This window comes from Gossypium hirsutum, chromosome D06, assembly GCF_007990345.1.
Source record: "Gossypium hirsutum isolate 1008001.06 chromosome D06, Gossypium_hirsutum_v2.1, whole genome shotgun sequence".
NCBI lineage: Eukaryota > Viridiplantae > Streptophyta > Magnoliopsida > Malvales > Malvaceae > Gossypium > Gossypium hirsutum.
Window position 1 is genome coordinate 59,005,651 of NC_053442.1, and position 144,179 is coordinate 59,149,829.

The 144,179-nt window shown below is 33.3% G+C and overlaps 13 protein-coding genes and 1 pseudogene across 21 annotated transcripts; 7 read left to right on the top strand and 7 right to left on the bottom strand.

The window, feature by feature from the left end:
• The first annotated feature begins 19,496 nt into the window (after window positions 1–19,496).
• Window positions 19,497–22,893, top strand: LOC107900571 (G-type lectin S-receptor-like serine/threonine-protein kinase CES101). The gene is made up of 7 exons (XM_016826217.2): window positions 19,497–20,973; window positions 21,090–21,200; window positions 21,295–21,470; window positions 21,557–21,767; window positions 21,852–22,098; window positions 22,183–22,333; window positions 22,436–22,893. The coding sequence occupies exons 1-7, from the start codon at window positions 19,809–19,811 to the stop codon at window positions 22,742–22,744; spliced, it is 2,370 nt and encodes a 789-aa protein (XP_016681706.2). The 5' UTR covers window positions 19,497–19,808; the 3' UTR covers window positions 22,745–22,893.
• A 715-nt stretch (window positions 22,894–23,608) lies between these two features.
• LOC107900572 (pentatricopeptide repeat-containing protein At4g20740) lies at window positions 23,609–27,097 on the top strand. The gene is made up of 2 exons (XM_016826218.2): window positions 23,609–24,044; window positions 24,358–27,097. Exon 2 carries the CDS (start codon window positions 24,528–24,530, stop codon window positions 26,682–26,684), a length of 2,157 nt encoding a protein of 718 aa, XP_016681707.2. The 5' UTR covers window positions 23,609–24,044; window positions 24,358–24,527; the 3' UTR covers window positions 26,685–27,097.
• Window positions 27,098–27,632: 535 nt separating this feature from the next.
• On the top strand, window positions 27,633–31,671 carry LOC107900574 (ubiquitin carboxyl-terminal hydrolase 24). 2 transcript variants are annotated; one of them, XM_016826220.2, is made up of 7 exons: window positions 27,633–28,064; window positions 28,398–29,078; window positions 29,205–29,395; window positions 29,853–30,100; window positions 30,507–30,652; window positions 30,820–31,002; window positions 31,243–31,671. In XM_016826220.2, the coding sequence occupies exons 1-7, from the start codon at window positions 28,050–28,052 to the stop codon at window positions 31,429–31,431; spliced, it is 1,653 nt and encodes a 550-aa protein (XP_016681709.2). In that variant the 5' UTR covers window positions 27,633–28,049; the 3' UTR covers window positions 31,432–31,671. The 2 variants fall into 2 exon arrangements, with proteins under 2 accessions (XP_016681709.2, XP_016681710.2); XM_016826221.2 differs by having other exon boundaries at window positions 27,646–28,064; window positions 30,826–31,002.
• Window positions 31,672–31,894: 223 nt separating this feature from the next.
• On the bottom strand, window positions 31,895–34,007 carry LOC107900577 (protein trichome birefringence-like 38). Its single transcript, XM_016826231.2, has 5 exons — window positions 33,620–34,007; window positions 32,918–33,095; window positions 32,640–32,815; window positions 32,402–32,560; window positions 31,895–32,312 (listed from the first exon to the last, which is right to left on the bottom strand). Exons 1-5 carry the CDS (start codon window positions 33,907–33,909, stop codon window positions 32,018–32,020), a joined length of 1,098 nt encoding a protein of 365 aa, XP_016681720.2. The 5' UTR covers window positions 33,910–34,007; the 3' UTR covers window positions 31,895–32,017.
• A 9,112-nt stretch (window positions 34,008–43,119) lies between these two features.
• LOC107900578 (U3 small nucleolar ribonucleoprotein protein IMP4) lies at window positions 43,120–46,045 on the bottom strand. The gene is made up of 9 exons (XM_041095982.1): window positions 45,824–46,045; window positions 45,654–45,737; window positions 45,407–45,516; window positions 45,252–45,302; window positions 44,478–44,621; window positions 44,300–44,389; window positions 43,833–43,939; window positions 43,460–43,544; window positions 43,120–43,374 (listed from the first exon to the last, which is right to left on the bottom strand). Exons 4-9 carry the CDS (start codon window positions 45,267–45,269, stop codon window positions 43,237–43,239), a joined length of 582 nt encoding a protein of 193 aa, XP_040951916.1. The 5' UTR covers window positions 45,270–45,302; window positions 45,407–45,516; window positions 45,654–45,737; window positions 45,824–46,045; the 3' UTR covers window positions 43,120–43,236.
• LOC121203310 (U3 small nucleolar ribonucleoprotein protein IMP4-like) lies at window positions 45,273–45,935 on the bottom strand. The gene is made up of 4 exons (XM_041095612.1): window positions 45,824–45,935; window positions 45,654–45,737; window positions 45,407–45,516; window positions 45,273–45,302 (listed from the first exon to the last, which is right to left on the bottom strand). The coding sequence occupies exons 1-4, from the start codon at window positions 45,933–45,935 to the stop codon at window positions 45,273–45,275; spliced, it is 336 nt and encodes a 111-aa protein (XP_040951546.1).
• A 3,863-nt stretch (window positions 46,046–49,908) lies between the features above and the next one.
• On the bottom strand, window positions 49,909–52,291 carry LOC107900576 (amino acid transporter AVT6C). 2 transcript variants are annotated; one of them, XM_041095980.1, is made up of 5 exons: window positions 51,758–52,291; window positions 51,519–51,671; window positions 50,800–51,003; window positions 50,262–50,727; window positions 49,909–50,186 (listed from the first exon to the last, which is right to left on the bottom strand). In XM_041095980.1, exons 1-5 carry the CDS (start codon window positions 52,122–52,124, stop codon window positions 50,057–50,059), a joined length of 1,320 nt encoding a protein of 439 aa, XP_040951914.1. In that variant the 5' UTR covers window positions 52,125–52,291; the 3' UTR covers window positions 49,909–50,056. The 2 variants fall into 2 exon arrangements, with proteins under 2 accessions (XP_040951914.1, XP_040951915.1); XM_041095981.1 differs by having other exon boundaries at window positions 50,262–50,679; window positions 51,758–52,269.
• Window positions 52,292–54,435: 2,144 nt separating this feature from the next.
• LOC107900575 (amino acid transporter AVT6C) lies at window positions 54,436–56,668 on the bottom strand. Its single transcript, XM_016826222.2, has 6 exons — window positions 56,557–56,668; window positions 55,973–56,399; window positions 55,692–55,844; window positions 55,414–55,617; window positions 54,866–55,331; window positions 54,436–54,785 (listed from the first exon to the last, which is right to left on the bottom strand). Exons 1-6 carry the CDS (start codon window positions 56,587–56,589, stop codon window positions 54,671–54,673), a joined length of 1,398 nt encoding a protein of 465 aa, XP_016681711.1. The 5' UTR covers window positions 56,590–56,668; the 3' UTR covers window positions 54,436–54,670.
• An 8,274-nt stretch (window positions 56,669–64,942) lies between these two features.
• Window positions 64,943–69,976, top strand: LOC107899849 (cysteine-rich receptor-like protein kinase 10; annotated as a pseudogene).
• A 282-nt stretch (window positions 69,977–70,258) lies between these two features.
• Window positions 70,259–73,178, top strand: LOC107900579 (uncharacterized). 4 transcript variants are annotated; one of them, XM_016826232.2, is made up of 2 exons: window positions 70,259–70,570; window positions 71,226–73,178. In XM_016826232.2, exon 2 carries the CDS (start codon window positions 71,227–71,229, stop codon window positions 72,955–72,957), a length of 1,731 nt encoding a protein of 576 aa, XP_016681721.2. In that variant the 5' UTR covers window positions 70,259–70,570; window position 71,226; the 3' UTR covers window positions 72,958–73,178. The 4 variants fall into 4 exon arrangements, with proteins under 4 accessions (XP_016681721.2, XP_016681722.2, XP_040951917.1 ...); XM_016826233.2 differs by having other exon boundaries at window positions 70,289–70,570; window positions 71,140–73,178; XM_041095983.1 differs by having other exon boundaries at window positions 70,289–70,562; window positions 71,140–73,178.
• A 26,066-nt stretch (window positions 73,179–99,244) lies between these two features.
• On the top strand, window positions 99,245–100,514 carry LOC107900581 (wound-induced protein 1). The gene has a single exon (XM_016826235.2). It carries the CDS (start codon window positions 99,582–99,584, stop codon window positions 99,963–99,965), a length of 384 nt encoding a protein of 127 aa, XP_016681724.1. The 5' UTR covers window positions 99,245–99,581; the 3' UTR covers window positions 99,966–100,514.
• Window positions 100,515–125,288: 24,774 nt separating this feature from the next.
• On the bottom strand, window positions 125,289–126,622 carry LOC121218566 (protein LURP-one-related 14). 4 transcript variants are annotated; one of them, XM_041095986.1, is made up of 4 exons: window positions 126,278–126,616; window positions 125,894–126,195; window positions 125,616–125,831; window positions 125,289–125,533 (listed from the first exon to the last, which is right to left on the bottom strand). In XM_041095986.1, the coding sequence occupies exons 1-4, from the start codon at window positions 126,297–126,299 to the stop codon at window positions 125,405–125,407; spliced, it is 669 nt and encodes a 222-aa protein (XP_040951920.1). In that variant the 5' UTR covers window positions 126,300–126,616; the 3' UTR covers window positions 125,289–125,404. The 4 variants fall into 4 exon arrangements, with proteins under 4 accessions (XP_040951920.1, XP_040951921.1, XP_040951919.1 ...); XM_041095987.1 differs by having other exon boundaries at window positions 126,415–126,611; XM_041095985.1 differs by having other exon boundaries at window positions 125,616–125,810; window positions 125,894–126,622.
• Window positions 126,623–137,988: 11,366 nt separating this feature from the next.
• LOC121218567 (uncharacterized) lies at window positions 137,989–139,969 on the top strand. The gene is made up of 4 exons (XM_041095988.1): window positions 137,989–138,593; window positions 139,240–139,309; window positions 139,388–139,479; window positions 139,647–139,969. Exons 1-3 carry the CDS (start codon window positions 138,243–138,245, stop codon window positions 139,438–139,440), a joined length of 474 nt encoding a protein of 157 aa, XP_040951922.1. The 5' UTR covers window positions 137,989–138,242; the 3' UTR covers window positions 139,441–139,479; window positions 139,647–139,969.
• LOC107900538 (staphylococcal-like nuclease CAN2) lies at window positions 139,923–142,175 on the bottom strand. Its single transcript, XM_016826162.2, has 9 exons — window positions 141,893–142,175; window positions 141,666–141,721; window positions 141,479–141,593; window positions 141,286–141,381; window positions 141,013–141,200; window positions 140,862–140,918; window positions 140,638–140,797; window positions 140,482–140,550; window positions 139,923–140,195 (listed from the first exon to the last, which is right to left on the bottom strand). The coding sequence occupies exons 1-9, from the start codon at window positions 142,016–142,018 to the stop codon at window positions 140,097–140,099; spliced, it is 966 nt and encodes a 321-aa protein (XP_016681651.1). The 5' UTR covers window positions 142,019–142,175; the 3' UTR covers window positions 139,923–140,096.
• Between the last annotated feature and the right edge of the window lie 2,004 nt (window positions 142,176–144,179).

A 144,179-nucleotide genomic window follows, 5' to 3' on the forward strand; every position in this document is an offset into this window, starting at 1 on the left:
TTGATTTTTTTCAATTGTAATTCAATTCCAAATAAAAGATTTCATTTACAAAACCATAAAACTTTAAAAAATATTAACTCTATTAAATAATGAATGATATTTTTTAAATAATAAATATTAACTCTATTCTAATTTGTCCTTATTTTATTCTTTTTAATGGTATAAATTACATTGATCTATTTAATGGTAGTTGGACTAATTCAATCAAGACTATATAATAGAAAGGTCTTTCAAATACGTTCACCTTATTATATATGCATATATTATAAAAAAATGTTACTTAAAACATAAATGAATGTCAAATATAAATATATGTATTAAAATATTATTTTCAAATTCAAATATATATAAAATTATATATTTCTAAGAAAAATGAAGAGTATATTAATTTGAAGAAGTGGAAGTGAATACATTTGACACACAAACCAGAATTATTGTGGAAAGTGGGGGGATTATGTATTGTTGGGATGAGAGAATTTAGAAGAAAACAGAGCAGCCTTGAGTTGTGGAGGGAATGACAGCTGTGAAAGGGCCCAAATGTTGAAAGAATGAAAGAATCCACCCATCACTTGTAATGGTCTGTAGCATCATACTCATAACCTTCTTTTATCAAAAGAATAAGAATAATTCTTTCCTTTTCAGCCTCTCTCCTCTTCCACTATAAACCATTATTTTATTTCTTCTGTTAAGACTTCAGATATATAACGGACTATTTTAAGCTGAACTTGTATATAGTTCAACTTAAAGCATGATCCAGATTTTTGTCAATTATAATCATACACCCAATTATATATATGTCTGCAATCAGAGGATGGGGTTAGTACATAAAGTACTAATTATGGTAAATTTATAGTGAGTGGAAAATGCAGATCTAACAAATGTTAACAACATGGCTTTCACATGCTCTTTTGTATTACCTAAATTATTGTTATCACTATTCACTAAATCAATACCCACTAGTTTTTGCTACTCACTCTTCATTTCTTTGAGATACTCCTATTTGATATTAATAATTAATACATATTTAGATATAGGTATTTTTGAGAGACATCGACTCTGTTATTAGGCGAAGTATTTAAAGTGTCGTTTTTTGAGCAGTCGATTCGGACTTTAAATAGTGGAGGTATTTTACTTGAGGTGTTTATGCTAGATTTTAACCTTGAGATTTTGTTTCCTAATTTCGAGAAGAGCTCAAAGAGGCTCATGAAGTTTATCATCAACGTTTGGATCCACTAAAGAAATGTTTTATAATTTTGGTTTGGTGAGATTCGAACCCAAGCCCTTAAAGGGTGAGAACACTAGCAGATAAACTAAGATAAAGTATATAAGGCATTGATTGATGGTTCGATCTCTCATAAGCACAAATATATAATTAATATTCTAACAATACTGATATATCTCCTGTGAGTTTGTAGGACAATACGAAAGATACATAGGCTCTCGAAATACATGAGAAAATGGATTCAAGCCAAAGTGCGAAGGTAAGGAGCAGTCATTATTGACTCACAAAATTCATGATAGGGCTTGGACATCAAGCCCCGTCATGAAAACTTTTGAGAGCCATCTATTTTGTAAGTTAGAAGCTTGCCCACTTTGACCGTGCTTGGACCAGGACGACATAGTTTCCACACTTGCTTAAAAAGATTGAAAGTAGGAACCCAAGCATTAGCACATGTTCTTTCAGGCTTTATTCTTGATCCATGATGGTTGATCCAGAACAGGCATTTTACTAAGCAACACCATCTAATTGCCTGCATGGAGTAACTCATATCTCTTTCTTTTTTGCAACAGGATAATGAAGTTGGAAACTGCCACCTTATAACTTTTTAGCTTTTGTGCATCAAAAGCATTGATTGAATTGAACAGGTTGGTGTGGTTCTATGATTACAAGAACCAACACAAAAGAAACATTTCAACTTAATCCAATAACTATAGCATCACTGTCGTACTTTTTCTTTCAAACTCTCTCACACACCATCAAGGAAAAACTTTACATTAGCAATCTAGTGTAGAATACAAAGAATATAACCCAACAAAAATGTTCCTCCATAGAACTGATTTAGCTCACAGAACAGTACAATAAACATAGTGGTTTGCCTCCTTCAAATAGCCAAAAAACAAAAAAAACCTTCAATCTTCAAATTTTATCCTCTCATGTTGTTTGTGTGGAGTGTGTCTTGTATTTTAGGATGAAATAGAGTCAACATCGCTACGAGGAAGAATTGTCGTCCTGACGAGGCGACATACGACGTCATGGCGTGGCAACGTGTTCCCGTATAAATCAAGTTTTCTTCTCCTGATTAAATTCTAATTATTTCTCCCATTCAAACTCTAATTACTCAAGGGATATTTTAGTGTGATTAACTTAGCCTATTTAAAGGGGTATTGTATCCCTATTTCAATAAGGTAGTTAAAGATGTAGTACTACAAGGTTTTTCTTTTGGGGGTGACAAGATGTAGTCGTAGATGAATTTTGGTGAGAGTTTTCGTGGTAGCTATTGAGAGAATTTTGTACCTCTTTTGAGAGAACTCTATGAGAATTAGAGTTTTGTTTTCGGGGGTTGGGTTTGTACGTTTAATACATTTAGGTTTATTTTCTCCATATTGGAATCTCGTTTATTTATTTATTTAATAAAAAGTTGAAGCCTCTTTTGCCCTTAGTTTTTATCCTCTTCAGAGGAGTTTTTCATATAAAATTTGTGTGTTTGATATTCTCTATTTTTCTATTTCATTGTTTATTTCGATCGATCCCTAACATTTATAATTTAAATTTAAATACTCAATTTAACATTTGACCCATTAACAAAGGATATTTATCGCCTCTCCAAAGTCATGGGGTCATTCACAAGCTATACCTATTTATATGGTAATTTAAATAAATGTGTGTGAATGTGTGAATTTGAGATTATTTAGTATAAAAAAATTCACTAAATTCAAATTCTTCTCCTGAACTAGTTAAGTTTTAACTTTTATTGAATACAAATTAATTAAGAAAAAGTCTATACAAATTTAATAATATATAAAATATAAAAAGCTATATAAATTAAGGGTAACTTTCCATAAATTAAAAATTAAAATATTTATCATTCATCTTATATATAATATTTAAAATCAAAGTCTCTACCAATAAAAGGAAATTATTATACGTGGAGGCCTAAATTTTGATACATGGCAACTTCAAATTCTGACATGTGCAATATAAATCAATTATATAAAAATAATGAATGCATTTGTAATAAATATAGAGAATAATATCAATTTTAATGACTATTTTACTAATAAAGCCCATTTCTAATTTTATTTACAGAAATGGATCACTTTTTTTTCATTATTTACCGGAACGGGCCGAAAACTCCAAAGCGCGTCCATGTAGGAGCGTTTTAGGGGGAAATTCCAGCAAAACGCGACCCTGAGGTAGCTATTTTGCCATGTCAGCACAAAACGCGCTAACGTGGACATGCTTTGCTGACGTGGCAAAATCGCTCCCTCAGGGATGCGTTTTAGCCCGTGTTTTTTACCAATAGTCATTTAAAATTTTGACCGTTGGGGGACCCAATGGTAAAAAAAACTACAAAAACCCCTCCTATCTTTTTCCACATAACAGTTCTTCCAAATTTCTCAAAAAAGCTCTCAAATTTTTCCCTAAATTTCTCAATGCTCTCTTTAATTAATTATTTCCTTTATTTTTTTAAATTAGTATTTCTTTTTATAATTTCAAAAATATTTGATCGTGTTACCAATGGCCGGGGAATTAATTTGTCTCGATCATAAACATATCTTCGTCGGACAAATAAAAATGGTAAGGATTAATTTCAATTTTTGAATATTATTTAATATTTTTTTCATTTATGTAATTTTAATTTATAATTTTTTATAACAACCTGTAGATCGGGTGTTACAATGTTATATTTGTAATATGTTTGGTCCTCCATCACCGTTGATAGAAAATTACTTGAGGGATGCGGGTTTTTAGCACGTGTCCAATATAGGCCGAGGGTGAAAGTTGGTCCCAAAACTCATCAGCGCGTTCATAGAGATATGGAGACCCGAGACGCACACATAACATCTTCCATGCGGAGAGTGTACCATCACTTTGGAGGACGTGCAGCTACAATTGAGATTGCCAGTGGATGCGTCTGCACTCACCGGGTCTGTTCAGTTTGCTGATTGGGGAGCCATATGCTACGATCTTTTGAGTACGATTCCGGAAAATATTTACGGAGGTCAGATCGAGATGGGCTGGTTACGAAACACATTCCCGAAGCCGGGGAATGATTCGACTGAAGTAAAAAGAATACGATATGCTCGGGCGTACATCATTGAGATGATTGGAGGTTATCTGATGCCGGACTTGTCACGAAACCTCATACATCTAAGGTGGCTACTGAAACTTGTTGATTTTAGAGCAGTTGACAAACTTAGTTGGGGGTTTGCCGTATTGGCAACATTGTACCAGGAGATGTGTAGGGCGACGCCACCAAATAAAGCCAAAATCGGAAGTTGCCTATCACTACTATAATCATGGGCTCGATTTCGCTTTCCATTTTTACGTCCTCGAGTGAACCATCCATATACATTCTTACGCATAACGAGGTAAAATTTAGATTAGATTTTACAATTATTACATAGATTTAAAATATAATTTTATGCTAAAACTTTATTTCATTAGGTGAAACCATTCAGCGAGTTATGTTGGAATACCTACCTCTCTTGAAGATATACGACTTCTATTAGACCAACGGTCGGAAGCGCATATAAGTATTAAATAAAATATATATACATAACATAGTCGTTTCATATTTAGTATTTAGTATTATGTATATAACTAATATTTTTATCACGTTCATATAGTTTCAATGGGCACATATAAGGATCCGGCAATTCGGGCAGTAATTCCGGATGAATTCTTTTAAAATCTGAACATTTGGCATGTTAAGGTCCCATTGGTCAACTATTCTACTGTCAAGATGTACTAGATGGATAGAGTGTTGCGGCAATTTAGATTCCGACAATCGATTCCCGTGACACTTGAGGTGCTCGATGATGAGCACAAAATCGACTTACGGTAATCAAATATGAATTGGCCGATATTCTTCTCGGAATATATCGAAATTTGGAAAAATTTGTATGATCATATACTTACTCATGAACCAATCATCGTTCCAGAGTTAGCGTGTGCGCCGGATTACATGCCATGATTTAGGATCCATAACAAGCCATATTTGCTCTCAGAAGAGTAGAGACACCAGCAAATTTATGTCGAGAGGGAACGACAGGGCCCTTTAAATCCAATGAGAATGGATGACGGTACAGGCCCGTCAATAGCGCCCACACAATCACAGGGCCCAATCCCTCAAGCGATGACACCCACACCACAGCCCCTTCAGATTATGCCAGGTGCATATCCTAGCCCTTATATGTATTCTAACCCTTATATGTTTCCTTTTCCCAATCCTATGTCAGGTTGAAATACACGGCCCGGTGCATCTCCTTTCCCAATGACTGTGACTCAACCGATGATATATAGGCCATCGTCGTAGGAGGGATCGCACGAGGCACCGTCGGGGAGCTCATCTTATTACCAATCCCCATCGCCTTATGGGATTCAAACACCTCCACCGTGTGTGATACAAACACCTTCGTATTCTTTATTCTATCAAGGTTGGTCATCCTCCCAACACCCACAACCAGAACAACTACAACCCCCGTCGAAAGTTGAACCAAGAAGGAATCCAGCACGTAACCGTCGACCACCCCCATGTGGCACTGATTTCAACCGGCACATACATTGATTTTTTAAAATATATTTGTACAAACTATTTTTATATTATTTCATTTAATAAAATAAAAGTTGTTTTGGACCATTTTACCAATAAAGGCCCATTTTTAACTTTATTTATGAAAATGGGCCAATTTTTTCATCATTTACCGGAAAGGGCCAAAAATTACAAAACACGTTACGTAGGAGCATTTTTGGGGGAAATTTCAGTAAATCGCATCCCTAAGGGAGCGATTTTGCCATGTCAGCACAAAATGCGCTAACGTGGATGCACTTTGCTAACGTGGCAAAATCGCTCCCTCAATGATGCTATTTCACTCGTGTTTTTTTAGGGTTAAAGCTATTTACATGTTTAGTCCCTAGGGTTTGTGGGTTTAGGGTTTTAAGGTTGTAGCGTTAGGGTTTTATTAAAATAATTTAGAGTTTTATTTATTTAGGGTTTAAAAAATAAATTAAGGTTTAGAGTTTTTTTAAAAATTAATTAAATTAGGTTTTAGGGATTTTAAACAAATTAATTAAATTAGGGTTTAGAGTTTTTAAAAAAATTAATTAAATTAGGGTTTAGTTTTTTTTAAATAATTTTGTGTTTAGGTTAAGGGTTTAGAAAAAATATATTGACAATAAGGATTTTGTTTTTTCTCTACAGTAGTTTCAGAAAAATTAATTTTAAGAAGACGGTTCTAATAAGATAATGTCAAAAATGCTTCAAGCAGGATGCACTGTCAGCAAAATTACTGAAAAAAACTCCAACGTGGACACTTTTTTTCTACAGTAGTTCCTGAGAAAATAATTTTTAGAAGACGGTTCTGAAAAAATAGTTTTAAAAATGCTTTAAGCAAGATGCACTGTTAGCAAATTTACTGAAAAAAGCTCCCACGTGGACGCTCTTTTTCTACAGTAGTTCCTGAAAAAATAGTGTAAAAAACACTTCAAGCACGATGCACTGTCAACAAAATTACTGAAAAAAGCTCTCACATGGACACTCTTTTTCTACAGTAGTTATTGTTTGGCCTTAAGCTATAAATGAGTCAAATTTCATTCTCAGGTTGCATAAGTTACAGCAAGAAAAATTAGATAGGCTAAGCAGAATAGAAATTGAATATGAGTGAACATATTAGTGTTGTTATTTACTATGATGATGAGGTCCGTGACACCGAGAACGACGTTGTTTTTTTATCGGAGAATACAACGCGACTGGTTTTTAACTAGAACATAGATTTGACAGAACTTCATAAAAAAATTAGGCGCAAAATCTTTGAAACGACGCCAATGAGAGTTTCGTCTATTAAGTATCGATTTTGTGCTTCGATTGATCCTGTGACATATGACTCATTTGATATCAAAGGTGGTAGTAGCTTGGAGGTGATGGTACAGACTTATCTCACTAGTGGATCACTATATCTTGAGTTATATGTACCATTTTCATCGCCAAATGAAACATTTGCGACTTCAACATCTAATGCTGCTCGAGAGAAATACACGAACCCTACCCAATACTCCGTTAGTAGGAGGCAAAACACGAAAGTGCCCATGTTTGGTGGCAGTATGGAATACACAATTCTTGCATGACACTCGGTCAGTAGATGGGACATGCACATCGGTGGGTCAATGTTCGATGCTGGAAATACGTACTGGGAATGACATCAACTTCTAGTGATTGGCAATTCATATTTGATTAGAGTCATTACAAAATGTCCATAAGAAAGGATGATATACTCCCTATGACGTCCACCGGCGAGGGGACCTCGTGCGTTGCAGATGATGGTGGGTTGGATGATGAGTCTAATGTGGATCCACCCTGAGAGCTTGGCCTCGATGGTGCAGAAGTTGCATTACTTTCTGAACCGGAGCCTGTTCCAACCGAACCTGAAGACATTGAAGGGTGTTTAGATGAAGAAGAAGAAGGTCCATGATTCAGGGCGTAGTCGCCTCCAGCCCACATGCATAATGTCGATCTATTGGCAGATGATGCGTTAGAGTTTCCAGATCCACCATAAGATGGCACAGGATGACAGTGGGAGAATCCTTCCAATTGCGTTTGCAATAACACCGAGGGAGTTAGGTGATGACTAGGAGAATCATATACTCATGCAATTGCAGTTTGTCAGAATCTCCGCTTGGATCCCATGAGATATGTCGACGAAGTGTACAAAATAGAATACATGTACAATGTGTGGAGACACGTATTCCCACCAGTCCCAGATGAACGAAAGTGGCTGTCTGTATCGCTTGCTAAGTTTAAGTTGTTACCAGACAGAGAATTGCGTCGCAAACCAAAAGGTTGACCTTGATCGAGTAGAATACGTAATAATATGGATATCTGAAAAATAACAAACCAACAAAAGTTGTGCGGATAGTGTAGGAGCCTAGGTCATACAATTCGAACATGTCCAAATTGAAATAGTTGATAATTGCTGTAATGAAATTATGTTACATTATTTCTATTGTCTTATTCAAAAGAACTTTTATTTTATTAAAATTATTAAAATAATTTACTATCAAAATATTCAAAACAACTTTTATTTTATTAAATCAAACAATATAAAAATAGTTTGTACAAATATATTTAAAAAATCAATGTATGTGTCGGTCAGAATCAGTGTGACATGGGAGTGGTCGACGGTTACGCTAACTCTAGAACGATGATCGATTCGTAAGTAGGTATATGATCATACCGATTTTCCCAAATTTTGACATATTCTGAGAAGAATACCAGCTAATTCATATTCTGTTACCGTAAGTCAATTTTGTGCTCATCATCGAGCATCTCAGTTGCCACGTGAATCGGTTGTCAAAATCTAAATTGTCGCAACACTCTATCTGTCTGGTGCATCTCGACAGTAACATAGTTGACCAATGTGACCTTAATATGCCAAATGTTTGGATTTTGAAAGAATTCATTCGGAATTACTACCTGAATTATCGGATCCTCGTACGGTATCCATTGAAACTATATGAACGTGATAAAAATATTAGTTATATACATAATACTAAATACTAAATACTAAATACTAAATATAAAACGACTATGTTATGTATATATATTCTATTTAATACTTAAATGCGCTTCCGACCGTTGGTCTAATAGAAGTCGTATATCTTTAATGGCAGTAGGTATTCCAATATAACTCGCCGAATGGTTCCACCTAATTAAATAAATTTTTAGCATAAAATTATATTTTAAATCTATGTAATAATTGTTAAATCTAATATAAATTTTACCTCGTTATGAGTGGGAATGTATATGGGTAGTTCACTCGAGAACGTAAAAATGGAAAGTGAAATCGAGCCCATAATTGTAGTAGTGATACGCAACCTCCGATTTTGGCTTTATTAGGTGGCGTCTCCCCGCACATCTCCTGGTACAATGTTGCCAACATGGCAGACCCCCAACTAAGTTCGCCAGCTGCTCTTAAATCAACGAGTTTCAGTAGCCACCTCAGATGTACAAGGTTTTGTGACAAGTCCGGTATCAGATAACCTTTAATCATCTCAAAGATATATGCCCGAGCATATTGTATTCTTTCTACTTCAGTCAAATCATTCCCCGGCTCCAGGAATGTGTTTCTTAACTAGCCCATCTCGATCTGACCTCTGTAAATATTATCCAGAATCGCACCCAAAAGATCATAGCATATGGCTCCCCAATCAACAGATTGAACAGACCCGGTGAGTACGAACCTATCCACCGGCAATCTTTATTGTAATTGCACGTCCTCTAAAGTGATGGTACACTCTCCACATGGAAGATGAAATGTGTGCATCTCGGGTCTCCACCTCTCTATGAACACGCTGATGAGTTTCGGGTCCAACTTACACCCTCGGCCTATATTGGTCATGTGCCAAAAACCCGCTTCCTTCAAGTAATTTTCTATCAATGGTGATGGAGGACCAGGCATATTACAAATATAACATTGTAACATCTGATCTACAGGCTGTTATAAAAAATTATAAAATAAAAATTAATTAAAATTACATAAATGAAAAAAATATTAAATAATATTCAAATTTTGAAATTAACCTTTACCATTTATATTCATTCGACGGAGATATGTTTATGATCGAGACAAATTAATTCCCTGGCCATTGCTAACACGATCAAATATTTTTGAAATTATAAAAAGAAATACTAATTTAGAAAAAAAATTAAAGGAATTAATTAATTAAAAAGAGTTTTGAGAAATTTAGAGAGAAATTTGAAAGCTTTTTTGAGAAATTTGGAAGAAATATTGTGTGAAAAAAAATAGGAGGCAATTTTTGTAGTTTTTTTTTACCATTGGACCCCCCAACGGTCAAAATTTTAAATGACCATTGGTAAAAAACACGGGCTAAATCGCATCCCTGAGGGAGCGATTTTGCCACATCAGCAAAGTGCATCCATGGCAGCGCATTTTGTGCTGACATGGCAAATTCACTCCATAAGGGACATGATTTGTTGAAATTTTCCCCAAAAATGTTCCTACGTGGATGTGTTTTGTAGTTTTTGGCCCTTTCCAGTAAATAATGAAAAAATTGGCCCATTTCCGTAAATAAAGTTGGAAATAGGCCTTTATTGGTAAAATGGTCGTTGTTTTGAATATTTTAATAGTAAATTATTTTTATATTTTTAATAAAATAGAAGTTCTTTTGAATAAGACAATAGAAATAATGCAGCATAGTTTCATTTAAGCAATTATTAACTATTTCGATTTGGACATGCTCGAATTGTATGACCTGGGTTCCTACACCATCCGCACAACTTCTGTTGGTTCGTTCTTTCCCAGATATCCATATTATCACGTATTCTATTCGAGCAAGGTCGACCTTTTAGTTTGCGATGCAATTCTCTATCTGGTAACAACTTAGATGGAGTAAGCGATACAGACGACCACTTACGTTCATCTGGGATCGATGGGAATACGTGTCTCCACACATTGTACATGTATTCTATTTTGTACACTTCGTCGACATAGCTCATGAGATTCAAATGGAGATTCTAACAAGCTACAATTGCATGAGCGCATGGATAACGAAGTGCGTCAAATATCCTACAGTCGCAAGTCCTATTTCTCAGGTGTACATGATATTGTCTGTCGGTAATACACTGGTTTGGTCTTTCGAACTCCGTCACACGAAACCATAGGTTGTCGCGATCATGACACACTGTGTACATGGTGTTGGCCCGCACCTTAGTGTAATACCCCAAAAATTACTACAGTAAGAAAGTAATATAGTATCCTTGATATAGTAAAATAAGGAAATAAAGTGACAAAAAGGAAATTTTGAGTTATGTCAACATTGGGAAGTATATTATGACATATTAATTCAAGAAAGCATTAAATCACAAAAGTGAGAAAAGTTTTGTTGCCCAAGAGTAAATACTTAAAAATTAAGGGGTTAAAATATAAATATAAAAAGTTTAAGGATCAATAGTGCAAATATTTTAAGGGTGGAATGATCTAGAAACTAAGGAAAATGGATGAATTAGGACCAAATTGAATAGGTGAAGAATGATGAGGGACTAAATCGTAATTTTACAAAATTAAGTGATGACTCAAGGATGGAATTTTAAAATATCATAAAGGGCAAAATGGTCAATTCGAAAGAGAGAGAAATCTAGAAGGCAATGATGATATTAGAGATATTTTGATGATATTTTATAATTATTTAATTAGATAAATATTATTTTATTAATATTTTAATGAGATATTTTATTATTATTTTATTTAGTATAAAAGGAAAGAAAGATGAAAAATTTTCATCATCTTTCCATGCACCCACGTGAGAAGAGAAGATAAGAAAGAAATTTTCTTTTATTTACAATTTGGTCTTTTTACCAAAAATTTACCATTTTCACTTAGAATTCAAAAGAATTTTCATAGCTATCAAGAGAGAAAAATAATAATGAGACAATGGGGAGCTAGAATATCAAGTTAGATTCTGAAAATTTTACGGTAGAAAGATATTTGAGTCTAGTTTCAAAAACATGAAGCGAATCTTAATTTATAATTCTGTAGCTCAAGATATAAATAATTTCTTAACTATGACTCAAGTGGACAGCTTTGATATGAACATAAGTAAATAATAGAATTATAGATAATATTACATATAAGCATGTTATATACATTAAGGATGTGGAATGGAGAGGAGGAGGAAAATATATGAATATTCAACTAGCATGGGTTTTCATTAAAAATGGCTAATTTGCATGTTTTAGGCTTAGGGATAAAATTGAATAAAAGTAAAATTTTAAGGGTAATTTTGTAAAAATGTCAAAAATGACCAAATTGCATGAAATGAATTTTTTTATTGTCTAAATTAATATATTGAAAGAAATTATTAATATCAAGTGGGTTTAGAGCTTTAATTTTGTTGTATGATGATATTATAAAGTGATTTTGTTAAATATTGATGTTAGGATCAAATTGTGAAAATGGTTAAAATATTAGGGTTTGGTATTAAATTTCTATTTTATTAAGGGCTGTTTGATAGTCTAGAATATTTGGATAAATTATTAATTGAGGAAAATTAGTTGATTTGATAGATTAATTAGTTAATGGACTAAATTATAAAAGTTGTAAAAGTTGGGGTAATTATGTAAATTTATAAAATTGAAGGGTATAAATAGTGAAATGAATTGGAACTGAAATATATGCTAATGAATGAGTAGTTTTATATTTTAGGTCAAGATTTTTTAGATACTTGTGAAAAATGAAAAATAGCTGAATAGTCCCTGACTGCAATTATTACAATTCAAATTAGGTAAGTTTGTATGGTTAAAATTTAATTTTTATTTATTAAATTGATGAATGGTATTATGTATTTTTTCATATTTATTACTGAAAACAAAATTATTGTTAAATTATGAAATTGAATTAAATGTTCAAAATAAGTGGAATGCGGGATTGAGTACAATCGTTCTGTGGTAAAGGATGAATTCACGGATAATACCATAACTAAGTTATGGAACTATGAACATAAGACCATGGTTGGACCATGGCAGTGTTTATATGTAAGACTATAGTTGGGCTATGGCATTCTGATGATAAGACCATAACTGGGTTATGGCACTATGAACGTAAGACCATGGTTGGACCATGGCAGTGTTTATATGTAAGACCATAGTTGGGCTATGGCATTCTGATGATAAGACCATAACTGGGTTATGGCACTACAAATGTAAAGGATGAATTGATGGAAAATGTAAATGATGAATTGACGACAAATTACCCAAGTAAACCGAGGTTCAACATTTGTTGCGAACTTTCGTGTTTACTTTCTGTTTAGCTCTCATGAGCTTCTGTTCAGCCTTCGGGCTTCTAAAAATGATGTACTCATATCCGTAAGTCGTACTTCGAATGGTAAAATAACATGAGTTGTTTTTTAAATGATATATATATGAAGAAACGGTAAGAGAATGATATGTGTCATGATCTGTATATATATCAATATCTTGAAATGTTGATACATGGAAATTATGTAAGTTGTGATGAGTAATAAACTCAAGTGTGATATGTTGATAAAATAAGTTTATCAATGTTGAATTTATGTACAATATGTTCAAGTATGCTAGCAAGTGTTGTTGTTGACGCTTAGACAAGTGCCAAGTTACTGGTTAAATGGTAATATGTTTATTATATGATGCGTTGAAAGGGTAAGTGCTCAAATGAAAATATACTTGTGGTCATGAAAGAGTGGTAAGTTTTAAGTTATGCAATTTCTTATAAAATGAGTTATCGTGTGATTAATTCAAAAAATGTCTTTGTTTAAATGCACTAGCTTGTATCTATGATTGAATGATATGCTTATGATTGGTGTGTTATGCATATAGAATGAGTGTGGAAAGTAAAGAAACACAAATGAAAATAAAGAAAATTTGGAAGAGTTAAAGTTGTTTAAAATCCTACTATGCTAGGAATATTATGTATAAGTGATACTGTAGATTTATTCTCTTAGTGAGTTGTTAAATATAACTTCATGAGTATTGTGGTAGCAATATTAGGTTATTCTTGATAAGTATAAATTTCATATTTGAAAAGGAACTATTATGATTAAAGTTTATACGAGCTTACTAAGCATTCATTGCTTATGTATTTGTTTTCTTCTACTTTTCAGATTATTGGAAGCTCAATTGGGTTGGAAGCTTGTCGGAGATATATCACATTATCCATAAGTTCTATCGGTATTTTCGAATGTTTTGATTTTGGTTATAATGACATGTATAGGTATTTTGTTTAATAATGACTTATATGTAGTGTGTTGAGTTTAACCACTTATTTTGGCTTGTTTTGAATGTATAATTATGACTTGTTGATATGTGTAATGTTGATTGTAGATAGACACAAAATTGGGTGAGAAATATGGCTTGTAAAATGGCCTATTTTCATCCACACGGGCAGAGACACAGGCGCGTGTCTCAATTGTGTGTGACACACGTCCAGGTGACACGACCGTGTGTCCCCTATATATTAAATTTGCACAAAATAGAATGCTCACATGGCTTAGCACATGGGCGTGTGACTTGGTCGTATGAACCAAGTCAGTATACTCACACGGGCACGGACAAGGGCTGAAATACAGTCATGTATCCCTATTTTGAATACCCACACGGCTTGGGACACGGGCGTGCCTCTAAACCGTGTGAGTCACACAGCATGACCACACGGCCGTGTGACCCCTGTAGTGTTAAAAACTTTAAATATTTTCTAAAATTTTTCTGAGTTTTCGACTTAGTCCCTATGTGTTTCTAATGCGTAAATTTGGGCCCCGATGGCCCATTTAAAGGACCATATCATATGACCATATCGTAAGCTGTCGTCGTATGCTTGTGTCCACTGATCGAAAGGTATGTTACAGAGGTATTCTGCACCTTGATCATTAACTGACCACAAAATCGTCAACATCTCATGAAAACGGTCATTATTGATCTCGTACCCTGTCAATATAAGTTGATAGCGAAAATTACATACCATTCTTCCATTCAGAATAAATTGAATATTACAAACAAAATTATATTAATAGAGATTAAATACCTATGTTGGTCACTTGCCTTCGTTAAGCAATAGACTGATATTGCCCATAGTAGTTGGATGCAACGTGCCTTAGACAATACCGATGGTGTGTGCGAGATCTCATAGGCTTCCTTATCACTCAATTGCTGCTAGTATTCTAGTTCCCCGATCTGATATAACGTAAATATCAGGTTGGAGACAGACATGCTTCCTTAATCTAGAAAGAAAGAAATCTCAGTCATCATCTGACTCCCCCGGTGTTATTGTAAACGCAATTGGAAAGATTCTTCCACCGCCATCCTGTGCCACAACTAGCAATAGTCGATGGGTATATCTACCATACATAAAGGTACCGTCAATTTGTACCAATGGCTTGCAGTACACAAATGAGTCTTGACATTGCTTAAAGCTCTAGAACATACGTTTGAACACTTGGCATCCACGGAGCAAGCGGTCATTGTAGTATGCATGACCCATTTCAAGGTCTATTACGCAACCTAGGATGTACCTCTCCAACACCTAACACCACTGCCACACCTCATTATATGAAGTGTCCCACCCACTATGCATCTTTTCCAATGCCTTTTACTTAGCTATCCAAGCCTTGCGGTAAGAGGGTGTGTACCTCAATTGGCTACGAATATTGGTAATTAAGACCGACACAGAAGTCCTGAGATTCACCTTCACAATCGGTAGTATTAAGCTAGCTATCATATCTGAACCTATCAACGAAGTACGTTAAATAATGCAACATTAAGTAATAACAGTATTATTCAAAAACCCTAAACACCCAGTGACACTATACTGACAACATAGGTATGTGGACCTTTGTACTTTTTTTATCTCCCACAAGCCTATCTTTTTCCTAACCGAAGCCATGATTTTCCATGAACATGTACCGTATTGCACTGTACACTTGTCCCTGAACTTCTCAGATTTGGATTTAACCACGTAGTAATTAACCCCGTTCATGATGCTATGTTGTTTCAATGCACCAAGAAAACTATCCTTACTAGAAAACTCCTTACCAACTTCTAATTCACCTGAATCCAATGACAAACTTGTATGGACATGCCTTTTGTGTGGTCGATATGGAAACTCCAACGCATCATCTGCCGATAGATCGACATTATGCATATAGGCTAAATGCGAGTACGCCCTGAATCGCGGATCTTCTTCATCATCATCTGAACCCCCTTCACCATCTTTAGGTTCGATTGGAACAGATTCCGGTTTAGAAAATAATTCAATTTCTGCCACCAAGCACTATTTCCAGCATTGAACTCCGGTTTAGAAAATAATCCATATCTCGATATGGATCCACTTCGGACTCATTATCCAACCCATCATCATCTGTAACGTACAAGGTCCCCTAGCCGGTGGACGTCGTAGGGAGTATGTCATCCTTTCTTGTGGACGTTTCGTAATGCCCCCAATTAGATGTGGATTGCCAACCATTAGAAGTTGATGTCATTCCCCAGTACGTATTTCCAGCATTGAACATCGACCCACCAAGGTGCATGTCCCATCCACTAACCGAGTGTCGTGTAAGAGTTGTGTATTCCATACTGCCACCAAACACTATTTCCAGCATTGAACATTGACCCATCGAGGTGCATGTCCCATCCACTAACCGAGTGTCGTGTAAGAGTTGTGTATTCCATACTGCCACCAAACACGGGTGTTTCCATGTTTTGCCTCCCATTAACGGAGTGTCGAGTAGAGGTCGTGTTTTCCTCTCGAATAGCATTAGATGTTGAAGTCACAAATGCTTTATTTGGCTATGAAAATTGTACATATAACTCAAGATAAGGTGATCCACTAGCAAGATGAGTCTGCACCATCGCCTCCAAGCTATGACCACTTTTGATATCAAATGAGTCATATGTGACAGGATCAATCGAAGCACAAAATTGATACTTAATAGACAAAACTCTCATTGGCGACGTTCCAAATATTTTACGCCTAAGTCTTTTACGAAGTTCTGTCAAATCTATGTTCTAGTTAAAAACTAGTCGCGTTGTGTTCGCTGATAAAAAAATAACGCCGTTCTCGGTGTCACAGACCTCACCATCATAGTAAATAACAGCACTAATACGTTCACTCATATTCAATTTCTATTCTTCTTAGCCTCTCTAAATAAACAAAACCCTAAATTATTTTAACAAAACACTAACACTACAACCCTTAAATCCTAAACCCACAAACCATAGGCACTAAACATGCAAATAGCCCTAACCCTAGAAAAACATGGGCTAAAATGTGTCCCTAAGGGAGAGATTTTGCAATGTCAGCAAAGCGCGTCCATGTCAGCGCATTTTGTGCTGACATAGCAAAATCGCTCCCTTAAATACGCGTTTTGCTGGAATTTCCCTCTAAAACGCTCCTATGTGGATGCGTTTTGGAGTTTTCGGCCCATTCCGGTAGATAATAAAAAAAGTGGCCCATTTCCGTAAATCAAGTTAGAAATGGGCCTTTATTGGTAAAATGGTCAATTTTAATTATAAAAAAAAATCAATTATATATAAATTTATATCAATGTACCTCCATTTATATGGAAAATATGTCAATTGTGATAATATGATTTCACTTATAAATAATTATATTTAAAAAATAGGATAAATCTCAAAATTATAAATGAATTTTGATTTAATATAGAATTTGATACATAAACTTTGATTTTATGCAGTTATACATATAAAACTTTGATTGTGGCTTAAATACATAAATGAAACTTTAATTTTGATTAAAACATACACATTTAAAGAAACAAATACATCAATTTATTTTTTATTAGAAAATATAATTATTTGTATATGAAATATATAAACATAAAATGATGTTATATCAATAATTGTGTTGATAATTTATGAGAATTGGATAAAATCAAAATTTAATGTATAAAATTACACAAAAACAAAGTTCATTTATAAAATTACACATTAGACCAAAGTTTATGTATGGTTTTAAGATTTCAAAACTATCCAATTTGGTTCTACTGCATGCTCGGGTTAAGAAAAGAGTTTTTATAAACTTGATTAAGGCTCAATTTTGATTGTATAATATGAAGTAAATGTGTTTGATATTCATTTGCATGTTTGAATGATATTTATTGTATAATTGGCGGTAGTTGCTCCAGCGACGAATGTGACATCTTGTGGCTCAAATTTGATGATCTAGTTAGACGAGGGGTGTTACAGAAAACTTAGAATAAAAACCAAGTAACACTTTTGATTTTACAATCAATGCACTCTAAATAAACATTCCTCACTGAACAGAAATAAATACTCTCAAATAAGTTCATTCCCTATATAAGTCTTATTAATTTATAAGGAACTGGGACTTGTTAATATACTAGATCAATTAGAATAAATATTCCTAATGAAAAAACATGATAAAAAATTCTAAGAATCTTTTTAATAAGTTAAGGATAACTCTTGATTATTTATGATATGCTTTCAAGTTTATCTGATCCGATACAATCTCTTCAAAATAGGGAAGTCAATTCTTTGATCCGGTCTAAATTGACCTTTAGTATATGTTGCTATAAAAGGTTTAAATATCATAGATGCGCTTGCTAATTCCATAATGTTAGCAAATATCAAAACCCAAAAATTTTGTTACCAAAATTGACCAACACTAAGCATGGCAAGTTTATAGTTGAGCAGTGCCAAACACTAATGTGCACTGCTCCTTGGTACTCTTATAAATTGCCTCAACAATTACCATAATAGTAAAAAGTTAAAATTTTTATATAATTTTAATATTATTCATATACCAGTTGGTGGACCATGTTTTGATCGGTGTGGTCAGAATTAGGCGAAATGAGTCGGTATGATTGATGCAGATTGAAATTTTCACCAGTGTAAAAAAGGAAGTTTGTTATTCTAATTTATTACTAGAATAGTGCACAGCTACTAATATGACTAGAATCAGTGCGAAAACGGCCACCATGCTGCTAAGGGATTTAAGGTATTGTATTTTTTCAATTTAATTTTTTGTATTTTTTATATGAAGCAATAAAGAATGAAAATTAACACCGAGCAAAGTAGAGAGAGAAAAGAAATGCACATATTGTGCTTGCATAGGTCATATTTTGTATTTTTTTTATAAGTATAATTTTATATAAATATGGATGTAAGATTAATTCATTTTATGTAGGTTTATAAAGGGTCATAAGTAATTATAAAGGTTCGTAACCATTTGAGTTATAAGTAAAAGTATTATAAAGGGTCTTGCACTATGAGTCAGATTGTGTTTTAATTTTTTTTAAATGGGTGAACTAGTCTCCGTACATTAAATTAAAGAGCAAATTAATCATTTTTATTAATTTTTTTTCCATTTGTATTGTTAACTGGCGTGGTTGATTGAATAATAAAAATAGTGACATGTGACGTATCACGTGTACCTCAACTTGACGTATAGGATCAATTTTTAACAATATAAATGGATGCATTTTTAACATAAATACTAATTTACTCTTTAATATAATGTATCAAAAATAATTTTATCTCAATAAAAGAAATAAAATACAATCTATAACGTTCAACATAGTTTTACCGAGTCAAACAAGGGAACATTGAAAGGAGAGTATTGGGTGAATCTAGTCTGCCCTTATAGTACTCAACCTATGTTTCTCTAAACCTAAAGAAATGGTCAAAATTGGGCTTTGAAAGATTAAATTTCAAAATAGTCTTCCAACCTTTGACCAATATTTAGGGCGGCTGAGAATAGGTTGCAGCAGCAATATGAAGGAATTAATATCTTGATGTGTAAAACTAATATCTCCCTCCATCTATGTGTACGACAAATTCAAAGCAACAACACATGCATTAATTCTCCATATATTCGACCCTCTACCTTTGCAGAAAGTTCAAAGACGTGATTTAATTTAACATATGATAACATAGACAAGTTAAACAAACAAAAGTCAGAGATCAGAAAATTCAAACCTAACTGAATAAATTAATATATAGCTGCCATTAGCTTAGGACATTGCTTCTTCATTCATCGTCCTTGTCTTAAGTCTTAACTAAAACATGTTCAGTTTCCGAGTTGTGGTGCTTATCTTGGGATGCCTTTGCTTAACTGAAGCTGCAAGAGATACCCTGAACCCAGGTGATACGCTGAGTTCCAATTCATCTGATAATCTTGTATCCCCAAATGGGAATGTCACCTTAGGCTTCTTCAGACAAGAGTACGGTCAGACATGGAATGACAAAAGCTTTGGATATTATTTGGCTATGTGGTACGCCCAAGGCACGTCATACAACCATTCGATTTGGTTAGCTAACCGAGATGATCCCATCGCAGACGATTCGGGAGTTCTTGTCCTAGATGATACTGGACTGAAAATTACACGCATCGGTGGGAATCCTATCCAACTTTTCTCACTTCAATCTACCTCTATCACCATCAACACTTCCGATATGAAGGCGGTCTTACAAGATTCGGGGAATCTTGTTTTGCAAGGCATAAATGAGGAAAATGGGGAAAACGTAGTATTGTGGCAAAGCTTTGATTATCCAACTGATAGTTTTCTACCTGGGATGAAATTGGGGGTCAGCAATGGGAGAAGCTTCTCACTTACATCTTGGTTGACTGGTTCAATCCCCGCGTCTGGATCGTTTACAATGGAATGGGATCCTGCACGAAATCGATTAGTAGTTTGGCTTAGAGAGAGGATTTTGTGGACAAGTGGTGAAAATTTTGAAAATTTTGGCTCCTTGGATCAATTCAACATGAATTATGATTTCACTAATGTTTCTAATCCAAATGAGACGTACGTTTATTATACTCTTATAATTAGTCAATATACTCCGGAAGAGCGAAGGAAAAACGGTAGGTTAGTGTTGCAGTACGATGGGGATTTACAACTTGGAGAAATCTATGCAATCAATTTACAACTCTGTGATGGTAATAGCACAGAGAATGGATGCGAGAGATGGGAAGGACCAAAGTGCCGAAAGAAAGGTGATAAGTATGAATTAAGAACCATACGACCTTACCATAAAGATTCTTTAAACGACACATTATATGGAAACACCAATCTTTCCTTGAAAGATTGTAAGGACATATGTTGGGAAGACTGCAAATGTTTGGGAGTTGCAGTACAGGACCTTGGTTGTCGGTTTCTTTTAGGGTATTATGAAGAAGGTGTGTCGTTTGGAGATTCATTTGAAGTAATAAATCGCAACCGTCCAAGTAAGTTTAATATCGCTCGCTCATGTTCTAATCTTTGAACTTGTTTTGATTCGGTAGTATAGTATAAAAACAATCAAATTCATGAATACCTCTCTTGTTGTGTACATTGATTGCAGAGTCGAAAACTTGGATATGGATTTTAATCTCTATAGCAATGGCTCTAATGATCATAGTACTGCTTTCCACTCTGTTTTATTTGAGAAGGCGAAGGCAAATTAGAAAGGAAGGTACTAAAATGGAGGGGAATCTCAAATTCTCAATCAATTGATGTTTCAGTAGTATTCTTTTTTTTAATGTATAATTCAACTTTGCTTTGAACAGAAGAGTACCTACTTGACTTAATGACTTCAGAAGATGCAAATGACGTATCAGAGCTTCAAACTGGAAACAATGGGCGTAATCTAAACATATATACAGCAGCCTTAATCATGTCCGCTACAAATGGCTTCTCACCAGATAATTTGCTTGGAAGAGGTGGCTTTGGACCCGTTTTCAAGGTGTTTGCCAATCCCCCCATAAGTGAATTAGCGATAATGATTTCATCAATCTGCCTCTAACACTTGAAAACTTGTTAAATCATTAGGGAGCATTGGATGATGGGCAAGAAGTTGCAATAAAGAGATTATCAAGCGGATCAAGCCAAGGGCTAGTGGAGTTCAAAAATGAGCTTATACTTATAGCCAAACTGCAACACACAAACCTTGTGCGGCTCTTAGGCTTTTGCGTTCAAGGAGAAGACAAAATGCTGGTCTATGAGTACATGCCTAATAAAAGCCTGGACACTTTTATCTTTGGTCGGTACCAACTCTTTAGTTATTTCTTCAACTGTAGATTCCAATTTCTATGTTTACATTGTCTTTTGTTTTTTTGGTTCTAAGTTCAAACAGATGACTCCAAAAGGAAGCTATTAAATTGGGATAAGCGTTTTAGCATTATTGAAGGGATAGCTCAAGGGCTACTTTATCTTCATAAATACTCTAGATTGAGAATCATTCACAGAGATTTGAAGTTGAGTAACATATTGCTTGACGAAAACATGAACCCCAAGATATCAGATTTTGGGTTGGCCAGGATATACAAAACCAGTGAAGCTGGATCAAATACGAACCGGATTGTCGGCACATAGTAAGTACACATGACTTCCTGTTTCCATGTCTCGTCCAACGAAAGAATATGGTTATTAACTGTACTGTTGATGAATCAATGCAGTGGTTACATGTCTCCAGAATATGCAATGGAAGGAATATTCTCTGAAAAATCTGATGTATACAGTTTCGGAGTTATGGTTTTGGAAGTTGTCAGTGGTCGGAAAAATAGCAGCCATTTTGAGTTTGATCGTCCACTTAACCTGGTTGGATACGTAAGTTCATATCATATTCTTGCAGTAGTTAGCATAGACTAAGCTTTACTGATATATAGAGCAAACACCATATTTTTTTAACACCATGATTGATGTCTGCAGGCATGGGAACTATGGAAACATGGTGGAGCATTAGAATTAATGGATCCAGCTTTAAGTGATTCATGTTTTAAACAATACCAAGTTTTAAGATGCATTACATTGGGTCTGCTATGTGTGGAAGATAATCCGTTAGATAGGCCAACGATGTCTGATGTTATTTCTGTGCTAAACGGAGAGATGCAATTGGCATTGCCAAAACAGCCTGCATTTTCCACTGGAAGAAGGATTGTAGAAACAAATATAGAGAACAAAGAGGTGGAAATTTACTCATTGAACGGCCTAACCATGTCTACCATGGATGCAAGATGACCAAAAGACTTAATACTCTTATTTTTTATGTTTCCTGATCATGTTTAAAGTATTATTTAAGATATTCTTTTTATATTACACCTTGTAAAAATTAAAGTAGTTTTATGCACTTTTATAACTATTTATATCATTAGTTTTTAACAATGCAATTTTTATATTTTATGATCTATTTATATAGACCATACATATAAAATTTAATGTAAATTTAAAATTTTTAACTATTTATTTTATGTAAAAAATTAAACTATATAAAATATTTTAAATAGATATAATGTGATTATGAATGAGTAAAATCTGATTTGATTCGAAAAAATTCGATAAAATTTAAAATTTTGAATCAAATGGTTCGAGTTATTCGAATAACTCGAATAAAAATTAAGTTTTTCGGCTTAAATCGAATATGAATTATACAATTTAAATTATCTGAAAATCTGAAAAAGAAAAGACAAAATTACGTCGTTTTGATAAATATTTATTTTTTATAAAGTTAAAAGGGAAAACCATTATATTAAAAGAAAAAAAATATGTCTTTATAAATGTTTACTCTTTTAAGTTAAAAGGCAAAATCATTATATTATTTTTGTAGTTAAATAATTTTGTGCTTCCTCTACTAGTTAAACAATCGGTTCATGTAAACGCAACAATAAGTATAAATAATAGGATTCGTTAACTCGACTCGAAATTTTTTGACTTGATTTGATTCGATTCGAAAAAAAATTTAAATTAAATTCAATTGCTAAAATAAAATTCATCAACTCGACTAACTTAAAATTTTTTTACTTAATTCGACTCTACTAAGTTGAGTACTGATAGCTAAATGTGATAAATACATTTTTTTTTAACCCCTCTCATTTCACCTCAGGCGAAAGGTGAGGATATTTTTAAACCCAAAAGTCGTAGACCTTCCAAAACACTAGCAGCATTGCCATCCGCAATTACAAGCAGTCCCCTTTTCCCTCTGCCATTAAAAAATAAAAAATAAAAACCTAATCCTAGAAATCCAAGAAAACAAGAGCCCGAACAAGTAAAGGATTAAGAAGATATCGTGGGAGTGGGATATTGAATCCGTCGATGCTTAGTTTTGGTGGAGTAGAAGAGGATCAAAGAGGGGGTTCTTCCAATAAACGCTCTCTTTGTATCTCCCCTTCGAAGTTGCTTCCTTTTTCATGTCTTCTTCATACACACCCTCTTTATTCTTTGCTCATTCAGGGTCTTCTCAAGCCCTAGGCTTTCATCTTTGCACTATGCCTTTTCTGTGATCTCAATCTTCTCCTTTATATTAAACATGACTGATTCGAAGGTTTGTCCCCTTCCCCTTTGCCGCCTTGTATGATTTCAAATTTTTCGTGTTTCTTTTACATCTGGATTTTTGTTAAATGTACGCAACATGCCCTCTTTCTTTGTTAGAATTGATGTTTTTTATTGGATTGATGATTGTAAGCTGAGTTTGTGCAAATGAAAAATATGATTTGGTTGAAATTGGATTATTATGGATGATGAAAAAGAGATTTTGTCTTTTCCCTTTTCTAAGACAAGCCTTTATTTGTTTTAGGAATGCTGCCTAGATCTCTAATCAGAATTGTGGAACCATTGTTTTCCCTGATTTTGAACAGGTATTCGTTTTTGAGTTCTTCACTGAAGACGAAACCAGGTCATTGCTGTCAAAGCAGTCATCTGGAATATCTTTGTTATACGGGGTGTAGATGGCTTAAGCAATCCTTATCAGTAGCCGGACTGCTGGAGCCAGCAAGTTAACGACATCAAAAAGTCAAAAGCATCCAAAATGCCACCCAAGTCCGTCCCACTTCCGGCTAAACCCTCCAAACCCTACTTTTTCTATGGCCACCGGAAGCCCTCCCAAAACCGCCCCGTTGTTTATGGTGGCCTCTTTTCCAACCGCCAAGTCCTCAAACCTCCCCAATCTCCTCTACCGCCTTCACCACCCTTTGATCTCCGTAAATGGGATCCACATCACCTCTCTCAGAACCCATCGCCACCACCCATTACCACACCACACCAACACTCAAAGCTATCACCAATAGCCCGGTTCATCATTGATGCCTTTCGCAAGAGCCAGTACACTTGGGGACCAAGTGTTGTCTTTGAACTCAATAAGCTCCGTCGTGTTACTGCATCACTTGTAGCGGAAGTGCTCAAAGTCCAAGATGATTCCATTCTGGCTTCCAAGTTCTTTCATTGGGCTGGTAAGCAGAAAGGGTTTAAGCATAATTTCGCTTCTTATAATGCATTAGCTTATTGCCTCAATAGAAATGGTCGTTTTCGAGTGGCTGATCAGTTGCCAGAACTAATGGATTCCCAAGGGAAGCCTCCTACTGAAAAACAGTTTGAAATTTTAATACGCATGCATGCTGATAAGAATAGAGGACAAAGGGTTTATTATGTGTATCAGAAAATGAAGAATTTTGGAATAAAGCCGCGTGTGTTTTTGTATAATCGAATAATGGATGCGTTAGTCAAAACAGGTTATTTAGATTTAGCATTGTCTGTGTATGAGGATTTTAGAGGTGATGGTTTGGCGGAGGAAAGCATTACATTCATGATTTTGATCAAGGGTTTATGTAAGGCCGGGAAGGTAGATGAAATGCTAGAGATTTTGGGGAGGATGAGGGAGATGTTCTGTAAGCCGGATGTTTTTGCCTATACAGCTATGATTAAGATCTTGGTTTCTAAAGGGAACTTGGACGGATGCTTGCGTGTTTGGGAGGAGATGCGGAGAGATGGGGTGGAACCGGATGTAATGGCTTATGTGACATTAGTTGCAGGGTTGTGTAAGGGAGGAAGGGTGCAGAGAGGGTATGAGTTGTTTAAGGAGATGAAAACGAAAGGGATATTGATTGAGAGGGTAACGTATGGTGTTTTAATAGAAGGGTTCGTGAAGAATGGGAAGTTGGGATCTGCTTGTGGTTTGCTGAAGGATTTGATAGATTCTGGATACAGGGCTGATTTAGGGATATATAATCCTCTTATTGAGGGCATGTGTGATGTGAAGCTGATTGATAGAGCATACAAGCTTTTTCAGGTAACAGTTCAAGAGGGTTTAGAGCCAGGATTTGCAACCGTGAAGCCCATGCTGCTGGCGTTTGCAGAGATGAGACGAATGTCTGACTTTTGCAAGTTGCTAGAGCAGATGCAGAAGTTAGGATTTTCTGTTAATGATGATCTTTCTAAATTCTTCTCGTTTGTGCTCGAGAAGGGGGAAAGAACAATAATGGCTGTACGAGTGTTCAATGAATTAAAAGTGAAAGGTTACGGTAGTGTTCGGATTTACAATATTCTAATGGGGGCTCTCCACAAGACTGGGAAGGTGAAAAAAGCATTATCACTCTTTCAAGAAATGAAGGATTTGAATTTTGAGCCCGACTCCTCTACATATAGTAATGCGATTATATGTTATGTTGAAGATGAGAATATCAAGGATGCTTGCATCTGCCATAACAAAATCATAGAGATGTCATGTGTTCCTTCCATTGACGCTTACTATTCTCTTACTAATGGTCTCTGCAAAATTGGTGAGATAGATGCAGCTATGATGCTTGTTCGTGATTGCTTAGGTAATGTTACAAATGGACCCATGGAATTTAAATACGCACTTACTGTTCTTCATGCCTGTAAATCAGGTGCTGAGAAAGTGATGGAAATGTTGAATGAAATGATGCAAGAAGGTTTGCCTCCAGATAACATTATATGCTCTGCAATTATATCTGGCATGTGTAAGTACAGGACCATAGAAGAGGCAAGGAAGGTATTTGCTAATTTAAGAACTAGCAAACTTCTAACCGAAGCTAATGTAATTATATATGATGAGCTATTGATCGAATATATGGAGAAGAAAGCAGCGGACCTTGTGCTTTCGGGACTCAAGTTCTTTGGCCTGGAATCTAAATTAAAAGCAAAGGGTTCCACCCTGCTATCTAGATAAAGAATCGAAGGCCAGTACCTATTATCAGCAGAGTCTAAACACCATTTTCCTGATTATCTAAACACCAGAGTCTGCAGGAAAGGTACCCTCTTGCGCCATTGAGCTTAACAGGTTATCAGCAGGGGTCTGGCTGCATCTATCAGCTCAGCTTGCTTGTTTTTGCTTCTCTCTGCTGCTAGGTCCAAATATGCACAGTGCAGTGTCTGTATGGTCTTTAAATCAAACAATGATGTTGTTGCAGTTCACTGTTTCTCATATTTGGTGTCAACTGTGTCAATATCATCAGTTTTGGCTCTTAATACCTCGAAGTTAAAACTCATGTAAGCATGGAATACACCCTTTTGCTTCTTGTACTCATAAACCAAACTCTTCCAGGTTTCTCAAAGTAATGAATGCAGAGATTGTTATATTTATATGCATCTTTTGTGCTGGCAGGGTTATGAAATGATTGCTCTTGATCCCATTATCACCCGATTGCCTATTCCCAAATGTGGAATATGTTTAAGATTATTATCTCAATTGGACAAAATTTTGAACTATACAAATGATATTGATTTAGCTATTATTTTATTTATTTCTAGTTTTAAATATTTCTTAATGGGTAGCAAAATTTGTGATAATGAAATGTAAAAAAAAAAATTTACGGTAGCAGATGTCTATTAATAAATAAGATTTTTGTCGAAATGGTAAGATAAACATGACAAAAATTATATCGATTTAAGTTTAAATCTTCTTTCTTGTGTATTTTTCTATTTTTAATGTAAAAAAAATAAAAAATCCAAAATAATATAATTTATTTTATAAAATAATTATTTAATTAAATTGATGTTAATTAAACAATAATATTTTAGCAAATATCCAATCTATATATATATTATATATAATTTTTCATAAAATGTCAAAATTACTAATCTAAAGTAATTTTATTTTAGTAAATTCACTTGAGGGCGAAAGGTGGGATATTTTTAAACCTAGAAGTCGTAGACCTTCCAAAGCACTAACAGCACCGCCATCTGCAATTACAAGCAGTCCCCTTCTTCCTCTGCCATTAAAATAAAATAAAAACCTAACCCTAGAAATCCAAAACAACAAGAGTCCCAACAAGTAAAGGATTAAGAAGATATCGTGGGAGTGGGATACTGAAGCCGTCGATGCTTAGTTTTGGTGGAGTAGAAGAGGATCAGAGAGGGGGTGCTTCCAATAAATGCTCTCTCTGTATCTCCCCTTCGAAGTTGCTTCCTTTTTCATGTCTTCTTCAATCACACCCTCTTTATTCTTTGCTCATTCAGGGTCTTCTCAATCCCTAGGCTTTCATCTTTGCTCTATACCTTTCCTTAACTCTCAATCTTCTCCTTTGTATAAAACATGACTGATTCTAAGGTTTGTCCCCTTTCCTTCGCTGCCTTGTATGATTTCAATTTTTTCGTGTTTCTTTTACATCTGGATTTTTGTTAAATGTGCACAATATTAAATTTCAGGATTGGGTTTAGCCCTCTTTTTTTGTTAGAATTGATGTTTTTTATTGGATTGATGATTGTTAGCTGAGGTTGTGTACATGAAAAATACGATTTGGTTGAAATTGGATTATTATGAATGACGAATAAGAGGTTTTGTCTTTTCCCTTTTCTAAGATAAGCCTTTATTTGTTTTAGTAATGCTGCTTGGGTCTCTAATCAGAATTGTGGAACCATTGTTTTCCCTGATTTTGAACAGGTATTCGTTTTTGGGTCCTTCACTGAAGATGAAACCAGGTCATTGCTGTCAAAGCAGTCATCTGGGAATTCTGAAAAGCCTGTAGCAACTAAGGAATTGCAATTTGGTTCTTTCAATTTTGCAGCTGGAGGATCTTTGGGCAGTGTCAATGGTAATTTAAGCAACAAGCCAAGTTCCACAAATGAGCCAATTGAATTTTTATCCTCAACTTCTCGAATAGAAGATGGAAAAAGTAGAAAAACAACAACAGATCATTCCTTGAACGCGCTTCAAACTCCTAAAGAAGCTGGAAGTGCAAATAGTTCCAGCAGTAGTTGTAGCCTCAGTAATGGTGTAAAGCAGCTGAATGCAAAAGGCATTGATGTAACTTCAGTTCACTTAACCATAAATGAACTCAATCCCTTGAGTGATTCTCAGAGTTCAAAATTTCATGTCCTTGAGAGCGAAATTATGGAGGATAGAGATCAGAATGGGATGGTTGATACTTCATTAGGAGGCTCTATTCGAGGAGACATTGCAAAAGAAGAGAAGGATCCAATTAAAGTTGTTAAAAACTTAGTACCACGAGGCTTGATTAATTCTGGAAATTTATGCTTTCTGAATTCCACTTTACAGGCTCTATTGTCATGTTCTCCTTTTGTCCAGCTCTTGCAGCAACTTAAACTTCGTAATATACCAAAGGTTTGTTGTATGCTTATGTTGTTTACTTAGTTATGTACTAATAAATCATCTCTTCAAGGTGAGTAAATATGAGCCTGTGAAGAGAATTATACTAACTGTCACTTTTATTTGGCTTTGATTTGATAGGTTGGCTATCCAATATTAACTTCGTTTGCAGAGTTTGTATCTGACTTCGATGTGCCATCCAGTGATTCTAAATTGAAGAAAAAGGATACAGCAGTTCTTGAGATTGGAAGACCTTTCAGCCCTGTCATGTTTGAATCCGTACTTAAAAGTTTTACTCCGGATGTGCCAAATAGCATATCTGGTAGGCCAAGGTTTGTCCGCTTTCTACATCAGTTTTATTTCAATATTTATACTTTTTACCAGTCCCAAGTAATGTTCCTTGCATAGACCATTTCTATTAAAATAACAGAACATGGCCAGCTGATATTGAAACATCACCATCCATGACCAAAATCAAGCATTATATATGCTTGTCCTGGCCCTCTTGATTTCTTTTTAACTCTTTCTGAAATACTGAAAATTTTTGAGAGCTTAATTATCTTACCTCTGAATCCCTTTCTCCTTGCATTTGGTGTCAAATGTATAGTAATTTAGTGCGAACTTGCTACAGCTACCTCATCAGCATTTTATTGAAAGAAATATGATGATTGGTTTTAACTTTGAAATGTTTGTATATGCTTGAAATCAGAATGATAAACAGATATAACTATGTACAATATTCATATGTAATGACATTCTGATGATTTTTTTATTTATCATCATTTTCAGGCAGGAAGATGCTCAGGAGTTTTTAAGTTTTATCATGGATCAAATGCATGATGAATTGGTTAAGCTTCAAGGGCAGTCCGGTAGCTCAAATGGGGTCAGATCATCACTAGTTTCGTATGCAGAAGATGATGAATGGGAGACAGTTGGACCAAAAAACAAATCTGCAGTCACTAGAACTCAAAGCTTCCTTCCTTCAGAGTTGAGTGATATTTTTGGAGGACAGCTAAGAAGTGTGGTGAAGGCAATAGGTAAGCACATTTGCTATGGCTGCAAAGTATATTGGATGATATGAAAAATAGCCAATTGATGGGGTTTTTTGTATGAATACATATTTTTATGTGGTTGGCCAACCTTTTTTTTTTTCCTTTTTCCTTTTATACTTTACAACTGTTGTCACCAATAACATGCTCAAAACAAGCTAAAACACTGGACGTAGAGAAGTCAACTGGATAATACCAGCAATTTATGCTTGTAAATTTTGATATGTAAACCAAGTGGAAATGTTGATACTTACTCAGAATTGGTTGTCTTCACCTGTCATATTCAGATGTTAGTTTGTTTTTATTGGGTGGATTTTGAACCCTGATATCTGACCATAGTACCATTTATTAACATTATAATCTTTTCTTTTTCATAATTTGCTTTTTGTGGCAGGAAATAAAGCTTCTGCTACTGTTCAACCATTTCTATTGCTGCACCTTGATATCCATCCTGAAGCTGTTCATACTATTGAGGATGCACTTCACTTGTTCTCAGCACCAGAGTTTCTTGAGGGTTATCGTGCATCGACTGTTGGGAAGGTATTTATTTCTTTTGATCATTTCCTTTTGGCTATTGGCCGCTATATCTACCTTTATAGGTCTTATACTTTGGGTGTGTGTGTTTGTATTGTATGTCTCAGCTTTTCGTTTATGTTTAGATGTTATTAGTGATAAACTGGATGTTCTTATGCTTTTATGGCTGTTAGTGTCAGACTGGTGTTGTCACTGCCAAAAAATCTGTCAAGATACAGACACTTTCGAAGATAATGATTTTGCACCTGATGCGTTTTAGCTATGGTAGCCAGGGGAGTACCAAGCTGCATAAGCCTGTACACTTCCCTCTTGAGCTGGTATTGGGTCGGGAACTACTTGTTTCCTCATCCACCGAGGTATAACTTCTCTACATAAGCTTGTTTAAATACAATTGTATTGGATTATTTTGAATTTGCGAGTTTATATTGTGAATTATGAAGCAGCTTTTAGTCAATGCTGCTTAGCTAACTTGCTCTTTTTAGTCCACGAATGTATTTGGTCCGCAATGCTGTATTTGTGTTCTACATTTTTGTGTCCTAACTTGTTGGCAAGTTAATGCTACATATTTAATGTTCATTTTTGTACTTCATTTATAGGGCCGAAAATATGAACTTGTTGCTACAATAACACATCATGGAAGAGAGCCCTCCAAGGGGCATTATACAGCTGATGCTCGATACCCCAACGGCCAATGGCTGCGTTTTGATGATGCCTCTGTCACAGCCATTGGGACAAGCAAGGTGTTACATGACCAAGCATATGTTCTTTTCTACGAACAAACATAGAAGTCGTCGCAATTTTACTCCTTGTTCGCATGATCTTCATCCAAGTACTATAGCGCCTGTTTGCTAAGATCATCATTACAGAATTGGCTCCTTGATTTTTCCTTCCCTTGTAACAGTTAGTCACGCTTTACCTTCAAATGGATAATTTAACTGCAGCCCATATATATACATATATATAGGTTTATGTATTGATAATCAAACTGTGAGAAAGTACTTTAAAATTTTTCTAATGTTCTTGAACTAGTAGTGATTATTATTTTTTGTTTTAGTTTTATTATTACTGTTATTATTACTATCATTATAAGACACCTGCCCATGTATACAATAAATAGGACATACACTATTATATTCTTATGTATACGTGTGTATAGCAAGGCCCTCTATTATAATTTCATTGTTGGTAACCTTTATTGTTGTCATTGGAGGGACTGATAATATAGCCAAGGTTTTGCAGAATAATAAATTTAGACGAGAATAATTAGGTTTTATTTATTTAATATTTTCCAATAATAAATTAGCAGAATAAATTCTCAAATACTAGGTTTAAGGTTGATATATGCTTCTTATTCTTCCCTAATTTCTTTGTTTAACTAAGGAGAGCTGCGTACAAAAGTTGATTCCAAGTATCAGTAAGGCCAGCAACACACCAATGGGTGCAATCCATCCCCTTGAAGGCATTGTAAGAGCTAGGGTGTGCGTCTTTTCTTAGCTGAGACAAAGCTGTAATATCCAACAAATGAACAGGTTTCTTGATGTTACTTATCACATCTTTAACCACATATGCTGCCTCAGGCAACCCAACTGGATAAGCTGATGACCCATTGAATGGTTCCATCTCCTTGAAGCAATTTCTCACCCCTGGCTCATTCCATTCCGAGCCACTGAAACATTGTTTCATATGAAAATAGTCAGTGAACAGATTATTACATGGTTTAGCTGATACAGTGTTCAAAGCAAAAGCTGGTCTCACTTGTAGTGTGATGGAGAGATTCCTTGAAATATAACTTTAGTTCTGTTAGTATCCACATCTGAATCAACCCATTTGGCCCATGTTGTTAAAGCTGTCCGAAATGCAGTCATACGATCAATATCTTTCGTAATCCTCCCTTCATCATTCACATAATCCCATCTGCAGTTCAACAACAACACATGCCATTATGTATATGTTTAGCTCATTAATCAATGTAATGTAGAGCTTATTGTATTACTGTTGCTTTAATCCTCTGCGGTACCACCATAGCCAAGTGTTGAAAACTAAAACATCATTGTTCTTCCAATGATCGCCATTCCTCATTGAATTCAACTTCAAAACTCTGCCAATTCTTTCCTCATCAACATCCACCAAGTACAGTGAATGAAATAGCATCACGGATATCTTGTAATCCTAACAAATTAACCAACCCCGTGAAAACCTTTTTCTAATCTCAGTTCCTTTGCATACATCTCGTGAACTGAATTCATGTTTAACTTTTTTTATTACAGATACCTGGAATGTGACTGCCGAAATGGTGTTGTTATTCAACCCCTGTTTGATTATTCTGGAATTTGGCACTGCAGCATGAAGCATGCATATCAATGATTGCCATATGTTGAGACTTAGAGAATCCCCAATGAACATGATCTTCTTTCCTTTGAATCTCTTCAGAAAATACTCTCCATTAAACCTGTCATTCATTAGATGTTGGAATCCAAACAGGGACACTAATATATAGAAATAATTAAAAACAAATAAAATGTCAGAAACAACAGAAAATGTTTTTGTAACATATTCCTGTCCCCCCCTCCATGCATGTTCCCCTCATGTGTATTACCATTAACTATTAGCAAAATATTTCTTTGCCATGATTAGACAAAGGTTGTTGACTTTTTCTCTGCTTTCATATGTACTTTATTCTAATCGTCTTTTCAATCATTTCCATCACTATCTGACCTTTCATATCTTACAACTCATAGCAGGCTGTATTTTTTGGAGAGTTAATTTCTCCTCCAAAATACTAAACATTAAATTTGATTTAATTAATTTTAGTGAAATTAATGCAGAAATTAAAGAGCACTGTAAACAACAAAATGAATATGCAGCTTATTCTTCAAAACTGTAGTTGACAACATTAATAACAACAACAAAAGAGAATCTGCAAATGAGAATATTTCATGAAAAAAATTAATATATAGATAGGAAGCAAAGTACCTTGGTAAGTGACAATTGGTTGGCTGCCATCTATATTTAAGGTAGAGGTGATCGGGGCGGCCATACTTGAGGCAATCGAATTCTTTGCGGATGAAGGGACAGTCTGTTGAGTTGTAGAGAGGATAGGAGTCATCGTACACCCACTTACCTTGGTACATATTACAATTCATCTCTTGTTTTCTCCTCTCAAAGCTGCTTTTTTTTCTCTGAAAACTATTGCCATTTGCATTTGCATTGGCTAAACATATACATGAAAAGATGACAAAGCTGATAGCTTGAATAGATCCCATTAGAGACTGTGAATGGATGATGGGAGAAAAGAGAAGAATGTGGCTCAAGTTTCATAGAATAAAAAGGAGACAATGCTAGTGGGGTGCTATTTATACTCCCCCCCCCCCAAAAAAAAAAAGGTAAAACTTTTTTATAACACTGTGCATGGGACTTGGGAGACGGTAATCAATTAGAATTGGCTAAATGAGCTAGTTTTCACATGCAACACATGAAAAACAACTCACTTAGTCAACACATTATCTCTTTTAAAACAGTATGTTTGTCTCTAGAGTTACCAGAGAACCAACCATAGTTCTTTTTTCCTCGGCTTAATATTATTAAAAAAAAATAGAAGTTACAATTTTAAAATAGATTTCATATCTTAGCATTGCATAAAATCATATATGTAATCTTCTCAATAATATGCTAACAAGGAACATTGAAATTAACTGGGACCTAACATGCTATCACCTTGGATTTAGAGTCACCGACATTCATCAGTTTTGAGTTACTTAGATCTTCAAACACAGCTAATACATCCAAATATGAAAATTATGTATGTTGCCATATTAACACTAATCAGCCATCTCCATTTTCACCTTGTGCAACATCATCAGTAGCAACAAAATCATACCCTATTCACTCCAAGTCATTCAAATCTCATCCCCATCCAAAATTGCATCAATAAATCTCTAACCCAAAAACACATAACATGACTTCACTCCATTACTGATATAAATGTTATCCCACTTGTTAGTATTTTCACAATATATACCTTACTTTAGAATATTGATACTAGTTTTTTTATCTCGTGTAATGCAAGGTTTTAATCATATATATCACTTAAAATATATGTATAATGACTTATTTGATCCTCAAACTTTATAATAAAAAATTATTTGTCTTGTATTTAATTTTTCGCTTCTTTTAATCATTGAACTTATATTATTTGTCAAATCACCACAAAAATAGATAGAAAAGTTAACGTTTGTAACATTGACATCTAAGTGGATGTCACGTTAACAATTAATTAATTTTAAAAAATAAAAAAATATATACTTTTTAATTTTAAAATATTTGTATGATTTTGTTTAAATTTTTAAAATTTTAAAAAGATAATTAAGTGCTAACATGACCACATGACAATCCACGCATATATACATCAACAAAGTTAACAGACGTTAATTTTTCCATTTATTTTGGGGTGATTTGACAAATATCGTAAGTTTAAGGGTTAAAAGAGACTAAAATATTAATGGAGGGTTAAAATAAATTTTTTAATAAAATTAAAAGGTCAAATAAGTCATTATACCTCAAATGTATTATATAATATTTAAGATAAAAACAAAACAATATAAATGATTGATTTGTAGAATAATTTGTACCATGATAAATATAAGTTAGGAGTAAAAAATTTTCACATTTAAAATAAACTTAAATTAATATTTATTATTTCTAATAGTATATTAAAATTTAAATAATGATAATATATTATTTAAAAAATTTAAAGAGAAACAAAAGTTCATTATTTAAAAATATTATATAAAAATTTAGTGTAAATTTAAAATTAATAAACTCTGATAGTAAAATTTTTAAATGAGTATTAATATATACTAATGTTGTTAATAGTTATGGATTATAAAGTGTTTTACAGTAATACTTAATTTATTTTCACATGATTGTTAATGTATAGTATATATTATTTATTTATTTTAAATTAAAATATAGTTTTTAATATCTATTACATAAATTTTAATTTAATTTACATGTGATATCTTAAAATAAATATAGTTTTTTTTAAATATTTATGTTAATTCCATTGAAGTAAGATTTTATAAATTAAAAAAGAAAAATAAATAAGATAGTTTTTTCACAAGTAATTGAAAAAATATAAGGGCTAATGTATGTGTTAAACTAAATTTTATTTGAAAACATATTTTGATATAATAAATTAAAGGGTTTTTGAATAAAAGTTAATATTACACAAAATTGAATAAATGATTTTTCAAAAGAAGCTTAAGAGATAAAATTTACAATTCTTAGTTAGAAAATTTGTGAATCAATCTCAAAATCAAGTTAAAATGATTTTAACTAAGTATGGACTTTTTCAACTACACAAATTGTTTTTTAAACAAGTCAGAAAGGTATGCCAACTATCGATATTTTCAAAATATTGATACCACTTGAAACAAACTATTCCAAAATGACATTCTGGCTTTTATAAATTCAGCTAAGTATCGATCCGATATCCATACCTTTTATGTGATATCAATAAAATCTTCCTGGCATTGATTTTTCAGCTCTAACGGTCACTGAATTTAGTATTTATTACAAAAAAATATTAATACTTTTTTATTTGGTATTGATACTCACTATTGCAGGTGTATTAAATGTTCTGGTTTTCAAATCCCTAACAACTTATTAACTACCACAACCACCCCAACGATTGGAAATCAGTTATGGAGTATAAATACCAGCTTCTAAAGATACTACAAGAACAAGAAAGCATATTCAAGCAAAAATCATCAATCAAACAACCTTTGTGCCCAATACTTTCATAATTTTCTTGTGCACACTTGTGAGCTTTTATTGTTATTCTTTAGCTCAAGTGTATTCTTGTCTATTTTTGCTTAATTGACAAACATTCTGATCTTATAAGGATTATTTTTTTGCTCGCTTCTTTGTAATTCTTTGAGAGGGTTTGTGTCTTAAGATTTGAGTAGAAATCTTAAGGGAGTTGTAAGGTTAAACCTTGTTCTCAAAGGTTGTACAAATTAGTGAATTTGGGAAAATCCTTAGTTGCGGAAAGCTAAGGTAGTAGAGTAGGCAATTGGGGTTGAACCACTTTAAATTGTTGTGTTCTTTGTTCTATCATTTTTTTCCAGCTTTCCTAAAATTTTAAAAGCCAATTTACCCCCTCTTGGCGATTTTGGTTTAATCAATCGAGCTAACAATTGGTATCAGAGTTAGTCTCTAAAAAACAGTCTAACAACCAAGAGAAGATCCTCGAGGTAGCTCAACTTTCATCTATTCAAACCACACAAAATGACGTTTACTTCCAGCTCTATTATTTTTGGTGAGCCTCAATTCATTAATAAACCTCATTATTTCAATGGTGTCAATTATTCCTATTGGAAGAATAGAATGATGTTGTTCATACAAGCCAATGATCTTGTCATATGAGATATTATCATAGATGATCAATCCTACCTTAAAAGCAAGAAGGAGAGATCTTAGTTCCAAAGAGCAAGAAGAAATGAAACAAGAAAGATAGGAGAAGCATACAACTCAACGCCAAGGCCATGCACACTCTCTTTTGTGCACTTGGTCTGGAAGAATATAGTAGGGTACCATCACGTGCCAATGCCAAGGGAATTTAGGACAAATTGGAGGTCACTCATGAGAGTACCAATCAAGTCAAGAAATCAAAAGTAGGAATTCCCAACCTTAATTATGAGACATTCATGATGAAGCTCGAGAAAGACATCAAAACTATGTCCGATAGATTCACTATCATCATCAATGAGCTCAAGTCTTATGGGAAGACCTATCTCAATGAAGAAGTAGTGTGGAAAATGCTTAGAAGCTTGCCAATGTCATGGGATGCCAAAGTTACAACCATAGAGAAAGCAAAAAATTTGGAGACTTTTTCATTAGATGAGCTAATTGGTTCTTTTCTTACTCATGAAACGATGCTCAAATGAGTGAATAAAGGAGAAGAAAAAGTTGAAAAGAAGGTTGGTATTGCCCTCAAGTCCACAATAGAAAAAGGTAATTTTAGTGATGATGTGGATGAGGATCAAGAGATGGCCATGTTTGCAAGAAGTTTCCAGAGGCTTATGAGATCCAATAAAGGAAGAAAATTCCAAAAAAGGGATGAAGTCAAGATTAAATCTACCACCATATGCTATAAATGCAAGAAGCCAGGACACATCAAGTTTGATTATCCTCAATAGAAGAAAAGGGGGTCAAGAAAATAAAAACTTAAGGCTCATGTTGCTACTTGGAGTGATGAGGATTCATTCGACAATGAAGATCAATAAATAGCCAATCTTTGTCTTATGACCATCGACAATTCTAAGGTAACTTCTAACTTATCCAATTCAACTTCTTATTCTTTTGATGAGTTACAAGATGCCTATGATGAGTTGAGTTTGGAGTTTAAATTAATGGTTTTAAAATATAAAGAAACTATTTCAAAACTAAAAGAGGAAAATAATTCACTTTCCAAAGTTAAGCATGAACTTGAAAGTAAAATAAATGATATGCAAGCTAGTATAAATGATTTTGAGGAAAATAATTTTGACTTGCATAATTTGCTTTCTAAAGTTCATGATGATTATCAAAAGCAACTTGAGTTGCTTAAGAGTGAAAAAACTTACTCTAACAAAGTTTTACCAAAAAGATCTTTTAGAGGAGAAAGCTCAACAAAAAACTGTCAAAACTAGCTTTAATTTCTATAAACATAGAGGTCCTCAAAATTTTTACAAAGGAAAACTTATTAAAAGTGTATGGGGACTCATAAGTACTCAAGATAAAGACATTCTTTCAAAATGGATAACTAAAGGGACTAAAATTATAGGAATTGATGTTTATGGGCTAAAATAATTTGGGTACCAAAAATCAAAACTTAATTCTATGTTTGTAGGAAGAGGAGCATTGCTTCAAGGTGGAGGATTTATTCAAAAACTCATGGTACCTTGATAGTGGATGCTCAAAGCACATGATTGGTGACAAGAGTCACTTCATCAAATTGAAGAAAAAAATGAAGTAGTTACATTTGGTGATAACTCTAAAGGGCAAGTAGAAGGAATCGGCTCTATTGGTACAAGCTCTTCACTTCTTATTGAAAATGTTCTCTATGTCAACGGTCCTAAGCATAATCTACTTAGTATTAGCCAATTGTGTGATAGTGGTCTCAATGTCATTTTTGAGTCTAATGGAGGTAAAATAGTTGACTTTGTGTCTAATAAGATTATGCTTGTAGAACATAGGATAAAAATATATATATAGTGCATTTATATGATTTGCATGATTCAATCATATGCCTTGTTGCTAAAAATAAAAACAATTCTTTACTATGGCATAGAAAAATAGGGCATGCTAGCATGATCATATTGCATAAACTAGCTAAAAATGACTTAGTAAGAGAATTGTCAAAAATTGATTTTGAATTAGATAAAAGAGTTTCCTTTAAACATATTAATGATGTATCAACTAGTAGAGTTCTTCAGCTAATTCACATAGACTTATTTGACCCTATTAGGACAACTAGTTTGGGTGAAAAACAATATGCCTTTTGTGCTTATTGATGACTATTCTAGATTTACTTGGATTTTTTTTTCTTAAGTACTAAAGATGAAACTTTAGAAAAATTCATCACATTTTCATAAATGAATCAAAATGAAAAAGGTTACTCTATCACTAGTGTTAGAAATGACCATGTAACCGAATTTCAAAATCTAGGTTTTGAAAATTTTTGCAACTTAAATGAAATTAGCCATAATTTTTCTGCACCTAGAATCCCTCAACAAAATGGAGTTGCTGAAAGAAAAAATATAACTTTAGAAGAAATGGCTAGAACCATGCTTTGTGAAAATAATTTACCAAAATATTTTTGGGCAGAAGCCTCAAACACCGCTTGCTACATTGTAAATACAGTAATGATTAGACCTATTTTAGAGAAAACTCCATATGAATTTTTCAAAATAAAAAGCCTAACATTAGCTATTTTTATCCTTTTGGGAGCAAGTGTTTTGTTTTAAATAATGACAAAGATAATATTGGTAAATTTGATGTAAAAAGTGATGAATGAATTTTTCTTGGTCATTCTTTAAATTCAAAAGGTTTTAGAATATTTAACAAAAGAACTTTAGTAGTAAAAGAATCTATTCATGTTGTTTTTTATGATTCTAACTTTCCTCATAGAAATGATTCTTGTATTTATGATGATGTTGTTAAAATTTTTCACAATGATGATAAAGTTGATCCTTCATCAAATGACAAGATACAAGAACAAATACAAGATACTCTAAAGGAGCTTACAATAGAGGAGAGGGAAATCACTCATCCAAGAGAGTTCAACTATATGAAGGATGGTAAAATATAGGAGATTCATCCAAATGGGTAACTACTAGATCTTCTCTTAGAAATACTTGTAATTATGTTGCATTTATCTCATGCATTGAGCCTAAAAATATCAAAGAAGCATTAAATGATAAATATTGGATATCGGCTATGCAAGAAGAGTTAAATCAATTTGAGAGAAGTAAAGTACGAACCCTAGTTAAAAGTTCTAGTGAAAAATCTACTATAGGTACTAATTGGGTTTTTAGGAATAAGCTAGATGAGAGTGGTAACATAGTGAGGAACAAGGCTAGGCTAGTTACTCAAGGTTACACTCAAGAGGAAGGGATAGACTATGATGAAACATATGCTCCCGTAGCTAGAATGGAAACCATTAGGATATGATGAAACATATGCTCCCATAGCTAGAATGGAAACCATTAGGATGCTTTTAGCTTTTGCTTAGTTTAATGATTTTAAGTTATATCAAATGAATGTAAAAAGTGATTTTCTAAATGGTTTTATAAATAAAGAAGTGTATGTTGAACAACCACTCAATTTTGAAGATCCAAAATTTTCAAACTTTCAAAAACTTTATATGGTTTGAAACAAGCTCCTAGAGCTTGGTATGAAATGTTATCAAATTTTCTTATTGAAAAATATTTTAGTAAAAGGAAGGTTGACACAACACTTTTTATTAAAAGAAAAGATAAAAATTTATTAGTAGTTCAAATTTATGTTGATGATATTAATTTTTGTTCTACTAATGATCTTATTTGTTAAGAACTTTCTATGTTAATGCAATGCGAATTTGAGATGAGCACGATGAAAGAACTAAACTTCTTCTTGGGACTCCAAATCAAGCAAAGGAAAGATGACATCTTCATCAATCAAGCTAAGTACACAAGGGAAATGCTTAAGAAGTTTGGGATGGACAATCTCAAACCACAAACTATAGCAATGAGTCATTCTACAAAGCTTGACAAAGATGAAGGTAAATGCATAGATTTAAAATTGTATAAGTCAATGATATACTCTTTAATTTATCTTACTGCAAGTAGACTCGACATTATATTTAGTGTATGCTTGTGTGCTAGATATCAATCTTGTCCTAAGGAATCATATTTAGAAGTCCTTAAGAGAATCTTTAGATACCTTAGAAACACTCCTAATTTAGACCTTTGGTATCCTAGAGATTCATCCTTTAGCTTGCATGCATTCTCGGATGTAGATTTTGGAGGTTGCAAATTAGATAGGAAAAACATCTTCGATACTTGTCAATTCCTAGGCAACATGCTTGTATCCTGGTTTTCAAAGAAACAAAATAGTGTTGCTTTGTCCACCATTGAAGTGGAATATATTTCTGTCGGTAGTTGTTGTGCTCAGTTTTATGGATGAAACAACAACTTATGGACTATGGAATTGATGTAGATACCATTCCTATCAAGTGTGGCAATACTAGTGCTATTTGTCTCACTAAAGATCTCATCTAACATTCTAGAACTAAGCATCTTGAGATTAGACATCATTTCATTAGAGGTCATGTCCAAAAAGGAGAAATAGTTCTAGAATATGTAGACACCTTAAATCAATTAGCATATATTTTTACAAAAACATTAGATAAAAAAAGATTTTGGACACTTAAAGGAGAATTAGGTATTACTACATTGCCTTGATTTTGTATTCAAATGAATTTTAGCACTTTGTTAGTTTTAAATGACATAAATGAGAACTTTTGAATAGTTAAGTGACCATTTTGTAATTTTTTAAAATTAAGTGACCAAAACTTTATTTTACTAATGGTTTAATGACTTTAGGTGTAATTTACCCATTGTTTTAATAAAAATTTATAAAATTTCCTTTTTAAAAACTTAAAACTAAATTTACATAAAATCACTTTCCTACATATAAAAAAATTATATTAATATTACAATAGATGTGGAGCTCAATATATATTAACAATATAATAAAATAGGTGTGTGTAACGTGTCCATTTATTGAAAATCTACAATACCATATAGAATTATTCTCTAACTTATTTGTATATCTTACTATATTACCTCATCGTATAGTTTATAAAAAGAGTTAACCTTAGTTTAACATTACTTCTAAAAAGTACTTTTAGGTTAAAAAAAATATTTTTTAATAAAAATTAAAATTTTCTACTTCTGTTTTTGGTTCCTAAAAACACTTTTGAAAAATTTAAAAACATCTTATTTGAGAATACTTTCATATCAAAAGTATCTCAAAATGTTTAGTAAACTGGCCCTTAATCGTATAGGCATGGGATACAAGGAATCTTATGTTATTGAGAATTGCTTAGTCCAATCAACTTATCTTTTAATTCACATCTTTAGGTGTCATTCACAAGTAAAAGAGTGGCCTCTGAAAATGATATTTGAACAAATAATAATTGCCTATCAAAATGCACTAATTTATTGGGGTGTCCACATCATGGGCCTAAAGGAGAATGATTTTCTTGATTATACTACTCCATTTGAATCCTAGTATAATAGTTCAATTATTGTATCACACAACTGTTAGGGAGAATTCCATGAAATACTATGCATAGCACCTATGATTTCAGCTGCTTGTGCTACCAAACAAGGGCCTTAGGTCCCCATTTGGGGCTGAATCGCAAACACTCCTTTCATCTCTATTTTTCTTAAAAAGGAAAGGGTTTGGAACCCAAGTAATGATTTACAAATAAATATTGAAAATTTTATTAAAAATTAGTTATGATTTTTGTCGTCCATCACCTTCCCTGTTTTAAGTAGGGTTTTTTAGGGTTTTTCCCCAAAATCTTAAAAGAAATATTATGTGATATACTTTAGTTGAAAAAATCACTAAAATTTATTAGAACATACAATACAGGTTTTGGAAAATTATTATTTAGTAAAGGAGTTTGGATAAAATTGAATAAAGATGTAAAGATTGAATACTAAATTTGCTATTATACCTTGCAAATAAAATATTTGCTCACTCATCCAACGAACAGGTACCAATTTACCCAATTTTTTAATAGAAAAACTAAAATACAATCCAAAATATTTACGTTACCGGTTTTAGACTTGTATTTTACCAAATGATTATAGAGAATGTGCATTGGTGGTCTATAGGAAACTAGCCTGGAAGAACCGAGTGAAGTGTCCTGTAATCCTTCATAACATAATTGTTTCTGTAAATTAAAATTGATATGAAATGTTAGTAATTCAAACAAGCTTAAAAAACATAAATGAAAGCCTAACCAAAACAACATAATAACGTGAATATGACAAATTTCAAGCTTTATTTCTCTTTCTTTTATCATCTGGTTCTGGCTCGTTCCCAATAAAGCTGCGTTTCTTGGTTGTGTTCATGTATGGTCTAATAACCCATTCAATCTGGGCTTCACTCTGCTCCATTGTTCCTAATTTTACCTGCAACATACGCAAAGGAGTTGAACTTAAACTGCAATATGAAGCACCCAATGCTAATAACCTATTGAAATGGCACGATGGTTACCTGGTAAAGCCGCAATTCAAACCTCGGACCAATCTCCTTTAACTCAACTGATTTAGGACCTCCAGGCTTCTCATAGATATGATGCCTGCATGTTTACATGATATCAATGAGTGAGAGTGAACATTTCATTATGTAGAAGCATGAGGGGGAACAATCTATGTTGTCATTAGAGGATGGCCACTGTGAAAACCATTATATAACTTTAAACCTACAACTGCCAAGTTGACTCACTTCGAGGTTTTGAGAAGTGATTGACTGAGAGTTCTAAAGCATGCATGACGAAGTTCAGTGGTTCCTTACTATTCACATATTGATATCAATATCACCCTTTTAATGCTAAAGAATACAACAAAATCTACAGAAGAGAACTAACCTGAACGAAATATAGTCAGACCGATTAGCAAAAGTCACAATACGTTTTGTATCAGGCTTTGGCACAGGGAATAAATGTTTTAGAATGTTCGCTGTTCTTTCACCCAGCTGCCAAAATAAATTGAAAAAAAAAAAGAAAAAGGCATGTCAGCAACAAAAAAGATTACTCTTGGCCGAAAAGGAAAGAATTGTTATTAATCACAGAATTTCATCAAAGCTACATATGCATCCTTATAATTTGTGTATCAACATACATAAACATGCAACAGATACAAGATGGAAACACCTTTGAAGGATATTTGAGCACAGAACAGGCTTTGTTACATAACCAACTATTAGACATAAGTGGCACACATGTAAAACCATTAAAAGCAGTAACCCCAAAAGGTTCAAGTATTCAATATATAATATATCGTACCCAACTAAATCATATGCTTCGCAAGTGTACAGGTAAAGCAACAAGGATACCTTGGTTTTAAAATTATCAAGAATCAAATGAGGGTAAGCCTCGGGCATTGTTCCGATGGCTTTCTTGTCTTTAATGTCATGTCTTGTAACCTAGAGGGAAATATTAGATTAAGAAAACAAGAACAGAAATAGAAGAAGAGATAAAGGCCCACGCAAGGTAGAGTCATCAAATACTTGCCACATTGAGTAACCCAAAGTATGCTGTGGGACCGAAAGGTAGATGACTTATAATTAAACCATCTGGTATACCCCGATGTTCATGAACCAAAATTACTTCTGTAAACTCATGCGCACGGCAACTTTCAATAATTTCAGATATAACCTGCAAATAAGAAAAAAGAATGGCATAGACAATCACTTTCTTATTTTCACTAGAAAACCAGTTTGACGTCAAATAAGTTAATAAATTTATCATACAAAAAAAGGGTGTCGGTGTTCATTATATAGATAATAACTAGCAGAACTGAGGAAAGCATTGTTAAATATTAACATTATGCAGTATAAATAACTTGCTGTAGAAAATTTCAAGGACAACAAAGTAGAAACTGAAAAAGCTTTCAGCAGTTATTCTATTAAAAGGTGAAAGTCGCAAATCAATTACAATTTGGAGAAAAGAGCAGCTCAAAAGCTTGCCGTAAGAAAATTGCATCCAGAAGTCTAATGGTGCAATGGTTCAATGAAAAGGGATTAAATGGAATGTTCAACTTACAAATTCTAGAGTTATTTATATATACAAGTCTATGTCAACTAAATGAATATCGACTTTAGCCACAAATTACTGATAATAAAACCGGTGCCAAAACCGATAGTACTTAGACTTATGTATCATAATCCTCAAGATCAAAAACAAAGACTTGCCAACAATTCAGTACAAGAATCATAACAATAAGAAAACCAATAGGAACCCAAAGAAGAAAGCATAGATGGATAAACAAAGCAATGATGCACTAACCTGGCCACCACGATTCATTCGCTATGCATTAGGAAGGACAAACTTCAATTCCTACAAGAAAGTGAAAAGCATGCCATAGGAATTCAATCAGTGGTTAAACTCTCAAGCAAAATATCAGGGCAAAATTTATTTATCACCAAAATGGAGAACCCAACCTTAACAAACTGTATAAGAGGAGCACTTGGATCACGAGATGTTGTCAGCAAAATCTTAGGATCTCGTACAGTTGCATTTGCGTATTCATCATCAATATGAGTTTTGGGAACTAAAAATATACCAAAATTAAGCAGTCATGTATCAACACCAATCCCAAAAGAGGGGTTTTTTTTTTTAGCTCAGAGCATAACAAAAGAAAACAAACATCCAAATTACAAAAAAATTAAAATAAATAATAAACATTACTGGAAGTGTAATTATCTTCAAGGTCAATTTCTTGGCGAAGCGCGGCCTCCTCATTCCGGAGTTCAGTTGGAATGGGTTTTCCCTCTACAAGGAAGCAAAATTAAAAACCAAAACTATAAACTGAAAATTGAAATTAGATTCTGATTAAAAAAAAAAGAAAAAAAAAGTACCTTCAAGGGCTTCTTTGATCTTCCGTTTCTTCTCATAAAGCAAACGCTCTTTGCCTTCCAAGCTCTTCCTGTACAAATACTCTCTCGTCAATCGAATGTTCCTTCTCAACATTTTTATTTACTTTAATTTAAGATAATCAAAACAGCGACTACCAACCCAGACTTAAGGGTTTAGGGTTTTTGAAAAGATTTGTTGGTAGAAGACGCAAGAAAGGTAGAGGACTAATTTGGAATGTTGAATAAGAATGGGCCAGGCTGCGCTGAATTGAATTAGAATGGACCAGGCTGATGGAGGAAAATTGGGCTGAATGGCACGGAGTCAATTGATGGACCAATTGCTAAAAGAGTTGGGCTGCCGAATCAATGTTGTTGATTTCGCACTTGTTGGATCATATCGGCCGGTACACACCTTTTTGGTAGAAAACTAAATAATGAACTCTTTGTTTAGCACCCGTGAAAATTTTGATCTGTATTGATCTCATTACTTGTTCCACTCAATTTCGAACTCATTGATCCGAAGATTGTGCACCAGTTAATGCATAAATATTATTAAAAAAATATAATAATAATTATTTTATTTTTTTAGTAGTAAATAATAAAAATTTTAAGTTTTAATAAATTTTTATTAACATTAAGGTTGTGTTTGTTTAACCTTGAAAAATGATTTTTAGAAAATAAATTGAATTTTTATAAAAAGTTAATATATTTTCTGGTCTTGGATTATTCTGTAATTTTTATTCGTTTTGATAATTTTATTTGAAATCATTTATAAAACTTGTTTTGAAAGAAATAAATTCAATTTTAAATTATACTAAGAATATAGCACCACTATGCAAGGCTTATTTTTTTACTAAAAAAATGTCAATAAAAAAGGCTTCAAGAATAGGGATACATAAAGAGAATACCTTTATGACTATGTGATAGATCAAAATAAGTTAGCAACCAAATACATCACCATATCAGTGAGAATCAAACTGAGATTTTCGTTTCCAATTCAAAAGTAACAAGTAAAGTACAATAAAGACAACCAAATCATGAATTACTACTTGTGCCTAAAGGATAAACTAACACTTCATCTTCCTCTTCACCATGGCCTTCACATCCATTGCCTTAAACTTCATCCACATGAGCGACACTGATGTCAATGGGATGCTCAGGAGCTAAGTTTGTCTTAGCAGGATCCTTAGGGAGGTAAAAACTAGTTGAGCTTTTCCATTTTGCTGTAAATTCCTCCCAAGATGTTACAGAGGGAAAATGGACATCGAAATCTAGTTGAACACCGGTTAGCTCGCTAAGAGCATCGAAATTTACTCTTCGCACATCAAAAAGGCCACCACCTACTTGAGCATGTAACAAGAAGTTAGCCTTTAAATCAAGCAAGTATTCTTGTAAGCTTTGCATAGTTTCTCTTTTGTGCTTCTCCAAAGTCTCTTCATGACCCTTCACCAAATTAGCCATTGGAACATTTGTGTTCTTCATCCATTTTCATTTAAGCTAGCTTCCAACACTATTTTATCAACTCGCTCACCTGTGATCTTCCCATGTAACTTCTCAACGTGTTTTTTAGCAATGGTAAGACGTTCTTCTAGCCTTCTATTTTCTTCCAGCAATCTCCTATTCTCTTCAGCTAAGTTAGCATAATGTTCGCATGCCTGCGCTAGTGCTTCCATAGTGGACTAATAAATATTTTCATTTTCCCTCCTTCTAATTTCTGCTTATTGACCCTTCAACAAGTCCCAGGTTAGCCATACAAGCTTCATTCAACATCACTTGTAAAAAGGCTACTAACTCTTGCAGTAAAGGTTTCCTTGTGTCACTAGAAGATTCACCTGGGCAAAAAAGCCCTTTTGTTTCTTCAGACAAGATCACTTCATCAGGGCTAAAGGGAAACTTATTCACGTTGAGTTGTTCGCGCCAAGGGAACAAGGTCCCTGTTTCACCACTAGGAGTATTAAACTTCAGAGAACCACCAGGAGGGGCCATGACCAATAATGACTCCAAAGGTACCGTCATTGACTGGTCTTAGCGGTGACAGGCAATTAATAGGAGAGGTCGTAGGAGATGAACTTATAGCAGGAGCTATGGAAACATGAACAACATTACCAGAAATTTCAATGCGATCTCCTCTTCTCTTCCGACAAAGCTCCCCCTTGAGCTACCCTCATCTTCGCTACTCAGAACAATGTTAGCATCTCGAGCAGCAGTTCTTTGTTTCTTTTTACTGCTCGCGTTACCATCCCCAATAGTGGTACCAGAAGGAACTCTTCGCATATCTTGCATATAGCCTTGCACGTCCATATATTCGTCAATCTTTTTAGATAACCTGGCAAACTCTTCAAAACTTTCTTCAACTCTGTGAACTGTGCCTGTACCACCAACAATTCTTATATCAGCACCAACAATAACATAAGGGGGTTTACACCACTTCCTACGCTCGTTGAAGGCTGCGAAGACCAGGAGCAAGGCTTTAATTTACAAAAACTATAAAAGAAATTTCTGGGCTATCTTTCTGCCCAAACAGTATCAGTGCCAACTCATCGATGGCCTTAACAGGCCATGCGAACTATGCAGGAAGAAGCCCAACAGTGTCTACACCATTATCTGCATCGATTTGCCTCCATCCATTAGGGCTTAAATTTAAAAGGCAATACTAAAACACATTTCTCATGGTCAACATGTTTTCTAAATCTAACACGCCGCCCAGGCAAAGCCTGTAATATTGTGCCCAACCTACTTTTTTTATAATGCCTCATCTTCTTGAGCACATGTCCTTATTAGGAAGTGACCACTGTGTTGGGAAATCAAAACCAGCATTGAGCTTATACTTCACCCATATGTATTTGTAGTGATTAAGGTGAAGATTAGAACACCTATTCGTGATAATAGACTTCACGTCTTCGCAAGGTGTGAAATAAAATAAGCCTATCGAACCCCCTCGATTGTAGGCCTTTAGTTGATATAACATTTGAAAGACGACGATTAATGACACTTCATCACACCAATCACATTCAATGAAGTATGCTACGACCAACCATCAAGAGAAGCCAGACTGTTGGTCGAGAGCTATATTGTAGTCCTCTAGAAGATGACAAAAGAAAGGATGGAGGGGTAAATGAAACCCCGCTTCTAGCACATGTAGAGGGAGTAAAAACTACCATTACTAGTGTCGCTCAGGCAATGTGGACCATCAGAAATCGAAAAATCGTAAGCAAAATTCAGAATTTGAATTCCTCGAACAGCAAGGACCCGGTTCCTTTCTTCTATCTTTATTGTACAAAGGTAAGCCTTAGCTTCCACAGGATTTCTTACTTCATGGTGTTGCGAGGAATTACCCGAAATTATACGGCTACTACCTCGAATTTTAGCCATAGTTTACTGGTGAAACTAGAAAGAGAAATTTAAAATAAAATGGGAGCTTTATGGGAATTTTAGAGAGGTTACCTCTCAAACTATCTTTCTCGACAGTGGTTCAATTTTTAATTCAATTAATGTGATTTTTAGGGCGTTGTTCATCCCCTTTTTAAAAGGGGTTTTCTCTCTTCACACTTTAGCGATTCAAGTGACCGAGGATGGGAGAGCAATCAATTGCAAACAGATGTATTCTTTCTATACACATAGTGAATCGTATACAACGTACTTAGTAAGCTTTTTCTTATGTTACTTCTAGCCTTAACGAATCAACTTCCAAAAAAAGTCACTTTGTTACTCTTCTTCAAACTACAAACTAGATAGAGGACAGATTGTTATGATACTTGATATTATCGGCCCACAACCCGAATGGATCTGAGTCGGATACTACATAGTCCACATGTTCAGCTTGCATACCGAATTTGCATATTATTCTCGCTGATCAAGCTCGCATGACATTAAGTGTTCACAAGAGGGGTACCCACACGTTTATGCAAACACACACCTACGAACACACGTGCGAAACACGTAGGAACGCGCATGGGACCGCATCGCCACGTATTGAGTCTAGAATAAGATACGTAGTGACATGCATGAAAACATACCTACGACATCCCATCCATAAATAGTAACCTTATCCAGCCCCTTTGAAGAGGACACACCAAAAACACTTAATGTATCCAATTCTTGCAACATTACACATCTCAAATTCATTTATCATCAACTGTTTTGAGAATACTTTCGTTTACCCCTGCCTATATTTTATCTGTAACAGACAACAAAATAAAGAATGCACTCTAATACAAAAAAAAAAAAAAGCGAAAATCATGACTGATTTTCTGTTATAAGGCTATATATGTTAGAAGAAATGGCGATTGTGCTTGTTACTACTGCCAGAACAATCATGACTGCTGCCAAAATCCGATCCCTCGCCGTCGATATGCCCCAAGCATCCCTATAAACGAAAACAAATTAAAACCATATCTATGCATGTATCTATGTAATGTAAGTGCTTAAGTTGAGAGACTACCTAAGAGCAATGGCTCCCGGGAAGATAAACGCGAGGCTGACTGCGGAGGTCGATCCCATGAATTGAAAGAAGTACCATATGTTAGGAATGGCTATGGCTGCCAAGTAACAAAAGGCTAAAATAACAAGTGTGAGGGACCAAAATCTGGTGTTATCTTTTGCAAGAAGGGTCTTGTTTGGAAAAAGAAATTCATCCATGTTGGCTCTTAACGAGAAGTTCAAAAGAGGGAACACTAGCATGAGGTGAAGTGCATAGCTCAATCGAACAATGTCGTTGAGTACAGAACCGATTGTTGAACCGGAATTTTGATCGAAGTTTACGAGTATATCTGCCATGATTGAATCACCAAACAGAAGGTATCCGAACAGTCCGATAGCGAAGTAGATGGCAGCACATAAAACCATTGAAATTCGGACTGCTGATATCATATCGGAAGGTTTACCCATTTCAAAACCAATTGGATGAACTGCAATCGTTCATTAAAAATGAGAAAATTTGTAACAAAGTTAACTTCTGTAGGAGGCTAAAGTGTTCTCACCATTGAAATGAAATGTGAAAGCTGTGACAATTACAGGGACAGCAGTGAAGAGATCAAAGAAGGCAGCTTTGTTGTCCAATTCGGGTACCATTCTCGGACTATTCGTTTTCCCTTCCAAGAGTGCCATAATTGCCATAACTGAACTTATACCAACAAATACCACAGCTAGAAAAACTGATATTGCAGAACTGTACCTCAATGATTCTGCAAAAATAACTAAAGTTCATTTGGCTGCTAAGAAGATTACAAAGATTACAAAATGGCTTTTGGAGCTGTTTGAGGGAGAATCGGTTCCTTGTTAGGAGAAGTCTTTGAAGTGTCGACACTGACCCAGACCTCAAACAGTTGATATTATTCTTGAGGAGTCTATGCTCGATTTTAGACCCGAATTTTTTTTTCTCTACTTAACGAGTTCACGGAATTTATACGGGAACATATAAATCTACCAAGGATATGTTTTTATTATTTTGATTTTAGTGGGTATGAACCAAACCCTTAAAAGATCTTAAAGGGAAAGTAACACTACCCAAAATGATGATTAAAACATTTCATGACGTAGTTAGGCACTCCCACCTAAATTCTGTGAACCCATTTAAGTAAAAAGATAAAAATTCAGGACTAAAATCAAGCATAGATACTTTTGATTGAGATCTGGGTCAGCATCTCAGAACACGATGCTTTAAAGACTTTTCCTCGTTCCTGGATAGGACTGTACTGACCTACACGCTTGAACACAACCAATGGAAGCAGAACGAAGATGAGGGTGAAGAGGAGGGCGAAAGCCCGCGTGTTCCACCAGTGAATGCCAAACCATTGTTGCAAAACACCCAAATGAACTGATCCTTCAAGTTGATTTCCTGACAGAACATCACCTGAGGGACAAAAGAAAAAACCTTAGTTAAACTTACAACATGTTCTATATCAGTTCAAGAACTTAGTAAATCCAGTACTTACTTACCTATAATAATCAAAAAAATGATGAGGCAGCCAAGATTAGTGATCATCACACATATTTGGACAAGGATGGATCCAACCCTCCCAAATGATTCCCTCATAACACCAGCATACGTAGTTGTGTCCCCAGCATGTGTGTATCTCATCAAAAATTCAACTGATATATCCGCTAACCAAGCTATAACCACAATCATCACAAATGCTGGAACTACACCTAACACCTTGAGTGTTGCAGGGATTGACATTATTCCAGCTCCGATGATGCTTGTGGACACATTAAACACCGCGCCAGATACCGATGGAGGCTTTGCTGGTGCCGATTTGCTGCTCCCTGGAAGCAGTGGCGCTTTTACTCCGGCAGCCGGCGACATTTTTTCCCGGATAGAGGAAGTGCAATAATTTATGTTGTCTTCTTATGCATAATTATACATTGAATGCGTTCATATATATAGATAATAATGCTGGTTTTAGTCCAATGACGTAAATATCATCAGTCGACAGAGCGATGTGATTTGTTGAAGGTACTCCGAAAGAGGGTGTGTTTTGGAATTAATTAAATTACTGGGAAAATCTTTAATAATAAGAGGACGGGTTGGGGTGGGGTATTGCTGTCGTGGACATATCACCTGTTTTAAATGGACACGAAAATGAACCTGGACTTAAAATCAGGAGATGGGGAATGTATTGGAATATCAACATTGCAATTTTCTTTTTGTATAATACCATCACTGCAATGTTAGAAAGGTCATGAACGTGAAATAAAAAGGGTCAATGGAGAGTTAAAAAGGGTTTGCAATTGCATGATAAAAATGTGCTGCTTAATGAAGGCAGCCCACAAACAAAACGTTTTTCCCCGTAATCTTTTGGTTCCATTTACGCTGATTTCACCACTCTTTTCAGTCTTTTGTCATTTTTATATTTAATTTTTTATTTATTCTTTTTTCAATTTTTAAACAACATAAAAAATTTAATAACTCTTTTACCAACAAAATATTATTACATAGCAGTGTTTTAAGAAATATATAATCTAAAAATATATATTTTAAAATTTATAAATATAGAAAAAATTAAATATATAAATATATATAAACTCTAAAAATGTATATGAAATAATTAAATATATAAAAATTCAGGAAAAAATCTAAATCATATATATATAATTATTTTTAATACTTTTAAATAAATAAAATTTAAAATCTTAAGTAAAATTTGAAGGGATTAGATAAATTTTAAAATTTTTACTTAAACTTTGTAGGTGAAAAAATAAAAATATATGAAATTATCATAAATATAAATAATATTATCATAAATATAAATATTATTTAATTATCATAAAGATAAAAATTATTTACCTTAACATTTAAATTTAATTTTGTTTAAAATTTTATTTTTAATTATTTCATTATATTTAAAAATTATCATAAAATATGTTTTTATTTAATTTAAATTTAAGATAACTAAATATATAAATTTTAAATTTTTAAAAATTAAAAAAAATCTATATAAATATCCACATATATTGTATAAAATTATTTTTTAATAATAAAGCAGATACCAAAATATGGAAACTAAAGTTTACAATGTGGTTCGATCGTCTCCATCCTTCTGTATTTCAGCCAAAAGCTCTCCGACCATTAAACCTAAGTTTTGCTCTATAGCCAACTTGGCTAACCTATCCACTACAAGATTCCCCTCCTAGTAGGTGTGAACCACTTTGATTTGCCATTCAAGTTTAGGGCAGTTCTTCATTATTTAAAAAAATATTTCTAATTTCAAAAGCATTTTTGAAAGAAAAGCTATGAAGAACAAGTTACTTTTGACTGAAATTCTGAAAATGAAAAGCTAAAAATTTTAGCTTTTCCTCAAAAGCACTTTTAATACTTAATTATTTTTTCACCCTTTCAATAACATAGTATTTTTCTTTTTTTTTCTTGGTACTTAATTACAATTGTGTTAAAATCATTAATTAAAAATAAAAAATATTTTTTAAAATACTAATTACAAATATTTAATGGTTATATTTAAATATTTAAAATATAGTTTATATATTCTAATTAAATTTTATAAATAATTAATATTTATTGCTTAAAAACATTTATAATTTATATTTCATATATTAAAATATTAACAAGAAGTTATAATACTTTTTTATATTATTACTAAAATATAATAATATTAACTAATTTAAATATTTTTTAAATACATATTTGTTACTTGATAATAACATGTCTAAAATAGACATTTTATTTCTCAAAAACACTTCACAATGCTAAACACTCAAATTTTAAACCGAACTTTTTAAGAGTACTTCTCAAAATATTTTTCCACAACACTTTTCAAAAGCAATAAAGAACTAGAAGGTGGAGAACCAGAGGCACTCTTAAGCATATGGACATATGTTATTTAATGCACTTCCAACCTTTTTTTCTGTGGTCATTTCTTTTAAAATTTTCAGTATTAAATAAAATATAAATTGTAGTTTAATTAATACAAACTATCAATCCGTGCATAGTATGGGAAAAAATTAGTGCGTACACACTCTCTCTCTATATATAGTCTGAAAAGGATTTTCATATTTAATTTTAACAGTAATAAGATAAGTTGAATATAGTAAATATAAGGTATAAGAAAATAAATGATATGATTAATTGGAGACTTTTTTGTAATTTATTGATCACTTAATTGAGAAGAAAAAAAATGATAATATTAAAGAAAATTTTAATCTCAAACCATCTTTTCTATGACAAGATGTGTTCTTATCATAATGGGGTATTAGGAGGAGGCATCAATGATGATGTTTTTTTTCCTTTTCTTTTTTCTCAGCTCAACATAATGATCTTTATGATAGTTTCACATAAGGATAACATATGCAGATATGCTGATCAGGTGATGATATGACAAAATCTGCTTCAATTAACTACCCCACGGTCCACAAGTTGGTAGCTATGGCTATCATGCTTGTCAAAATAGCCATGATTATCACCAAAATCGCCATCACCTTATCTTTTCTCCTCGATATGCCATGTACATCCCTGTCAAGATATTGAAATTTCTTTCAATTGCGAAACTGCTTTTAAGCAGAGGTATCAAAGTGGGTTTTTAAAATTGTTACCTGAGAACAATGGCTCCTGGGAAAATGAATGAGAGGCAAACAACAGTTGTTGATCCTAGGAACTGAAAGAAGTACCAAATATTCGGTATGACTATGGCGATTGTGTACGTAAGGGCGAGCAGTAGGCAAGTGAGGATCGTGAATCTCGACTTGTCTTTGGCTAGAACAGGCTTCTTTGCAAAGAGGAGTTCATCAATGTTAGTTCTCAATGAGAAATTAATCACGGGAAAGACCAGTGCTAGGTGCATTGCGTAGCTTAATCGAACCGTATTGTTTACGAGTTGACCGATTGCGGAATCCGAATTTTGATCGAAGTTCACTAGGATATCGGACATGATGGATTCCCCAAAGAGCATGTATCCAAAGAAACCTATAGAGAAGTAAATGGCTATGGAGATTGCTAAAGATATCCTTACAGCATAGCTCATATCAGAAGGTCTGCTAAGTTCTGATCTTATGGGATGAACTGCATTCAAATTCTTAAGTCTTAGCCAAAAACACTAATCCAAAAAATTTGAGAAATGAAGTGCAAAGTGAGGTTCAATTACTGTTAACATGGAATCCAAAGCCGGTAACAAGGACTGGAACAGTAGTGAAAAGATCAAAGATAGAGACTTGATTGGCAAAATCTGGTAGTAGTCTCATGTTTTGAGTTTTCCCTTTCCAAAATGCATAAATTGCCATTGCTGAGCTTATGGCTATAAATACTACTGCAAGGAGAATGGATATTGCTGAACTGTGCCTCAATGAATCTGTCATTTAAGTGTAAAACTGAAGTTAAAAAAAAAATTAAATACCAATTATCCAAGAAAATCAGGTGACTAACTCATATGTGGCAAGAAGACCAATGGGAGCATAACAAAGAGCACAACAAAGAGTATAACATAAGCACGAGAGTTCCACCATTGAATGCCAAACCATTCTTGTAAAACCCCCAACTGCAAGGTTCCTCCAGACTCATTTCCACACAGAACATCCCCTAGAAGAAAAAGTAAAGCTTCTTTATTATGGATTCAAATAACCCAGAAAAGGAAACATCAAAAGAAGTAAAGCTTCTTTATTATGGATTCAAATAACCCAGAAAAGGAAACATCAAAAAGCACTTACCAATGATAATCAAGTAAATGATGAGACACCCAAGGTTAGTGACCATAACACAGATTTGAACTGCAAGGGAACCCAATGATCCAAACGATTCTGCCATTAATCCTGCATAGGTTGTTGACTTGCCAGATTGGGTGTATCTCAGCAAGAATTCCACCGTGATATCAACCAAAACTGCAATCATGAACATGACAGCAAAGCCTGGAATGATGCCTAAAACCTTAACAGTGGCTGGAATCGACATGATTCCAGCTCCAACCATTGTGGTGCATATGTTAAACACCGCACCAGAAACTGATGCAAGGCCTCTTGGAGATTGATTTTCCAGAGAATCGGCATCAGCTACAAGTGGAGTGAGGTCACTGCCACCAGTTTCAGTTTCCTTCATGTTGTATTTTTTGAAGGGTAGTTGGCTTCTGAGTAGTTTTCCCTGGAGAGTTAATGAAATAATTGAATCATTGCAGGGTATTCAATCATCATCATATGCAATAAAATAATGAATAAAATTTGGTTGGTCTTAAGGATAAGGATTTCTGACAAAGAAACAAATCGATGTTGTGTTTCTGTTTCTGTCTTCAAGTGCTTACCACCGTTTCTTTTTGGTGACTAAAGCATTTCATTGAAGGAACCCAATCACATCAAGGATGAAAGCTGCCATTCTTCTTACATTAGTTAATCGAAGGAGTGGCAAAGTTTTAATCTTTGCAACCATGAAATTTTAATCTTTGATGAACTACAGTAGAAGCTGTCTATTCGAAATGGTTAGATAAACATGATAAAAATTATATCGGTTTAAGTTCAAATTTTCTTATTTGTGTATTTTTCTATTTTTTATGTAAAAGAAAAATGAAAAAAAAACAATATAATTTATTTTATAAAATAATAAAATTTTAATTATTATTTAATTGAATTGAGAAATAACTTAATTTACTTTATAGAACAATGATATTTTAATAATTATTTAATTTTTACGGCTACTCGGCCCTGGCCCGACGGCCCGCCCAAAAAATAGGAGGATTCGGGTAAAAATATATGCCTAAAATATGAGTTTGGGAAAAAAAGAGGTAAAACTTTTTTGACCCGGGCCCGGCCCGAATTATATATTAAATATATTTTTTTATTTTTAATCAAATATATATTTTATATATATTTTATGAGTCGGGTCGGGCTGGGCTCGGACTTAACAATTTTCTTTCGGGCCGAGTTTGGACAAATTTTTAGACTCATATTTCGGGTCGGGTTGGGCTTGAGCCTAAAATTTTGTCATGGACTGGGCCCGAACCCGGCCCGACCTGACCCGTGCTCACCTCTATTAGTAATTGAGTAACATTCTTATTTTAGTAAATTAACTTCAGGCGAAAGGTGGAATATTTTTATATTTTGATTCCATTTGAAAATTTAATTTTTTTTTGAATTTCGAGTTAATTTAATCGAGCTATTTGATGTTTTTAAGTCAATTCAAAGAAGAAATTCAAGTTTCAATTTTAAATCGAGTTAAATTTTACAATTTGAATAATTCGAATAAAAGATGGGTCTTTACCAATTTTAGAATAAATTGGTCTTTTTCTCAACAAAAAATATAAAAAGAATTCAAAATTTTGAAGTAATTTTTAAAATTAAAAATATTTCTAAAAATTTCAAAAGTTATATTTCTAAAAATATAAATTTTAAAAAATTCTAACGAATATATAAAAAAAAAGTTAAAATTTTAAATTTTTTCTAAAATAATAATTTTGGGAGTTAAATAAGTTAATCAATTATTCAAGTTTATTATACTAAAGTATCTTAATTTTTTTCTTATTTTGTTTTGAATAAGTTTTCAAATATATATGGTTTCGAATTTATGTGCTCTAATATGGAATTAGTTATTCTGTAACAAGATTTTAATTTGACATGTTTAATTTTTTAATTTAATTCGAACAATTTCATTCGATTCGATTTGTTTCGATTGAACATTCACCCTAGTACCCTTCTCCCTTTGCCATTAAAAAGTAAAATAAAATAAAAACCTAACCCTAGAAATCCAAAAAAACAAGTCCCAACGAGTAAAGGATTAAAAAGATATCGTGAGTGTGGGATATTGAAGCCGTTGATGCTTAGTTTTGAGATTTTTTTTTTCAAAATCAACTCAAATAAATTGATTGTTTGTGAAAATAACTTAGGTATAAAATTTTGTATGAAAATAGTTTGTTTTCTACTGTGCATGATAGTGTCAGCCATCTCACCGCCTGCATCAACCTCCATCATCCCATAATGATTGCCTAATGATTGTTTGATCTATAAAAAATGATTTTTTTGTACCGACTGTGTTCACCGGCACTGATAAGTATTTTTTTTAAATACACTTTAAAAATATTGGTATTTCGAGATTTTAAAAAATAATATTTTAATAGGTGTTGACGTTCACATTACCGGCACTAATTCAAATTTTAAAAAAATTATTTTTTTTACTTTTTGGGTGTATTTCAAATTTAAAGAAAAATTGATTTTTTCTTTTTTGATGCCAATGTTCTCGATGCTAGCATCATTGTGGTTTTTGAAAAAAAATTGCCAACATGCGCTTAGTATCATGACCGGTGACCATTTTCAAAAAAGCCAAAGACATTTTATCATTGACGGAAGACTGTGGTGTTGCCATATTTGTTGCCACTAGGTGCACCTCCTCCACTGCCAGTGACTTCTTCATCTGCTTGCTACTATCACCACACAACGCTTTCCGCCGCTTGCTTCTTGTTCTTAAAGCGACCGACATCAAATTATTCAACATTGTGGCTTAATTCGAAAAAGCTAAAGAAAAATGAAAATGAGAGAGGAAGAGAAGGCGACAAGGAAAATGCATGAGTAAGAAAAATATAGATCTGGAAAATATAACAATTAATGATAGGAGTAACAAGATTAATTAATTGTAAAATAAATAAGAGGCCAATAGGGTCAAACGAAAAGGACAAATTAGAAACAAAAAAAAAAGATAGTAAAATAATTATTTCCGAAACGAAAAAGAAATTGATAAATTTGACTTTCAATTTTATGATTTCAATATACTTTACATAATATATAAAAATTATTTTTATTCTCTAAAAAAAGTTGTATATAGGGATTAAAAGTTGCAATTAAAATCCATTCTGCTCCCGTATACATATTTTTTCTAAGAATAAAAATATGAATGGACAGTGGCTCTTTGATTTTAATCGATACCTTGGAAAGTACTCGATTTTTGATGCTGAACTTTAGGCCATTTTTGAAGGGCTTAAGCTTGTTCAACGAAGAGGTCATGATTGTGTAATAATTCTCTCGGATAGTCTGGACGTTGTTCAAGCCATTCAAGGAAGTACTTTAGCCACATCGAACTCTGATTTGATTCGGCGAATCCAGAGTATTCTAGCTTAGGAAAATTTATGGGTACTGCATTATATTCCTAGGGAGCAAAATGAAGTAGCTGATTGTATGGCAAAAGAAGTTTTATCCACTAGAGTTTATTTGCATTTTTTTTATTCTGCCCCTATTATGGTTCGGAATTTCTTAGATTTGGACGAGTCTAGGGGCTTCTTCTCAAACCTTTTGGATATAATTAATTAGTTATTCTTGTTTGTTTTTCACCAAAAAAAATATATCTTTTATATTAAGTAGAGTACCTTTAAACCATAAAATTGAAAGTCAAATTTCAACAGAGTTGACATTTACTGTTTAAAAAAATGACATTTATTGTTTAACAGAGTTATATTTTGAAAATTTTTGTCTTTTTTTTCTTCAAAATATTTATAGTGACTAATTCTCTGTACTTTGTAAATCTATTAAGGGGTAGACATAATAAGGCTTTTTTACATATATAATATAAAAAAGTAAAATTTTTGAAAATGAGATGCCAGCTGGATTAATTACGAAAATGGTATGGTTGGGGTGGTGGAGGGTGTCAAATAGGCGACACCAACCCTCTTTCCTAACATATATTAGTCACCGTTAAACAAAAATAATAATTTTATATTAGGTGAAGACATCTTCATTAGATAGGATTTTATACCGTTTAAATATGGGTGTGGTCAACAGATATGGGTGGCTGTGCCATGTAACAAGCGGCATCAATGGTGCTAATTTCGTTGGCGGCATTTAAACTATTTAAAAAGTCGGTATATGGACTTATCACCTGGGCATTGTGGATGTGAATCTTTCTTTGCTGAAAATGAGAAGGTATGGTATCTTTAGCTCCAAAATTCACCATATCTAAGGCTCTGACACTGAGGACTAAAGGGATCTTCTTCTCTATAATAACATCAAAACGAGAACCGTCACAAGGCATCACACCCCCAACTACATAATCTGCAACTTCTGTAATTGTAATGTCCAAAACTCCCTAACACAAGGAAAAAGCTGAGCTTGAAAGTGTAATAAATAACAAGAAAACTACCATAGAACAGAATAAAAGATTAAAACTTCAATGGTTATGAACTGAAATATCCTTCAGCAATACAGCTTGATTAAGCACAAGCATCTAGCTCCAATCCTATCATGGGGATTCAAACTATGACAAATTCCAAAAATTCAGCATCTTACATTCAAGTCATATCACCAAAGAAATGCATGAACATCGAAATTATAGATTGGCACCACTGATTTCGCCTATTTCATAGGCACAACCACTTAGACTCGTTGACCAGACTTGTATTTAAACAGTGTAAAGTCCCATTTTGGTGCCGCTAATGAAGATAACTTCACCTAACATAATTTTTTTTGTTTAACGGTAGCTGACATATGTCAAAAAAGAGAGGTGGTGTCGCCTATTTCATACTCTCCACCACCCTAACCATACCATTTTCATAATTAATTCAGTTGGTATCTCATTTTCGAAATTTTTAAATTTTTATATTATATATGTAAAAAAAGTCACATAATAAACAAAATTAATCAAACTTATTTTATGAAATAAAATCAACAAAGCAACAATAATTGAAAAACGAAGAAACAAGTGTGAATGTATGGAGGATGATGAAAGACAAGAAACGAAGGCACATGAATTTGGATGAGACATTGCAGTGTATGAAAAGTAAGCAAAGAAAAGGGTCCACACGGCATTGACTCACCATACAATATGTAAGCATAAAATTGGAAGTCAAATTTATCAACTATTTTTTTTCTTTTCGGGAATAATTATTTTATTGTCTTTTTTTTTTCAATTTGTCCTTTCATTTGACCATATTGATCTCTTATTTAATTTACAATTAATTAATCTTGTTACAGTTATAATTAATTGTTATAAGGTAAACTATTAAAATAGTCACTTTTGTTTATCTCAAAGTATATTTTAGTCACTTATGTTTGAAATGTTACGTTTTAGTCACTTACGTTAACATATTGTAATATTTTAGTCACTGAGTCATTAATTTTTGTTAACGGTGTAACAGTAAACTGATGTGGCACGTTAAATCATCATTTCAAATAAAATTTTAGGTTAAATTATACAATTGGTCCCAATATTTTTTTCGTTTTGAGTAATTTAAAATTTTTCTTTTATATTCTTTTAACTTTTCTTTTTTTTCTTTATTTTTTATTCTCTTCTCCTTCTCCCTTTATTTTCCTCCCTTTCTCCATATTTTTTAATATATTGTTTTTTATATCTTCCATTTGTCAAAACTAAAGGGGAAGAAGAAAAGGAAAATAAAGAAAAAAAATTAATTGTTTAATTTAACTTAAATTTTTTTAAATAATGATTTAACGTGTCACGTCAGCTTATTATTACACTGTTAACGATAATTAACGACTCAATGACAAAAATATTACAACTCGTTAAAGTAAGTGACTAAAACGTAACATTTCAAACATAAGTAACTAAAATGTAACCTAAGGTAAACATAAGTAACTATTTTGATAGTTTATCCATTGTTATATTTCTCAAGCCTATATTTTTTTACTCGTGCATTTGTCTTGCTTTCTTCTCTTCCTCGCTTCTTTTTATTTTTCTTTAGCTTTTTCAAATCAAGTCATAATTTTGAATAAGTCGATGTCCGTCGCTTCAAGAACAAGAAGCAGACGGTGGAAATGTTGTGTGGTGATAGTAGCAAATAGAGGAAGAAGATACTGGTTGGGGAGGAGGTGCGGTTAGCGGGATCAAATATAGCAACACCACAATCTTCAGTCAATGATAAAGTGTGTTTGGCTTTTTTTAAAAACAGCCACCTGTCCTAATAACCGAAACACGCTGACAAAAAAAATTTCAAAAATCACACCGGTGCTGGAAATAAGAACGTTGACACCAAAAGATAAAAAGCTCAATTTTTTTTAAAAAATTTTGAACCGATGCCAGCAACGTGAATGTCGACACAAAAAAAAAGAAAAAAAAAACCATTTTTTAAAAAAACTTGAATTGATGCTAGCAACGTGACATTGACACCTATTAAAATATATTTTTTATTTTTTTAATCTCGGAATACCAATATTTTTAAAGTGCATTTGAAAAAATATATATATATCAGTGACGGCTAACATAGTGTCGACATAAGAAAAATTATTTTTTATAGAACGAGCAATCATTATAAGATGATAGAGGGTGGTGCCAATGGTGAGATGGCTGACACCTATGAAGCACCGACATGGAGAAAATCACCTCATACCAGTGTCATACTAGTATCCGACACAACCGGATACCTACCAGACACACCTCGACGTGTGTCAAAAAAGGGACACTGCTGGACTTTCTTTTGGCTTGAATCAGAAATGGAAAAAAAAACCATATACAAAGAGAACTTTAGTAAACCGATAAAAAGGAGAACTTTAGCATTTGATTGTGATAACTTATGGGACTTTAACATACTTGTCTTCTTTGGAGCCGTGGTGCAGTTTCCTGGACCTTTGTGTATTCGCTTATATGAAGATGATGATGATGATGGAGACTTTGTAGATGAAGGTTTTGCAGAGAAGAAAGGCAGAGATAAATGTAAAGGTAATAAATGAGGAAGAAAAAAAAAAGGGGTAAATGAATGTCTGGTGTAAGAAATGAAAAAAAAAGTAATTAATATACTTTTCTAGTTATAATGGGGTAAGAAAGTCCAAAAAATTAAAGTAGTATAAATATAGTGAAAGTAAAGTATAATAAAAATATGTGAGGTCTATTATAATAAGAATATATATAATATTTGTCTAGTTAATGTATTTATTAGATTAAAAATATTTTTTTTAAATTAATTTTAATTATAAATTAATAAATATATGTTTGACCTAAATTTAGATTTGATATGACATGTTTTGTGTAATGAACTTGAAAAATGTATTATTATGTTGTGTCATATTTTATGTAATGATAAGAGAGCTTAACGGAAAAAATTGATTATATATTTATTAAAAATATCAATATTTTCATTTACATTGACTATTTTAACATAATATATATAAATATTAAAAATATTTTTATTGTCATATCCTATCATATACGTGTCCTCACTTTTTAAAAATTAATGTATCGTTATATCCGTATCGTACCCGTATTGCGTGTCCGTGTCCATGCTTCATAGGCTGACACCAACATGCACAGTAAAAAAAGGTCATTTTTGTATAAAATTTTGCATTTGAATTATTTTTTGTAAACAAATAATTTAATTTGGTTCATTTGAAAAAAAAAGAGAGCTTTTTTTATTAGAGTAGAAGAGGATCAAAGAGAGGGTTCTTCCAATAAATGTTATCTTTATATCTCCCTTTTGAAGTTGCTTCATTTTTCATGTCTTCTTCAATCACACCCACTTTATTCTTTGCTCATTTAGGGTCTTCCCAAGCCCTAGGCTTTTATCTTTGCTCTATACCTTTCCCATACTCTCAATCTTCTCCTTGTCTTAAGTCTTAACCAAAACACATTTAGTTTCCGAGTTGTGATGTTTATCTTGAGATGCCTTTGGTTAACTAAAGCTGCAAGAGATACCCAAAACAAAAGTGATAAGCTCAGTTCCAATTCATCTGATAACCTTGTATCCCTAAATGGAAATGTTACCTTAGGCTTCTTCAAACAAGAGTACCATTAAACTTGGGATGACAAAAGCTTTGGATATTATTTGGCTATGTGGTACTGTCATGGGTCGTGGCTCAAAGTCTATGACCATCGCACCAAATACGTCAAATGGAGGTCTATTGGTTAGATAGGGATCATTTGGCCCACAAGAACTGGCCCGATTCAGTAAACTGTTGGAAAAGACTGTCAGATTGAAGCTTGGGTGGCCCAGTAATGAAGATATAGCAACATAGGCTATTTTTAGTAAATATGAGAATCATATCTTATAGATTTAATTTGATATGGTGTATCTTGTAAATCTCATGATTTAAGAGATATGATTAATCTCATCCGTCGATGTAACTTGATCTTGACCGTCGGTTTTGGGAGAGCTTAACTATAAATAGAAAGCCTCCCCCTCACTTGTAAATCACTCCATTGTATTCATTGTTTCATTATTCTTTGTGAATAATAGAATATTGAGAGCATTTACTCAAACACCTCTTGTGTGTTATTTTCTGTGGTTTTCTGTTGTTCTTTTGTGGCTTCTTTTGGCATAAATTGCTTCTGATATACAAATTGGTGCCTTGAAGGAATCCTCACTTGTGGTGTTAAGGCTGACTTAGGCGAGTTTGGAACGAACAAATTACCTAATGCTACATGGATCACGAGACTAAAGATTTAGCCCCGTGACAAGTGGCATCAGAGCTATTAGTTGCGAAGGCACCGTTGAGATGTCAAAAGAAGAGTTCGAACAGAGGTGGGCCAGAAAATCATTTCCTTTGAGGGAGATGTTGTCGGCAGTAGAGGAACATGTGGGTAAACTCGAGGAGTCCATGGAGGATGTGAATAAGTCACACAATGCGCTTGGTGAATGCATAGATGATTTGTGGGAGCAGTCTAGGGACTTTGTGACCATGTGTCTCACTTCCAATAGGGATAATGTGCAAGAGTTGCTAGATTTCTAAAGAAAAAAGCTGACGAAGAGAAACGATGCTCTCAAGGCCATGGTAATGGCTTTAAAGAAGGAAATAATGGCCAAGACAATGGCTTTGAACGTAAGAATAGAGGAGCTCGAGGGAAAGTTGGCCATGTGTCGAGTAGCCGTGGGGAAAAGAGTGTCAAGTGCAACACTCAATTGCGATGATGTCTCAAAGTTGAAAGAATTTGTGGGGACAAGGTCTATATGCGATGTGGACAATTTCTTGTGGATGATGGAAAACTACTTCCATGCCAAAGGCATCATAGACGATGCGGTTAAGGTAAATACTGCTTAAATATTTCTTACTAATATTACACTTTTATGGTTGCGAAGCAGGTCCATAGATAAAAGACAAAGTGGGATTAGGACATGACAAGAGTTTCAATGTGAGTTGAAGGGACAATTTTACCCAAAATTTATCGAGAAAAAAGCTCAAGAAAAGTTATGATGGCTAACGCAACGGGGCATAGTGGAAAGTAAGTTCGAGAGTTCAAAGAACTCATGCTCTAAATTTCAGATATGACCGAGAAAGAGGTATTGTTTTTTTCAAGAATGGATTGAAGCCGTGGGTCAAACAGGAAGTTGAACAAAAAGGTGTCCAAGAGCAGTTGGAAGCCATGACAGTAGCGGAGTCCGTGATTAAGCTTGGTCTAGGGAAAGACAAGCTTAAGTCTTTCAAGTCCGAAGAAATGGGCGTATGTAAAAAGGATCACAAGGAATATGATGATGGCAAGGGCAACGGTGACAATGGTGGTAATGGGAAACCACGAGTTGGGAAGAAGAAACCCGACAAAAAGAGGAACAAGTTGAAATGCTTTCTTTGCGACTGTTCACATATGTTAAAGAAATGTTCGAAGAAATCTGCGCTTTCTAAGAAGGAGAAGCCGATAGGTAAGGCCTTGAGACTTGATTCGAATGCAAGGGGTATCAAAACTAAGGAGGCTGAAAGCAAGAAGAAGTCATTGAAGTGTTTCTTGTGTCATGGTCCGCATAGGTTGCGGAAGTGTCCGAAGAAGTCTATTATTGAATGGAACGATGGGGCAGACAATGAGCCCAAGAAGCTTTGTTCGAGTAAGGGAAAAGTCAAAGCCAAGAGGGCAAAGAGGAGCAAAAAGAAGCGAGTAAAGTGCTTCTTGTGTCGTGGTCCGCATGAGTTGAGGAATTGTCCAAAGCAATCCAAGTCAATTGTGGTCAAAGAAAAGACAACATCGGAGCTTGTTGAGTCATTGGAGGGGCTTCCACACAAGGAAGATATGAGTTTGTCATCGAACTTAGGAGATAAAGTTACGATGAAAGCAGTGAAGCTGGGACCAATGAGACTCAATTCGAGTAAAGCAATGGAGTTGGCCGAATCGTTGGCGAGGCTTTTACCCATAGAAGAGGTGAGTTGGGCATTGAATTTAGAGGAAGTTAGAATTAATAAGGCTCATTTCTGTTGACACATCGGAGGAGCTACCACCTATGAAAGATGTGAGGTGTGCATCAAACTTTGGGAAAGTGGTGATGCAAGTTGGATAGTTGACTAGAGTAAATGCAACGAAGAAGGTACATTCTCAACACTCTGATAGTGTTTTGTATTCTAACTTGTTGACTTGGCAAGAACGTAGGGGCCCTTTCAAAGTTCTTAAGCAAGGAGGCTAAGGGACTGTGGGCAATTCGAAGCTAAGTATTGTGAATCACGAGGATTCTGTTCGAAGCATGTTAGAATGTGGGCAAGAGAGAGACGTGACTTCTTGCAATCGAGATGTATAAGTGAGTGGGACGGTTCGAGTTAATAAGCGACGTAAGCTGAGGCAAAAGTTCTGAAAAAAGGGAAAAACTAATGCCGTCAAGACGAGACCGAGGCGAATCAAGTCAGTGCCATTCCGAATGCGTAACGAGGGCGTTACGAGAATGGGTAGGGGAGAATGACACGGGTCGCAGTTCAAAGCCCGTGACCGTCGCACCAAATGCTTCCAATGGCGGTCTATTGGTTAGATAGGGATCATTAGGCCCACAAGAACTAGCCTGATTCAGTAAACTGTTGGAGAAGCCTATCAAATTGAAGCCTGGGTGGCCCAGTAATGAAGATATGACAACATATTCTATTTTTAGCAAATATATGAATCATATCTTATAGATTTAATTTGATATGGTGTATCTTGTAAATCCCATGATTTAAGGGATAGGATTAATCTCATCCGTCGATGTAACTTGATCTTGATGTCGGTTTTAGGGGAGCTCAACTATAAATAGAGAGTCATTCCCTCACTTGTAAATCACTCCATTGTATTCATTGTTTCATTATTCTTGAGAGTAATAGAATATTGCATTTACTTAAACACTTCTCGTGTGTTATTTTCTGTGGCTTTCTGTTGTTCTTTTATAGCTTCTTTTGGCATAAATTACTTCCGATATACAAATTGGTGCCTTGGAAGAATTCTAAAGGAATCTTCACTTGTGGTGTTAAGACTGACTTAGGCGAGTTTGGAATAAACGGATCGCCTAAGGCCGCACGAATTGCGAGACGAAAGATCTAGCCCCGTGAAATAAATTGGTGCCTTGGGGAAAACGTAGTATTGTGGCAAAGCTTTGATCATCCAACTGATAGTTTTCTACCTGGGATGAAATTAGGGGTTAGCCATGGGAGAAACTTCTCACTTACATCTTGGTTCAGTGATTCAATCCCTGCGTTTGGGTCGTTTAGAATGGAATGGGATCCTGCACGAAATAAATTAGTAGTTTGACTTAGAGAGAGGATTTTGTGGACAAGTGGTGAAGATTTTGAAAATATTGGCCCCTTGGATCCATTTAATATGAATTATGATTTCACTAATGTTTCTAATCCAAATGAGAAGCATGTTTATTATACCCTTGTAATTAGTTAATACACTCTTGAAGAGCGAAGGAAAAATGGTAGGTTAGTGTTGCAGGACGATGGGGATTTACAACTTGGAGACATCTATATAATCAATTTACAAATCTGTGATAGTAATAGCGCAGAGAATGGTTGTGAGAGATGAGAAGGACCAAAGTGTCGAAAGAAAGGTGATAAGTATGAATTAAGAACCATATGATATACACATAAAGATTCTTTAAACGACACATTATATGGGAACACCAATCTTTCCTTGAACGATTGTAAGGACATATGTAGAAAGACTTCAAATGTTTGGGAGTTGAAGCGGAGAAGGACCTTGGTTGTCGATTTCTTTTAGGGCATTATGAAGAAGGTGTATTGGATGGACTTTCATTTCAACTTATAATTCACAACTGTCCAAGTAAGTTTAATATCGCTTGCTCATGTTCCAATCTTTGAACTTATTTTGATTCGGTAGTATAGTATAAAGACAATCAAATACATGAATACCTCTCTTGTTGTATACATTGATTGCAGAGTCGGAAAACTTGGATATTGATTTTAATCTCTATGGCAATGGCTCTAATGATCATAGTACTGCTTTCCACTCTGTTTTATTTGAGAAGGCGAAGGCAAATTAGAAAGGAAGGTACTAAAATGGAGGGGAATCTCAAATTCTCAATCAATTGATATTTCAGTATTATTTTTTTTAATGTATAATTCAACTTTGCTTTGAACAGAAGAGTACCTACTTGACTTAATGGCTTCAGAAGACGCAAGTGACGTATCAGAGCTTCAAACTGGAAACAATGGTCTTAATCTAAACATATATACAGCAGGCTTAATCATGTCTGCTACAAATGGCTTCTCACCAGATAATTTGCTTGGAAAAGGTGGCTTTTGACCAGTTTTCAAGGTGTTTGCCAATCGCCCCATAAGTGAATTAGTGATAATGATTTCATCAATCTGCCTACACTTGAAAACTTGTTAAATCATTAGGGAACATTGAGTGATGGACAAGAAGTTGCAATAAAGAGATTATCAAGCGGATCAAGCCAAGGGCTACTGGAGTTCAAAAATGATCTTATACTTATAGCCAAACTGCAAGACACAAACCTTGTGCGGCTCTTAGGCTTTTGCGTTCAAGGAGAAGAGAAGATGCTTGTCTATGAGTACATGCCTAATAAAAGCTTGGACACTTTTATCTTTGGTCGGTAGTACCAACTCTTTAGTTATTTCTTCAACTGTCGATGCTAATTTTTATGTTTACATTGTCTTTTGTTTTGTTTTTTTTTTCTTTCTAACAGATGACTCCAAAATGAAGCTATTAAATTGGGATAAACGTTCTAGAATTATTGAAGGGATAACTCAAGGGATACTTTATCTTCATAAATACTCGAGATTGAGAATAATTTACAGAGATCTGAAGTTGAGTAACATATTGCTTGATGAAAACATGAACCCCAAGATATCAGATTTTGGGTTGGCCAAGATATATACAAAACGAATGAAGCTGGATCAAATACGAAACAGATTGTCGGCACATAGTAAGTACACACTTCCTGTTTCCATGTCTTGTCCAACGAAAGAATATGGTTATTAACTGTACTGTAGATGAATTCATGCAATGGTTACATGTCTCCGGAATATGCAATGGAAGGCATATTCTCTGAAAAATCTGATGTTTACAGTTTCGGAGTTATGGTTTTGAGAGTTGTCAGTGGTCAGAAAAATAGCAGCCATTTTGAGTTTGATCGTGCACTTAACCTGGTTGGATACGTAAGTTCATATCATATTCTTGCAGTAGTTAGCATAGACTAAGCTTTACCGATATAAAGCAAACACCATTTTTTTTTTTAACTCCATGATTGATGTCTGCAGGCATGGGAACTATGGAAACATGGTGGAGCATTAGAATTAATGGATCCGGCTTTAAGTGATTCATGTTTTAAACAATACCAAGTTCTAAGATGCAGTACATTGAGTCTGCTATGCGTGGAAGATAATCCATTGGATAGGCCAACGATGTCTGATGTTATCTCTGTGCTAAATGGAGAGATGCAATTGGCATTGCCAAAACAGCCTGCATTTTCCACTGGAATAAGGATTGTAGAAACAAATATAGAGAGCAAAGATGTGGAAATTTACTCATTGAACGGCCTAACCATGTCTACCATGGATGGAAGATGACCAAAAGACTTGTACTCGTGTTAATTTTTATGTTTCGTGTTATATAAGGGCTGGAAATGCTAAGATTATATTTTTTTATATTACACCAGTGTAAAAATTAAAGTAGTCTTATGTATTTTCATAATTATTTATATTTTATATAAAATATTAATATGTTTAATAGACTACATGCACATAACATAATTGCTGATTGACAATTCTTTCTTATATGGTTATAACTTATAGGTAGGAAATAAATCTACGACGTCGTATTGCTTTCTGTACTTTTTTTTCTAAAAAAGTATAGATTTTTCTTTATCGACCTAATTGATTATTCTAAAAATGGTTTGCAGCCATCTGATGCGCATCAAGACAGGACCACTTGTTCAAACTTTCAAAAGTAATATCCTCAGCTGTACGACTTTTTTTCCTGATGAAATCCTTTTCTGTAAGACTTATGATTGGTTAAACGAGCAGTGGTGGTGCCTTTTCTGAAAGTACATCTGTTACATGTGCGGCAACTAAAGCAAAAGTGAACGCTGTTTTAGGACAAATTCCCTAAACTGCTCGGTTCATGAATTCCTTTCTCAGTTTCCCCAATCCCTAAGTTTCTGCTCACACTTTCCTCATATTTCAGGTGATCAGGTCAGTCTTCCCTAAACGTTCTTAATATTCCTGTTAGGGTTTATTTTCCCAGTATATACATGTATACTTATCTGCTGTTTTTCCCTTAAATGAAAGAAAATGGAAAGCTTTCTGGGTGTTCTTCATACATCTGGAAACCCTTGCGATGCTAAAGAATAAATTTTGATAGAAAAAGATGAAGGTCTCGATTTTAGATTTTATGATGTGGGTCAACTTCTGTTTATCAAAATAATGACCTGTTAGTGATTTTTGATGTTTGCGTATCTTCCTGGCTAGCATAGTAATTGGTTCAGCTTTGAATATTCCATGCTTCCCCTTCTGTTTTGCTACAATTTAGGGTTAGTAACTGCAAAATAATAGATTAGGTTGTGTTCCTTTGCTTTTCAATTCAATTTTAGAATTACACTTCATCAGCTTTGTTCATATGACATTCATGAAAATCTTTTGTTTTTGTTTATCAAGCTTTGAAGATTCCTTAACTTTCCCTTTGTTTTGCTACAATTTTAGTAATAGTACCTGCTGAATAATAGATCAGATTGTATGATTTTTGGTTTTCGATTCTATTCTAGAATTACACGTTAAGAGTTATTGGGAATGAACTTGTCTCGGTCTGCATGGTTCTGGGATTTGATTGAGAGTTTGATTTTGATATTAGAATGGCTTCAAGTGATAATGGGAATCTGAAAGAGCAAATTGAGGAATCCAGTGATACTAAAACAACAGGGCAAATTTCTCTTCAAGTTTCATCGTCACAAAAGATTCTTCTAAACAGTGAAAACCCTCAAAGAAAGCCATTTATGAACTTTATGTCTCCCCCAAGTAGATTCAAGTTTCTTGACTTTAGCTCTGCATCTGCTAGTTTCAAGCGTTTTGCCGAAGAAAGAGATGAGGTTTCTCGGTTGGTGGCTTCTTCAAGTGGTCATAGGATACGAGAACGTCTGACTGGGGTTTTTGCTAAAAAGATTGATTGGGTTTCTCTCATGAAAATGTGTAAGGAATGGATTAGGGACCCTATGAATATGGCCCTTTTTGTATGGATCCTGGCTGTTGCTATCTCGGGTGCTATTCTGTTCCTTGTCATGACTGGAATGTTGAATAAAGCGCTCTCTAAGAAGTCCCAGAGAGATGCCTGGTTCGAAGTCAACAATCAAATTCTCAATGCTCTGTTTACTCTCATGTGTTTGTACCATCACCCTAAGCGTTTTTACCATCTTGTACTTCTTTGTAGATGGAAACCAGAAGATGTTTCCCGACTCAGAAAGGTATACTGTAAGAATGGGACCTATAAGCCCCATGAGTGGGCACATATGATGGTGGTTGTTGTGCTACTTCATATCAACTGTTTTGCTCAGTATGCTCTTTGTGGTCTGAACTGGGGATACAAGAGATCTGAGCGACCTCCTATTGGTGTTGGGATATGTATGTCATTTGCAATAGGTGCACCAGCATTGGCTGGTCTTTACACCATTGTTAGCCCTCTTGGGAAGGATTATGTTTCTGAAGTGGACGAGGAAGCACAGGGGGGGATTGATGCTAGTGAAATTAGATTAGAGCAGTCAAGACGAAAATCATTCGAGAGGAGATATTCATTTGCATCTGGCGAGGGAGAGAGAATTGTTGAAAGCAGACCGCTCTGGAGTGGAGGGATACTAGACATCTGGGATGACATTTCTCTAGCATATCTTTCTCTTTTTTGTACCTGTTGTGTGTTTGGGTGGAACATGGAGAGGCTCGGTTTCGGGAACATGTATGTACATATTGCTACTTTTCTCCTGTTTTGTATGGCTCCTTTCTGGATTTTCAATTTGGCTGCTGTGAATATCGATAATGAGACTGTCAGAGAGGCTCTTGGTTTTACCGGAATTGTTCTTTGTCTGTTTGGTTTATTGTATGGTGGCTTCTGGAGGATTCAAATGAGGAAGAGATTTAATTTGCCAGCTTACAAGTTTTGTTTCGGTCATCCAGCAGTAGCTGATTGCACGCTATGGCTATGCTGTTGTTGGTGTGCCCTTGCTCAGGAAGCACGCACCGGCAATTCTTATGATATTGTAGAAGATAAGTTCTTAAGAAAGCAAACAAACAATGGTAACGAGGTGCGAATGTCACCTTTACCTCGTGAACAAGGGATTGGACGATTTAGTTCTGACCCTAGTTCTTCGCCCGGGTACGGTTCTAGCCCAACCACGAGATTTACAACCAATTCTCCAAGTCCCAGAATGATTTCAAAGGAATATTATAGTCCTGACCGTCAGCTTTCTACAGTGAAAGAAGAGTTTTCTATAGGAGGTAAAGATGAAACTATGATTCCACCTACTCCGTCATCGATGACACAGAGAGAGGAAACTCAATTGAAGACATTGACCAATGAATTGAAATACATTATATAAATTTCACATTTTCTCATACTTCGTCATTTCTTTTCCATTTTTGGGGTGAATATGTAAGTAAAATTTGGACTACAATGATGTTGTGGAGACATCTTTTTCTTAGCAGCATTAGTTTTCAAATGATACTGCAAATTTAGTTTATGAGTGTAAATTGTAACTTTGATACCTAACCTTGGCATTAGCTTTACGAAGCAATCTAAAGCTCAAGGGCAGTTTCCAAACTCTTAGAAACTTCATATTGTTGCATGTATTTTTTTATGTTGTTGAAACCAGGGTATCAACTGTCGGCTGCTGTGACTAATCCTTTCGGTGCTATTGCTTTCCAAAGAGATAAACAGTTGATTACGAAATGTGCTTCATTCCCACGAGGGAGGAGACTATCACGTCACACCTTGTGGTATGGTTCCATGTACCTTATTGTTCTGTTTTGCCCCCCCCCCCCTTCTTTTTTTACTCATCCTCACTATCAACCTTTTTTTTTTAGTTATGTTATTTGGACTCAGCTGGATACAGGTATGTTCCTAATAAGCATGTTCGATTTCTTTTCATATATTTAGAGGATTGTATTTTCATACGTGTTTAGATATAGCTTATTAGTTTGAAAAGCTTTTCCCCTAATTAAGTTCCGAAAGAAACTCAAGTCTCAAAATCTCGAGAAATGTTTGATGATCCTTTCCCATCTTCAGGCCAATAATTTGCAGGAGACATTCATTGTAGAATCAAACATAGAGCTTGTATCATTGTTCAAAATACTAGCAAATTTTATTTTATAGCAATATTTAATAAAAATATATTTTCTTGCAAGTCTAGTGTCAACAAAAGCAATGGTGGTTCTTTCACAACAAAGGCAATTAGAAAAAAAAAAGCATTGATGATGATGGCTTTAATCATTAATCAGATATGTAAGTGACAATGTTTCACATCAAAATTATGATGTGCATTACACGTATGAAATTAAATGATTTAGTAGAGAAAGATGATGACTTTGTGGAGGTAATGGAGGGTGACAATAGCCACTTTTAGTCTTCTGTTAATTAAGGTAGGTGGTGTTGCCATTTGGCTACTTATTACAACGGTTAAATAGCGCAGGTCATTATCATGGCCAACCATATACAAGCTGTCTGGTTATTGTTGGTGTTTCATCATTGCTGCGGACGTTAATTGTTAGTGAATATAAACGATAAAAAGAAAAAACCCGCATTATAGTTATTATGGTGAGTGCTACGAGATATTCCATGCCATTGCGAGTAGGGATGACAATAGACCTCTAACTGTCTAACTTTATCCCATGCCCTTCGCCATTGATAAACCCTTGACCAACTTGGCTGACTATTGATCATTTACATAATTGATTCCTTCAAAAAAAATCGTATTTTATCTCAAAATTTTGATTTTTTTTAATTTAATAAAATTTTATATATTTTTTAAAATTTTCATATTGATTTTTTTATAGTTCATATAATGTTCTTATAAATTTTATTCCATATCATTTATATATTATAAAAAATTTTGAATTTAATAAAATTTCATTTTTTTATATATTTATTGAATTTTTATATATGGTTAGATATTATTTATATTTTTGGAAATTTGAATTTTTTAAGGAACACTACATGGCGTGTTCTTATTGGTTGGGTGTCTCACTTTTTTTAAATAATTAACTTTTTGGACAAAAACAATAACAAAATGATAATTTGGGTATCGATATAGGACCAAAAAAATTAGGTATCAAATTGAGAAAACATATATAATTCAGGGGCTAAATCATAACATAAGCCTTTTAAGAATAATTATTATAAAATCCGTTAAATTGTTTTAATTCAAAATGAGTCCAAAAAAGCTCTAAGGGAAAAAAATATTTTTTAATAGTATTATTCACTCATAATTAAGGGCTCTCTTCATATTTAAATAATATCTTTCAATTTCTTTCTTATATTACATTTTTATTGTGTATATATAAAAAAATTATATTAATTAATTTATTTAAAAATATTCTATATATTACAGACTTAGTCTTAACTCAGTTGATATTAGTATTATTGTAATAAAAAAGTAAATAAATTTTAAGCGTATTAAAACACATTTATCTTTTTATTTAAAAATGAAAAAGGGTTTATTGAAAATTTACCAATGGGTTGGCGGAGGCAATGAGTGTTTGGCAAGATAGGCTGCTCAACATTTTATCACCATAGTTATAAAGTGTATTTAAGTTTCTATTTCAGTAATTAGTCGGCTGAGTTGAGAAAATTGGTAGAGCTACTTAAAAAAGAGATAAGTGGCTATGAATCATTAATGGTTGGAAAATGGTGCAACTTATCAAGTGGGAATAAAAGAGGATAAATGTATCATTAATAGTATGATTATCTATATGTGGAATCAACTATTAACTAAGATATAATTAATTAGTGTCTATTTCAATAGCACGTCCTTGTTTGTTCCAGTAGCACGTTATTTTTTTGTGTTTATCTCTTCTTCTTTTTTATTGTCATTTTTTTATGCATTAAAATGAAAGAGAATCTGACAATGCTAATCATCGAAAAGATAAGGAAGAATCGTGAAAAGTTAACATAGGGAATGAAGTGTCCAAATCGTCTTCCGAGAATCGTCATGTTGGTTGCTTTTTCACGGCAAGTGTAGTCCATTTCCAATCTATGAAAAATACACTAGCTATCATATGACATCCTATTTGGGGGTAACAATATCAAATATGGGTGAGAAGAGATTTATGTTTAAGTTTGATTATGAAGTTGACGCTGATTGGGTGGTTGAAGATGATATCATCATTTTTTTTAATGAGCTTTTGAGTTAAAGTTGACGCTGATTGGGTGGTCGAAGGCATTGATGACTTATTTTAAAAATTCTTAAATGATCGAACTTTTTTAATCTTAATTTCTCAAATAGATGAGTCATACTATTTGTCGAGTCGATATTTATGTTGGATCGAAAATTAATTAGATCATACAATTATAAAATATATTTATTTTCTTTTGAGTTTTGACATATAAATTAAAAATCAATAAATAAATTTATACATTATAGATTATATTATTGATATATTGATAGGTTAACCTCACACATTTATTTTTTTATTAATTATAAAAAAATTAGTTTTAACATTATTAGTTAGTATCATATTTAAAATAAAATGATATATATAAATTATATTTGTTTAATTAAAAACTTGGATTTTATTATTTTTAATTTATGCAATTATATTAAATGATTTTATATATTTATAATTTTATTAATTAATAATATATTATGTTATTTTTTAAGTACAACTTTTAAAAGATATGATCAAACTAAATAATTTCACATAAATATATTATCATATTTATTCTAATATTAATTTAGTAATATGATTATTGTTACTTTTAAATGTATAATAGATAGATTTTAAATAATATAAAAAAAAGCTTTTAAATAAGGGTGAGTAAAATCTGATTCGATTCGAAAAATTTGATAAAATTTTAAATTTTGAATTAAATAGTTCGAGTTAATCGAGTTATTCGGATCAACTCAAATAAAAAATAAAAACTTTCGATTTAACTTGAATATGAATCACACAATTCGAGTTATCCAAAAATCCGAATAAGAAAAGACAAAACTACGTCATTTTGATAAATGTTTACCTTTTCTAAAATTAAAAGTCAACATCATTAAGTTAAAAGATAAAACTACGTTATTTTGATAAATGTTTACCCATTAAGTCAAACGACAAAACTATTATATTGTTTATATAGTTAAATAATCTTGTACTTTGTCTATCGGTTAAACAATCGGTCCATATAAACGCAACATTGAGTGTAAATAATAGGATTCGTTAACTCAACTAAATTGAGCTCGGTTGTTAAAATAGAATTCGCCAACTCAACTAACTCAAAATTTTTGATTCGATCCGATTGAAGGTTGAATCCTAACTTTAAATGCAGATATCATTTTCAACCCATTAACTTATTGCAATTACCAAAAGTGAAATCCACATGTACGCCAATTTCATAGTTTTCTGCCTAACTCTTACATGATGATGTGGTTAAAGATATTTACAGTGTTCACCAATTGGGTGTTCCAGAAAAACGTCACACAACTTGCAAAATTAGGGTCGCTATCATTTTAATTCCAGTGATAGGTAGATAGGGAAGCAGTGCCTGCATTTTACGAGTTTGTCCAACCCTATTGTGATTGTAGCAAGGGTCACACAATTGGACAAGTTGTGCGAGGGGTTTCATCTTTGACCCAAAATACGAACAAAATTTTGTTTCGTTTATTTATGTTCATGAGTAAACTTATCTAAGATTTCTAGAGAATGTCTTAATTGTTTTAAAGCAACTAAAAGAGATTCTTTATTTAGAGAAAATTTAGTTCAGATGTAGGATACTTATCCAGAAGTTTTCACAACTCAATCATGTATGATTGGATTATCAAATATTTGACATTTTCGAACTTTGTCTGTAACTCACTATAGGCTTAGGAAACAAAAAGAAGATGTATACGAACGAGATATCCAGCAACAAGGAAACGGATTGAATAAGGAACTTTTAAACATTTGGCGATCTCAAATGTGTCGATATGAATGATGACTTATTATTTCGATGAATCATTTATCGTTTATTATTTTATTATTATTTATGTGCTTATTTTATTTATTTATTTATTTATAATACAATTATTAAACTTTATGTTTAAACTATTTTTACATCTAATAAAAAAAATAATGTTTATGAATAAATGGTTTAAACTCGGTTGATATACCGAAGAGAAGAGGAAGGTTTGTCCCCAAAAGCAGGACTAGCAAGTATTATAATCTAGCAATGGCCCATTTTTATTCTCCATTTGCTGTTTATTGTAGTTTGTCTTCATCTTACCTAATGTTGATTCCTACACTTTACTTTTCAAATGTCACATTCACTTGGAATAGCCCATTCTAAATTAAGCATGCTTTCTTCCAGGGTTTTTTACAAAAATAATATAAAAAAATAAAAAATTACTAAAATGTTATAACTTTTTTTTATTTACCAAAATATATTTTTTTATTTACCAAAATATATAAAAAAAATAAAAAAAACTTGCAAAAAAAAATCTGACCGATGTGACGGCACACTGGTCACGCCAATGGCATTGGCGGCACCAAAGGTGCCAAAACCATTGGCGGCACCAATGGTGCCAATACCATTGGCGGCACCAGTTGATAATAGGGGGGTCGGTGGTGGGGGCCAGAAGGAGAGGGAAAGAAATAAAGAAAGAAAGGAGAGGAAAGAAAGAAAAGAAGGAAAGAAAAGGAAAGGAGAAGAGAAAAAAAGAAGGAAAGAAGAAGAAAAGGAAAGGAGAAGAAAAAAGAAAGAAGGAAGGAAAGAAAAGGAAAGGAGAAGAGAAAAAAAAAGAAGAAGAGGGAAGGAAGGAAAAAAAGAAAAAAAGGTAATTTTTTTATAAATTTATTTTTTTTGTAATATTTGTGTGTTTAAAATTTATTTTATGTAAATTATAGTTATTTTATTATTTTATTTAGCATATATATTTTACGATATTTTTTAAAATAATAAAATGCGGATAAAAAAATACGAACAAATGACCAAAGTAAGAGTGTATTAGTAAATTTTTAAAAAAAATTCAGAAATAATTTATACAAATAATTGAAACAAAATGTACTGAAATAATATAAAATAATAAAATACGAAAATAATATAGTTTTATTGAAAGTAATAAAAATCGGGAAAATAATAATACGACCAAAGGGCAGGGGAAAGGGTTTATTTCAGGTTTTTTACCAAAATGTTACAAACTTTTTTTTATTTACCAAAATAATAGAGGGAAAAAAAAGGGTGATGGAGGGGAATAAAAGGGCGGCACCAATATGTGGCTAATTACCTTTTAATTCCTCCTTATTTATTATTTTCTTTTATTCCCCCTTAACACACTAAATTAATAAATTTCAAACATTATGCACTGAAATAATGTAAAATTATAAAAGACTAAGTTTATGATATTTTTTAAAGTAATAAAATGCGGAGAAAAAAATACGAACAAATGGCAGAAGTAAGAGTGTATTACTAACTTTTTTAAAATTTAGAAATAATTAATACAAAATATTTCAAAGAAAATGTACTGAAATAATTTAAAACAATAACATACGAGAATAATATATTTTTATTTAAAGCAATAAAAATCGAGAAAATAATACGAGCAAAGGGCAGGGGTAAGGGTTTTTTTTACACCAAATTAATTTAAATAACACACTAGATTAATAAATTTCAAACATTATGCACTGAAATAATGTAAAATTATAAAATTAGAAATTATGATATTTTTAAAGGAATAAAATGCGGAGAAAAAAATACGAATAAATGGCCGAAGTAAGATTTTTTTACTAACTTTTTTTTCAACTTGCAGGCATCGCATCGCAATGGCTCGATTGATTCGAAGCGATATTAGACACATATCTGATGCGGCTAATAACGCGGTATGATTTATTATTTGTTAATCAGGAATTCTATTTATTTAAAAAGGATATACGCAGTATATACAAATAAATTATGTTATCGTAATATTTTTTCTGTAATTTAACATTATCAGGACTCGTTCTGAGTATTAAGGGGCCGTGTGAGTGTTTTAAAGATAGCTCCGGATGCACGATTGATGTCGTACCTGGAGCTAGCCGGATTTGGGTAAGTAGCATTGATCCGGTCCTCCGACTTGCGCTTTGATTTATTATCTGCGCTAGTGGAGCGGTGGTGTCTGGAGACCCATACTTTCCATTTTCTGTGCGGGGAGTGCACGGTGACCTTGGAGGATGTTGCAGTGCAGCTTGGGCTCCCAATTGACGGGAGTCCTGTAACGGGAGTATCTTTATTCACTGATCCGGCTGCAGTTTACTATCAACTCCTGGGAGAGTCACCAGAGGACGGTGATAAATATTTTTCCGGCATAAAATTTACATGGCTAAAAGCCAAAATTAGACAATTATCAGCGACCGCCACTGAAGGTGAGTTGATGTGCGCTGCTCGAGCGTACATCATGCATATGATAGGGGCAGTACTCATGCTTGATGCAAACGGCGACAGTGTACTGCTGCTAGCTGATTTGTCCACTGCTAGGTCGTATAGCTGGGGTTCCGCCGTTCTAGCAACGCTGTACCGGGAGCTTTGTCGGGCTATAGAGCCGCAAGTCAAAGACATCAGCGGATGCCTCATACTGCTGCAGTCATGGGCGCTTTATCGGATGCCCTTTTTGGCACGCATTAGTCACCAACCCTATCTGTATCCACTGCCACTCAGGTGATAAAATATAAATTGTCATTATTTGTAGTCATAATATATTGAGTAATGTTACCAACCCTAAACCCTATACTATTTTTTGTAGGTGGACGACCTGTCCAGGCATCGAGAAGTCATGTGATGTCCCGATATACCGACTGAGGATTAAACAGCATGCCCGGGAAGGGGTAAGCTGCTATTCTAATATTCATGACATCTATTCTATTTTTATATCTTACTCACATGTTATCGGTCTAACTCGTTAGAATGTTATTACTCATGCAGTTTATATGGATGCCATACCGGAGGCCAGAAATTACAAATGTTGTACCCTCGTCCGCACTCGTTGATTCCCACATATGGTGTACTAACACACCAATTATAAATTTCAACGTCGTCGAGTGGTATCACGGCGATCGGGTGCTTCAGCAGTTTGGCTACATCCAACCTATCACAGATCCGCAGTGCCAATTGGGGGATAATCACGGCTTGACAAAGAGAGGAAGAGTTCAATTGGACTAGGGAATTAAGCACCGCAAATTTATCGCACTGTGGAACGATCGATTGCACCGAATTCTTCAGATGGTTATGGCTACCGACCTGCAACCATCATTGGAGTATACACAATGGTACCATAGTTGCGGGAACCCGTATTTACTCAGAGCGCAATCGACTGTAATCCCCCCGTACGTTCAGCAAGTTGGGGGATCAGATGCAGTAAGCCCGATGGATCCGGATCCGATGGCATATTATTTTTCGCAACTGGCAGAGCCCGAGCAGGACCCCAGCCAGATCTCGGACAATCACAGTTAAATGTGGATTCACATGGATATCATCCGGATTTAGTGGGCGGTGAATATTATCCGAACTTCGCAGAGGGCGAATATGCCTACGAGTTTGTACTGTTTGGATCCCCCCGGCCGCAGTATGGCATGGCCGGCCCGTCCGACACGTATCTGCAGCATTATGGGACTCATAATGGTTCAAGTTCGTCGGCGGCGAACGAGCCATAGGACCTTTCCTCTATGTTTTCCACGCCCCCACTTGCGGACGATGAGGATGTTGGTCGTCGCCCAGGCCGTGAGCGTCGACCTCCTCGTAGGTATACCCCCCGGACAACACCATCGAACCATCAATTGTAGGGGTTTAATGCACTTTTTGTATAAATTTAATATTTGTATTTTAGTTATTACTTACTTCTGAATTTTATGTATAAATATCCATTATTCTATTTTTTCATTATATTAAAGCTCAATCAAATTATGAATGCCTCTATTTTCGATATAATCTTAATAATGCCACAACGCTCACATGGTATTTTATAACTTAATCTGGAAACAATTTGGATACAATTTATAACTTAATCTGGATACAATTTGGATACAATTACCTTTTATAACAATATATATAAAAATTTTACATCATTAGCTCAATTTCGACCCGATCCCGACGACTGTCCAACATGAAAGTTTCGGTTAGGGCATTTATTCCGGCTATGACCACTTAACCTGCATATTCCACAACGCTTTCTGTTAGATTTCTCCCTAATGTCCATCTCATTACGGATTCTGCTTGACTGCAGATGACCCATTAGATTCTTCCGTAGCCCTCTGTCTGGGAGAAGCTCGAAAGTGATCGGCGGCACCTCCTACGTAGATAGGTCCGACATGACGGGGAATTCATTCTCCCAGACACGCAATGTGCGCTCTAGCGTGTACACATCATCGACATATTGTTCAGCATCAAGGTTGACTTTAGCACACGCTGACACGGCATGTACACAGGGATAATGAAGTGTTTCGAACTTCCTACACTCGCACCATCTGTTCCGGAGATCAACTCTGTAGGACCTAGGTCGATGACTGATGTTCTCAGTAACTCGAAACGTTTCTAGTGGTCGTGAATATATTTCCACGTTCATTGACCTCGCCAATCGACGGTTTACGACAATTGCATCCCTCACATGTTCGATAAACACATGTCCCGCCTGAATCTGGTCGACTTGCTGCTGACCCATTCTTGGCATCAAAGTAGCCAGCCTTAAGAAAATAGCAGAAAATACCGATGCAATCGGAAGATGACGTGTTTTCAACAAGACAGTGTTGATCCCCTCGACTAAGTTTGTGGTCATGTGGTCATAACGAAAGCCCTCGTCAAAACTTTGAGTCCACTGCCACGACTCCATTATGCCCAACCATTATCGGAAAGATGTGTTTGTCTGCCCCTCCATGTCACTCTCAAGTCGGATCATTCTTTGCCGGAAAATATGTGGCTCTAACTCGTACGCTGCATACGTATTAACAAAAAATAAGTTTTAGTAAGTCGATAACATCAAACATTACAACTTATATTGAAAATATAAGGTTATCATTTACCCATTGCCACGACTTGTCTCTTCCAGTCTGCATTCTTATAATCTTTATGGAAGTTAGACGCAATGTGACGAATGCAGTAAACGGATCTCCACGGCACGCCGGAACGCCTAATAGCTACAATTAAACCCTTCCCTCTATCGGAGATGATGCAAATGTTATCATTCCTAATAACATACCTCCGCAGATTTGTAAGGAAGAATTCCCAAGACTCCATATTCTCTTTATCTACGATAGCAAATGCTATCGGGAGCACGTTTCTGTTACCGTCTTGAGTAACTGCAAGAAGCAGTATCTGTGTATATTTCCCATACAGCCAGGTCCCATCCACCTACACAAGTGGCTTGCAGTGGAGAAATGCCCGCACACATGGATCAAACGTCCAAAACATCCGATGGAAAATCCTTTTTGCCGGCTGTAACTGGTCATCCGGGCCGTAATACGGACTTGTCTGCAACTCAATCACAGTCCCCGGTACGTACTCCCACATAGCAGCTATCCAACCTTGAAGCTCGTTATACGACGAATCGTAATCCCCATACAGTTGCTCCATCGCCATCTATTTAGCTATCCATGCCTTCCGATATGAGACTCGATACTGGAATCGTGCTTGCATTTCCGCAATGAGTACCAAAACTTTAATGGTCGGCATGTCCTTCACCATTGGCATGATACACGTACAAATAGTTTTCGAATCAAGTTTTCCATGATCTTCTGTCATACGTGTTGATGTGCATATATGAGGACCAACAAATTTTCGTATCTCCCACATCTGAGAACTTCTAATGAATGCAGCTCGTACCCGCCAATTGCAGCCTTCCGCTGCCTTTCAACACTCCCCAACATATATTGTCGGAGTAGACACGGAGACTTTATAATCCACCGATATCTTTATGCTGTACCGTTTAATGGCATATACACACTCTTCTTTACAGCTGAATCTCTAGCCTATGAATAACTCATCATCATCAGATGTTACGGCCAGCCCGTGAGAATGAACTATTTCAGGGTACTCCGGAAACTCAGTTACATATGCTGCGTCGGGGTCTATGAGCGACATGTGTGGCCCAAGATTATTGTGTATCACAATACGCTGCATCTGCTCCCCGACCGAAGAAGCGTTAATGCCTTCATCGTTGTTGACATCTTCATCATCAATATCATCATGTACATCGTCCACATCGGGATCACCGTCACTATCAACCTCTTCATCCCAATGATCGCCACCACCTTCTTCTTCGCCAGCACCAACCATGTCAACATCGGGTGTAATATTCAGGTCGATACCGATCCCACCCATAGTTGATTCACTATCAACGTATGATATTGGAGCCACCATCCACGGTTCTTCAGCCCCGTCTTCTTCATCAGATGCATTAACATCTTCATTTTACTCCATACCGACTAACTCAACAAATAAGTGAATCGGTGCATTCTTCTCACTCCCATTCCCACAGTAGAGATCGACCATTGTCTCTACGTCTTCGTCGTCTACAAGTTCCATTTCGACGAATTTGACCGGATTTGTCGAAACTGGAAACTTGTAGAAAATTTTTGATATCCTTCTCCCACAACGTCTATGAATTTTTGCATTAATCATTGCCTTCATTTCATCGAACGATACATTTCTATTAAATCTCATTGCTATTTGTTGCCGACATTCAAATACACATCCAACACTTGTTGTCAAGATGACTCCATCAAAATAAACGTATACAAGAAACTTAGCATCCATCTTCAATATTTAATCTGTCAAAAAAAATTAAAATCTCATAAAAATTCTCGAACGGTAACTAAATTACTTAAAAAAATTTTAATGTTTCAATATGCAATTTTGTACATGAAAACCGTTTAACCACTAATACTTATAACTAACACAATAATAATATTAATAATTTTATACTCAAAATAATACACACTAAAATTATTAATTTTACTAAAAATAATAACTAACTAACTAACTATAATAATAATACTAGTTTTTTACTAACTAGTTTATTTTGGTAAATAAAAATAATAAGTAACCATAATAATAATACTAGTTTTTTGCTAACAATAATATTACTAAGTTACATCTTAATACATTAATAACATCTTAATACTAACAACAACAACAACAACAACAACAACAACAACAACAACAACAACAATAATAATAATACTAACTAATACTATTATTTTGAGTTTTATTAATCTTAATAACTAAACTAAAACAAAAAATATTACAAAATATACAAAATAATAACAACAATATAATCAATTATTTTTAAAAAATACCTTCTTTTTCTCTTTTTTTCCGCAGCAACTCTTCTTCTTCTTTTTTCTTTTGATTTTTCTCCCTTCAACTGGACAGATCTCGATTTTATAATACGAATAGTACCGCCAATCAGTATGGCACCATTGGTGCCGCCAATGCCATTGGCATAACCAAGGTGCCGTCACATCGGTCAGATTTTTTTTTGCAGGTTTTTTTTGTTTTTTATATATTTTGGTAAATAAAAAATTATATATTTTTTGGTAAATAAAAAAAAGTTATAACATTTTGGTAATTTTTTATTTTTTTATATTATTTTTGTAAAAAACCCTTCCTTCCAATTTAAGAGGAAAAATGAAAATTTTAAGTACTTTTTTTATAAAAAATGTTAAAATACTAGTTTTTAAATAAACTATTTTATAAAAATTAATTGATCTTTTTTATTATAATCAAATTTTCTCATTTACTTTCTTTTGATTTAATCCTTTAAAATTACATTTTTACTATCATAAAAGTTACAATTTAATTTCGACCCGTAAAAAAGTTATCTGGCTTCGCTCATGCTTTCTTTGTCTTTATTAATTTTAACTATCCAAATAAAATATACTTATATAATTTATTTTATTTATTTATTTCTTTATTTTTATATTTTTTATAATCACTCACCCAAAATTAATGTATATATATTTTTTGGATGTTTCTTAAATCTTTTATACTTTTATTTCTTTTTCTCTCTCCATTTTTATAAGAATTAAAGCATTGTGTGTCGGATAGCTTGAAGGTTGTTAAAGCACCGCAGGCTAATCACTTGGAAATCCCGCCATCAACCTTGTAAAGAAGAATTCATTTGAGCTTACAAGTTGTCGACCAGTGGTGTTTCAAGCATATTCCAAGAGGTAAGAATAAAGTTGCTGATAGATTTATTAAGATGGCTTTAGACAAAAATATTGAATTACATGTGTTAGATATAGTCCCTAAGGAATTCTTCGATGAGTTTAGATTTGATAAACTAGCTGGATTTCCGGTTATAATTATTTAGCATAAGTGGTTTACACAAAAAAAAAAAAAGAAAAAGAAAAAGCATTGTGTGTATGTGATCTTTTATATCAATTCAAATCACATAGTATTATCCCAGAACATGAAATTACATTGCCTTTAACTAATATACAACCAAATTAGTAAAGCCGTCTGAATTATTTTAGAATTAGTATCGATACACCATTAAATTTTGCTCGTGGAGTATAAATTATATGCAGTGTATCGAATACCTTTTATTTTAAATAATATTATAAATATAAAAGATTAATTGTATTAGACATCCCGGACGTATTATCTAAATTTTAAATCAGTTTTAGACTTTAAAACATTATAATTGAATCCTCAAAGCATAAGTCACTACACCAAAACAGACTTTTAGCGGCATATTTTGTGGCGTTTTGACGAAAAACGCCGCTAAAAATCGAGCATTAGCGGCGCAAAAAATAAAACGCCACTAAATATCTGGCAATAGTGGCGTTTCCATCAAAACGCCGTAAAAGAACATCACTAGCGGCATTTTTGGTTTTGCGCCGCAAAATCTCAAGACCAAAACGCATCGTTTTTGTCTTGATGTATACAATAATTAGTGGCGATTATGATAAAACGCCGCTAAAGCAAGTATTAGCGGCGCATTGCGGGAAGCGCCGCAAAAATCTTAACGAAAACGCATCGTTTTGGTATCGATGTATAGTAGAATTAGTGGCATTTACAAAAAAAAGCCAGTAAAACAAGTCTTAGCGGCGCTTACGGAAAGCGCCACAAAATATGATAACCAAAAGGCAGAGTTTTGATCTTGATGTATATTAGACGCAAAAAATGTTAACCAAAACGCAGCGGTTTGGTCTCGATGTATAATACAATTACTGGCATTAGGGAAAAACGCCGCTAGAGCATATAATTAGCGGCGATTTTCTAGAATCGCCGCAAGATATGCACACCAAAACGCAGAGTTTGGTCTTGAGGTATATTAGGATTAGTGGCGCTTACTGTAAAACGCCGCTAAAGCGTACTATTAGCGGCGCTTCTCTAAAAGCGCCGCTAAATTTCTTAACCAAAACTTAGCGTTTTGGTCTTGATGTATACTATAATTAGTGGCGCTTACGAGAAAACGCCGCTAAATAATAGTATTAGCGGCGATTTGATTTAAGCGCCGCAAGATATGCACACCAAAACGCAGAGTTTGGTCTTGAGGTATATTAGAATTAGTGGGGCTGATTGGAAAACGCCGCTAAAGTATACTATTAGCGGCGCGTTTTTAGATGCGCCGCAGAATATATTAACTGAAACGCTGTGTTTAAATCTTGATGTATATTGGAATTAGTGGCGTTCACGATAAATCGCCGCTAAAGCATATTATTAGCGGCACTTTTTGGTAAGCGCCACAAAATATCTTAACCAAAACGCACAGTTTTGGTCTTAACCATGCATTAATATAATGTAGGTTATTATATATTTAGTTTATCGTATTTGGGTTATGTTTAGGGTATTAGGTATCATTATATAATGTTTATTATTTTGGATTATATATAGTTTAGGGTTTAGGGTTTACTATATAGGTATATTGTTTTTGGTTTAGGGTTTGAGAGTTTAGGGATTAAGGTTCGGTGATTATTATAAGTTAAAAAGTTTATCGTATATAGTTTAGGGTTTTAGGGTTAATCATTACATAATGTTTAATATTTTGTGAATATTAGAGTATTGAGTTTAGGGTTTATGATGTAGGTTATGGTGTTTTGGGTTTAGGGTTTAGGAGTTTAGGGTTTATGCTACTTTAGTCATGTTAAGAGGTTAATTGCTGTTTTAGGGGTTGATGCTTGTGGTTAACGGTTTGCAGTTTATAATTTAACGTTTACAATGCATGGTTTTGGGGTTTGGGCGATTTAGGGTTTAATGACTTATTTGGTACCAATTTCAAAAAAATGACAAATATGTATTGTTTTTTAATTATTATTATGTTACTATAGTTCTAAGTGACACAAATGACTAGTTTACTAATTAATGACGAATGACATATTTATATGTTATATATGATGAAACAAATTATATTAATATTGTGTTATTTACATATATATATTAATCATTTATATATTCACTTAAAAATAGAGTATATATAATTTTAAAATTATAATACATTAATTTAATAATATAAATAATTTATAATTTATAATTTTAAATATTGATAATATTTAAATTTTAATGTATGAATTAAAAATAATGTCTACAACAATGTAAATAATTTATAAAAAGCTAAATATTAGCGGCATTTGTTAATAAAACGCCGCAAAAATATATAAAAATGAAGTAGTACGACACCGTTTCGTTGACGAGTTGCAGGTTAGTGGCGTTTTTTTGTGAAAACGCAGCAAAAGTTGTGAAAGTAGTGGCGTTTATTCGTAAGCGCCACAAACATTATAATATAAAACGATGTCGTTTTCATAGCAATGATCGATTAACTTTTCGGAATGCGGTGCCGTTTCAGTGTTGGCAAAAATTTTATAGTGGCGTTTTTGAAGGGAAACGCCGCAATAATTAATTAAATTTCCGGATTCGGCACCGTTTCTGTACTGGTAAATAATTTAATAGTGGCGTTTTGTTATAAAGCGCCGCAATTATATATAAACTTCGCCAATGAGGCGCCGTTTGTGAGCTTCAAAATTCCAATAGTGGCGTTTATTATAAAAACATCGGAAAACGCAATGCAAAACGTTGCCGTTTCGCTTACTGAAAACAATTTTAGGGTATACCCCCGAAGCAGTCTTCCCCCAGCCCCAAATTCGTCGCCCCCAAATCCCTAAATCGCCTTCTCTCTGAAATTCTTGCGTCCTTCTTGCCCAATTTCTTGAATTCCCAAATCCATAAATGGCCTCCTTTTTGCCGAATTTCTTGAAATCCCAAATCCTTAAATCGCCTCTTTCCTCCTTCCAGAGAAGACGAACGTCGCACAATAGGCCTTCAAAGGTTCGATTTTTGTTCCAATTCTGCGTATGTAATCTTTGGGTTTTCTAGTGTTTATTAATTTTACTTTGTTTTTTATTCGTGAATTTTATTTTGATGTTCCTTACTTTAAAAAATTTCTCTTTTCTGATCAGTATAGGGTTTTCGTTCGTTTCAGTTCATCGTCCTACAGGTACTGTACTTGTTTGTTTTTACTTCTATTTGGGAATGGTTTCATTATTGGGTATGCAACTGATGTTATGTTGTTTCAGTGATAGTTTTTAGGTTTATTTCATTTCGCCATTGAAAGTGGTTTTCCTCATCGTCCTATAGGTACAGTGTTTTTCTTTCTGTTTGAAATTGTTTTTCTCGAAATGGTTTCAGTGGGTGGCTTCATTTCATTTCATTTAACTGGTTTTAGGCAACGTTTCACAGACCATTGTTGTTGTCTTTCGATGTGTTACTGTTTTTCTGCATTTTTTAGGCATACTGGTCTATTACTGTTTTCTATCGATGTGTAAACTGTAGAAATCTTAAAGTATGCAGAAACATGAAGTATCTAGCAACAGAGCCTGGATTTAATCTATTTTATTTTTATTAAATTATTACATGTACTTAGGTTAAATAAATTTTTAGTATAATGTGTGATAAGTTACAGAAATTGAAGCTAAAATTGGTAATTTAGAATTGTCGAAATTAACAGATCATGAAATTGAGTATGTCATAATTTACCTAATTGCTTGAAAATGTTGTCATGTTAAGATTTGTTTGAGTATTTACATATGCTAAATGTTGTGAATGGATTACTATGAAATGAGCCTCTGTATTGAATGGTAATGATATATGGTATTTGTACAGTTATGAATAAAGTAGTACTGCTTACAATTGAATTTGTTAAGAACATATTTGGCCAGAAATGTGGTATAAATATGTGAATGGGTTGATTATGTATTTGCAGGTTGGTATAAAAAATTTGGTCTATTGGGGCTCCGATTTTGTATACATTTTTTTGCTAGTTTTCCTTTCAAATATTGGATGATTTTACTTACTTAAAATTGCCATCTAGTTTTCTGCCTTATATTTTCTGCTTTAATCTGGCATCCAGTTTGCCATGTTTTGGTATTAAATTATTTTGGTCCTTCACAAATCAAAGACGGTATATTAATATTTAGGGACTAATTGATGATACTTTGACTAAAGGAATCTAAATATGTTCTCATGTGTCCTGCCATCACCATTGCCGTTAATTACAGCATAAGTTACTGCATAGGATTCTAAGGACCCAAATATTATACAGCTCGTAAATTACATAATTAGATAAAATTGAAAGTATCCTTTTTCAATCTACTTTCTTCTCACATTTAACTTTCATTAATAAATAATTAAATCTTCTTCCGTTTCTCAAGTAATTCATTTCCAAAATCCCATTTGAAATGTGTAAATAATATTAACATGGATAAATAAATTGGTCCAAACTATACAAATATTTATATGTTTTCCTTTTTCATTATCTTTTTTATTTTAATTTTATGCTATTTTAATCACGAAAAATATATTTTGTTTTATTTTTAATTTACCTAATTAAATAAATTGTATTTAAAGTTATATTTTAAATATTTTATTTTATTTTAATCACGAATTTTTTTAAATATTTTATTTTATTTTAATCACGAATATTTTTAAATATTTAATTTTTTTAAAGTTCAAATTTCACAACTTACGTAATTTATATAACTTACATAATTCATAACTTACATAATTTAAATTTATAATACATAACTTACATAACTTATTAATATTTATATATAGTTTTAATATATATACTTAAAATTTATATATATTTTTAAAAATTGATACATTACATAACCTACATAACCTACATACATAAGCTTACATATAATACATAACTTATATAACTTAAATTTAGCAATCATATCATAACTTACGTACATAATTAGTAATCATATCACAACTTGCATAACTTACATAATAATACATACCGTACATAAAATAAATAAGTTACAGAATACACAAAAACAAAAACTTACATAACTTACATAATATCTTACATAATAACTTACATAATATCTTACATAATAACTTACATAATAATACATACCCTACATCAATTAAATAAGTTACATAATACACAAAAACAAAAACTTACATAACTTACATAAAACATAACTTACATAATACATTAGTTATTCCTAAATCCTAAACCCGTGCAATTTATTGTCAATGTCAGACTTCAAGAATTAAGAAATGGGCCGTTCTTGGATGAATTTGTCAAGAGTTAGCGACGGTTATCGAAATGGAGTGCAGAGTTTTCTAAATTTTTTATTTCAATATGCAAGCCAAGAGAACATGATTCTTTGCCCGTGTAAGAAGTGTGTCAACATAAACTGGCATTATTGTGAGGTTATATACGAGCATCTAATTGTTGATGGGTTTGTTCGGGGTTATAAGCAATGGCATTTTCATGGAGAATGCCCGCCTAGTACTTCCTCTTCAAGGATAGATGTATCTTATCCTAGTACTGCTAATTACCATCAGTCTGAAAGAGGGATGACATGGAAGGTATGTTGCGGGATGCATTTAATATGCACAATCATGGTGTGCAATCGTTCATGGCAGATTTTGTGGCATCTAATGATTGTAATATTGGTGGAACTGCATTTACCGAACCGGGCAGTAGTATACCTCATGAAGAGCCGAATGGAGAAGCGGCGAAGTTCTACGCCCTACTTAACGACATGAACGAAGAACTGTATGAGGGATCAAAGTTTTCAAAAATGTCATTCTGTGTTTGTCTCTTCCAGTTAAAATGTTTGGGAGGGTAGACCGGAAACTCGTTGACAATGCTGTTAGAGTTTTTGAGAGAAATGTTTCCGTTTGCAAAAATCCCTCAGTCATGCAAAGTTATGAAGAAAATGATAAAAGATTTAGGCCTTGGATACAACAAAATCCATAGTTGCCCAAATGACTGCATGTTGTATTGGGGCGATCGAAAAAACCAACAATGCTGTCATGTATGCGGCCAGTCCCGTTGGATTAGTAGAAACGCAGAAGATGGGAACGACGATGAAAATGATGCACAGAGGAGAAAGAAGCCAGTCAAGATTTTACGGTATTTTCCCCTGATACCAAGGCTTCAAAGGCTTTTCATGTCGTCGAAGACAGCGGAGTCAATGACGTGGCACCGTGATGGACGAACCGATGATGAATTACTAAGGCATCCGTCAGATTCTTTAGCTTGGAAATCATTTGACAATAAATTTCCAGGCTTTGCAAGCGATCCTAGGAGTGTGAGGTTTGGGCTAGCATCTGATGGATTTAATCCTTTCAAGATCATGAGCACTGCGTACAGTACTTGGCCAGTAGTGCTTGTTCCTTACAATCTGCCTCCGTGGATTTGCATGAAGCAATCTTCTCTTATCTTATCTATGATTATCCTTGGAGAGAAAGGGCCGGGGAATGATATCGACATTTATTTACAGCCACTTATTTAAGAGTTAAAACAATTATGGGCTGGTGTCGAGACATACGATGTTCTGAGAAAGGAGAACTTTAATTTACGTGCAGCTTTGATGTGGACCATTAATGACTTTCTCGCTTATGCCAATTTATCCGATTGGAGTACCAAGGGTCGTTACGCGTGTCCTTGTTGTGCTACACAAACATGTTCGCAATGGTTGTACAATGGGAATAAGTTTTCTTACATGGGGCATCGTCGGTGGTTACCGAAAAATCATAGATTTAGATTTCAAAGTTCTGTATTTGACGGCACTGAAGAGTTCAGAGAAGCTCCTTCGCAGACCAGTGGCTCTGAAATCTTGTTCATGTTGGAAGATATGAATTTCATTTATGGGAAGATGAACCAACCGCCAAACACGCAAAAAAACAGAATATCAAATGATGAAGCTGATGATGACTCCGACGAAGAGGACGATCCTAATGAGGCGGACTTGTGGAAAAAAAAGAAGTATTTTTTTTGAGTTGTCTTATTGGGAGCATCACCTTTTACGACACAATCTTGATGTTATGCACATTGAGAAAAATGTCTGCGAGAACATTGTGGGTACAATTTTGAATGTCGACGGAAAATTAAAAGACAATCTTCAGAGTCGACTTGATTTAGTCCAAATGGGAATTCAGCCTGATCTTCATCCCAATCCATTTCCAAACGGGAAATATCGGTTGCCGCCTTCTATTTTCTCAATGTCTAAGACGGAGAAAGAACTGTTCTTTATGGTGCTAAAGGATATGAAGGTTCCAGATGCGTATGCATCAAATATATCTCGATGTGTTAGTGTTAAAGGTCGAAGATTATATTCGCTGAAATCACATGACTATCACATCTTGATGCAAGATTTACTGCCAGTTGCTCTACGATGTTGTATGTCCAAGAAGGTGACGTCTTGTATAATTGAACTATCCAACATAATGAAAGCCATTTGTGGCAAAGTTTTAGATGTTCAAGAACTTCAGAAGGTACAGGATCGAGCCGCTTTGACTTTATACAACACGGAGAAAATCTTCCCACCTTCCTTCTTCACCATTATGGTTCACTTGATAATTTATCTCCCGCACGAAGCAATTCTTGGCGGACCCGTTTTCTATCGATGGATGTATCCCATAGAAAGGTGTTAGTTAAAATTTTTAAAATTTTCCTTCATTCACCTCTATGCCTTTAGTTACAACTTTTGATAATGTTGTATATTGTGTTTAGGTTCCTATCCAAATTAAAGTCTTACTGTCGCAACAAGCGATATCCAGAAAGATCGATTGCTGAAGGCTACTTGGCAGAGGAATGTATGACCTTCTGCTCAAGATATTTGGAAGATGTTGAAACAAGGTTGAACAAACCAAATAGGAATGCTGGACTCGTGGACCATAACTTAGCCGATACTTATTTGTTCCAAAGTTTTGGAGAACCAATCGGCAAAGTTGAAATTGCAGAATTAGATCATTTATCGTGGGTACAAGCACATCGATATGTTCTGTTTCACCACGAATCATTGGAACCTTTACGGAAGTAAGTTCTACAAATTTGATAAATATTTATCAAACTAATAATTGTTTATCTTCTAACAAAGTGAATATTTTTTTAACACAGTGAGTACAAACAAATATTGAGATCTCGTTCGCGCTCCCGAAGAACACAACATCGAGATATCAATAAGTTGCTTACAGAATCTTTTTATGAATGGTTAAGCCAAACGGTATGCAGTTGGAGCTTCCGCTTACAAATAATAATGTTTTTTCATAACATTTTTAATTACTTAGTTTACTTTCCATTCAATAGGTTTGGAGTGGGAAGAATGTAGACGACGAAGTTAAATGGCTCTCCCAAGGACCAAATCGAGCGGTTAAAAGATATAGTGCGTTCTTTATCAACGGATTCAGATTTTATACAAAATATCGCGAGAGGTTGAGGAGAACGCAAAATTGTGGAATAGTTGTTAATTCTACAATTACAAGTTATGCTAGTGCTAGGGACAATAATCCTGTCGAGGGAAATGTGGAATATTTCGGACATCTTACTGACATAATTGAGTTGGATTACTACGGTAAATGGAAAGTTATGTTATTTCGAGGTGATTGGGCCGATGTTAATACAGCTCGTGGAATCAAGCAATATCAATTTGGTTTTACAATGGTGAACTTTGACCGATTGATTCACACAGGACAACAACTGATAGATGAGCCGTATGTATTCTCATCTCAAGTTAAACAATTTTTTTACTCGAAAGATCCAACTGATGAGGGTTGGTACGTTGTACTCCGTAACATCCCTAGAGACTTGTTTGACATGGGCAGTGGAAATAGAGATAACATCGACGACAGATCAGAAACTTTGCCATTTCCAGAACAAAACTTAAACGATAATATCCCTACTACTAGTGCACAATTTCAATGGGTTCGTCAGGATACGGATGAAGATATTTACGAATAATGATGTAGTAAGATTTTACGATTGTTTAATTATATGTAATATCATAATTTAAATCTTGGTCTTATTATATATTTCAACTATTTTATATGTGCTGTTATTGTTGTAATTAGTTATTAAGTTTACTTACATTTTATGTGTATTGCAGATAAAATGCCTAGAAGAAAAATTCTAAAGGAAAGCATTGTTCAAAATGATCCAAACTCGACAGAAACAAATAGTACTGAACAACAGACAACAATTGGATCTTCGAATGTTCCGATTACACCTGAGGATCCTACGGAAGTTCAAAGTAATTTTACATTTAATTTACATGCGTGTTGACTTATAATTGATTTATTTTTCAAATTCTTATATTATAATGTACCATTTGTAGCTGAAAATGGTGGGACGTGCAGAGGTCGAGGACGTACGCTGCTTAGAGAGTTATACGAGTTAGATCCAGTCGAGCGTGTCAAGGTATGCAGAAACAATTTTGGTCAGCCTGTTGGATCAGAAGCTCGACTTTTAACATGATACATGGCATTTTAGCACGAAATGCGAATATATTGCCTATCAACTACGAGTCATGGCGTCAAATGCTCGATAGCAACAAAAACCAAGCCCTCGATAATATTAAGGTAACAAAATGTTAACATCATCTGTAATGCTTGAGAAATAGTTTCATTTATATTTACTTTATTAACTTGTGTTTTTTGTAGGTTTGCTTTAGAGGTCTCGGATGCTTATGTAAAGAAGGCATTGGGAAAAAGATAGAGAGACAATAAAAGTACTTTGAAGAAAAATTATTATAAGACAAAAACAACCCTCGATGAGAAATTACAAAATGTCCTGCCGAGTATGTTGAGGTACCAATGGGAAGATGCGGTTAGATTTTGGCATTCGAAGAAAGGCGAGGTACGACGTACTTCCAAACTATTGTAATTATTTTGGTTTATAGTATTTACTATTTACATACTAAAAATTTTATAACGTAAGATCGTGAACGAGTTGGAAAAAGCAGCCGGCGGTAACAAAAATTCACTCACACAGCCAGGTCGAGAAGTTTTGCATGTGTAGCTGAGGCGGAGGTATTTTTAATTTTTTAATATTCTCAAATATGTATAACTTTCTATTAAATAATATTTTTACTACTATATTGTAGGAACAGTCGTCCGGTCAAAAAGTTGGACGCCTTCAACTTTTTGAAATTACACATAAGAAGAAAGATGGATCTGCTATGACTCTTGAAGCTGGTGAAATTATGGTACGTTTACTTAATACGATTTGACTTGTTTTAGTTTTTTATAGTGTTTATTTTCTAATGGTTTAATTCATTGCTTGTAATGCGACTATTGTTATATTGCATTTGTTTTTTTAATATATATTGCGTTCCTAACTATGTGATTTATTTATTAGGAAAAACTAAAGGATAAAAAGACGGAGTACGAAGTGATTGCTTCTAGTGACAGTTCTGTTCATCTTGAAGACATTGATAACCGGATTATTACTGAAGTTTTGGGTCCTGAAAGGTATGGTCGGGTTCGATTTCAAGGATATTTTATCAGCCCAACCCAATATTTTGGATCCAGCTCGCACCAATACATGGCTTCGGGAAGTCAATCTCAAGCTGAAGTTCAGAGGTTAAAAGACCAGATGGCTCAGATGCAAGTGACCACATTTGAGGTTCAAAGAAAATATGAAGAACTTCAGTAACAACTTAAAGCAGAGGCGGCAGCGAGGGAAGCAGAGGCTGCAGCGAGAGAAGCAGATGCCGCAGCAAAGGAATCAGTGAGAGAAGCAGAGGTTCAAAAGAAATATGAAGAACTACAGCTACGACTTCAAGCAGATGCGGCATCGAGAGAAGCAGAGCAGAGCAAAAAGTACGACGAACTTCAACAGTAGCTTCAGATTATGATGAAGATGTTTCAGCAGTCGCAACTTCCGCCGTCATAGTGTATATTGCATAAATATTTTTATCATTTTAACTTTTAACGTTTTTGTAAAGAAAAGTATGAATTCAGCTTTTATTTATTGATATTAATATTATTTTTGTCATTTAATTTGAAATATTATATAAATTTATTGTTTTTAGTTAGTTTAGATCTGGTTGCTTTTGATTTGTTGTTGCAAGAGGGCTGAAAAAATTAGAAAATTTTATTTTAAAAAAATCCCAAAATTAGTGGCGTTTGCTAAAAAAGCGCCGTTAAAAGTCATATCATATAGTGGCGTTTGTGAAATAAGCGCCGCGAAAGAACACTACTTTTAGCGGCGTTTTCTTCCTAAGCGCAGCTAAAGATCATGTTCTTTAGCGGCGTTTTCTCCAAAGCGTTGCTAAAGAACATGATCTTCAGCGACGTTTTTCCCTAAGCGCCGCTGAAGAACATGATCTTTAGCGGCGTTTTTTCCTAAGCGCCGCTGAAGAACATGATCTTTAGCGGCGTTTTTTCGGTAGCGCCGCTGAAGAACATGAGCTTTAGCAGCATTTTTTTCTGTAAGCGCCGCAAAAGTTAACGACGTTGTCGTTAGCGGCATTTTTTGCGGCGCTTCCTCAAGCGCCGCAAATGCCTTTAGTGGCGTTAAGAAGCGCTGCTAAAGGCCTAAAAAAACGCCGCTAAAAACCTGTTCTGGTGTAGTGAGTATAATGTGGATCAAGTACTTATACTAGACTAGTCATTAACTTGGTCATAAAATTCCAACTTAGATATGAAGTGGAATCAAATTTTGAACAAGCATGTACTTGCATGCATAGAGAATTTTGTATCTAACATGTTAAAAAAACACAAGATAATAACTAAAACTTGGAAGAGTTTTTTTTTTCTTAACATGCCAAATTCAATTTATCTAGGCAAAAGAGTTTAGAATTTGATTTCCGTGTTTTAAATTTTATCAACATATTCAAACTAAAATTTAATGTTCAAACATATGATTATGCTAATAAAAGGACTAACATAATAGCTCAAGTCTAGCGACCAGACTGGGTGAAGGGTGTTACAAGGACGCTTTTATTTTAATCACCCAAGCGTTATACATTTAATGAAGGTTAATTGTAAACACCAAAACATGTTTACACTTTCATTTTGTCACCCCCAAAATATCTTTTTTAAAGTATTGATTGGGGTAAAAAAAAATCTAAGGATTAAAGTGAAAAAAGGGTAAAAACTAGAATAATATAGAAAAGTTGTCAAATTGTACTTGTTTATCTCATTGTTGAGAATTCTAATTTTTTTAAAATATTAAAATTTTAAATTACAAAACATCAAAATAAATTAAACAAGTTATTGAATTTTTTTTCTCCCTTGATAATTTCAATTGATTTGTTACTATAATATTGAAATTAATTAATTTAATCTCCGTCTAAAATTTTATTTTATATTTTCAAATTATCATTAGCAAAATCAACTCAAATAGTTCATATTTAATAATTGCTTACAAAACTTAAATTTTTTTGATTATATAATTTTGAATCTTCCATGCTAAACTAAAAGTAAAGGAAAAAAAATGATGTTTGTTCTTCGTTTGGGTAAAGAAATGATAAAAATTTATGAGTTTTGTTTGGCATGAAAGATAAAATTAATTAATTAAATTAATTGCAAGAATTTTCGTTGCTTTTAGCTTAGCATAGAAGATTTAAGATCATAATAATAAAAAAGTCGTGTTTTGTAGACAATTATTAAAGATGAGTTATGTGAGTTGATTTTAATTTGTAAATGTAAAATAAAATTTAGAATTTTATAAGGAGATTACATTAATTAAATTAATTAATTTCAATATTATAGTAATAAACTAACTAACACCACGAGGGATAAAATTTTTCAATAATTTATTTAATTGATTTTGATGTTTTGAAATTTAAAATTTCAATATTAAAGAAAAAAAAAAGAAATTTAGAACTTCCAGAAGAGGGTAAATAAGTAAAATTTGATAAAATTATTTTAGATTCTACTATTTTCACTTTAATCCTTAATTTTTTTACCCAATCAATACTTAAAAGATATATATTTTTTGTACCAAAATGAAAGCAATCCAAAAGTTGGGTGACTAAAATGAAAGCTCCTTAAAAGTTGAGTGATAAAATTGAAAGGATTTTCAAAATGAAAACTATCTAAAAAGTTGAGTAACTAACTAGAAAATTTACCCTTTTTTAAACAGTCTGTTACCATTTACACTTATTAAACTCTTTTTAATTAATGGATTAATTTGATTGAATCACATATACTTCCCCTCCAATAAAAACCCTTTTAGCAAATTCAAAGTAAAATGAACTTAATTAGGCAATTTAAGAGGGGTCAACAAAAGTTGGCTTGACCACGTTTCCTGCCCGCTCGCCTGACCAGCTGGGCTTTGTCCCCACCTAGCCGCATAGGAAGAGAACTTGAATTGATCGTTGGGCCCCACTCAACCGTATCACCACTCTGACCCTGCCACGTGTACCTATACTTCCACATAATCCTAGCTTTGGAGTAGATTATAAGACAAGAAACGAGTGTAGAGAATCAAAGCCAAGTTGTGGAGTTCTTTTTCTTTTTCTTTTTTGTCCTATATAAACCCTCCATACATCCCCATAACAGATCCTCACCAGTTGTTTCTGGTATTTTCTCAAACATTCTTCAATCTTTTCATCTCTCCTCAGACCCGATCGATCTATCTTCTTGCTTCGTTCCCTCTTTCAAGAACTGGCTAACACACAGGAACCACTTGTGGAGGAAACTAACAAGAACCAAGAGGTGGTTCTTGCCCTCTATGAGGCCTTAAACACTCGAGACGTCGAAACTGTTCACAAAATCCTTGCCCCTGACCTTGAATGGTGGTTCCACGGTCCCCCGACTCACCAGTTTTTGATGCGCCTGCTCACCGGTGCTTCTTCCGACGATTCTTTCCGTTTCGAGGTTGATCCCCTTTCGGTTACCACCTTTGGGCCCACCGTCATCGTCGAAGGCTGCGATCACAGCCGTTCAATCTCTTGGGTTCACGCTTGGACCGTAACCGATGGGATAATTACCCAAGTGAGGGAATACTTGAACACTTCTCTCACCGTTACTCGCCTTGGAAACTCTACCCAATCTCCATCGTCCGACTACAATCCATCATCATCATCATCATCATCATCATCATCATCATCATCGACGGGTGAGATTACCTCTGTGCATTGCCCTTCCGTCTGGGAGAGCAGCTTTTCCAACAGGGTTGGAAAATCCGTGCCGGGTCTTGTCCTGGCAATTTAGTCATTTCACTCATCATATATCTCTCTGATCAGGTGCAGCCGTGACTAGGATAATAAAATAAAATAAAAAAGGAGTGCTTTCGTGTCAGCTCCTTATTGGTCTCCTACTTGCTTATGCACTAAAAAACAGTGTCGCTTAAAGAGAGAGAGAGATCAAAGATGTGAATTTGGTTAAGACCCTGTTTGCTAGGGTCATATTATTATCCGTTTCTACCTAGGTTTGCTTTGGTGTCTGTTTCATTTGGTATTGTGTTACTTTTCCAATGTATGTGCCACTGTGTTTGGTGAATCGTCTGTCCTTTTGTCCAATAAGACTCCGCTATTTCAAAAAAGGAATTCGTGTTGATTTTCTTATTAATACATTTTATTTAATTAGAATTAGGATATTTCTCAGCTACGAACCATCCATTTGGTCTACTTGTTGCCAAAAGTAATGATGTGAAACACTCGACATTAATAGGACTTGAAATTATCTACTACTAATGGCTATGCTATGGGATGATGATAAGATATCAACACTACATATTACATCAATATGGAATTTCTTTTAGTTTTTTTGGTGTTTTGTAATAAGTCTTTTATCTATAAGTTTTTATTTTTATTTTTTCTAAAAAAAACTCAACAAATTCAAACCCTCCCATTAACTCAACTCAATAACTATAAAGCTCAAATGGCTCACCACTAACACTACAAATATCTCTTGTGCACCATCCTCTCGTGACTTTAGCAAGTTAATTTAGTTTGTGAAGGTTATATATTTAATTTATAATATGTGGAAATAATAATATATGATAATATTTTTATTGCATTGGATTTTGAAAATGGTGAGGATTGAAATTTTAGAATTTGACAAGTAAAAAGATTAAAATTGACCAAATGGACTAAATCAACAATGCTCACAAAGTACAAGGACTAATAGTATAATTTAACCATATAATAATATTTATGTTATATTTGTATTGTTTTTTTAAGGTAAACTACACCCAAGTCACTATTAGTAATTTTACATTTTGGTCATTCAACTTTAAAAAGTTAACAAAATTATCTACTATTCGAAAGTTTTCATTTAAATTATTAAGTTATGGTATTTTTTGTTTTTAATAACAGTTACACCAATCAAAAGTTCTCATTCCCTTTCTCTTCTATAATTTAATTTTTTTCATGAAATAACTTTGAATGTCATGAATTTACGAATCAAAATTCAAATAACCCAATGGCTTGACCATTTGATCGACTTGGATCTAAAGTATATTTTTCTACTCGTCTATAGGTATTGATTATTAAATCATCACTTGGAGCTCACTAACCAAACTTAAAAAAAAACAACTTAATACCCGAATGACTCAAGTAAAAATTTTCTAATAGTTCAATAATCATTCTATAACTTTTTGAAATTGAATAATAAAAACTTAAACCTATTTATCGACCTTGGGCATGGTTTATCTTGTTTTTTAATCATAATTATTTTTCAATTTATATTGTATAATTAATTAAATTATTTAAAAAAATAGTGAAGGCCAAGTGGAAGCAAATTGTTAAAATCATTGCATTCTCCCGAGGAAACAGGGAATCTGCAGGAAGGGAATAATTGGTACTTGATAGATTTGTTAATCATGTGATATAGCTAGAGACACGTGTACGATGATACGGGATCTTTCTACAGCTCATCATTACTAACTCTACAGGCATGCTTTGATGGATATGTACTAGAGATATTCTTCAACTGTCTGATCCTTTTTGGCCATATCTTGAACCGTCTGATTATATCATGTTATTTTTGGACTATTTTCCAAATCATTATGAAAATGAGTGGCCCTGATTTTGGCTTGATTCCCAGAATCTCTCTCTCTCTTTTCTTTCTTTCTAATTTTAATTAATTAATTATTTATAACATGTCTCGTCAAATTAACCTTTTTTTATTTTCTACTCTTAATACATTATCAGAATTTAACTAATATTTATTCGAATATTCTTGTCTTCAAAAAAACCTATTTTATGCAACCATTTCTTTTATCTATCCACCAGACTTAATATATTTATCAATTAATTAAATAATAATTTATTTAAACCTAAAATTTACAAATCAATGTGTTGTTTTCCTTGCATTGTATAAAATAAATAAATTAAATTTATTGTCTTCAAAAAAAAGTTCATACATATCCAAAATCATATGATAAATAAAATGTACCAATTTGAAAAATTACAAAGGGATTAAATTAATATTATTAGATTTATTTGAAGGCTATCTAATGAACAACTTGATAATATATATTATGAATAATATTCAAATATCACAAACCATATGTGATTATGAAATAATTCACACCAGATATTAAAGATTGTGTGACTTAAATTTCGTTACTTGTTAAAAAATAAAAACAATAAAAGAAAGGGATCCATTGGGGCGAGAGGCTGAAGACCATAGGCCTAGAGTACGGACTATACCGCACAAGTTGAGTTCGTATAAAACTATACTTCTGCTATTTGACTTTGATTAGAACAGGTTTTTCAACTCTTAAATAGATACAGTCAAAACTCTTTTTGTATAATTCATTTTTCAACATTAGTGAATTTCTTTTTCTCTACCCGTGATTTTTTTCCGAAAAGATTTACACGTAAAATTTGTGTGTTCTTATTTTTCTTTTCTTATTGTTTTGTGGTCGTTCTACTGTCGTTACCAACGTTAATTATAACATCAATATATATTCCTTTTCACCATCGAGAAATATTTCAGACTCACAATTTTTATTTGATTTATTCAAATTTTAATTTTAATATAAATTATATTTGATATATTTGGATGATTTTTTTAAAAAAAATTTTACGAGCAAAATTATTTATTTATTCAGTTTCTTTAGATAAAATTTGAGAATAGCTTAGATTTTATTATTTTTGAAGAAAAAAAGGTGACGATTTGTTGTTACTTTCAATTGATGGCTAAGGTTCAAAATATGATACCCACAAGTTGTGAACTTGCATATTCTTGACCTTTTTATGGCCTTATATGTTGAGGAAAATGGCAAAATGGAACCTAATTAGGAGAAAAAAATTCACATGTTTTTATCATATATTATCAAATAAAATATGACTAATATTTAATGTACTAACGGTATATAATTTTGAGATTTTAAGACTTTAAAGTCGACATAGGTTTGAGTTTTACTTTATGTAAATGTACATGTTATCTTCTAGATTTATTCTAGTTAATTAGAATTGAGATAAAGTGTATTAGATAAACCATTAAAAAAATTTATTTTATTGAAAATTAAAATTTCAATATTTAATTTTTTAAATGTATTTGATAACCATAATAATTTTTCGGGTTTTTTACAAAAATAATATAAAAAAATAAAAAATTACCAAAATGTTATAACTTTTTTTTTATTTACCAAAAAATATATAATTTTTTTATTTACCAAAATATATAAAAAAAAACAAAAAAAAAATAAAAAACAGAAAAAAAACCTAGACTGATTTGACAACTCCCTGGGTAGAGGGAACACTGTTGGCGGCACCAAACAAGGGTTCCCTGTTGGTGGCACCACTCGTGTTATAAACACGAACTCTGTCCAGCTGAAACAAGAAAAATCAGAAGAAAAAGAAAAGAAAGAAGAGGTGCTGCGGAAAAAAAGAGAAAAAGAGAGAAAGAGAAGAGAAAAATCAGATATTTTTTTAAAAATAAATGCCCTAACCGAAACTTTCATGTTGGACAGTCGTCCGGATCGGGTCGTAATTGACCTAATATTGTAAAATTTTCATGTGTAATGATAAAAAACTATACAAATGATTATGATTACATTGTATCCAAATTAAGTTATAAAATAGTATATGGCGTTTGGAATTATTAATATTATATCGAAAATGGAGGCATATAACCTTAAATTAAGCTTTAATATAATGCAACTTTAAAATAATTAAATTGGTAAAAAGAAATTGAACAATAACCACAATAATTGAAACTAGAATAATTAAATTAGAATAATTAAATTGATACAAAAAGTACAAACGTGTTAATGTACAAACATGTGCCATACACCCCTAAAATTGATGGTTCGATGGTGTAGTCCTAGGGGTATACCTATTCCTAGGGGTATTTATTAATCACGGTTTCTATTTATTTAAAAAGGATAGACGTACAAAGAAATAATGTTATCGTAAAATTTTTTCTGTAATTTAACACTATCAGGACTCGTACCGAGTTTTAAGGGGCCGTGTGAGTGTTTTGAAGAATACTCAGGATGCACGGTTGATGCCGTACTTAGAGCTAGCCGGATTTGGGTCCGTAGCACAGATCCGGTACACCATATTGCGCTTTGATTTATTATCTGCGCTAGTGGAGCGGTGGCGCCCGGAGACTCACACTTTTCATTTTCTGTGCGGGGAGTGCACGGTGGTGACCTTGGAGGATGTAGCGTTGCAGCTTGGGCTCCCAATTGACGGGAGTCCCGTAACGGGATTATCTGCATTTACCGATCCGGATGCACTTTGCTATCAGCTTCTAGGAGACTCACCAGGGGACGGTGAGTCATATTTTTCGGGCGTACAATTTACATGGCTGAAAGCCAAGTATGGACAATTATCAGCGACAACCACTGAAGGCGAGTTGTTGTGTGCTGCTCGAGCGTGTGCTATGATTTCCTTCCTATTTTTACTACACCACCACCAGCGCCAAATGATAATGTTGGTCGTCGCGGGCACCCAGAACGTGACCGTCGACCTCCGAATAGGTATACCCCTAGGACTACACCATCGAACCATCAATTTTAGGGGTGTATGGCACATGTTTGTACATTAACACGTTTGTATTTTTTTGTATCAATTTAATTATTCTAATTTAATTATTCTAGTTCCAGTTATTGTGGTTATTGTTCAATTTCTTTTTACCAATTTAATTATTTTAAAGTTGCATTATATTAAAGCTTAATTTAAGGTTATATGCCTCCATTTTTGATATAATATTAATAATTCCAAACGCCATATACTATTTTATAACTTAATTTGGATACAATGTAATCATAATCATTTGTATAGTTTTTTATCATTACACATGAAAATTTTACAATATTAGGTCAATTACGACCCGATCCGGACGACTGTCCAACATGAAAGTTTTGGTTAGGGCATTTATTTTTAAAAAAATACCTGATTTTTCTCTTCTCTTTCTCTCTTTTTTTCCGCAGCACCTCTTCTTTCTTTTCTTTTTCTTCTGATTTTTCTTGTTTCAGCTGGACAGAGTTCGTGTTTATAACACGAGTGGTGCCGCCAACAGGGAACCCTTGTTTGGTGCCGCCAACAGGGTTCCCTTGTTTGGTGCCGCCAACAGTGTTCCCTCCACCCAGGGAGTTGTCAAATCAGTCCAGGTTTTTTTTTCTGTTTTTTATTTTTATTTTTTTTAATATATTTTGGTAAATAAAAAAAATATATTTTGTTAAATAAAAAAAGTTATAACATTTTGGTAATTTTTTATTTTTTTATATTATTTTTGTAAAAAACCCTAATTTTTCACTTCATTTAGAATTTTAAACCAGAATAAGTAGATAATTATCACTTAATATTAAAAAGATTATCTCTTTACTTTTTTTAATAAATGAAATATTTAGATTATCATATTTAATTATATTAATAAATTTTCAAAGATGATAATTATATTCATTACTTAATTTTTACAAATAGTATTATAATATAAATTATTTACTTAATCTTTCTTACAAAGAGGGAATTTTGCGGGGTTTTTTTAAAATTGACTCAAAAGTTTTTATTAATTATGAAACTCATTCACTTTCAAAATCATGTATGTAAATGACTTGTTTTGAACAGCGAATTTCGGTGCTGCAATTGCTATTGGCGGCACCAGACTGAAGTGTGATTATATAAAACATTTAGGGACCTGATGAAGCAATTACCTTTTTAGATTGGATGAAAAAAAAGGGTGACGACTCGACCGCTAGCGACACCCCAATTCTTTTAAACTTTTGGTCTATTTGCATGTTAGGCCAGTTCCCTTTTGAAATTAAATTTAAATAGCCCTTAAAAAATATGAGAATAACAAAAATAAAACCTTTTCTTTTTTTTAAAAATAATAAACTTAAAAAACTATATAAAATTATTATTTAAATTACCCAAATATATCCCTAAACAATTTTTCTCAAGTTTAAATAAGAATTTTTTACTTGAGGAAATTTCTTGAGGGATATATTTGGGTATTTTAAATAGTAATTTTATAAGGCTTTTTAAGTTTATTATTTTTAAAAAATGAAAAGGATTTATTTTTGTTATTCTTATATTTTTTAAGGGCTATTTAAATTTAATTTCAAAAGGGGATTGACCAACCAATGGTTGGCTCATTATGAAGAGTGGTGCCGCCAATGACAATGACGACACTGAGGTTTACTGTTCAAAACAAGTCCATTTAAATACATGATTTTGAAAGTGGGTTATTTTCTTAATTAATAAATTTTTTTGGGTCAAATTTAAAAAAAAAACCCGAATTTTGCTGTTTAATTTTGTTTTCATTTAATTAATCTTTGGTCATATTTAGAGTATATCAGTTGGAGAAGTTAATTTGTTTATTTTTACTGACTGTTGTTTATCATATTTTGCGGTTAATGAAATAGTTAAAATTTCTTAATTAGTTATTGTTTCATATGTACACGTAAAATGATTCAACATATCTAGGGTTTGATTATTTTTCAAGTTATAAACATATAATCTTATCATGTCCTTATCTTATAAGACAAGTTGCAGGCAAAGACACGAAAAATATGTAAGAATTAAATAAATTATTAGGTTTAAGTCCAATAAGAAGTCCATACGTATTGATTGAGTGTTTGAATTATTAAACCATGAACTATGAAGGAATGGAGGAGAGGTTTTGATTCTCTTTTTTCAACTTGAATTTTTTAAACAGAAAGTCATCACTTTTGAATCTTCCAACCTTAAATTTAGCTCCATGTTTAGAAGAGTTGAATAATAATTACGTCTCAAAAATAGATTTAGATAAAAATATTAGACATTGTTGAGTGTTTTTCTCTATCTCCCTCATGTAGTAGTATCTATATATTTATATAATATGGGTATTGTTCATTGACATGATATGTTAGGTAGGCTTCATGCATGTAGATACGCATTCTATTCTAGACTCAACACGTGTTTATAAAGTCTTATGCACGTGTAGCATCACAGAAGACCAAGCTCAACCTGTGAGCTTGGCCTGCATATGTAACCTCGCAAGAAAGCTAGCTCGACCTGCGAGCTCATTACAATCTAGCCCAAATCCATTTGGGCTTTGGGTCGATGATGGTAATTATCCTAATAGACACGTTTAAGTTTTAATGTTCAAGGTTTAAGTCCGGTCTCATCCAACTTATTTTCTAATTTATATTATAAATTATAAATTATAATTTATTTCACATTAAAATTAAATTTATAATAATATGATAGATTTATGACACACTCGTGATAAGGGTAAAAAATTATATAACAAATATGTTTATTAAAAATTATATAAAAAAATTTAATTGATGCTTTGATTATACTAGTAAAGGCAAAGGTTTATTATACTGTAACACCCCTAACCCGTGTCCGTCGCCAGAATAGGGTTACGAGTATTACCAATCGAAACACAACATTCAACATTCATTTCTCAATCAAATAATCCAACATTAATAAATATCATTCAATCATACACATATTGTCCCTTTTAGAAGTCTACGAGACCTTAAACATACATTAGAGAAGGTTCGGGACTAAACTAATCACATATAAAAATTTTCGAAACTTGTAAAAATTTTCTAAGTAACAAAGGTCACATGGTCGAATTATACACCATGTGCTCGGACCATGTGGCACAAAAATAGACTTGATTTAAGCCACTTTTCTCACCTTTCAAATGCGGCATTAAGAACTCCATATTATGATCAAGCATATTTCATTAAACATTAAAATCTTATGTACATTTAACCACATCGAAATAAATCATTCAAGCATGATCATGTGCACTCATTGCCATTCATTCTATACTCTATTCGGCTAACAAGTTACCATATAAAATTATACCCCATTTATGCACTACTCATTTGACTAATATTAGCCATTTCCTAAATACATTTTCTGAATCAAACATACCAAATTTTCAGGAGTTATGCATCATGCCAAAATTACACATGCTTTCTAAATTCATTCCTTGTCTAATCGGCCAACAAGGTTAACCACATTAATGGTACAAATTTTACCATTCAATCATAAACTGAATTATGCCATTTCCTATCCTTAATAGAATGATCAATTTACAACCAATGATATTATAGGCACATATTTATTGGTCTTACCTATTACTAGTCGAATATAAACATGCTTATTAAATCACTTAATAATTAATCATGTAACCAACGAAACATTCTTATAACATAATCACGTGATCAAACCAAATCATCCTATTTTATAACCGAATGCATACCTAGACATAGCAAATTATCACTAATAAATAACCGAATTAATGTAGCCATACTACTATTAATTCGTCTACCGCATTATACACATAAATAAAATCTAACTTTAAGTTAACTAAATTGACCATCAAATACCAAGACATATACCTATTTATATATATATAATCAAATTATCTATTTCTAACGGAACATGAGTGTGCACTCTTTTCTATTTCTAAGACAATTCACAAGATAAAACATTTACATCTTTAACAACTCAACAAATAACCACAACTCAAACACGTACATCCAACCGATTCATATATCAAGCACACCACACATAAGTACCATGAAACATAAATCCCAACATGAACTTATATCATGATCAAAACTACATAAACATAAGCATTATCTCTAACCATTTTCGCATGGCTTTATAAATACATATCAAACACATATGCATAAATAGCTAAAGGTCACTTATACACTTCATAAACCAACTAGCCTATACATGCCACATAACTGAAATCACAAAGCTTTTGAAATACCGAAACGATAGCAGAATAGTGTGATGAAATCTTCGACGACTTCCAACCCGAGCGAGCCTCCAAAACACTATAAACATAGGAAAGAAAACAAAGTAAGCTATAATGCTTAGTAAGCTCATATGATAATATACTCAACTTATCAAATAACACATATTAAGTATTTACAAATTACAATGTTACTCATTTGCTTTCACCGTTATACCATGAATCCATACACATAGCTAACCAAGGGTCTCACAAGCTTATTCATTTCCATGTTCATATAGATCTAATATATTCTCACCAATTCATTCACATTTATATATGCATAAGCAATTTAAGATATCCCACATTCAATCCTATATTCATTACATATTCATAATCAATATAACTATATGGATTTCTCATAATTATCCACTTACTCATCATGTGAAATTCGATACCCTCAATAAGCATTTATAAAAATCAAACATTTATATAAACTCAAACCTTTCCATGTAATATACATGAGCTCACATCTATTTATCAATCTTCTTTCATTCAATATACGTATGAGTATTGTACGTACCCTGTACCACTTATTTCGTTTACACTTTTATTCTCGTCTTGACTTTGCCCGTTGAACCATTCAAAATTGCTAAGGATACTTAGAAATCTCGTATAACTCGTACAATGCCATATCCCAGATATGGTCTTACATGCTATCATATATCGATGCCAATAGCCCAGTTATGGTCTTACACGAATCTCATATCCATGCCAATGTCCCAAACATGGTCTTACACGAATCTTATATCGGTGCCAATGTCCCAGACATGGTCTTACACGAATCACATCTCAGTATCCTAAAATATTCCTATTGTTCGTACGAGACTTTCGGATGTCGTAACTTTATCGATTCAAGCTCATACTCATCCAATCAACATTCAATTCAATTCAATGATAAATGAACATTTAGAACATAATTTAAGAACATTATTTAACATACGAACTTACCTCGTTCGCTGAAACGAAAAATTAGGTCGACTAATCCAATACGTAGTTTTTCTCTCGTTTCTAGGTCCAAATCTTGTTTTTATAAATCAAATAATAACCAAATTTACTTATTTAATCACTAATTCTCTCAATTTAACACAATTGACACATTAGGGAAATTTTACACTTTTGCCTCCAAACTTTCACATTTTTGCAATTTAGTCCTTATCACATAAAATCACAATTTCATGAAATTAAACACAAAACCAAGCTAGCCGAATTTTTATTATTGCCATAACAGCCCAAAATTTTCATTTATTCACACTTTTACTGCACAATTTATCATTTTTCTCAATTTAGTCCAAAATTGACATTTTTACTCAAAATCACTTTACCAAACATGTAAAACTATCATCAAAATTTCATATTTCATCATCAAACATCAATTAACACATGTATTCAACCATGAAAACTATCAAAATCTTTAACAGTTTCGAAATCGGAGGTACGAGCTAGCTAGATTACGAAGCAACGATCTCAAAAATATAAAAATCATTAAAAACGGGACAAAAACGGGACAATTTAGCTAGCAAGCTTGGCCGAATGTTATGCATTCATGGATGTTTTTTTTTCTCCCATATTCGGTTGTAAAAATGAAGAAGAAAGATGATACAAATTGTTTGTTTTATTTAATTTAACATATAATTGCCTTTTTACTTATTTAACCTTTAATAACATTAATAATTACACCAAATGCCACTCCACTATCATCCACTAACCCATAAATGGGCTAATTATCACATAAGGACCTTTACTTTAATGTTCTATAGCTATTTGACACTTTTAGCTAATAGAACACAAGTTTTATGCTTTATGCGATTTAGTTCTTTTTATTAAATTAACCACTCAAACGATAAAATTTCTGTACGAAATTTTCACACTAACATTCTATCATACTGTAAACATTAATAAAATAATAAAATAATTATTTTAACCTCGTATTGTGGTCCCAAAACCGCTATTTTGACTAACCTTAAAATCAGGTTGTTACATATACATAGTGTTTTAAGTTCAAAACTTATTCCGGTCGATTTTTTATTGATATATTATATATAAAAAGATACAAACGTCCTCATAAAAAAATATAACTTAATTCATATATGAGAGTCTAATTTAATAATTTTACAACTGAATTGGTTCTAAATTAGTGGTGAAACTAGAGGGATGGCAGAGGCCTTGGCTCCCCCTAAAATGAAAAATTTTCCATATGGACCCTTTAAAAATTTTAAAATTGTAAATTAATAAAGGTAAAATTGCACTTTGACCCCCTAAAAATATAAAAATTTGATTTAATCCTTTAAAAATAATAAAGATATAGTCTATTAAAATGGAGGAATTGCATTTTTCTATCATAAGAATTATAATTTAACTTCGGCCCCCTACAAAATTTTCTGGTTTCGCCCCTGTACTCAGTTGACTCATGACACCAACTCAATAAAAGACTTGATATAAGCATAGAGAAATATAGATATAGATAATATTGTAAATATTAGAAAATATGTTAAATTGGCTTTTTTTTATTTTTAATAAAAATAAAATATGTTTTTGTAAAAAAATTCAAAAAAGATATGAATGGGCTTAAAACATATTTGGATTATACATTTGCAAATATAAGTAGACTTGAGTATAATTTAAAATCCCAAATTTTAGATCACGTTGAGTTTGAAAAAGCATAAAATATATTCATACATTTAATAAATTCTACTCATAACCAACTTATCCTACCTTTAAACATCTCTAATTTTGAAACTAGGTCAATATATTTTCTTGATTTTCTTGCTAGAATTTTTATGATGGTTGGATTAGATTTTGGGTGAATCATGGGATTAATGTAAGTAAAAGTATTATAGAGGTCTCTATATTAATAGTTAAATTATATTTTGCCCCTTTACTAAAAAAATAGATAAATTAGTCCTTGTACATTAGATTAAAGAGCAAATTGATCCTTTCTAGTAAAATTTCCATCTATCTCTATTGTTAAAAACTGATATTGCTGACAAAATAATCAAATAGTTACGTGCGGTGCCATGTGTACCTCATTTTGATGTACAATGACCAATTTTTAACAGTAAAAATGGATGAAAATTTTACTAGAAAGGACCAATTTACTTTTTGATCTAATATATAAAAATTAATTTATTTATTTTAAGCGGATGAGGCAAAATGCAATCAAGTTCTAAATATAAAAATCTTCTTGATACTTTAACCATCATTTCCGTTAGGCATGAGGAGTTGTAGAGCGAAAGCAGGCACCGACGGAGCCAAGTAGAGGCCCAGGGAGGTCATGGCCCCCCGAAAGTTTAATTTTTTTTTCAATTTAGTCATTTGTAAATATACTATGGTCCTCCCAAAAATATAAGTAGGTCATCCAAGGTTTAAGATTTTTGCAATTCCTCCCTTTTGTATATATATCATAGTCCTCCTAAAAATATAAGTAAGCCCTTCCCAAAAATATTTTTTGCACATTTAATTTTAACTTAACCCCTTAAGATTAACATCCTGATTCCGTTGCTGGAAGTAGGTCCAGTTTTCACTCTAATCCAACTGTTCAAATGGTAGATTGGACCCTTCTTTTGTGCTGGAGTGTGTTTGACTTTTCATATTTCTTTGTAGGGATCTAAACCCATACGCTAAAAGGGAATGGCAATAGCTTTCGTGACCATGACAACAACTAGTGGTGGTGGTGGTGGGTGTAATCACAATATTTCGTCTGTGTTTTATGGTTTTAATTGTTCCTTTGAAGTCTGTTTATATTTTATTCTTAGTTTATTACTTATTATTAATAATATGAGCATTATCATTTATTTTTTTATTATTATGAATATAACAAAATAAAGAAAAGAGAAAAAAATAGAAAAATCTATTTTAATTCATGCTGTTGATGGAGCCTTGGAGATTAAAGTATAACTTTTTCTATGTATATTAAATATAATATTTTGTATATGATATATATGTGAGGCTTCTACGGTTATGATAACTCTTATATGTGTGTGTGATATTATATAAATAGATTCTATGTCGTGCAATTATTTTGGAAATCTTATCATACGTGTATTTATATGAAAATTATAAATTTAAAGTATAAATATGTGTTAAAAATAATATATAATAAATAATGATATGTATGGTTTGAATCATAATAACTCGTGAAATATGTACGATATTAAAACAAAAAATTAAATTAAATTATGATAAAACAAAATTTAAAAACAAATATATCACATAAACAATACTAAAGTACTATACTTATTAAACAATGAAACATATGATTTGAAACTAAATAATTATAATAGCACATTATGTACAATATTAAAATAAAAAGTTAGATTAAATTATGAGTAAAACGAAATTTAAACACATAAATACATCTAAGCAATACTAAATGCATTACAATTAATTATCATGATTTTTTCATCAATTGTGAGTTAGTATCGAGTTGACTCATGACACCTGTTGGTAATGCAAAATGGGTAATCCCATGTAGGTTGAGAAAAAACTTCTAAGAGGGTTTAAATATAGCATTGTCTCTTACTTTTATTGAGTAATTCGGGCTAAAGACCAACACACATGCATTGTTACCTTGCTTGGTATTTTTATAAAATCCTCTGGCTGTAATAGAAAATTCTCTAATCGTTGCAGACTGTTGCACTTTTTGTGGAAATTAACACTACGTGTTTTACCATTTTGCCCCTTCAAAAAATAATATAAAACTATTTTGCCCCTTCAGAAAATAATATAAGTAGCAGGTCATTCCAAAACAATAACTTCATTCTTCTTTTCACAGCTTGGCTGTTTTCATTTTAGTTATCTTTTCTAGTCAAATTTTCCGACCAAATCCTTGGTTTTATTTTTCGACCTATTTTTTCAATTCCTTTCAAGAAGAGTAATACCAATTGTGTTCCATCTTCTTATACGGGTATAGGAATATTGAAATATTGTGTTAACCTGGGGGGCGACGTCTACTACACGATTACACTGATTAGGGTGAATTTGCTTCAAAGGCAGTGATTCTTTCATGGCACAATGATTATTTGATTTATTTACCTTCAACTTATTTTTCCTGTTAGTACTAGCGATTTCATTTTACAGTAATATATTTTCAACAACACCAACTCATTAATAACATTATTAATATATAAAATTAATGGAGATAATAAATTGTGCATATTAAAATAAAAATATATAAAATAAATCAAAATAAAGCTTTGATTGAATAGTAAATTTAAAATTTTACTAATCTAATTGACGTAGATTTAAATTCCACAATAGATATCCATACTTCCCTTGAAGTTGGCTTAAAGTCCAAGTCCATACATGTACTTTAAAGTGGTTACAACATGAGAAGTGTTGGAGGATGAGTTTTCCATGTATACATTTCATTGTAATGGCTAAGGATAGCACAACATGCAAATTGTTCATGCATAATGATGACACTTGGTTATTATGTAATATTTATCATTTCTTCATGTATTTTATCTTAAATTTATGTATGTTGTATGTTCATATATTAGCACATATATTTTTAGCAGGGGCGAAATTAGAAAATTTTTTAAGGGTCAAAATTAAATTGTAATTTTTGCGATAGTAAAAATATAAATTCACTATTTTAATAGTCTATATCTTTATAATTTTTAAAGAATTAAATCAAATTTTTAGCATTTTTAGGAGGGTAAATATGTAATTTTATCTTTACTAATTTAAAATTTTAAAAAAATTTAAAAGACCTATGAAAGGCCTAAATACAAAATTTTCTATTTTAGAAGAGGCAGGACTACCCTAACTTTTAGACTCTGTCCCAAATATATATGCATTCTACATTGACATATGGTTTTAAATTTTAATGCATGTGTACTTATATTAAGTTACAATGTAAGTATGTTTAATGAGTATGTATGGTTAATAATGTTGTGTGACTAAACATAATTTGTTGTATTTGGTCATATATTACTAAGGATTTGTGCTTGTTTGTTTATGAATTTTGAGTTTACATTTATATATTCATGAATTACATGAATTATTTTATCCATAAAAATATTTTTTGATTTTTACTTGATAATTAATACACGAAATTAAATTTAAAATAATTTTTAAATGTATAAGGTAACATTTCGATATTTAAAAAAATAGACATGATCGTTGCCAAAATCAATCAATACAATTTTGTTTATTGTTGTTAATGTTAAAATGTCTTTTTCTAATTCGAGTGAATACAATTTATTTTTCTTCTCACAATAAAAATAAAATTTATATTTAAAATATATATTAATGAAAATTTATTTTTATAATAAATTAATTATATGAAAATTAAATATACATAATTTAAAAATATGTAAATTTAAAAAATTAAAAAATATTGTTGAGGCATTTTTCTTTTAGTACCTTGTCAAATGCCAGTTGCCTATTGCACCAGTAACTCAGAAAAAATGTCATGTTTGGATTGACAAATCTTGGTAACATATATGTTTAGGTTGAGATTTATTTGGTAGAGATGCTTGTCATCCTATCCTTGATATCCAATCTACTTGTGCATGGTAACTTGAAGATTTATTAAGATTGGATCGAAGCAATTGACAATATCTTCGTGCAAAAAGGAAAACTTCAACAATCGAACTAACTTTAATTTACCACAACATTTCCCAGATAGAATCGTTCCGATAGATATAATTCTGTATCAAATCTTCAAGAATATGAATTCTTCTTCCAGACTATCCCTCAATTCACACATGTACGTTCAAAGTTTATTTCCAGTCCGGTGGATAGATTCAAACACATATAACCCAATTATCTTTTCAAACAAATAATTCAAATCAGACTAAACCACTGAATCAGTCTTTTCAAAGAAATCTTTTCTTCTCGTTAAAAGGATAGCCCCAAACATATCATTTTACAGATTTGATCTTGATTTTCTATCATTTTCACTTTTGTCGATGTCGAACCTTTCACGAGAACTAGAAAAGAGTTTATAATAAAGTTGTCTCATATATTAATCATCGAAGTTCTGAATTATATTGAAGTCACCTTTATCAGATAGAAATCATTGGGCCTTAATGAGAACGATGTCTCCACCCTATAAATAGATATTATCTCGGCTGTTAATAAAGCATTTGAACACAGAAGAAAATCAAATATGGTTTAAACAGCAACCAATGCAGAAACACAACTTCTATAACTCTGATAACGGTACTACAGTACTCCCATATTTCAAAATAGAAATTATAATATAATAGATATAACCACTTCCGTCAAATGGATATCTCTTATAGATAATCACAAAGAATCATAAGAAAACCGGGATAGTGAAATTTTAACATGTGAAGCTACACATGATATCTAAAAATTACAACCCATATAAAATGATAACAATTCCGACGATATCCCAGAAAATTTCCAGAAAGAACAACGTCACTCATAAATACTAAGATCCACCGTAACAGAAGCAATATAATCTTCACGTATATTTAACAGAACAATAGCTAGTAGAAACAGAATATTAGCATTATACAAATTTTACTGTCGACTTTCATATCCACACAATGAAATAAATACCAGAGAAAAACAGAACAATGCCAAACATAACCCAAACAGACCAACGATACTTTCGTCTATTAGTATGTTTAGCTAATGTTCTTATACGATAAGAATTCCTTTTGAAATTAAACAGTCACATATACTTCTGGGGATAAATGTACACATAGAATGCTCAGAAGAAATCATAGTAACTGCCCGACTATAACCATTGAACTTAGCCATCAATACAATTCAAACATTATTCAACTGTCTAATTTTGTCATCATTAAGTCCATATTATCCCATCAATAACAGAAATCAGTTCAAAAGAACTTTTAGTTAATACCTTTCTTTAGATATCATACTTGAATACTTTTATTTCATCGAATTCAACTTCTTCGTTAACAGCGACTTTGCATAATACGAATGGCCATTAAAACGATTCAATATCTCTTACAGCACTATCTCAATTTGCTGACCCATTCTCTTATCTGACCACATTAGTAATCTTTCAAACACGAACCTCTGTAACTCTACACTTGTGAGCATATTCGATCCAAATCTTACAGATTTCATTGTAACATTTTACTGATAAGGGGGTGAGGGTAGTAAAGCCTCAAATTTAACTCGCACATAAATGCACATAACACATACTATTACAAATAGCCAGTTTATTACTAATTTCACATTCTCAGAACATTTAATAAACATCTGCTTATAATCACTTTTTTTCTTTACACATAGTTCACATGCCAACTCAAATCACTAATTCACAATCAAAGCATTCATATAGCAATCATAGGCCACATACTCATATACTCATATCATTACAACATTTATCAACAACAAAATATATTGTATTCTTATTCATAACTTTATGAGTTTCAACTCATCATCAATATATTTTCACTCAAACATTTGAGTATTTACTTCTGTACTATCAGAATTAGCTCAGTTGGAAAGCATATCTGTCTCATCAAAATAATTTTCGTCAGAGTCGGGAGATATCACACTATCGCAGGTTAAATATGGCATGTATAGCTAGACTCATATACGCTATGTTAGTCCTAGAACCGACAAAACCATAGCTCTGATACCAACCAAATGTAACACCCTTAACCCGTATCCGTCACCGAAATAGGGTTATGAGCTGTTACCTAACTAGACATAGTTCAGCACAGTCATATACCACTTTTCATACACCAAATTATAATATTATACCTTTTTAACATTTCCAAACTCATATAGCCACAAATCATTTATTCATTTAAACCAGATATGCATATTTGATTTTCAATATCAACCAAATTCAAACATGTTACTAATTATGGCTCATGCATAACCCATACTCTTATTTCATGCTAACCAAGACTTACATTACAAGTCATGATTCGTAATTCAATTACATCATTACTCATAATCTATGCAAGTTTCAGATCAAGCTTTCATACATCGAAACTACATTGCACATGTTTCATATTTTTAAAGTCTGAACCATGTGACCATCAAATCTATGACATTCGAATATTTAAAATATATCCAAGCATATATCATTACACTTCATATATCGAATATATGTCAATACATCTATTTCATTAGCTGAATCATATAACCAAACACCACAAACATATATAACTTGAGATATACTTTCAATATAAGCATAAATCATGAACGAATACACACAACTATTAACATCGTAATCAAGCCATTTTCGCATGGCTATATATATATACGATTTCAAAACAAACCATATCAAAACTAGCTTATACATGCCACATAACCAAATCTCAAAGCATTTATTTACAGAAGCGAAAACTAGATAGTGTGATGAGGTCTCCTACGACTTCCAACCCGAGCAAGTCTCCGAAACTCTATAAACATAGGAAAAGCACACAGAATAAGCTTTGAAAGCTTAGTAAGCCATAAGAAAATAAATCATCTCAATGATATTTATAATTCAGTTTAACTAGCCCGAATTTAGCAAATCTCAACCACATATACATTCATCATATTCGTAAAGTCTTATGACCACATTAAGTAACTTCACTTATCTTATTTATCAATGAACATATAAACCATGCTTTCAAATTTGAATAGCAACCATTAGCTCATTTATACAAATTAAATTTGCACATATTAATTACATAACCAACTAGAACACGTCATGCTTTACTAGCCATTTCACCTATATGCTAACCATGCATCATAACACCACCATCTCAATATCAATTATCTAATCCAACTTTCAAACCAAATTAGCATACCTCAACACCATGTTTCATGTTTCATAATTCTCATATTCGAAATATATGACCACAATTTCATATAATGAGCATATGTACACAACGTTCATTTGTATACATTCATTTCATTCATTTTCATATATTTCACATATCGTCATTTTAAACATACTCACATTTCAATTTTGAATAACATATACACTTCGTACGTACCTGAATCAGACATACTTCCACATATTTATTCATTTCTTGATATTGTCCGTTGAACCATTCAGAATCAATAAGGATACTCGATTAGCTCGAAAAGCTCGTATAATGCCAACGTCCCAGACGTGGTCTTACATGTAATCAACTATCGATGCCACTGTCCCAAACAGGGTCTTACACAAAATCATATACGATGCCAATGTCCCACACATGGTCTTACACAAAATCATATACGATGTCAATGTCCCAGACATGGTCTTACACATAAATCTCAAATCGATGCCAACGTCCCAGACGTGGTCTTATACGAAATCATGTACTGCCATGGTCCAACCATGGTCTTTTCCGTCGATTAGTCTTTCGTTACAAAACGATTGTGTTCGATCCTGCGTTTTTTCTTATTTCGAACATTTAATTTATGTTCCACAATTAAATTAATTATATGAATACATTCATACTGTCTTTCATCAATTCCATAAATATACATTGAAGTTCGATTATACGAACTTCCCTCAAATCGCAAATGATTATTTCATGACCTTCTCTTTTCCCCAATTTATAATCGATCTATTTATTTCACGATCAAAACATAATAAATCAATTTGTTAACTAACTCAAATATTAAATCAAGTTCAAACTCAAACCAGTCTATCATTTAATTACAATTAGTAAAAACATCTTTATTCCTCACAGATGGTCAACACAAACATAGTCATTATCCAATTCTTTCCAATTTGGACAACATAAATACAGTAGGAATTTATAATAGTTGATGAAACCTAAAAGAAAGTCTCAAAGACTTACATATTTAGATAGCATTAAGATACTCTTTAATAAACAACATTAATACACAAAATCAAAATATGGCAGTATAATTAGGTATTTATTATTAATTCAAACAACATTGAAATTCTGCATTCTAGCAGCCCAATTGACCCACCGAAACAAACTTTAATAATAATTAACAATTAACTTATTAATGCAACACATATTAATCACTAATTACACTCTTTAACAATTTTAATCAACATTAATTAGCATTATTAACACATTTTTCTCCTGTTGTGATAAATAGTCCATGAACCGCCCAAACAATATAAACATACGGCTATTTATCACTACTTAATCAACTCATTAACTAACACTTAAGACATAAATTCTGTAGTATTTACTCTGCTTTTATTCTTATTTAATAACTTTAATAATGGTTGCATTAACCCCTTTAACATTCAGATTTTTACACATAAGCTGCAACTAATAAATATAATTAATTTAACACTTCAAAAGGCATTCGGTCATACATATATGCAGCATTAATCTAATCTTTTATTATCTTCTCAGCTACATTAATGACAGTATCAAACACTCATTTTCTCAAGTTCCAAACATAATAAATACATCATTATATATTCATTGGAAACTTCAACCATTATTAACATAATTTAAAGTCACTAAGACCACATTTATTGACGTCTAAACAACAATTTACTGTTGCATTAATACACCAAACAACAGTCCATAAAACAACATGCATACACCCTTTTCTAAGCATCATTATCACCGCAATATTCAACAGCATCAACCATGATCGAACAATAATAACAGAACAACAATTAACAATACTAATAGGGGTACAATTCGAACAGCAATCTAACAGTTTTCCCCAATTCGCAAACACAAAAGAATAAAAGTTCAAGGAATGCTTGCTAATATTTCCCAACACCGATTCTATCAATTCAATTTTGTTCCTTCCCTCACACATTCTGTCAAACTTAAATCAATAATTTAACCAAAATTCATCAATGAAAAGATATGCGAAGGAGAGTTTAGAAGAGTTACCCATCCACTTCAAAATTTTTAACTTTTAAGTAATCAATTTCATAGTTTTCCACTACATGCAATCGACCTCCTCTCTAACTTCCATACTCTCCTTCATTCTTATTTTCGGTTGAAGAGAATGAAAAATATGAACACTAATATGGCTTTGTTTTATTTATTTCTTATTAATATACCATTTACTATTTTAACCTTTGCAATTTAATTAGAAAACCATATAAAATAAGCCCATAATCGTCCATCCCATGGTTTAATGGCCAAATTACAACATAAGGATCCCATCCTTAATTAATCAAAGTAATTAATCACTTGAACAATTAAAATGCCACTTTTACATTTTACGCGATTAAGTCCTTTTATCAAATTAGACAACCAATCGGTAAAATTAAATCACGAAAATTTCACACATATCAAATAACATGCTGTAATTACCAAAAATAATATTAAAAGAATTTTACAACCTCAGATTTGTGGTTCCAAAACTATAGTTCAAACTAGGGTCTAAACCGGGCTGTTACACACTGTACGAGAATTGGTTTGAGATGAGACGATGATTTCTGACATGTGATATCACACTTAATATACCAAATTCCAATATTTTTTATGGGCTATCGTGATATATTACAGTGATTCTAGCGTGTTACCGGGGGCAGATGTAAAGCTTTTGAGCTTGACACTTAGTGCCTAGGCGTGTTTTCGAAGGGACGTTAGCCTACGGGCTAGGCACCTGGTGCCGACGCGTGTTATCGATTGGATTGACTCGTTTGAACGTTTGGCGTGTTTTGGATGGATAAATGTGTACTCATATATGTATATCTTTCATCGAGCAGTGTTCCTTGTGTTAAATGTCTTGCTATTAATTTGTTGAAAGATTATTCATGAATCTCCTAATAGCATTGTGTCTTGATAGTGAATGATCTCGTACTTGTTTATGTATAAACTCACTCGTTATGGATTGTGGTTGACAGGAAACTCTAACTTTTAATCTTGTTATTAAAATTGTTATGTTTAATTCGGGTAAGCTTTATCATTTTAACCGTTGAACTTACTAAGTTCTAGTGAAGCTTATTTGTGTTCTTTTCTATTCCTTGTAAATAACATTTTGTGGAGTCGGGCAATCAGATCAACTTGAAGATCACACTATCCAGATACATTTTGGTAAACTTTGATAGGTTTATTTTGGATTATATGGCATGTAAAAGGTGTTTTTGTATATGTTTAGATACTTATTACAAATATTATGTTTTAAGCTTAGTATAAGCTTACTTGTGTATGTGCCTTTAATCTTGGTGTGAATATGTTCATATAAAGTTGATTTGGTCATGTGATATAAACCTTATTTAAGTGTTTGAATCATGATGTGAATGATTAAAAAGAAATGATAAATTTGGCATGAGTTTTATATATGAACTTATGAATTTGAATGCAATTAGTTGATGTGTCAAGTGAATTGAGGTTGATAATTGAATTGTGGTGTCAATGATAACACATTGGTTAGGCACTTAGATTGATTGTTTTGCTATGTTTTAGGCTTGGTTAAATGTGTTTTTAAAGTATGAAAATGGTTTATTTTGATTTGGCTTGGAACCTAAGTGTTGGATGAAAGTTTGCCTTGTTTTAGAAGTTTTTTAAGGTGCACATAGCTTGAGCTATTCCACACGGTCATGTGTCTTATTAATTTTAGGTGTAGCATTTTTCACATGGTCACAGTTAGTTACATGGTTTGGCTACAAAGGCGTGTGGGGAAGCCACATGGCTATGTGTGAAGCCACACGGCCTGGGCTATTCCACATGGCCGTGTGACCCATGTTTCCAGAATTTTTATATTTTTGCATATTTTTTTTTGTTTTGATTCAAATTTGTGCGGATTGCTTTCAAACTATTTTTAGGGTTCCGTAAGTTCGATTTAAGGCCAGTAAGTGTATTTTACCCTGATTTTTATAAGCTATTGAATGTTATCATTTATTTTATATTCTTGTTTCTATTTGATGATAAATGTCTTGGTCTGTACTGTAACGTCTGTAACCCTAATCTAGTAACGGAAACAGGTTAAGGGTGTTATAGATCCAACATTATATGCTTGCACTTCCTCCTTCAATAACTCAGTCCCATGCATCAATGTTGCATGCTATTAATAATCAGTGACAATACAACATACTGTGATAGTATCAACATGTTATCAATATGAGAACAGTGACAATTTAACTTATATACAATAAGAGTGGGGCATAAGTCAATAGAATATGCAATATCATCACAGAAACAACATCACGGTTTCACCCAACATCACAGTTTCATAAATTGACAATATAGTAATATCATACTTATGATTTTTTGGCAACTTAACCACAATTGCAATCCTTTCAGATTTGATAATTTTCATTGCAATTGGATTCATGCACCAAGTTATTCAATATTTATTTAAAAATAACAGCAACCAAGTAACCATTATAGCACATACACAATCGACAAGGCGTACACATACACACACACACGACTCTACTTAGTTAAGGCACACACCTTCACCACAAGCCCATGACCCCTTCACTCCACCGGTGTTCTCCTCCAGTTCAAATCTAATCTGATTCTCCCAGATCAGCTCCTTCAAACATCAAACACATGACATCAAAAATTGGCGATATGGATTTTCGACAAGATTTGAAAGAGATCGATTAAGTAAGAAGAAAAGAATAACATAACTCAATTGTACAACAGGAAAACGAGATCTAACCATTGAAGTGGATCACACTTACCAACCCACGACAAAAGATAACAGAAGTTTTCATTGACGAATCAAAATGCCAAAGAAGTCTGAACAAATAAGGTGATTCGATAAGAGAAATGCAAAATATGACAGCAACAAGATGGTAAAAGGGGCGACGACTAGGAAGCAAAACGAGGAAGAGAAAGAGGAACAGGAAAAGAAAATAAGAGAAAAAAGAAGAGAAGAGAGGAGAAGGGAGAGGTGATGCAAGGAGGAAAAACAGAGAAAGTAGAGAGAATTAGGTTAAGAGAGGCAATGGTAAACTAGGGATGTGAAAAGAGGGGCCGACCAAAGAAAAATATGATTATATACTAGAGTTGGGTGGCACATTAAGATTTTCTACACTAGAAAATACAAAGGTATCGATACCTATTAGACAGGTATCGATACTTACGCAAATATCGATACAGTTTACGACATTTTAACAAATTAAGCCCAAACAAAAGCTCAATTACGCACTCCAACAGAAAATTAAAATAAATTCAACATTTACAGATTTAACCTAAAAATTTAACCTGCATTTCAGGGCGTGATAAATTTGGAGCCAAAAAATATCAAATATTGAAAATATAAGTTTAAAACTTATATAAAAATTTAATTTTTAAATATATGAAAGTACATTTTTCATACTAAATAAATTATATAAAATATAAATTATATATAATATAAATAGTTTAATATATATAAATTATAAAAAAAAATTCAGATTAAAAGTTGATTGATCATCACTAGTGAATGCTCGGTGCTTATGTGACTTTTTATGCTACATATCTCTATGTGTACTTTGGTTAAAACTAAATTACTCGATGAATCAAATTAGGTTGATTAATCAACTAACCACTGAAATTAATTCGATTGGGTTCGATTAAAATTTTTACGAAAGTCAATTATCAATTAATTCAGTCTAAAAACATGTAATTAACATTATTAACCCATTAAACAAAATTAATAACATATTATATGTTTGTAAGCTTATATATATTATGCAAGTCCCATATATATAATATATCTATAAGCCCAATATATTAACCACATTTCCCCTTCTTCATTCTTTTCAAGTTCAACAACCTTTTGTTTTAAGCCTTCAACATATATATATATATATATATATATATATTCCTTTTCCTTTTCATTTTCATTTTGAAATATAATCACAAATCGGACCTTTCTTTTATTTTGTATAACTTTGTGATTGAAGTTGCAAATTGATGTTAGCTTTGCTTCTATCCTGTGTTTGTGCTATCATTAAAATTGTAATAATTAGTTTGATATGTACGTTGAGTGAACGCTAATTATGTTTTTAATTTAGTGTTGTCAAGAATATTGTTTTTAATGTAATATTTATTATATATTTAATGTAATGTTTTTAATTTTGTGTTGTGTTATTTGTTGATTTTGGCTTGTTTTAAATTTGTTTGAAAAAAAAAACATGTTATAAGTTTGGGTGAACCGATCGGTTAAAATTAATTTGGTTTGGTTAATAATTTATGAAAAATTTTAATTCTGTTAACGATTAAGAGTTTTGAAACTTTGATTAATTTGATTAATGGTAGTTCGATTCGAGTAATTATCGAATAAACCGTTTGAACATTCCTAATGATTGAGTCACATCATTGTTGATCATCTTCAACAAACAATTGACTGACAAAGGTACCAATATAAGGGGGAAAAAGTAATTTAAGTACCAATTTAACAGTTTTTTAGGTACCAAGATGGAAAAGTGGATTGTATTATGATAGTGATTTTATATCTTCATATTTTTACCATTCACCTATAATCATCTAACATAACCTAATATTTATAATGGAATGATGATGAGCATATTTACACAACAAGAGATAGAAAGTTGATAGAAGGTAGAGAGAAAGTTAAAGCAGGAAAAATCTGAGGATGGAAGATTATGCGTTGTCGTTTTCGTGAATAATCACCAGCAAAGCTACAATGAAGGCATAGTCCACCTCTGGATAAACTTTTATTTTGAAACATTCTTTGCCCTTATAGCTTCCCCATGTGTAACTGTGCGTAACCTGCATTTTCCAAATGCAAATCAATCATAAAATGTTCCATCCATTCATTATCCACATTAATGAAAGACCATATATTGTATACCTCAGCAATGATAGAATTGCCTCTCCGGACTTTGATAGAAAGGGAAGCAAGACTTCCGGTGACACGAAAATCACAGGCAGCATCTTTATAAGGGCTTGCTAAGTGAACATCCAGATTGCTTTTTATATTAAAACCACCCGATCGTTTCACACTGCACAGACAATGCCTACTTTCTCCTTCATGCATTTGCCATTCCTGTTTCCACGATATTGCTTGCTGAAAAATCTTCCCATCATTACTCATTTCAATTAAAACAATAATTACAAATTCATACCAACCTTTTCCCGCAGAGTGACGACAGGTAAGCCTGCAGGATCTTTCATAACCCTTTTCTTCTGCAAGTTCCAAATACCGCCGTTGACTTGTAGCAGAATATTTCCAGTGGTATCGAAGACATCGTAATGTGAATTGGAAAATGATTGTATTTTCTTTTTGACGAGGAGTTCCATTGTGTAAGGGACACAGAACCGATCCCCGACAACCTTAATCATTTCATCACTCGCCATGTTTCTGAATCTATTCACAAACTGGAAACTCATAAAGAGAAACACTGGGAAATTGTAACCTTTATTTCGTTTTCCTGGAAAATGAATTTCTTTTAAATATGGGAAACAAGGCAAAATTGGCATGACATATATACATAAACCAAAAAAAAAAAGTACCCATAAAGCTGTTTTCTTTCATGAATTTGACCTCTTTAACGTGGAAAACAAGGCTTTTGAAATGAAAAATTACATTCCAAGCGTAAAATCTCAGAATCTAATTGAGAAGTTGAAAATGGGTGAATAAAAAAGCATACCTTTGGATAATCCGAGTTTCGAATGGAAGTGAAGAAAACTTATTAAAAAGGGTGGAAAAGCAAATTAAATTTTTGTTTAAAAGAAACAAAATTCGGGTGAAGAAAACTTATGAACAGTAATTATTAAGATAGGAGAGTAAAAAAATAATTATATTTAAAACCATTTATTCTTGGGTATTTAACTAGTGATGCTAATTCACTTAGTTTTATTAACACACCCATTATCTGCCTGCATGGAAAAAAAAAACTATTAGTAGCTTTTAAGATTTTCTTTTTTGGTTTAAAAAAATCCTTAAAGATAAAAATATCTTTATAAATTAGAAGGAAACGGCTAGAGATGTTCATGGGTCGAGTCGGGTTCAGGTCGGGTCTAAGTATGATATTAATATACTTTATGTTTATTCAAGCTCGGCCTGGCCCGAAATTTGGGCATAAAATTTTACTCAAACTCGCTCATATTTGTAAAAGACCAATCCAAGCTCATTTTAGGTCTGTCTTAACATTTTTAATTTTTTTAAATATTTATTTTATTTTATTTTAATATTTAATATTTAATATTTAATATTTTTATATAGTTATCTTAGCATTATTTTAATGTTTACATTAAAGTAGTATTATACATTTAGTATAAGTTTATTTTTTAATGTGTTCTAAATTATATAATATATAAAAATAACACAATATAAAGAATTATAAACTTAGAACGGGCCTGGTCAAGCTTGGGGCCTTGAATGTTCAAGCCCGAGTCTAACCCATATTTTAAATAGGCCTAATCTTTTTTGTTCATGCCCATTTTTTAAACCTAATATTTTTGACCAAATCCTCTCAAATTTTAAACAAGTCTAGCTCATAAACATGTCTAGAAACCACTTTAGTTATTAGTTTTGATTTATTATTATTATTATTTAAAGCTTCATCTTTTTGATCTTATCACGCCTACGGTGTGATGGATCCCACGAGTATTTTGTGTATTTCTTTTTTACGAAATTGATCAACTGGATTTATGAAATTAAATTTAATTATAAGATTATCACTGTCATGTATTTTTTTTCTGTTTGATGGTCCATATTGAGTATATTTGTTCATGGCCTAACCCGGTTTGAAGGTGCGTATGAAGAGTAGGAGGATTTGAATTAAAAAATAAGCTTGAAAAATGATTTTAGATAAAAAGAAGGCCTGCTTTTTAAATGGGTTAGGTCTTGGATAAATTTTTTTTACCTCAAGCCCGGCCTAACTTTACAAAAAAAAAAAGGCTGCTATTTTTTTACTATTTTGCCACTGTTTTTTTCATTGTTTTGCTATCATTTCGTTATTGTATTGCTACTATTTTGTTTATATTGTTTGGATATTGTATAACCTTTATTTTTATTAATTTTGCTACTATTTTAGAAGTATTTGCTTACTAAGCTGCACTTATCTTAATGTTATTCAAATATTTTTTTCCATTTATCGAGAAATATTTATTTTAATATTTTTAGTACATTTAATTTTTTGAAATTTATTTTTACATAAAAAATTATATAAAAAATTTTAATATGGACGGACTGGGCTTGGAAAAATTTTTAAGTCCATTTTTTGAGCTGAGCTCAAGCTTAAAAAATAAGCCTAAAATTTTTACTTGACCCAATCCATGAATAATTCTATTCTCAACACATGTTTTAAATGAATGTATTATTATATGCAAGTAAACATTTTATAACACTTTGATAACGTTAAAAAATTTAAACCATTTTATATGATGGAAGCTAAATTTATTTGTTTGTTTTAAATGAATGTATTATTTTGGAGGTTTTGTGTTTGTTTGCGTGTTTTGAATCGGTGGGTGGTGTGGGTCTGTGTTTTAATGCACCTGTTCAGCTGCTGTAGTTGATGGTTGGGTATAGAGGTGATCATGGGTTGGGTTAGGTTTAGGTTAGGCTTAATTAAAATTTTAGGTCTGTTTATTAGGCTTGGGTCTAGTTTGGCCTGAAAAATGAGCTTAAATTTTTATCCAAACTTTGTCTGGATAAAAATATTAAAATTCAGTCTCAACCTGTATTAATTTTTTATATTATTTTTTATATAATTTTTTAAAAAAATTATAATACATAAAAACGCTAAAAACATTTAAATAAATATTTCCCAACAAATTGAAAATAAATTTAGAAAAAATATTAAGATAAGTGGAATGATAGCAAAATAGTAAAAAAAGAAGAAGAAGTAAAAAACAACAAAAAAAGTGCAATTATTATTTTTACATATTCGAGTTAAGGTTGGGCCAAAAAAAGTCTTACCCGAGGCTTGGCCTATTTTTTAAACGGGCCTTATTATTTTACTCAAATTCATTTTTCAAGCTTATATTTTTACTCAAGCCTTTTCACTTTTCGAGCAGGCTGGACGGCCTAGCTCATGAGCAAGTATAGTTGGGTGTTGTCCTGCTTTTTATTATTTTAGTAAAGAGCCGACAAGTTATTCAAAGAAAAAAAATATTAAGTTAGTAAAAAACTTCAAATACTAAATTAGGAGAATGGCCAAGTTCATGTAACACAATGTTAATTAAGTGTAAGTGTCATGGGTTGCGCATGGAAGCACGCAACCATGACAAACTTGTGCGATCCATCGTATTTGAAGGAGGTCATTTGGCCCAACCAAACTGGTCCGTTGTTTGGAGAGATTAAAAGTCCATCCTAAGAGCCTGGTAAATATGGGAAGTGATCCAAGAAGATATGATTATATAATCTTAGAGTTCTAATTGTATACAGCTTCTAATTGTGTCTTAAAGTTCTAATTGTATACAGCTTTTAATTGTAGCCTTTGATGTACTTTGAGGCTCAACTATAAATAGAGACCTCTTTGCTCATTAAGTTATCAATAAGAATTTTGAGAGTATTCACTCAAACTTTTCTCTCAAGTGTTCTTGCTTTTCTGTGGCTTTCGTTCATCTTTCAACGTTCGTTCTTACTTCGTTCTTCTGCTGTTCTTCGCGGGTGCCTTGAGGGAATTCTGTTGAATCCTTTATCATTGTAAGTTAGGCCGACTTAGGCGTTTTTGCTGTTGAATCCTTTATCATTGCGAGTTAGGCTGACTTAGGCATTTTTAAGCAAAGAAACTGCCTAAGGCCGCACGGATCGCGTGGGAAAACTCTAAGTCCGTGACAGTTGGTATCGGAGCTAAGGTTCGAAGCCACCGTTGAAAGATGTCAAAAGAAGTTGCTAGGAACGTTGAGAGAATGGAGACCCGTGTGAGGGCTAGGAAAGCTAGTCGCTCAAGGGACATATTGTTAGCTTTAGAGGATCGTGTCGTCACTCTTGAGAATTCCATGGGGGATATCAAGGAGAGGATTGATGATGTCGATGATAGGCTCCATGATGGATTGCAGTCCATGTAGGAGCAGCTCAAAGTGTATGTGACGGATAATGTGGAACAGTTGACTGGTAGAGATGATGCCATTGAGGCTATGGTGGCGGCATTGAAAGGGGAGATTACGGAGCTCAAGGGTGAACTCATAATCTACAAGGTTGCTTTGGGCAATGGTGGGTTAGCTGCCGTCGCACCCAAGCCTAATATTGATGTTCCCAAGCCCAAGGAGTTCAAGGGAACAAGGTCTGCAAGAGATGTGGACAACTTTTTGTGGGGAATCGAGCAATATTTTTGTGCCAAAGGCATCACGGAGGATGTCACTAAGGTAACTACTGCTACGATTTATTTATCCGACGTTGCTTTGTTGTGGTGGCATCGTAGGTCCACTGATATGAGACGTGGTGGGATCGAAATCGGAACATGGGAGGAGTTTCGATGTGAGTTCAAAGTACAATTTTACCCAGAGTATGCCGAGGATGAAGCTTGGGCAAAGTTGCGTCAGCTTGCGTAACAAGGCACTGTGAGGGAGTATGTGTAGGAGTTTAGCGAACTTATGCTCTAAATCTCAGACATGGGGGAGAAATAGGCATTCTTTTCTTTCATGGACGGATTAAAATCGTGGGCGAAGTAAGAGTTACAACGCCGAGGAGTTCAAGAACTCACCAAGGCGACGTCCGTAGCAGAATCGCTTGCTGAATTTGGTGGGAAGAAAGACAATCTCAATTCTTCTAAGCCCAGATTTAATCAAAAGGGTAATAATGGGGGAGATAAAGAAAGACCCACTAGGAATGGCAATGGTAAGAAGCCTTGGGACAAGAAAAAGAGTGGGCCTATAAGTTACTTTCACTGTGATGGTCCACATTTGATCAAGGACTGCCCAAAAAAGGCCGCTCTCACGGCTATGGAAGCAAAAGGGGAGTCCGATGTGGATGATAACAATCTTGGTTCGATACTAGGGGGTGTCGAAGATAGAATGAGCAATGGTTTGATGTTTGTAGACATCATTGTGGCTGGCAGAAAATTGAATGCGCTCGTTGACACATGCACTTCTAATTTGTTCATGTCCAAGGAGGCTGCTTGTAAAATGGGCCTCAAATGGGTCGGATCAAAACAGTGAACTCAGAAAGCATTTCAATTAAGGAAATTGCAAAGGGAGTGGATCTTCAGCTCGGTAAATGGTCTGGGAAGGTATCCATTAAGGTAATACCACTTGATCATTATGATTTTGTGGTTGGACTAAGCTTCCTAGATCAGTTTAATGCTCTTATTGCCCCGTCGAGCAATTACATGGTGATTTCGGATGCAAAACATCAATGCATGGTGAAAGTGACAAGGAAAAGAAGCTTTGATGAAAAAACACTGTCAGCAATTCAGTTTGCTAAAGGTGTGCGGAGAAATGAAGTCTCATATTTAGCAACCTTAAAGATCGAAGAGACCGCTAAGTCTGTTAGTGAGACCCCGAAAGAAGTGGGTCAATTGTTGCAATCATTCCGAGATGTAATGCCTGCTCAGTTGCCTAAAATATTACCACCCAAGAGAGAGGTGGACCACAAAATCAAGTTAGTGTCTAATGTGGTGCTGCCAGCAAGGCCTTCCTATCGTATGTCTCCGCTAGAATTAGAAGAGTTACGAAAAAAATTGAAGGAACTTTTGGATGCGGGATTCATTAGACCATCCAAATCCCCATACGGTGCCCCAGTGTTGTTCTAAAAGAAACATGATAGGTCCTTGAGAATGTGCATCGATTATCGAGCTCTAAATAAGATCACTGTGAAGAATAGGTACCCTATTCCTCTTATTGCAGATTTGTTTGATCAGCTTCATAATGCAAGATGGTTTACCAAGTTAGATCTGAGATCAATGTATCATCAAGTTCGGATAGCCGAGGGAGATGAACCAAAGACAGCTTGTGTGACACGGTACGGTTCGTATGAGTTCCTTGTGATGCCTTTCGGACTCAAAAATGCCCCAGCTACATTCTGTACCCTAATGAATAAGGTACTTCAACCATTTCTTGATCGTTTCGTGGTTGTTTACCTTGATAATATTGTGGTATATAGCAAGTCTCTTGAAGAGCACATGAGACACTTGAGGGAGGTGTTCCAAACTTTGAGGGAAAATGAGCTGTTCATCAAGGAGGAGAAATGCTCATTCGCCCAACAAGAGGTGTCATTCCTAGGCCACATTGTGGGAGGTGGTAAGATCCGAATAGATAAGAGCAAGGTTCGAGCCATTTTAGAGTGGGAGCCTCCAACCAAGGTAACGGAGTTGAGATCCTTCCTTGGCTTGGCAAATTACTATCGACGCTTTGTAGAATGCTACTTTAGAATTACCACTCCTTTGACGGACATGTTGAAAAAGGGAAAGGTATGGGATTAGAAATCGGAATGTGAGAAGGCATTTAATCAATTGAAGCAAGAAATGACGAAGGAACCCGTACTTGCCTTGCTGAATTTTGCAAAGCCTTATGAGGTACGCACGGATGCATCAGATTATGCTATTGGGGGAGTACTAATGCAAGATGGGCACCCAATTACTTTCGAGAGTCAAAAGCTTAATGAGACGGACTGTAGATATACAGTCCAAGAGAAAGAGATGACTGCGGTTGTACACTGCTTGCGCACATGAATACATTATCTATTGGGTTCCAAGTTCGTGGTCCTTACCGATAATGTTGCCAATAGTTACTTTCTAACCCAGAAAAAGTTGTCTCCCAAGCAGGCTCGTTGGCAGGTTTTACTAGCGGAGTTTGATTTTACAATGGAATATAAACCAGGAAGTGCCAACATTGTGGCTGATGCACTCAGTCGAAAGATGGAATTCGCAGCAATTAGTCAACCTGATGGCTCTTTGTTGGAACGCATTCGAGAGGGATTGTCTCATGATCCCACGGCCAAAAATTTGATTGAGCTTGCCAATGAGGGAAAAATAAGAAGATTTTGGCTTGATGGGGACCTGTTATACACTCATGGACATCGCCTCTATGTGCCCCATTATGGGAAACTCCGTAAGGAAGTCATGAAGGAGTGTCATGACTCGAAATGGGCAGGCCACCCAGGGATGCATCTCACTTTGGCCTTTTTGGAGGAACGTTATTACTGGCCTAACATGGGTGCTGATATGGAAACCTATGTGAAAACTTGTCTAGTATGCCAACAAGACAAGGTTGAGTTAAAGACTCCAGCTGGTTTGCTTCAACCCTTGCTAGTTCCGGAAAGGCCATGGGAAAGTTTATCCATGGATTTTATTATTGGTTTGCCTAAGTCTGACGGGTTTGAGAGTATTCTTGTTGTGGTGGATAGGTTTTCAAAGTATGCGACATTTATTCCAGTGACCAAAGAATGCCCTGCTGAGGAAGCAGCTCAGTTGTTTCTTAAACACGTGGTGAAATATTGGGGAGTGCCACTGTTTATTATCAGTGATCGAGATAGGCGATTTACGGCCCGGTTCTAGACGGAGTTGTTCAAGTCAATGGGCTCAGATTTGAACTTCTCCACGAGCATGCATCCCCAAACCGATGGGCAAACTGAACGAGTGAATGCATTGTTAGAGACATATCTTCGACATTACGTAAGTGCCACACAAAAGGATTGGCCAAAATTGTTGGATGTGACCTAATTCTCATACAACTTGCAGCGAAGTGAGGCCACGAATCAAAGTCCATTTGAAATAGTGATGGGTCAACAGTCACTCACACCCAATGCTATTGTGACCCATTATACAGGACCAAATCCGGCAGCCTATCGATTCGCAAAAGATTGGCAAGAGAAGAATGACTTGGCTAGAGCTTGTTTACACAAGGCAAGTAAGCGTAGCAAGAAGTGGGCTGATAAAAAACGAAGGGATGTGCAATTTCAAGTGGGTGACTCGGTCCTCGCTAAACTACACTTGATTTTGTGATATATTGGCTTGCACAAAGGTCTTGTGCGTAGGTATGAGGGGCCGTTCAAAGTTGTGAAGAGAGTAGGCAAGGTGTCCTACAAGCTTGAGCTGCCAGCAAAACTTAAAGTCCACCCAGTCTTCCATGTAAGCATGCTTAAGCCCTTTCATGAGGATCAAGAGGATCCAAATCGAGGCAAGTCCGAAAGAGCACCGATAGGGGGTAAAGGTGTCGTACGATCGTGAAGTCGAAAACATTGAGAAATATCGGGTAATTAGACAAAAGTACCACCGACCACGGCATGAGTACTTAGTACGATGGAAGAGACTCCCTGATAGTGAAGCAAGTTGGGAACTTGCCGAGGCATTGTGGCAGTTTCAAGGGAAGATTGACCAATTCCATAAGGAAGATGCGACGAGGGCGTCGTTAGAACAAGTGGGGGAGAATGTCATGGGTTGCGCATGGGAGCACACAACCATGACAAACTTGTGCGATCCATCGTATTTGAAGGAGGTCATTTGGCCCAACCAAACTGGCCCGTTGCCTGAAGAGATTAAAAGCCCATCCCAAGAGTCTGGTAAATATGGGAAGTGATCCAAGAAGATATGATTATGTAATCTTAGAGTTCTAATTGTATACAACTTTTAATTGTAGCCTTTGATTACTTTGAGGCTCAACTATAAATAGAGACCTCTTTGCTCATTAAGTTATCAATAAGAATTTTGAGAGTATTCACTCAAACTTTTCTCTCAAGTGTTCTTGCTTTTCTGTGGCTTTCGTTCATCTTTCAACGTTCGTTCTTACTTCGTTCTTCTGCTGTTTTTCGCGGGTGCCTTGAGGGAATTCTGTTAAATCCTTTATCATAGCAAGTTAGGCTGACTTAGGCGTTTTTGCTGTTGAATCCTTTATCATTGCGAGTTAAGCTGACTTAGGCGTTTTTAAGTAAAGAAACTGCCTAAGGCCGCACGGATCGCGTAAGAAAACTCTAAGTCCGTGACATAAGCACGTTACCCTCTCTACTATGTAGGTGGTAAAAAGATTCTAGGTCTCATATTTTAGAGTTGTCTATGACCCTAAATTTAGGTCAAATCTAAATAGAGCATTTTTAGATATTATCTTTATTTAAGTTTTATCTATATCGAAATAAAAACCTGACATATTATTCAAACTTAACCTATATTTTAAATAGGGTAATTTAAACTTAGCCCTACAAAAATTAAAGTTTTTTTTTTTAATTTTGTCATTAAATTTTCCTGATAAAAGCTTTTAACAAGATAGAAATAAAAATTAAAAATATTATATACTCTTTTCCTTTATTAAAATTTTATTTTACAGGTTTTTTCTTAAAAAAAATTTCAACGATGCATATTTATTCTTAATAGAATGACGTTAAACAGATCATTTATTTATTTTACAAAGTTGTTTTTATTGTTTAAGTTCGTAAGTAAGTTGTGTCTGTTTATTACTATTATTTATTATAAGGGTTGATATTTGGAATATTCATATTTCACAAGCGTAAGTTAAAAAATTACTGCATGTCTCTTTATATATATATATATATATATATATATATATATATTATATCTTACACTCATTTTTTTTACAAATATCCTATATTCACTTGTCATCGCTTCAACCCTACTTATTGTTGATAGTATACCAAAATTTTTTCCTTTATTATATTATTTATATAAAAAATAAATAAAATTAATAAAATGCATTTTAATTTAAAATTGCATTATCGTATACAATATTTTCATGTATAAATGATATAATTAAAATTTTAAATTAAATTACTTTTATATAAAATTATTATTATTATTATTTTAAAATAATTAAATATAATTTCATTAATAGTAAAACCCTTTATAATAAAATTTTAAATATATCAATAATAGAGGTGCTCATGGGTCGGGCCGGGCCCATAAAATTTTTTTGGCCCGGGTCCTAGTCTCGGGCCCGGCCCGGCCCAGAAAAAAATCATAAGCCCAAGCTCGGCCGGCCCGGCCCATTTTTATTTTAAAAATTTTAAAAAAATTAAAAAAATTATTTTAAAAATATTTTAAAATTAAAAAAATTAAAAAAGTATTTTAAAAATATTTTAAAATTAAAAAAATTTAAAAAATTATTTTAAAAATATTTTAAAATTAAAAAAATTAAAAAAGTATGTCAAAAATATTTTAAAATTAAAAAAATAAATATATTTATTATATCGGGCCAGGCCTGGGCCGAAAAAGTGGTGCCCGAGGCCCGGCCCGTTTTCTAAACGGGCCTCATTTTTTTGCCCAAGCCCATATTTCGGGCCTATATTTTTACCCAAACTCTCCCATATTTCGGGCAGGCCGTCGGGCCAAGCCGGGCCGCCCGGCCCATGAGCACCTCTAATCAATAATAGATTATAGATAAAAGTGATACCATTGTAAACTTAGGTCCTTTTTTAAATAAATTATTGAAAAAAATTCAATTATTAATAATTTAATTTTTTAAATATGTTTCATCTGTTTTTTTTCCCTCTATATTTTTTCATTGTTTTTCTAATTTATTCTAAGCATTATTGAGAATTGATGGGTTTGGATGGGCGGCTGGGTGCGGTGCGGTGCGTTTAGCTTACTTTTTGTCTCACGCTACAGTGTCGCTACAGTATCTAATCTCACCGGCATCGCAGTTTTTACACTAACCGCAGGTAAACGCACCGCCCATCCAAACTCACCCAAAATTATGAAGGCGTGGATAATTCAGGAATGCATCAAATGAAAATTTATCACATGTAAAGGGCAGAGTATCAAAATTTCATGATTAATTTAAGAGAATTAATATAAAATGATTTAAATTAATTAAATTTTTATATAATATTTATTTTAAAAAATTATATTTAATAATATAACGTATTCCAAATATTTTGTATTTATTGCTAGTCATTTAAAATTTTACATTGCTTAAAATAACCCACAATATTTGAAAGTTAATGGATAAAAATGTAAAATAAAAATTTCTATAATTTAAAATTTATTTTTATCAAACAATCTAATTATATTTAATACTTTATTTTAAGTAAGGGTATATTTGATAAACTGAAAAATTTAAGTGTTGAAAAATTAAGTACTAAATTTTTACTTCTATATCTTATGTAAGTACTGAATATAATCATATTGTTTGATAAAAGAAAATATTGATTATTTATTTTTTTAAAATTTAATTTTATTAATATAATATTTTATATTATTTTATATAGTTTGGGACAAAAAATACATATGCTATTTTGAACATCTCATTCTTTAAAAAAAATATTTTTTTAATTTTTTAATAAAATAAAATAAACTTAATATTTTCTACATTAATTGATAAGTAGCTACCTACTTACTTAACTTATTCAAGACTTTTTTGATATTTATCATGTTCATTTTATGGTCTATATTCAGTATTCGTAGCTGCCCCTCCTAACAAAACCATCTTCAAGGTTCAAACCTAAGTCCTTCTCTTGAGAGTGCAATGTACCATACCATTACACCTAATCATTTGTTGGTTAATTCAATTGGGACTATTTAGTCATTCCATTACTTATATTTAGCATAGAGCGAGGAACAATTTCACTTACTTTTAAAGAAGACTTGTTTTTTACAATAGGTATTATTCATCTTTCTAATTTGAAATTTAAATTCGTACGAAATATTTTTTATTTTATGTTTAACTATTATAATATATATAATAAAAATTTTTTTTTCTCATATTATTATCAAAGGGCATAAAAATTTCAAACATTGTAAAATTGTCAAGTTTGAACCAAATATTTACCCTCCTAAAGAAAAAGAATAATACGACTTAAATTTTAATTATTTATCATGAGAAGTTTCGTTTTTATTCATTAGAAGGATCTTTGAGCACATTTTAAAAAAATGACATTTTGGAAAGGTCAAATTCTATATAAAGTCCTTATACTATGCACTTCTTTCTAATTTAGCCCTCTTCTATAATTTGATATTTCAATTCCTTCTGCTATTAGAAATTATTGTTTTCAATTTAATCCCTTTATTTTTTGAAATGTATATTTCCATTTATGGGCAAAATTTTCGTTAATTCCATCAAATAATTTGATGTGGCATTTTCTTTTAACATGTAATGACATAACATAAAATACTTCACCTTTTAGTATAATTAGACAAAATTTTATATATTTAAAAGGAGAAAATGTGTAATATTTGGCTAACTTTACAAAAATAGCAACATGTTTGGAAATATAAGTCGGGGAAAATTATTTGACAAAACCTACTGAAAAAATTGAACTTATAATTATATTTGAGGGATTAAATCTGTCAAAAATGCATATTACAGGAACCTTTTGTAAAATTTTAACTATTGGAAAAGTGAAAAGATCTAAAATGCTTTGGTACGTTTCTCATGGAAATAGTCACCTTGAAAACCAGATAAGGAAAAAGAAAGCACCAAATAATCCAAAACAAAAGCGCTAAAAAAAGTAAACCCATTTCTTCTATCCTCTCCTATTCCTCAATTCCTTGATTTTTTGTTCTAAAAACTATCTGAATTCAGATTTTTTTTCTTTTTTGAAAAGAGAAAGGGAACTCTGTGTTTGAAACATTGTTTACATTGTTTTATGGGAAAATCAATTGTTTGTACGACGAAAGGGCAAGAATTTGCAAAAGCAGTCCCATCAGACAAACTTCATAGAGCAAAACACGTAAAACCCGCATCGAGAAACAGAGTTTCTTGCCGCGAAAAGGCGGGGCCAAGTGGGGTCCGAGTCAAGTCAGAGCGAGTCAAGCAGAAAGCAATGGATACCTGGGGTAACGACGACCGGATTCCGCTGGCTCAGGTGGTTTCCGAGTTGGTAAAGGGATGGTTTCAAGAGGCTCTTAAGGAGGCCAAGGCCGGTGATACCAACATGCAAGTCCTTGTTGGACAGATGTATTGCAATGGCTATGGTGTTCCTAAAGATGTTCAAAAGGTCCTATCTTTTTATTATTATTAAATTTGGTTTATGGAATCAACTTTTATGTTTCTTGTAGTTGTAAATGCTTGAAAAAGGGGTAATCTGATTCATTTTGTTGCTTTTCATGTTGGTAAATTTTTTCCTTGGTGTTCTTTGTTTTCTTGAAACTTTTCATGGATTTAGTTCTTTTGTGATATAGCAATTGTCTTACACATGCTTTAAAAGTGCTAATTTGATTCATTTTTCATTTTTTTGTTGTTTTTCTTGCCTGTATGATTTATTGAGACTCTTTAGTTTTATGATGTGTGATTGCTAACGGTCTCAAATGTATCATAAATCTCTCCGTGTTTTTATATTTCTTCTATTGATAAACTATTTTCACTCATTGAAATCCGAAGCTTTACTGACCCTCTATCAAACCTCTTGCATTTCTCTACAAAAAAAAGGTGCTTCATGTTACTGAACTTGTTTCTCTATTGGTGCTTGATGATACCTGAAAGGTCTCCATGGTGTTTTCAAATGTTTAATTTGCTAATAGACTACTCTTCCTTGCTGACATTTATGCTGCTTTAGTGCTCGGATAGTTTCATGTATTGTGCACTTGTTGTGAATTCCGGAATCATGATGGTATTAGCTCGCTAATCGTTTCTTCTGAAATTAGGGGCGTGCTTGGATTAGTAAAGCTTCAAGGAGCAGATCTTCAGTATGGAAAGTTAGTGATAAGCATCCAGGTACTCTCTCTGTGTGTGCTTGTGTGAAAGTAGGGTTGTTACTGCTTTCTAAAACGATCTTTCTTCGGCTTCCTTCAGGTTATAACGCTAGTGACTCCGATTCTGATGAATTGAGGGATGATGCAGAATAAGTTTTGACCTGTATTCGTTTTAAAATCATCCACAAATATGTAAGTTGTTTATTGATTGTTAATATGCTTCTTTACCTCTGCATTAGGAATTTGCAGTTTTTTCCAAAATGCCATATGTTATATACATATTAGTTCCCGAAGTTTCTTGTGCATGAAATAGTAATCCTTTTTTTGATTAATACCGATAATATTGAATATAATTGCAGATCTTACAGTATTGGGAACGTATACAGCGTTGAATACTGAGCTACTCTATCCGTTTTACCTTCTGCAATGTATTCTAAGTCATGCCTCCTTAACTTGCTGCATTTCCTTGCCAATGGAGAGATGATTCCCTATTTTTTTGGTCATTTCTTTAACATCTTTATTTCACAAAGTGTTTTTATATTTTGCTATTGAGATCACAGGTTGTTGGCTTTTAGATGTTTGTTTAAGTATTTCTTTTAGATGAACTTCACCTATTGATGCAGAAGAGTATCATAGATTTGAAAGAATCATATTCATAAAATAAAACAAAAATTAATATAAAGTTAGAACACTTTGTTTAATGTTTGATCAAATTTATTACAATTTGCAACAAGTTAATTAGGGTAACGCTTTATTTCTTTATGCTGGTTTAGATAGATGGTCACTTCTTCTATGAGGGAGGGACAGTGTCATCTGCCTTGTCGTTTGTCTTTCCTCCATTCCCATGGCTTCTCAGGATTTGATGAAGCCCATAAACCAACTCTTTTCGCTCGAGCCTCTTTTTCCCACTAGTTTTTATGCAAATACATGATGTTCAGAATTCACAGACTATGATTTTAACAGAAAGAAATGGTTTAACAACCGGGTCTCAAGACGTATCTCTCACGCCGTCAATGTACCGTCCTCTGTAAGCACCTATATGGGCAAGGACTCTCCTTGAATCCTTAAGAGGCTGGTAGGTACTTAAAGAAAACAATACCTTTGATGTAAACAAAAACTGGTGGTGACATTGACAGCCGAATTTCGACGTGGGAAGACATCTGAAACCCGGGATTGTTACAGTTGGTTACTTACAGTTGCAAGCTCTACGCGTTGGTCATAAGCTGAGTAATGCCATGCGAGCCCCTTTTTCAGCATTACTTCCTGTTTGGAAACAAGATTATTAGAAAAATCTGAACTTGTTCTTATGAGGTAAACCAGGAGAAGAATGTTATATATGAAGAAAAAAACCTGAACAAATTTGCCATTGCAGTATATATCACCAACACAGCGGCCATATCGGTCTTCATCATAGACAAGAACTCTTAAACATTTCCCCTGAAGAAGCTTAACCAACTCTTCTTTTGCTTCTTTACCGTATGGCATCGAACTCTCTGGTGCATCGATTCCCCTGTTTCATTGCACTGTCATGATATTTAGCTGATGGAAGATAGACTTTCAAGGACTACTGTTACCTTAGCCGGATTCGATACTTTCGAGCAAGGATCTCTTGATTCTGAAGATTTAAGACCCTGGAATTGTTAAAGATGATGGATTATTAGTTACCATTATATATGAATCACTCAACTGAAATTGATCGTCTATGGGAGATTAAAGAGTTTGAACCTGTATCCTGAATCAATAATTTTCTTGTGAAGCTCATCAGCTTTTGTATAGTTCTTGGCAGCACGGGCTCTCGATCTTTGATCAGCTGCCAATTGGACATCTCGAGGTACGTTCAATGATTCCCTGGGATCTGTAGTGCTTACATACACTGTTATGGTATCTCCATCAGGTACTGCTTTGGTGTCCACCTAATTTAATTAAAGAGAAAGTTAGTTTGAAGCTATATTGCTGAGAAACAAAGACTTTGGAAGTTTCAAGAAAGAGAATACTTACTGGTAAAGTCTGCAATTCAAACTTAACTCCTTGAGGCAATGATGTTGTGGCGCTAGCAGAAGGCTGCTGAGGAAGACTATAGTATGCCAATAATCCCTAAAAACAGTTAAAAAAGAACAAACCGTGGATTCATTTCCCAATTTTAAACTAATTGGACTTATAAGATTTAATGGTGTTTGCTGCATCATTCTACCTCGACATCTGCCTTTTGGTGTCTCTTCAATGTCTGAATGACAAAGCTTGAAGCTTCCTCAGGTGTTTTTGGTGGTGGTTTTGCTTCTCTCCAAGCATCTAATAACTTTCTATACCTTTTCAGACAGACCAGAACCACATCGTAATTGTTCAAAATTGTTCCTAAATAACACTGTTAAATTACTTACCAGTTAGCCTGAGCTTTCTTGGATGAAACGACGTGATAACTTAGCCCTTCAGGAACCTAAAAACAAAATTTGGAAATACAATTAAAGGTGAATGATGAAAATCAAACTAACCCAGATTTTATTTTTAGCTCAATTAGGCTGAGTCATATCTCAATTATGGGTTCATCACCCTAAACCATTAAAATTCACTTTTAAGGTAATGAAAAACATGAGAGAAAAAAAGATACCTGAGAGGTGATATCAAATTGGAAGAGATCATGGGAAAGAGCTGAAACTCCATCCTTGCCTTGGGAGTCTCCAGCTGTGGTTGGCTTGCAGCAATGGCTATACAACAATCTCAGAGCATTCCCCATCTTCAAATTCTCTCAAATCTAATCTTCTTTTTCCTTTTCCTGTTTTGAACGTAGCAGAGATTCATGACGGGAGGGAGGGAGCCTTTAACAAAGGAACGACTAAAGTCATTGATGGAAACGTGGCGAGGTTTGATTGGTGGATAATGATTAACTATTTGTTCGGGTTTTTTGTTTTACTATGAAGATGAAGATCTATGAACCATACGCGGTTAAACTCGAAAGTCAAACCATATTTTTTTTGTCGTATGTTGTAAGGAACGTTTGCGTATGAGATATTGCTCGGCGTAAAGCCCGGTCCAAGCTCATGGGCCGGCTGTGCTACATGTGTTTTTAATTTCTAATAGAAAAAAAATTTAATTCTTTTTTTTTTCAATTAAGTACTAATGTATGCATATGAAATTTATGTGGTTGTGTCATATGTATATAATATTTCTACAATAAAATTTGTGGAAATTTCAATCACAACTAACAAGTAATAAGCTAGCTTTCTCTTATCCCCAATCTCCATGGACAATGCCAAGAGCTTCCATGAAGAAAAAACCTTAGTCAAATTACTTGTTAAAAGCTGATAACCATTTCAAGCTTCTTATACGTACTGACAAGTAATACGTCGGCAATGGGTGAAGATTGAATAGGAAATCAAGCTAGTTTGAGATGATAAATCTTCAAGGAGTGTAGATATGCAGGATGAAGATATAGTTGGGTATTTTTATCCAGCATTCTCATTGTTTTTTTTGAACATAGAAGTAAGCTAGACCTAATCACGAGTCGCGTTTGGTTGGATCGATACAAAATTTTAAGTCAGTTTTTAAGTTCAGCTTCAACCCGAAAAATAAGTTTAAAATTCTGCTCAAGTTGAACTAAGATTAAAAATGCTAAACCCGAGTCCAACTTGGTTTGCCCATATTAATTTTTTAAATTATTTTTTTATATAAAAGCATATTTAAAAAATATAATATATGAAATACACTAAAAACATTAAAATCAATGTTTCCCAACAAACTGAAAATATATTTAAAAAAAATCTTTATACTCAAAATAACACTAAGATAGCTTCAACTTAGCAAATAAATGCATCTAAAATAGTAGCAAAATTAATAGTAAAATAAGAGTTGTATAATATCAGAACAATAACAACAAAATAGTAACAATATAATAGTGAAATGGTAGTAAAACAACAACGAAATGGCAACAAACAACTGATTCGGATTGGGCCGGGCTTAAGCAAAAAAAATCCTACCTGAGGCCTGACTTGTTTAGAAAACGAGTCTTATTTTTTGTCCTAACTCATTTTTCGAGCCTATATTTTTATCTAAACCCTATCATTTTTCGTGCCGGTGGCTTGACCATAATCAAGTCTATAGTAAACTAGCCTACCTAATTTATTTTGTAACCTCAATTGCTCAAGGTCCTTTTTAACAAGCGGTTGAGTCTCGATAACTACTTGTTATGACACATGACTTTATTCATTGACTAAAAATAGATAGACCAGAATCCCGTGTGTTGGCTTGATAATCAGGATGTTCACCATTCCAAATGTGATTTGACTTCGAGTCGCGTTAGTCGTATTGTTGTTAGGCCTTTACCCTTCTCCTATAACTAAAAAAAAAGGCAGATTATTTAAGACTTCATTGGCTGAAATTTTTCATGATTTGATTCTTTTGATTTTCAAAAAGTATATTCGATTAACTGTATATGTTGAAAAGACAAATTAAAAGGGGTGTTGAAAAGTCAAAAAAATGGGAGGTGCAAGTGGCACCGAAAGAAAAAAATGGTAGGCAAGTTGTTTAAAGTTGAATGGGATAATTGCAATTTTGGTCCCTAATTTTTTAGGCCATTTGCAAGTTAGTCCCTGAACCTCAACTATAAATAGGCCTAACCATTTCTCATTTACACTATCCCAACCAATCTTTCTCTCTTAGTTTTCTCTCTTCTCCCATTTGAGAATTCTTAAGGAATTCTATTTGTTTGTAATATTTTGGAGATAGTAAAGTTATCATCTGGTGTTAGTGCCCGAGGACGTAGGTATAATTTACCGAACCTCGTTAAAACTCTTATGTTCTTTTTGTCCTATTTTTCTTTCAATATTTGAGGGTATAATAGTAGTATTTAATTGTGCTATTAAATTACGTTAGAAGGAATATTCTGACTAAGGAAAGAC

Excerpts from the sequence above, each read along its gene's own strand:
- LOC107900571 (XM_016826217.2), top strand. The coding sequence starts at position 19,809 with ATGTTCAGTTTCCGAGTTGTGGTGCTTATCTTGGGATGCCTTTGCTTA. Across the intron at positions 20,974-21,089 it reads AATAAATCGCAACCGTCCAA|AGTCGAAAACTTGGATATGG; the intron begins GTAAGTTTAATA and ends CATTGATTGCAG. Across the intron at positions 22,099-22,182 it reads AACCGGATTGTCGGCACATA|TGGTTACATGTCTCCAGAAT; the intron begins GTAAGTACACAT and ends GAATCAATGCAG.
- LOC107900572 (XM_016826218.2), top strand. The coding sequence starts at position 24,528 with ATGCCACCCAAGTCCGTCCCACTTCCGGCTAAACCCTCCAAACCCTAC.
- LOC107900574 (XM_016826220.2), top strand. Across the intron at positions 29,396-29,852 it reads AGCATATCTGGTAGGCCAAG|GCAGGAAGATGCTCAGGAGT; the intron begins GTTTGTCCGCTT and ends CATCATTTTCAG. Across the intron at positions 30,101-30,506 it reads AAGTGTGGTGAAGGCAATAG|GAAATAAAGCTTCTGCTACT; the intron begins GTAAGCACATTT and ends TTTTTGTGGCAG.
- LOC107900577 (XM_016826231.2), bottom strand. The coding sequence starts at position 33,909 with ATGGGATCTATTCAAGCTATCAGCTTTGTCATCTTTTCATGTATATGT. Across the intron at positions 32,816-32,917 it reads TTTCGGCAGTCACATTCCAG|GATTACAAGATATCCGTGAT; the intron begins GTATCTGTAATA and ends TTAATTTGTTAG. Across the intron at positions 32,313-32,401 it reads ATCTCTCCATCACACTACAA|TGGCTCGGAATGGAATGAGC; the intron begins GTGAGACCAGCT and ends ACAATGTTTCAG.
- LOC107900578 (XM_041095982.1), bottom strand. Across the intron at positions 43,940-44,299 it reads TTGATAATTTTAAAACCAAG|CTGGGTGAAAGAACAGCGAA; the intron begins GTATCCTTGTTG and ends TTATTTTGGCAG. Across the intron at positions 43,545-43,832 it reads TCTGACTATATTTCGTTCAG|GCATCATATCTATGAGAAGC; the intron begins GTTAGTTCTCTT and ends GTAAACATGCAG.
- LOC121203310 (XM_041095612.1), bottom strand. The coding sequence starts at position 45,935 with ATGTTGAGAAGGAACATTCGATTGACGAGAGAGTATTTGTACAGGAAG. Across the intron at positions 45,738-45,823 it reads GATCAAAGAAGCCCTTGAAG|AGGGAAAACCCATTCCAACT; the intron begins GTACTTTTTTTT and ends GCTTCCTTGTAG. Across the intron at positions 45,303-45,406 it reads CTCTTATACAGTTTGTTAAG|GAATTGAAGTTTGTCCTTCC; the intron begins GTTGGGTTCTCC and ends ACTTTCTTGTAG.
- LOC107900576 (XM_041095980.1), bottom strand. The coding sequence starts at position 52,124 with ATGTCGCCGGCTGCCGGAGTAAAAGCGCCACTGCTTCCAGGGAGCAGC. Across the intron at positions 51,004-51,518 it reads GGTTGTGTTCAAGCGTGTAG|AATCATTGAGGTACAGTTCT; the intron begins GTCAGTACAGTC and ends TTATTTTTGCAG. Across the intron at positions 50,187-50,261 it reads CCGGGAGCCATTGCTCTTAG|GGATGCTTGGGGCATATCGA; the intron begins GTAGTCTCTCAA and ends TTTCGTTTATAG.
- LOC107900575 (XM_016826222.2), bottom strand. The coding sequence starts at position 56,589 with ATGAAATGCTTTAGTCACCAAAAAGAAACGGTG. Across the intron at positions 56,400-56,556 it reads GTCACCAAAAAGAAACGGTG|GGAAAACTACTCAGAAGCCA; the intron begins GTAAGCACTTGA and ends TTAACTCTCCAG. Across the intron at positions 55,332-55,413 it reads CTTTGGATTCCATGTTAACA|TTCATCCCATAAGATCAGAA; the intron begins GTAATTGAACCT and ends ATTTGAATGCAG.
- LOC107900579 (XM_016826232.2), top strand. The coding sequence starts at position 71,227 with ATGGCTTCAAGTGATAATGGGAATCTGAAAGAGCAAATTGAGGAATCC.
- LOC107900581 (XM_016826235.2), top strand. The coding sequence starts at position 99,582 with ATGCGCCTGCTCACCGGTGCTTCTTCCGACGATTCTTTCCGTTTCGAG.
- LOC121218566 (XM_041095984.1), bottom strand. The coding sequence starts at position 126,244 with ATGCCAATTTTGCCTTGTTTCCCATATTTAAAAGAAATTCATTTTCCA. Across the intron at positions 125,832-125,893 it reads TCGTCACTCTGCGGGAAAAG|CAAGCAATATCGTGGAAACA; the intron begins GTTGGTATGAAT and ends AAGATTTTTCAG. Across the intron at positions 125,534-125,615 it reads GCAATTCTATCATTGCTGAG|GTTACGCACAGTTACACATG; the intron begins GTATACAATATA and ends TGGAAAATGCAG.
- LOC121218567 (XM_041095988.1), top strand. The coding sequence starts at position 138,243 with ATGGGAAAATCAATTGTTTGTACGACGAAAGGGCAAGAATTTGCAAAA. Across the intron at positions 138,594-139,239 it reads TTCCTAAAGATGTTCAAAAG|GGGCGTGCTTGGATTAGTAA; the intron begins GTCCTATCTTTT and ends TTCTGAAATTAG. Across the intron at positions 139,310-139,387 it reads AGTTAGTGATAAGCATCCAG|GTTATAACGCTAGTGACTCC; the intron begins GTACTCTCTCTG and ends GGCTTCCTTCAG.
- LOC107900538 (XM_016826162.2), bottom strand. The coding sequence starts at position 142,018 with ATGGGGAATGCTCTGAGATTGTTGTATAGCCATTGCTGCAAGCCAACC. Across the intron at positions 141,722-141,892 it reads AATTTGATATCACCTCTCAG|GTTCCTGAAGGGCTAAGTTA; the intron begins GTATCTTTTTTT and ends TTTTGTTTTTAG. Across the intron at positions 140,798-140,861 it reads AAGTATCGAATCCGGCTAAG|GGGAATCGATGCACCAGAGA; the intron begins GTAACAGTAGTC and ends GCAATGAAACAG.